This window comes from Uloborus diversus, chromosome 4, assembly GCF_026930045.1.
Source record: "Uloborus diversus isolate 005 chromosome 4, Udiv.v.3.1, whole genome shotgun sequence".
NCBI classification, from domain to species: domain Eukaryota; kingdom Metazoa; phylum Arthropoda; class Arachnida; order Araneae; family Uloboridae; genus Uloborus; species Uloborus diversus.
The window spans coordinates 63,161,543-63,305,721 of NC_072734.1; the positions used below are offsets into that span (position 1 = coordinate 63,161,543).

The 144,179-nt window shown below is 32.4% G+C and overlaps 2 protein-coding genes across 2 annotated transcripts; one reads left to right on the forward strand and one right to left on the reverse strand.

Moving 5' to 3' along the window:
* Nucleotides 1-12,122: 12,122 nt before the first annotated feature.
* LOC129220289 (acylglycerol kinase, mitochondrial-like) lies at nt 12,123-63,156 on the reverse strand. The gene is made up of 15 exons (XM_054854682.1): nt 62,953-63,156; nt 51,180-51,219; nt 50,251-50,330; nt 45,709-45,784; nt 44,319-44,411; nt 42,889-42,924; nt 36,909-37,000; nt 35,513-35,582; nt 33,000-33,082; nt 31,768-31,825; nt 28,995-29,136; nt 22,023-22,144; nt 19,523-19,593; nt 13,715-13,979; nt 12,123-12,270 (listed from the first exon to the last, which is right to left on the reverse strand). The coding sequence occupies exons 1-15, from the start codon at nt 63,060-63,062 to the stop codon at nt 12,184-12,186; spliced, it is 1,425 nt and encodes a 474-aa protein (XP_054710657.1). The 5' UTR covers nt 63,063-63,156; the 3' UTR covers nt 12,123-12,183.
* Nucleotides 63,157-68,710: 5,554 nt separating this feature from the next.
* LOC129221182 (EKC/KEOPS complex subunit TP53RK-like) lies at nt 68,711-69,531 on the forward strand. Its single transcript, XM_054855633.1, has one exon. The coding sequence runs from the start codon at nt 68,737-68,739 to the stop codon at nt 69,472-69,474; it is 738 nt and encodes a 245-aa protein (XP_054711608.1). The 5' UTR covers nt 68,711-68,736; the 3' UTR covers nt 69,475-69,531.
* The last annotated feature ends 74,648 nt before the right edge of the window (nt 69,532-144,179 follow it).

The following is a 144,179-nucleotide window of genomic DNA, read 5'->3' on the forward strand; positions in this document are numbered from 1 at the left end:
CTCAGTGTGCTCCTGGTAATTTGGTGCACTACGCTGTTGAACTCTTTAACAATATGAACTGTTTACAAAAAAAAAAAAAAAAAATTCTACTTGAAATTTTTTACTCATGTTACCCTAATGTGTAACACTTGACGTAGATAGTCAAGATAATGATTCTAATGTTTTTTGTGCATTAATATGTTTCTGTATAATTTAATGCATATCGAGAATGGTCATATTTGAGGGTTATTGCATTTTTTTGTATTCATACCTTCTACATGTGTTGGGTAGTTGTGAACTTTTTTTGAATGTTTATATTTTTAACTCTTGGTATGCTATGTGTTGTTCACGTAATTACAACTGTGTGTATTTTTTTGTCCTTTTGGTTGGTCGTGTGTGGCAAATTGTTTTGTGAGCAGGGTGCAATCATGACATGCAAAAAGAAAATGCAAACAGTTCATTTTCTTTGACTTGCCCATTTTCTACCTTGACGATAGTATAAAACTGTATCCCATGCTTTTTTTTTGGATGTTACAACTCTTTATGCATTTGAATATATATGATGTATGAATTTGTTGTGTAAAGTTTTGGTAAATTGGAGCTGGACTTAAAATTTTCTTTTTTTTTCTCTTTTTTTTTTTCTTTTGCTTTGCCAGTGTATGTGATAATGCATATCACATTTTTCACCCATTTATATTTTCCCCATGTTTTCGGTCATTTTAATCGTTTTCTTCCCCCATTTTGTTGTTTTTTATTTCCTTGTGCATTCCACGTTTTCCCCGCGTTCCCCCGTTAAATTTCGCACACTTTACGATATCAAAATATGACTTATTCACTTTTCCCATCGTTTGGCTTTTTGTCAATTTTTCAAGCGTCGATCCAATTTTTTTCATCTTCTTGTCGGCCATTAAAATGGCGTAGCGTCCCCTTCCCTTCGTTGTTTGGGCGCCAAACGCACTCATTGGTTCCCGCGCATCACCGCGTACCCGGATCTGATCGCTCATTTGCCGATTCATTTTTCCACCCCACTTCACTCTACTTGCTGCTCTCTGTCCGCTCGGTCGCATTTTCTGCGGCTCCGGTTTTTGTTCTACGATGGCGATAATGATGCATCGGTGCACGGCGTCTGGGGACGGCCGTTGCTCGCCGCGAAATTGTTAAGACCTCAACATGAGGTGAACGTTTTATTTTTTCATATATGTTTACAATATAATAATCAAGACCGTTACTTCGTCGCAGCCGATGATGTGAGCGTAGGTGATCCATCACCTGTCTGAATGATGGCGTCCGATGGCGGCACGCAGAGTGCACCTGAATCGTCCCCTTAAGTAACTACTTTTTCGATGATCTACATACCATGAGGTGACGGCATGGATCCGCAATTACCTTGAAAGTATCCTGATTCCTTTTTAAGCGTGTGACGAGCTCAACATTGTCACCATGGAGATTACAGCCAGCGCCATTTTTTTTGTCTCAACGTACATTGGCCTTCAACGGAAATCGTCAACAATAAGTCATCCCTGAATTACACCCCACCATAATGAACTGTCCGTCCTCCGTACATTACAATTAAATACTTCACCACCCTCCGCGTGAACTCTACGTTTTTTTTTTTGATCGTTAACGAACTTTGCAACCCCTCCCAGCTCCCCCTTTTCTTTTTGAACTCTTAAGTCTGGATTCCTCGCATTTGTTTTTTTACTATGTGTGAAATGTTCTGGTGATCACCATGCCTAGTGCCTGTCTTCATGTCTGCTTGGAAGTAACGTAGAATAAAGAATGTGTGGTAATTAATTTTGTGTTTTCTATCGTCAACAAACACCACCCCCGGGTAAGTCTCTTTTAAATTTTTGTTCTTGGGCATTCAAGGCAGTCGTTGGTCTGAGGTTATGCGCGGCAGCGATGCTTCCACTTCCACGGCCTAAAATCGTTATCTTTTTGGTTTTCGTGTAATTTGACAAAATTAATCGCGCGCATCACGACAAAATGGCGCCGTTTTTGACCAGGTCTTGAATGCCTTTTTTTTTTCGGAAGTTGAATGCATATGCACTTTTGTTGTTTTTTTCATATGGCTTTTTGTATTTCTGTGATGTTAATGGGGGGATATATTAATTTTATATTTTTAATTTAGTTCAAAAATTTGATGTCAATTCTTATTTTATTAGTTGCATTTATTCTCATGTGTGCATGTGCTTTCAACAATGTTTGCATTTAAAATTTTTTGTTTCTCATGATTGCACCGTGTGAATTAAGTGAAAATTATATTAGATGCTCATTGATTTTTGTGCTAAAGTAAAAGACGGCACATTTGTTGCCATGTCAACTGGTAGTACTCAAACCGACCCACCCCAAGGTGTGAATATGGCCAATGAGTCACCTCAAGGTGCTATGGCGAGTAGGAATTTTAACTTCCCCATTCCCTCATATTCAGGCGAGCCGGAAACTGTTGAATTTTTTATATCACAAATTAAGGACTTGCAGAATTTAAACGGTTGGGATGATCCCACGACTCTTATGTTTTTGAAGTCAAAACTTTCTGGCTCTGCCTTGTATTTTTTTGCGACCAATCCCAGTTGCTTGGAGTCTATGACTTTTAACCAGGCTTGTGACAAATTGCGTGCATTTTTCAAAATGCATACCCCTTCTTCTGTGTCCCTTTCAGAATTTCAAAATATCAAATTTGAAACTCATGAGAGTATTCAGAGTTTAGCACATCGTGTTGAACGTGCGGCTCACTCAGCATATCCTTTTATTACGGATAGTGCTGCCCTCACCCAAATAAAATCTTACCAATTTTTGGCGGCTTTACCATTGAATATCAAGGACAAACTACTTGATGTCGACACGTCAAAGTTTACCGATTTAGTCGACAAGGCTAATAAGTTACACTGTTTACATGTAACAGGCCAACCAAAATTGACAAATGCTATGACTAGTGCTCAAGTGCAAATAGATGCCTTGGCCGAAAATTTACGATCTTTAACAACATGTGTCACTAAATTAATGTCAAATTGTCGTCTTTGTGGGGAAAGTCCACACCCACTTGTTGAATGTCCTTTGTACATTCGCGTCTCTTCCGTTAATGAGAAAACTGTTTTGCCCAAACCCCAGCAAAAAGTCTCTCAAAATTCTAATAACACTTTTTGTGTATTTTGTGGTAGAACAAACCACTTAATGATTAACTGTCGGATTTACAATGGGGGTCAACCCCTTAACAATTTCTCAAATCAAGGTCAAAATAGGCCTCAAAGTCAAAATTTTTTTGCACCTCGTATTCCATTTAGGCCACGTGGTAACTTTAATTTCCCCAACCATTTTGTTCCACCCCAACAATTTCTGTCGCAAAACAGATTTTCATCGCCGGAAGTAAGACCCAATACTCCAACACAAAACGGAGACAATTTAAACTGGCGAGGGGGTCATCCATGAGGGACGGCTTGGCCTCGGTAACTGATTTCTCATCTCTGGTCCCTCAAAATATTAGTGTACAGGAGACTGAATCTGTTCAATGTAAGAAACATAATACATATCCAGATTTACATACCTTTTTAAATAGCTCCATTGGTAAAGATACTATAGGGGAATTTTTGTCGAAATTTTCAAAGCCTGATGAATCTCAATGCAAACAATCTGAATCCATTTTTAATGTTCATTCTGATAACACGTTTAGCGACTTACCTATACTTAATATTTCAATTGGTCATGAGATATTCCCAATGCTTTTAGATTCAGGATCTTCGGTCAGCTTATTTTCAAAAGCTGTTTTTGAACAGATTAAATCTTTGACAAAATGCAGATTTCTCTCACGCACAGTCACAATCAGGACTGTAAATTCTAATTTATCATTTTCTGCGTGCGCTGAGGTTTCATTTAAAATTGGTAAAAATTTCTTTAAGCACCCATTTTTTGTTGCTGATTTTGCACCTTCCTCTTTTTATGGGATATTAGGTTATGATTTTTTAACCCGTTTCAATGTGTTAATTGACACTAAGACCGGCAGTGCCACTTTTGATAATTTTAAAGCTCCTTTAATGCCTCAAACTGACATCTCACAACATTTAGCCAAAATTAATTCTCTGCATAGTGACAAGGCTTTTTCTGTTGCTCTTAAAAACAAATTAATTATCCAACCGGGGGAAACTGCCATTGCTAATTTTTCGTTATCTGACATACCGGTCAAATCATCTGAAATTTATTTTATTCCTACTATTAATGACATAACTTGTGAAATTCATCCCGCTGTACACTTAGTCGAGAAACATAATTTCTCCTCTATTATCAGAAATATTGGTAATAATCCTCTTCATTTAAATAAAGGTATGGTAATGGGTCATGTCACTGAACAGTTTGAGATTTTAAATGATTCTTTGAATGAAACTACATGCTCAAGCAATCAATCCCAATTTTGTCACCAAATTATTGCATCAGATGAAGTATTAAAAATCAGGAAAGAGGAACTTAGTCCTTCTGATTTTAAATTAGATCACTTAAATACTTCACAACAAGATATTTTATTAAACATTTTGATGAAAAATTTTTCTGTGTTTAGTAAATCTGTCAAAGCTTTAGGATGTTCTGACATTGTCACTCCTTCTGTCATTTTGCGTAACAATAATCCAATTAAGGCCTTACCTTTTGAAATTCCTCAGGCGTTAAAAGGACAGGTTCAGGAAGAATTGGATGAATTAATTGAGGCTGGAATTATTTCTAGAAATGTGAGCCACTATGCGAGTCCGATGATAATGGTACGTAAGAAATCTGGGCCTAATGAACCACCTAAGTACCGTATGGCATTAGATTTAAGATTATTAAATTCCGTCATCGAAAGTTCCACATACCCACTTCCCAAAATTTCTACGTTAATCAATGCCGTCTCATCCTATAAGTACTATACCGTTTTAGATCTGCATTCGGCCTACTGGCAAATTCTCCTTCCCAATCATCTCCAAGATATTGTGACTTTCTCGACCGAATTTGGCTCTTTCGCTCATAACCGTTTGCCCTTTGGCCTTAAGGTAAGTAGCAACATTTTCCAATCTGCCGTGGATCAGTTAATTGATGAGTTAAAATTGCTAGGAATTCACGGAATTCATGCATTTCAAGACGACTTTTTGGTTTGTGCCGAAAACTTTGACCAGATGGTATCTAAGCTCGAGGCTGTCTTTTCTGTTCTTTCCAAACATAATCTAACTTTATCGCCATCTAAATGTGTTTTTTTCCAGACCGAAATTGATTATTTGGGATTTCATATATCACACAACTGTATTCAACCTATTACTTCTAATATTGCCAAAATTACCAAATTTGCCCCACCTCGCACTGTGCGACAGGTCAAGAAATTCTTGGGGTTATGTGGATTTTATAGGCATTTAATTCACAAGTATGCTGAACGCACCCATGTTTTGACACAATTAACCGCAAAAAATAAACCTTTTGAATGGAATGATGTTCACCAAAAAGCTTTTGATGATCTCCAGTCTACTTTTTTTAAGCAGCCTTTTGTGATTCTTCCAAATTGGAATGATGATTTCTATTTAAATACAGATGCTTCACTTCAGGGAATTGCTGCTGTATTGATGCAAAAGAGAGATGGTATTCTAAAACCTGTGTCTTATTTTAGTAAAGCTTTGTCAAAGTCTGAACGTAATTATCCTCCAATTAAACTCGAGTTGTATGCTATATATAAGGGAATGACAGCATTCAAGACGTACCTCTTTAATAGAAGATTTATTCTCATGTCTGACAGTAAGCCCTTAGAGCGTTACAGCAATGTAACCTCGCCAGCCGATGTTGTTACTCGTTGGTTGTTAGAAATTGGTCAATATTCCTATACTTTTTCATATATCCCTGGGCCTCAGAATATTTTAGCAGATTTCTGTTCTCGGAGCCCTGACCCCAATTTACATGAATCAGCTCTTCAACCCAATGCAGATAAGGAGTTGATCCTTCCCTTTACTGATATTTCCACCCCTGACAATATGCTGTGTGATATACCCTCTAATAATCCTTGTGTTGAATCCACTAATGTGGTTAATTATTTAAGACCGCACCCTACTTCCCTATGTGAACCTCAGTCAGATCATAATTTAAGCTCTCATTCATTTGTGTGTGCCCAAACTGATGCACATAATGAAATATCTATTAAAACCTTTTTACGTGAGCAACTTAATGATCCGTACATTAAAGAAGCTGTTTCCTTTTTGCAAAAGCCTAATCTGCATCATGCTCACAAGCTTAAGGATTTTTTCATTTGTCCAACTACAAACCTATTAATGCATGTTCGCAACAAAACTTGTTTACCTACTATTGTTGTTCCCGACACATTGAAAGCTAAAGTTTTGCAGATTTGTCACATTTCTCACACCGGAATAAAGAAAACGTATGAGGTAGTTGTTAGTAAATATTTTTGGTTAGGAATGTATCGGGATGTGTCGAATTTTGTTTTATCATGTGATTTTTGTATTCGACTGAAGCCCTATTCCATTAAACCCGCCCCATTGCAAAATATTTGGATTCCGAGGAGACCTGGCGAGTTCTGTTCAATCGACCTGGTAGGTCCAATTCGCCAATATGGATATATTTTGACGGTTACTGATCATTTTTCTCGTCACGTTGTCCTTTATCCTTGTAAAAATATTACTGCCAACACAATAGTTAAGCACATGTTGAATTACATTTCTCTATATGGTAGAATGTCGTATCTTCTGTCAGATTTAGGCCGTCAGTTTGACAGTGATGTATTTCACTCTCTGAACAAGGCCTTAGGTGTTACAATTCAGCATTCTTCTCGTGCTCATCCCCAGTCCAATTCGATTTCTGAGAGAATTAATAGTCAAATCAAGTCTAGTTTACTGTCTTTACTTGAGCAGAATGTGTCTTTAGAAGTTGCTGTTATGGTTCACATGTCTATATATAATGGGACAACTCATTCATCTACTGGTTTCACTCCTAACATGTTGCACTTGGGAAGGGAACTATCCTTGTTTTTTGACACTTTTGATAATGACGTGCAACCTCGATTTCTTAACACCTCACATTATATACAAAATGTTCTGCAGGATCTTCGCCTAATCTATGAGGAGGCGTACTCTTCTTTACAACTCAAACAGATCAATCAAAACAATAGGCAATTGCCTGCTTCTCACTGTCGAAATTTTAAACAAAATGATATTGTATACATGAAGTCGGCTGACACTTTTAAACCTAGATTTGATGGTCCCTATACTGTAGTAAGCAAAGTAGGGGATGTAAATTGTAAAATTAAACTCTTAGGCGATGACTCAGCGCAACCTTTTGTAATTCATGTCAATCGTTTACGTTTAGCCCCGCCTTGCAAAAGCAATTTAATGTCTGTTAACACAGATAACAATGTGTCCCACCAACCTCAGCATCCCAGTCAACAAACCCGTTACTTTCTCCGTTGTCGTAAGTAATTTAATCATAGGGTGTGCCACTTGCTGTTATGTACGGGCAGTCGTGCTGGTCGTGATTGTAATTCCGGAATCCGTATCATTTTGCTTGTGACTCTCTCTATGTCTTTTATGAATGTAAAATTTTTTTTTCTCCCCTATGTTTGTTTTCATTGAGGGGCACAGTGATGAGAATTTATTGTTAATACAAGGCAAGTCGATCTCATTTTTTCTATTTTTGGAAATGTATTCTTATGTGTTTTTTTTAATTTTTACGTATGACAGGACGCTGTCATATTTTTTGCTGTTGGTACCAACATATGTATGTCAACATGTGCATAACAATTTTTCCTCCACAAGATAATGTCAATCTCTCGATTATGTCCTAATATCTACAACCGGTTTTCCTTATTATGTCTTACTCTTCATGCTTATGAATTTGTCCGTCTCAATCTTAGTGTGTCTTCAACATTCAATTTTTTTTCAAATACAAATTTAGTACTCAGTGTGCTCCTGGTAATTTGGTGCACTACGCTGTTGAACTCTTTAACAATATGAACTGTTTACAAAAAAAAAAAAAAATTCTACTTGAAATTTTTTACTCATGTTACCCTAATGTGTAACACTTGACGTAGATAGTCAAGATAATGATTCTAATGTTTTTTGTGCATTAATATGTTTCTGTATAATTTAATGCATATCGAGAATGGTCATATTTGAGGGTTATTGCATTTTTTTGTATTCATACCTTCTACATGTGTTGGGTAGTTGTGAACTTTTTTTGAATGTTTATATTTTTAACTCTTGGTATGCTATGTGTTGTTCACGTAATTACAACTGTGTGTATTTTTTTGTCCTTTTGGTTGGTCGTGTGTGGCAAATTGTTTTGTGAGCAGGGTGCAATCATGACATGCAAAAAGAAAATGCAAACAGTTCATTTTCTTTGACTTGCCCATTTTCTACCTTGACGATAGTATAAAACTGTATCCCATGTTTTTTTTTTGGATGTTACAACTCTTTATGCATTTGAATATATATGATGTATGAATTTGTTGTGTAAAGTTTTGGTAAATTGGAGCTGGACTTAAAATTTTCTTTTTTTTTCTCTTTTTTTTTTCTTTTGCTTTGCCAGTGTATGTGATAATGCATATCACATTTTTCACCCATTTACATTTTCCCCATGTTTTCGGTCATTTTAATCGTTTTCTTCCCCCATTTTGTTGTTTTTTATTTCCTTGTGCATTCCACGTTTTCCCCGCGTTCCCCCGTTAAATTTCGCACACTTTACGATATCAAAATATGACTTATTCACTTTTCCCATCGTTTGGCTTTTTGTCAATTTTTCAAGCGTCGATCCAATTTTTTTCATCTTCTTGTCGGCCATTAAAATGGCGTAGCGTCCCCTTCCCTTCGTTGTTTGGGCGCCAAACGCACTCATTGGTTCCCGCGCATCACCGCGTACCCGGATCTGATCGCTCATTTGCCGATTCATTTTTCCACCCCACTTCACTCTACTTGCTGCTCTCTGTCCGCTCGGTCGCATTTTCTGCGGCTCCGGTTTTTGTTCTACGATGGCGATAATGATGCATCGGTGCACGGCGTCTGGGGACGGCCGTTGCTCGCCGCGAAATTGTTAAGACCTCAACATGAGGTGAACGTTTTATTTTTTCATATATGTTTACAATATAATAATCAAGACCGTTACTTCGTCGCAGCCGATGATGAGAGCGTAGGTGATCCATCACCTGTCTGAATGATGGCGTCCGATGGCGGCACGCAGAGTGCACCTGAATCGTCCCCTTAAGTAACTACTTTTTCGATGATCTACATACCATGAGGTGACGGCATGGATCCGCAATTACCTTGAAAGTATCCTGATTCCTTTTCAAGCGTGTGACGAGCTCAACATTGTCACCATGGAGATTACAGCCAGCGCCATTTTTTTTGTCTCAACGTACATTGGCCTTCAACGGAAATCGTCAACAATAAGTCATCCCTGAATTACACCCCACCATAATGAACTGTCCGTCCTCCGTACATTACAATTAAATACTTCACCACCCTCCGCGTGAACTCTACGTTTTTTTTTGATCGTTAACGAACTTTGCAACCCCTCCCAGCTCCCCCCCTTTTCTTTTTGAACTCTTAAGTCTGGATTCCTCGCATTTGTTTTTTTACTATGTGTGAAATGTTCTGGTGATCACCATGCCTAGTGCCTGTCTTCATGTCTGCTTGGAAGTAACGTAGAATAAAGAATGTGTGGTAATTAATTTTGTGTTTTCTATCGTCAACAAACACCACCCCCGGGTAAGTCTCTTTTAAATTTTTGTTCTTGGGCATTCAAGGCAGTCGTTGGTCTGAGGTTATGCGCGGCAGCGATGCTTCCACTTCCACGGCCTAAAATCGTTATCTTTTTGGTTTTCGTGTAATTTGACAAAATTAATCGCGCGCATCACGACAAAGATTTCGATTGGAATGAAGATTGGATTTTGCTCTTTAAAAGCGAGTTTTCCTCCCATAGACTAAACATTGTATCAATCGAATATTTCTGATTCCCTTGTTAAAAACAAACGTCTCGTTAAATCAGAGCTCGCTATAAGCGAGTTCGACTGTAAGGCTTATTCGCAACCAAAGAAGTAAGAAAGAATTTCTTCATTAATTAGTTTTGCATTTTGATAGAATACAAGTACATCCAGGGGTGGATACAGGAGGGGGATCATGACATGAGTAATATGTAAAAAATTGCAGTAATATTTTTAAGTTATTAAAAAAATACCAAAGTAAACATTTGAAATAATACTTTGTTTCGTTGCTTTGGAAATTAATTAGAAATGTTTTTCCCTATTACCTGCATTACCATAAAGTGGGGCTACATGAACCCATGAGAAAAGAAGTGTTTAAAATCCATCCTGGTCCTATATAACTCAATGAAAAGTCTTAAAAACTTTCTCCATGACAGGTAGCAGTACTAGGTAGAGGCTGGAACATGAAATAAAGTTTCTGCTACTCCCACCTTTTTCTGATTGAAGTTATGATTGCAAGTTGTCTAAACAGTTGCTTTTTGTGTCTGCAAACTTTCACATGTAAGTTTATGGAAACATCTGATTTCATAAATGTCAAGATAGTTTTTAGTTTGCATTCAATTTCTTAACAAAATAAGAGTGTTTTAAGGTTATAGCTATATAATTAATACAGTAACTAATATAAGTTAGTAAAAGTGCACGGTTTGCCTTAAAATGGGGCTTCTTGAACCCAGCATTCAAACAGTCCCAAACCACATTTCATCACTAAATTATGTTAAGTAAGGTTTGTAATCTTTTAAAATAAAGAGGTTAGTTACTATTCATACCTTTTTTTTTTTTTTTTTTTTCAGATCTGGGGATAAAAAGGGTCTGAAACCCCTTGAAGTAGGAAATAATGTGGATTATTAAGAGAAAAAATTGTGTCCAGATTCAACTAATTCTGGAGAAATGTCTTAGAGAGTGACATCATTCCATTTTGACTTAAGTATATTAACTCTAAAAAGGAAACCAAAAGATCGTTCACAAAACAAGCCTGGGCATCCTGTAGTATTTAGTAGCTAGGAAGAGCAGGTATAAAATAATATTTAAGACAAAAATACACCCAAGCCATTAAATTGAGGGGTTTTCATTCTTTCTAATGTTTAATATCGAGCATTTCAGTTGGTTTTAGCTGTAGTTAGATTATGTTTCTATTTGAGAAATTATGTTTGTGTAAAAATGTTTTTTATGCAAACGTTGATTTTATATTACAATATTACCCAGCATTATCCAGCATGCCGGAAAAAAACGAGGTTGACCAGCATACCGGGAAATTTGAATTTCCCGGCATGCCGGATAATTTGAGGTTTATTTTTCAACAAAACAAAAGTAAATTTTTCCATTCAGTTCCAATCAGAAAGCAAACCACTGTAAGGAAGAAAATAAATCCAGAAAGGAACCATATTTAAAAAAAAACGTGTATTGCATAACTATGTGCTTGTTATTTATGGTAGGTCAGTCTAACGGATTTAATTGTATGCCAATAAAGTAATCAATTCAGAAGCAATTATTGTTACTGCAACTTGTTCCTATTTTTTTTTTTCAATAAATTATTTTAGGTTCCTTTTAGAGAGGTAAGATTAAATTCTATTTTTTGAATAGCTATGGTAAATTCTTTAGCACTGGTTTAGGGGTGTCAACTTAATGCTTAAATGATTGCTTAGTTTTAATTTAATTTTTATAAAATTATTCGTTATTAAACAATATTTTTCTTGTTAAAATAGCAAATGATATTTGCAGTAAATATTTTTACAAAATAAAACTGTTTATTAATTCTAATAAGATATGTATAGAACTTATATTTATTTTTAAGCTGAACATATATTTTTAATAGTATTACTTTTTTTCCTAACCTCTATTTTTCCGGCATGCCGAAAAGGGCCAGGCAAGTGTTATTGAAAATCTGGTGACCCCCCGAATTTTGCAGCATACCGGATAATGCGGGGTAATACGGTAGAAGTTTTTAACTGCAATTTATAAAACTTGATGACATTGAAAAACATAAGTGATTATTATTATTATTATTTTGAAAGCATTGTTTAACACAGAAAAACATTTCAATCCTTTCAGATTTGTAAGTAACTTTTTTAATTGTATACTAAGTTTAAATTATTAACTTCAAAAACAATTTCTGATTTTTGTTACATTGGTAGAAAAATAAAAGGTTAAAATCTTCTTATAAAAAAATTTATTGTAAAAGCTATATACAATTTAATTAAGATAAGTTATAAAATTTATCCATACATCAAAATTTGCTTTGGCATCACAGAAATTGTACAAGAGGCCCTAGGGTACTTTTCATTATCAATGTAAGAAAACATCTGAAAAGATAGTAAATGTTAGTTAGGTTTGGAACATAAAAGTTGTTTTAAAAATTGAAAATTTTGTAAGGAAACATTATCTCATTCTTTTAATGGGGAGTACAAAAAAGTTAGATTTTTTTTAATGCAGTAATCCCTTAATATTTATGACTTAAGCTTATTGATGAACATAAAAGGTAAAACTTCATGTTCCTGAGTGCCTTGATAATTCAAATATCATCATTAAATTTTTGGTCTTGAGCTTGAATGAAAGCATCATTAATTTTTTTGTTTAGCTAATAATTGCAAGGGAAGAAGATTTAAATGACTTAATTAAATTGGTCAAAAATGATTGATTTTGTTTTAATGACAGAAAATTAACATAAAAGTATTGTGTAAGTTATTTTTAGCAATTTCAGCTGGGGGGGGGGATCACTAGGGAATGGGGGTGCAGTAAGAGTCATATTAAAAAAATTATACAAGCAAAGTGTGAATAATTTGATACTTGCTGTTTATTTTTAATTTCAAAAGATTAAAACCAAATGAAATCAAATTGTCATACTCACAAGCATAACACAACAGAATTGGAGATATTACTTTTTTCCTATCAAACAACTGCTTATATAAACAACTGCTATAATAAAGAAATTCCTAACAAACCTATAGATAATCATCAAAATTCACCATGTGGTTTAGACAACAGATGTATACAGGAGTCATAAATTGTAAATAAGTTTTATTATAATTTAGCCTATTTATTTTTACCAGAACGGAACTCAAAGGCGCAATAAAATTAAAATAATGGGCAATACAAGATGCCCATGTGAGACATGAGCAGATGCAAATTTGTCGGCAACTTTCCCCCCATGTCAGACACGAGCAAATGCACTAGGTGGTTACGAAAATTGCATGATATTGAGCGAAAGTAGATTCAACAGAGATCATAGATTGACAAAAAATATGCAGCATCGTGGCTTTACGTGAGTAATGAATGAGTGAATTCATAAATATTACAAACCATCTACATTTCTCCGCACACTTAAAATAAAGGAGAAATGCCCGATATTACAAATAAGCACAGCCAATATTTATATTTAAAAGAGTCATAAGAAGGTCTAAAATTTCAAAAAGGAAGTCACATGATATACTTTGTAAGTGGAGCCAAATCTTACTGCTAAGTAACATGAATTTTGGGAGTTGCATACAAGAATTATTTATGTAGAAATTATTATCCCAATAATGTTTTTAGGAGAAAAAAAATAAAAGGAGAATATGAATTAAACACCTTAAACATATAATTGCTTAAAAAATCAACTTCGATCTCTGAACTAAAAAAAATACACAAAGCTAATGATCCCAACATTTTCAGATTTTTTTCATCCCACTGTATCATCAATACCATTATTTGTTTTAAAAAACAATGAATAAAAATTAGTAGTTTTAACTAGAACTTATTGTTACTTACAGTGTCTTCCTCCTTAACATCACCAACAATTTCATTTCCATCCTTAACATCACCACTAGTTTGAGTTACATTAATATCCTTAATATCACCAACAATTTCATTTCCATCCATAACATCAGCAACAGTTTGATTTCCATCCTTAACATCAACATTTGTTTCATCTTCATCCTTAACATTGCTATTTTTTTCAATGCGTAGTTCTCGTGCTGGTATGATAGTAGAAATACCTGTCGAGTCAATTAATTTCTCCTTTCGATGCTTTAACCTGCATGAATGCAAAACAAAATTCAAAAAAAGGACAAGGGAAGGTTACAATAGGAGTTTATACTGCATATGTGTATTATTGTGTAATAAACTGAAGCTAAACTGTATCATTTATAATATGAAAATTCAGAACAACTGATTGCAAAATATAACTCTTTTTTTTAATCTTTATCACACTAAGCACCACCCTGACCCTAAGCTAGATTTTACATTCAGGGACGCCAGTCCATGCCTTTTTAAGTGTTTAGTAATTATCGAACTGCTTTTGACAGATATTAAAGGATGTGGCTTGATTACTTACTTTCAAGAAGTGTTTATCAAAATTCTACTAAAAACATGATCCAGAGATTTGTAGTGTTACGTCGAAAAAGTTCCCTAATGCTTTGCTAGAGATCAATGACTTAGACTTGTTTCAGTTAGAACTAGTTAGACAAAACTTAAAAACGTAATAAATCAAAGTTTTAGATAAAAATGGAAAAGCAAATTTCTTGCATAAAAGCAGTGAAACTGTATAAATTTCATACGTAACGAGAAAGTTGACTAGAAATTTTGCCTACTCTGTGCATGCAACAAAAAAGAGAAACTGTACAATAAAAATGGTATCTGAAGTTATTTTGGGTAACTTTGAGACACGACGCGTAACTTTGCACCTCTTCAAATTTTGAGCTGATTTGACTTTGAAAAAAAAAAATATATATATATATATATAGATATATATATATAATTAAAACAATATTGTAGTAGAACTCAAACTACAAGAACTCCTATTATCTGAATTGTTTTCAGAATTGAGATTCTCAAAATAATGATTCTGTCTATGATAGGCTGTGGGACGAAGGCATAAAAGATGCTTAAAAACATGGTTTCGTTTGCCAACTTCGGGGACTACGAAAAGTGATATTTTTCTGAATACTTAGTGTCTACAGATGAAAAAAACCTAATGTTCACAAAAAAATAGTGTCTCATAATTTTTTTAGACCATTAAAGATACATGAAAAGGAGTGAAACTGACAAGCAAGAGGCAGACAAATTTTAAATACATAAAAAATATTACACATGTACATTTAAAATATTATGCATGTACGTTAAAAACATTATGTATTTACATCAAAAATAGTTTTTTTCAAGAAGCAAACTCTTCATTCTGAAGTATCATCGTCAGAATCACTGAATTCATTTATCCCGTTTTTGCGTATGGAGTTACTTTCCTCCTGAGAGTTTATACAGCTACAGTCACTAGAGGCAAATTATGTGCATGAACAATTTTACGTCTTGCATGTACTACATCTCTTTGAAGAACACCGAGTTTTCGGACAAGTACAGGAGACTAGTTTTTGAACATTATCTGATGCAATGGAAATAGTGCTAAATTGTATTTCAATACTGCCCGCATTTATAGTCCATCCAATGTTCTGATGAACTGGGAGCATTGATTAAATCAGTGGTGCTCAACCTACAGCCCGCGGATCAAATGATGACCCATGTGCCCCGTCGTTGTATTCACTGTTAAAAAACGAAAAATATATTCTAAAACCTTCCAAAAATACCAGTAATCTTCTTTCGGTGTTATGAATTTTGAAGTAGTCATAAATTGATTTCTGAAACACAGATGCAATAAAATAAGCATGTAGTAATTAAGACAGCAATTTTGGTTTGTAATTGTCTTTTGTTTCCCTTGTTTTCGCATGCTATCTCGAAAACTTAAATCATATAAATAAATTTGATATTTGTTCTGGTCCACGAGATTCCTATTAATATGAGTTGTCGCCCGCAGGTAAAAAAAAAAAAGGTTATTCACCACTGGATTAAATTATTCAAGCATCAGCAATGAATATTTGCTTGATAGTTAGTGCACAAACGAGGGGATAGGGTAAGAGTCGCAGTTCGGAATTGGTTCTTTTTCACTCCAGCTCCGCAGCCCTGGTAAAAACATTTGCGCTTTAAATTCATTTAATTTTGATTAAGTCATATTAATTTCTGACTTTCATCAATGTTAAGTCTATGAGATATGATATTTCTACATTTATTAATAACTTTCATTTTTATTTCTTGTCACCAAAAATTGAGAATGTATTCAGAATAAACTCCATTTTGTCAATTTTTGGTGACATAAAATAATTTTTCGCGTTGTCGTTAATGTAAAAAAAAAAAAAAAATAATTGCCGAAAAATTGCCCTTAAATGGCTAATTAAAAATTTTTTATAAAAATATTCTCATCAAGAGCTTTTTCCAACAAAGTTTTTAATAAACAAATCCGTCATTAAGTTCGCATTTTATATTTGCCTTAAATTTTTCCCGCAAGCGCTAATATAAAGTGCTTTGAACTGTTCAAAATTGAACGAAAAAATATTCAAATCAAAAAATGAAATACCGGAATGAGGTGTCATCGGGAAGATCTTTAAAAAAAAACGACTTTCTTTTACTCCAATTTAATGTAATTTTCCCATTATTGGCAATTTTAATGTGATTCAGTAGTTTACTCTCTGAATATCACCAACAGTGGCGAAAGAAACCAGATTTTAAAAAAAAAAATCGCCAAATTTGTAAACTTGGCGACCAAAAGACTGGCGATATATTGCCAAGTGTCCTCCAAATTATAACACTACTTGAGTTTACATCGAAATTAACAATGATTTCCTCCGAAAAAGTGGCAAAAGACCCCTTTAGAAACACCCGAATGCAACCAAAAGGGAAGGTGCACAACTAGACCCCACTACGAGTCTACGTACCAAAGTTCAACTTTCTAGGACATACCGTTCTTGAGTTATGCGACATACATACGCACATCCGCACATACATACGTACGTACGGACGTCACAAGAAAATTCGCTGTAATTAACTCGGGAATCGTCAAAATGGATATTTCGTGTGTCTAGGCACTTATCCACGTGAGGTCGAGTCGAAAAAAAAAAAAAAAAAAAACTCAACATTTATTCGGGGCTGAGCAAAATGGAAATTGAGGTAATTTTTGAGAGAAATTTTTTTTCGCGAATACAATACTTCCTTTTTTGTAAAAGGAAGTAAAAAAGTTTGTTTGAATCGAACGATTTGTTAATTTTTTTTTTTTTTTTTGGGGGGGGGGAGCACATAGGTCGACCGACAGACACATATTTTCCCCATCTCAAACCCCTACTTTTGAATTTGATATTTATTTAATTATTTTATCTATTTTTTTGACTTATTTTTTGTACTAAGCAATATTTTTACGATACATTAACCTTAGCACAGTAAATCACCTTTTATGTCCTTTTTTTATTTTCTATTACTTTGACGAGAAAGTAGACTAAAAATGAGCTCTAAATATTGTCTGTAATCAAAAAGTAATATTATTAAAAAAGGAAAAGATAAAACATCGTGATATGAAATATACTTTTTAGTTTTTAATTTATCGTCTGCTAATGTTTAATTTTATAATATTTTTTAAACATCGATGGCATCTGTTAGAGTTGTTTATGTTCTTAAGATTTTGTAGGTCAATTATTGCTATTCGGTGATTCATTAATATCTTTTTTGTGAAGTAAAGTGCCTTCTAATTTTTTGTACTTAACAATGTCTATGTGCGCTGGCTCTAGTGTAATAAACGAAATCTTGAGATGAAGATCATTCAGAACTGCGGATTGATACAATTTTTGATTTCCTTTTACTTACAAAATTACTAAGCGAAAGTAAGTAATTTAAAACGTATTAATATATTTTGCAACGAAAAATTGAGCAAAACAGTAAAATTTCGGTTGGAAAACTTTTTTAAATTTTTAGATTATAAATATTGTGTTTAATAGCGCCATCTAGAGACAAATTTTTTTGTGTAAGTGCTAACAGTTCACGGAACATAGTTCCTATTTCAATTACTAATTAAAACTTAATGAGACAATTCCAGCTTGTGAACATTGTATTTTTCTATTGAGTTCATCATTTATAATAGATTTCAAGCAAGTTCACGTAGTCCCTAAGATTGGTAAACGAACTTGAACGATATTTGCACTCGGCCCATAGACTATGAGCCATTCCCTCCACAAAACTAGTCAACAGTTTACTATGACAGAGATATTCAGCGAGCAATGACTTTAATTTAAAGTACATACTATACTAATGCATAGAATTTGTATGTACGCTTAACTATAAAAAATTGTCTTTTCATTTGTTTCATTAAAAGCTCTCTTTCTTTAAAAAAATATTATTTTTTCTCCCATTTTCAGTAAATATTTTTTTTTTCTTTTTTTCAGACAAAATCTAACTATTCGAATGGGGTTTGGTCCCAACTGATTCGGATTATTGGAGTCCTACTGTAATAAAAAATAAATAAAGAAAAAATAATAAAGAAAACAAGAAAGCCCAGTTTGCAACCTTCCTGATAAGGTTTTAAAATAAGTTTTCAATGTCTATTTTACAAAAAAAAAAAAAAAAAAAAAAGGAAAAAGTTAGTAATATTGCACACAGCTAATTGCATCATTCAATAACTGTTTGAAAGCAATTCTTTGAAGTTGTTGTAATTGCTCTTCAAACATCTACATAGTAGTATTGTATGTGATATTATAAATGACAGAGAAATCTTGTGATGTTTTGAAATACAAACTGGAGAGGTCTTTTAATCATTAAAAAATTAATCATTTAGAAATTTATTTACTTTAGTTTTTCACTTTGAACTTTACCAGGGGGGGTTAGCAAAGCGTATGCACTCAAAGCAAATAAAATCGAAAAGCAACAAAAATCACACCCACTTATGAATAAATTTGGTTTTTCAAACCTGGGGGGAGAAAATGCCCCCTGACTCCCCCTCTAAATGAGCCTGGTTTTACACAAACAGTTACAGAAATTAGTATTTTTAACGTTTAAAAAAAATCAACAAATTTCAGATTAGATTTTTTTTTTCAAAAGAAGTAAAAGTTTCATTTTTCTTTTAAGTAATAGTAAATATTCCTCGCTTTAGGTAAAAATTTAGGAGGCTCAGAGAAAAATCTGGAATACTTTACTGCCTTTTCTGTGGAAAAAAAGGGTTTTTAGAAGCAGGAAAACAAAGTAAACAGGTTTCAAAGATAAGCATACAATTTTCACACTTGGTATGCAAAAATTTTGTGTTTATGATTGCGATTGTTTTACCACAGGGAATTTTTCCAAAATTTCAATAACTGAAAATCCCATTTTTTTCGGAGGGGGGGGGAGGGATTTTATTGTTTTGATGAAAATGCAGGAAATATTCACTCTATTAGGGAGTTTGAGAGAAGCTATCGAAATTGTGGAGTCTCCTAAACAAAACCGGAGAGCTGGTCGACACTCATAATACTTAATTCTTCAAGATTAAAAACCTGTTGCAGTAATAAAAGCTATCACAAACTCCAGAAAAAATAATAATTAATTGAAAAAATAAAATTAAAAAAAGGATGAGAGGCTTAATAATGCAATCGTACTAATTACCATTAAAAAATATAACATTTTTTTTTTTAACATCAATTCTAGGCTACTTGATTTTAATCTAAGAAAATGTACTAAATGTCTAAATGCATTAATTTATAGTGTGTAAATTGTTAGTTAAAGCAATTGCATTACCCTGAAATGATGAACTCCTTCATTGATAACGTTTCAGGATACATTTTCAGAAACAAGGGTCCCCCAGTAGCCTGCAATAAAAGAAGTGCAGTCATATAGAATGTCCAAAAAACAGTTAAGAAACAAGTTCAACGTATAAAACAGTTACAAGACTTGGTTTGTTTTTGGAAAGCAGGAACATCCTGATGGGAGGTCACCAGGACCTGATTAAGATATCAGGGAGTGCTAGGCCATATGCTTTTTTGGGCCTCTGTGTAGTCAACCATTACAATTTTAGCCATTTGCAGAGACAGTTTTAGCTATTAGTTTTTAAAAAAATATCAATTTGGGGGCCCTAGGCCACAACCTATTCAGTAATCAGGCCCTGGAGGTCACAGGAGGTCACTGACATTGGACAAAAGCTTTTGTTGGATGTTAGTGACTGAGGTCATCCATATGGATGAAAAGACATGGAAACATATGGGTGAAAAGACATCAGACAAAAGCTTTTGTTGGATGTCTTTTCATCCATAAGCTATGGGTGAAAAGACATCGGACAAAAGCTTTTGTTGGATGTCTTTTCATCCATAAACTATGTCGGATGTCTCTTCATCCATAAGTTAACTTATTTTGCATTGAAAAAGGGGTTCTTTGAAACTCCAAAACATGTGTCTCAGCAGTAATCTACAATATTTTGTGCAGTAGAGTCTTGAAAAGCCGAGCCAAAAAAGTTTGAGGTTTCGCTTAATCCGGGGTGCTTACTTTGCAAATTCAATTACATTTTTTAGTTCCGAAAAAATGTATTCATTAAAATCTGACCAGAAATCTTTCATGATTGTCTAATTCATTTAATTGCATACAGTAAATAATAAAAAATGCATTGAGAGTTTGATTTCAACAACACTCCTTAAGTGACACGAAATATTCATCGACTACTAAACATAGATTGAGAGATGATTTGGAAATAAAAACTTGATACGTAAAATTGCCATTGATTAACCAAATAGAACATGTAAACATGCCTTTTGGAATACACGATTGAACTAAAAAAAGAAGATTCACAACTTGATGCCACACAAGTTGTTTGTGCGAAATTTAAAACCTTTTCCAACTTACGGTTTTTGTGTTATTGGACCTACATAAAAGCACATAGTTACAGACGTAATGATAAAACTCATCAAAATGGACTTAGGCACAGTGAAAATGCATGCCTGTTTGTATACAAATTTACACACATAAATATGTACACGTACATGGTGAAAAGAATTTTTTTAATTTGTTTAAAGGTAATTAAAAGTGAAGTTCATGCTGAAATTTCAGTGATAATATTTTTTGTGAAAACAATACTTCCGCTTATCTTTGTTGTACAAGTAAGTAAAAGGTGCTTCTCCTTACGTCATCGAAAGTGTAAAATTTTAATCTGGAAGAATTTTTCGGTTAATCCAAGTTTTCAGTAATCTAAGGTGGCGTAATCCCAATTACCATGGATTTTGAGACTCTACTGCACAAAGGTATGTCCACTACATAGAATCGTCAGCAAGTATGAATGCAGCTAGGCACAAAATAAAAAATTGAAGAGAAAATTGCAAAAGATCACATCAAATGAATTTTAAACCAAATGAACACAAATTCCTACGTCAAGAAAGTCAGTATCGATTAGGCAAAAATGCTTATATCATTGCTTCAAAGCAACAGTGGGATATCTTACGGTTATTCCTGCAATACAATGTTTTACTGTTGCTCTGATGCAATAATTTGAAAAAAAAAATATCTTTCACATAAATGAGCATTTCATAAAAAAGTTTTCTACATATTTGCCACAATTGTTCTGACGTTTGTCATAGCACAAAACCAATTTTCCTATACCCTTTTTGTAGAAAGATGCCGCCAGTGAAGCAGCCACTATTTGCAGTTTTTTGGGTTGTCATTGCTATCAAAGTAATTTTTCAAAATGAACCAGCAATGATGACTCTAGAGGGTGTGGCTGTGCTCAATCACTTTTTTACTCATTTGGGGCTCTAAAAATTTGGTACCACAGGACTAGTTGGTAATCAGGCCCTGAAATTAAGCGATTCTAAGCAGTTTCAGTTTTTGATTGTAGCACTTGGATGGGCATAGCCAGATGGGGCAGGCTGGGGGGTGGCAACTGCTCTTTCTCCCTAGAAGAGAACCTTTGACTTTGACTTGAACCGCTCTTTCCAAATGGCATCAAAGATAATTTAAAATCGCAACTTTTGGACCTCAACTTCGAAACATTTCCAGGGAGAGCCACATAACCACTTTTTTACCCTTATCTGACCAAAAATAGCATGAAATGATTTTTAGAGAGAGAGGAGGATCATAATTTAAGCAATATTCGACGTCTGTACAAAACATAGTTTACACACAGTTTTGCAGTTTATATTGGCAGAAGAAAGGTTTAACGTGATATTTAGTCAATATTCATTTGAATAGAGATTCCTCAAGCATTTGCATTTGTTTAATGAATCTACCTCAGGGATACAAAATTCACTGTACTTACCTCTCTACCTTGATTTACTGCCAGAGTGAAGACTGACACATTCAGACATGACAGATTCAGGTCGATATATTTTCCACACTCTTCATTAATTACCTTACTTAGATCTGGCGAAGAACTGTTTTCTAAAAAAAATAAAAAATATATTACTTTGCGCAACAAGAGTAGTTTAATTATAATTCTGTTTTGAATGCATGTCATACCTGCCAACCTCCGAGAAAAAAATCCGGAAGATATTTTTTTTTATCCAGACGATTTTAACGTAAAATAAAATCAAACAGGACACCTACCCTCTTTACATTTAACAATATGAAATTATTTATGAATTTCATATCAATTGAACATGCTTTCGTTTGTAAAGATTGCTTGTATTGCTTTCTTTAAAAGTTTGGAAATAGCGTTGACCTTAAAAAAAAGAACGAAGCAAAAACAGCACAAACTGAGTGAACGAGAAAATGATAAACGGCACCAAAATTGTTCCCTTAGTTGCCCACTGCAATGCTCGCTTTGATTGAATGCCAATGAAGTCATGCGCTCTCTGTATCACTGACTGACACCATAATTTTGCCTCACGTCTTCTCGTGTGATTATCCTACAACAACCTCACTTTGGCTACTTTGCCTAAAACGTGGTGCCGCATTACGCAAAAGTATCTTTAGCACCAAAATTGGCAAAACACAATTTTCTTCCTACAAAACATGGAAAATACGGAAGATTTTGCTCATATCCGGAAAAACAGAGAAGGACATGAAAATTTGTAAAACTTCCGGGAAATCCGGAAGAGTTGGCAGGTATGGCATGTCATCTCTACATAGTATAAAATGAAGTCTCCAAAAAGCGTGTGTTTGTGTGAACGCAGAAAACTCGAGAACTACTTTGCCGATTTCCCTGAAATTTTCACAGTATATTTCTTTCAGCCCCGGAAAGGTTACCAGGCCCGGTTTGAAAAAAATTCAATGAGTAGTTTTTTTTTTTTTTTCAATTTTGGTTCAATTTTCACATAAATTCCCAAACATGGGCCTGAAAAATTACTTGCACATATTAATATTACATATCGTTGGGAAAGAATAGAATTTTGTGCCTTCTACGCAATTTGTTCCAATGCTCTAACTTAATTAAGGTGGGAGTTATTTGCGTTTTTAGCTTGAATGTTTTTAGGCTTAGCTGAAATGTAGGCACTACTTTCTTCACTAAAAAAATCAATAAAAAGTGAAGGAACTGTTCCACAGTTTTCTTTTTGAAACTACTGGATAAAGCGACAGTTTTTAATCCAGATCTATCTCGAGCTATGGTCGAAAAACTGAGCTTCTATCTCCAAAGGAAAAAAAGTTACAAGCCGTTTTGAATAAATTCAAAAAAATCTCATCTCCATTTAAGCTGTCAACCATTTTATTTTCACGTTTCCATGGTTACGCTTTTTGAATCCATTGTTTCCGTTCCATCTTCCTCATTTTTCTCACTCTTATTTTATTTTGTGTTTCCATGGTTACACTTTAAAAATCCATCTTTTTCATTTTAATTTCTTAAAAGTATTTTAATATCCGTTGTCACTGCTTGGAAAGGAAATTTTGCATGATGTTTTTTTTCTTCTTTTATTGATTGCCTGATTGTTGAATATAAGTCACTTGACACAATTTTTATTTTCCATGTAGGCCGGGCAAAGTTGGGCAACGCAGCTAGTAAATAAATAAACTGAAAAAGCTTAACATAAATTGATAAAGATTTACAAGATTTATATGGGGGGAGGGGTCATAGTGCATACTGTGCTACTGAAATTTTTTGGGGAGTTGTTGTAAGGGATATATTTGCCTTTTGGGGGGGGGGGGCTATTGCTCTTGGGGGGACTTCATAATATTTGAGGGGGCACACCAATGCTCTTGAGGGGGGCTGGGAACCCCTGTCGTAATTCCGTTATGTATGAATATTTTGAAGAAATTGTTAGCAATAAAATTTTCATTGCAAGAGAAAACACTGAAAAAAAAAAAAAAAAAAACTGAATAATATAATTATCTGAATAGTAGAATCTTACACATAATTATTATGAAAGTATTCCGGGCTGTTGTGCCGTGGTCTGAGTGTATATTCTCCAAACGTTTCGGCTGCATCTGCGGCAGCCATCCTCAGTGGTTCCGAGTTCGTAACTTCCAGGGAAGAGACTTCTTGGCAACTGATGCAAGTGTCGAAGTGCTGTCAACATTTATAGGGCATGGGTCCTCTTGGTTCTGGACTGGGATAGGCTGGTGAACGTCTGTCTTCATCGCTTCCTGATTGGAGCTTAGGCTCTCCTTTTCCTGCTCAGGTTCTGGACTGGGATTGGCTGGTGAACGTCTGTCTTCATCGCTTCCTGATTGGAGCTTAGGCTCTCCTTTTCCTGCTCAGGAACCGGCCGTGAAAGCCTTCACTCTTACATTACACATAATTATTCCATTAAAATGCAAGATTATTGCATTCTTATTTAAACCTCAAATAATCTGAAATAAAGTGCACAAAAAAAAGTGTCATCCAATTCGTAACTCCAATAAACTATAGGGGGCGCTGCAGCCACAGTATAGTGGAGGACGAAAAAGGTAAAACAAACAAATGCCGTAACTTAAAACTTGCTTAGACGCTTTGCGAATGACAGTAATTTTTCATCATGTTTGTATGAAGCTTTCTTTTCTATTCTTCTGAAATTACATTACACCACAAACTGTCAGAAAAACCTGTAATTTACCCCAAAGAAATCATGTGGAACGGAATGTTTTACCATTTTCGGTAGTATTGTTGACCACTGCAAGGTAACCTGTTCCCAAAACTGGTGACCCCAGAATTACTCGTTGGAACTTAAAAAAGGCGAACTGGGAACAATATGCAGAGTTAACAGATTCTCTTTTGGGAAACTGTCCTTTGAATGAAAATATTGATAAGGCCCTCGATCAGATTGTGTTCACAATTTTGGAGTGTGCTAATGTTTGTGTCCCTAGGGGTCATATTAAAAATGCTAAACCTTTTTGGAATGATAAGCTTCAAGACCTCAAAGAAGATAAAGACAGAGCAAGAGCTAAAGCGGAATCTACTGGCCTTATGGAGGATTGTATTGCTTTAAGAAAAAGCCAAGCTATTTTGAAGAAAGAGATTCCAAGAGCAAAATGCTCATCTTTTGGCTAGTTTCTAGAGGGCATGGACTACCGAAAAGACGGACCAAAGGTCTTTAGATTTTTATCTGCGTTAAATGGTAAACGCACACAGCCTTGCAAACAACCTTTTAAGATTGGCACAAGAACTTTGACCACAGAGCAAGATATTGCTAAGGCTCTCTTGAAACTTTACCGCAAGATTAGTAATTTTAACCCACCGACTAGGATTACGAGGCAGGAAATTATCCCCTCTGGTGATGACCAAGCATGGAATAGCCTTTTCTTTTCGCCTTTTACTTTTTTGGAATTTAAAAGAGGATTAAATTGCATGTCAAGAGGAAAAAGTGCTGGTCCTGATGGCATCTTCCCTGAATTTGTCTTGGAGCTTGGCCTTAAAGCTAAACAAACAGTTTTAAATTTTATAATTAAAACATGGGGCGGCATTTTCCCAAGCCTCTGGAGAAAGGCTGATGTTATACCTATCTTAAAACCTAGAAAAGACCCGACTGACATACAGAATTTTAGGCCCATTTCCTTGACCTGCATCCTTAGTAAATTAACCGAAAGAATGATCGTTGATCGACTTCAGTACTTTTTGGACCACAGTGGCCATATCTCTGAGAGACAGGCTGGTTTCAGACGAGGATATAATACGACTGAACAAATTGTTCGACTTACGCAATATATAAAGGATGGTTTTCAGAGGAAACAAAGTACTCTTGCCGTCTTTGTCGATTTTAAATCGGCGTTTGACCGTATTTGGAGGAAAAGGCTACTTAAGAAGCTGCTTCATATGAAAGTGCATGGAAATCTTTTTAAATGGATTAAGGATTGTCTTTTACAAGTTCATCTCTTAAACGTGAAATACGGTAACTCTCATTCAGGTTTTGGTCAAACCAGGCAGGGCCTCCCTCAGGGCTCAGTTTTGAGTCCTGTCCTTTTTAACATCATGGTAAATGACCTTTTGAGTTTTGTTAAAAATAGTGTTCCAGAGACTGAGTCGCTGTTGTATGCTGATAATCTTGTTATCTGGTCCACTGGCTCTGACATCTCTATGTTGGAGAAAACACTAAATTTGGCTTTAGAGGCTCTGACAACCTGGACCCTGGACAATGAGTTCAAAGTAAACCCGGAAAAGACAAATTTCGAACTCTTTACGCTTAGTACCAAAACGTTTACTGTTGACCTAGTGTACAAAAACAGTGCATTAACTCGGACTGATTGTGCTACCTACCTAGGCATAACTCTCGATACCAGACTAACTTGGAATAAGTACATTGAATAAATGACTGGCAGAGTGGTGGACCACCTTTGCCTATTGAAACGTCTTGCTGGAATAAAGTGGGGTTCTTCTCAAAGTGTTCTTACATCCACCTTTACATCTTATATTAAGCCTGTATTGGATTATGGCTCAGAGGTCCTTATTACTGCCTCTGACAGCACACTTTCAAAACTTGACCTCGTTCAAAATAAAGCACTAAGACTCATCACTGGTGCTGCGGTGTCCACCCCTATTCCTGCTATGCAGGTACAGACAAAAAAATTTAATTTGACTGACAGACGAATCATGACTTCCCTTTCTCTTGCTGAAAGATTATTGAGAAAAGAGCATTTCTGGCCTGATTACATTCTTCCACCTACTAGACTAAAATCTCAACATTCTTTTCTTTTTGAGCGCCGAAGACTTGCAGAGGCCTTTGAGGTCTCCAACTAAAGACTTGGCATCTATAGACCATCTTCCTATACTGGCCTTCTGAGATATGCTGCAGCTAGGTTTGATCTGGTACAGCCTGTCAAGAAATCAGATTCTCATCAGACTGAGATGTACTCCATTGCTTTGGCCACAATACACGAGAGGTACCTTGATCAGGATTGGTTTAGGGTTTATACTGACGGATCGGCCACTCCTTCAGCTGGTAGAGCAGGTGCCGGTGCCTACTCCAAACATTTTAGTCTTCAGAAGCCTCTCGACACTTGGGCGGATAACTTCGATGGAGAAATGAATGCAATTCTTATGGCCATCAGATCTATTGGAGAACCAGCTGAACAAAATATTGTTCTCTTTGTTGATTCTTAGGCTGCGATTCAGACCATTACTGATTACAATCTATATCCTTCAGAACTTGAGCTTGAGTCTAAAAAATCCATTGACTCTCTTTTGCGTTCCGGAAGAGAGGTTGTCTTCCAGTGGATCCCAGGCCATTGTGGCATCTATAGAAATGAGCGAGCGGACATCTTGGCTAAAGAGGCTGCGTCCCTGCATCCACCTTCTTGCCCGGTTCCACTTAGAAATGCTAAGCGACTTCTCGCAAGCAAAATCCAACATGCTACAGTCTCTGCCATGAGGAACAAAGCTGACGGAAAGCCCTGGGCTTGCCTTCTGGATGATGAACAGCGTACACACCTTTCTCTCCTTCCCAGAGCCCTGGGAGTTGCCTCTTTCCGAACCATTACTGGACATGACTATCTACAGGCCCATTTACATAAAATCAACCTGGCAGATTCATCTCTCTGTGTGCTTTGTGAGGGGACTTCTCCAATGACAGGGGAGCATCTTTATAGTTGCTCCTCTTTTCGTGATATTCATAATTGTGATGACTTCCAGGCCCTAACACCCTTTGAAGCCACTTCATCGTTATACTGGACAGTAAGACGCCTTATGTTTGAAAGAACAATGGTTGGCATAATTTAGAAAAAAAAAAGGTAACCTATTCGAGCTCTGGAGTTGCGAATTAGAGCTTATACTATAATCATTTTGTTCTAGAACCTCAATGTGTATTTATTATTTCAGTTAAGGTTTAATAAGGTAGTGGGAAATAACTTCTCATTAAATTAACTTCTGTAACAAATCTTTCTAAAGCTTAGAAAAGTATAAATAAGCCAGGATTTCTGACCTAAGTGGTTAGGGCTTTTTGTTAATTTATCTCCTGCTGTGCTTTGAATTTGATTTGCTATTTTATTATCGTCTGCAATTTTAAAAATTCTTCTTAATATCTTTTTTTACTTATCGTCTGCACTTAACAGTATTGTTTTTTGTAATGGCAACAGTATTGGTAATATTAGCAATAACATTATTATTAATTGTGATGTAGTGGTGGATGAGTTTTTTCTCACCCTATGTTGGCAGAGAACATTATTAATACAGTTTGCAATTCAAAGTTTTTTTCTTTTATATTGGATTTTTTTTTTTTTTATTGAAGTAAAGAGCTATATTCATATTGAATTCTCTGAAAAGGATAAGGATGACACCTAACTACTAAGAGAAACAGTTTGAAGAGTTTTTGTGGTTTTTTTGAGCAGTATTTTGAAATTAACTTATTTTTGACCCCCTCTAAATGGCAAGCCTCTAATCATCTCACATTACAGTATAAGAAGTAAAAAATGGCAAGAAAGCACCCTTTAAAAAAATTATAGAAGCTATGGAAAGTAAAAAGTGAAAAAGTAAATAGTGTGAGGAAAAAGTTAAAACACATGGAAACTTTTTAGAATGTTTAGTTATTTTTATTGAGGACCAAAGTAACAGTTTCTTGGTATTTCATGCAGTTTCAATGTATGTGAGTGTGTGTGGTTGGGAGGGGGGGGAGTATACTTGATGGTTGTGAAAAGAGGGGAATCTTCATGCATTTCAGATCCGCCTAATTTAATTTAGCAACTGAAAGCGTTTAAAATAGTAATATTATGAATGTCCTTCACGGATAATTTAGTTTAAAAGTGAATTCTTTTACTTTCATGAACTTTCATTTCTAAGCATTTATATCAACACATAATGGAAATTAAAAGCTTCCAGTAACCATAAGAATTCAAATATCTTTCTTAACAATTCTATTTGGCTTAACCTTTGAAAACTTCAAGCATTTACCTTTAATATCTGATTTTTGAGGGACAAAAACAGACCACCACCTTCCACTTGTTTTGTTTGCTTTAGGAGGCTTGAAACATTTGGAACAACCTGAACATGGAGCAACATACTGCAGATTCAAATTTTGCACAGGCTTATGTTCCTAAGGAAACAAAGAACTGACTAAACACATAGAATAATAAAAGTTAGTTCATTATACACCCAAACCTGCTTTTATGCAGTCTTTTTTCATGCAATTTTTTTTGTGATTTTTTTTTTTTTTTTTTTGTGCGGTGTATTAAAATTTTTAATCAAATTGGGATTTAATTGACGAAATTATTTTTAAAACGAGTGAGAGGTAGTATCTTCAAGTGACAACATAGGCACCCTGATGAGAAGTCACTGTGACCTCCCAAAAATTTCCTTATTCGAAAAATTTTGTAGGAATACTCGACAAAAATTATCATCACTTTTCATTTAAAGGTTACAATTTTGTAAGTTTTTCAGTTATTTTCTATGTGAGACTTCTTTTATGCAGTCCCGATCCACTGCATAAAAAAAATTTTTTTTAACTGTGTTGCAAGAACAACTTTTTAATGCTACGCGTGAAGTTTCGGAAAAAAAATTTTAATGCGATTTTTTTTATGGGATTCCTATCCACCGCATAAAAACGGGTTTGGGTGTATACCACAAAGTAATGTCTGTTCCCGAAAGCAAAGACTCACTCACAACTAGTGATGTGGATCGGGTAAATACCCAGCGGGTAGGTAAATATTTTTTGGGTATTTACCCGGGTATTTACCCAAGGCCTGGGTTAATACCCAAAAACTGGGTATTTTACAAAAAAAAAAAATGCAAAAAGTGAATGGGATTTGTTTTTTTTTTTAATCTAAATATGAAATAATTGGTAAAACTGATACATACATATGTATTACATAGTTTATAATATTTTTTATTAAAAGACTTGATGAAATTATGAAAGAAACACATCGTGAAACGAAGAATCTTTCTTTTCAATGTCATAACTGGAGAAGTATAAGCAATTCAATGATGAACTTCAGAATTTCAAAATCACAATCTAGGTTAGTTATATCCAAAATGAAAAAGAAAAGGAAGCGTGAGGGATGTTTGAAAGAATAAACTGAGAAGTTATCAAGACACTGTGATGTTATTTATTTATTTTTTTGCTGTTTAAGTGATAATGTGGCAAATATAGAAACGGTTTTCACATTAATAAGCAGAAAAAAAAATTGTTTTCTGTTGCCTTGCTCATTTGCATTTGCTCCCCGGTACTTCATGATGAATATTTTTTCAAACCATTTTTAATACACGCATTAGTAATGTAGGGTGGGAAGGTAAATATTTTTTTGGGTATTCATCCGAAGGCAGGGTAATTGCGCATTTTGCAAAAACATTTTGGGTAGTAGGAAAAGGTGATGATTTTATTTTTAAAACATAAACCGAAAAATGAAAGATTAAAAATATAAAAATTTATGTATTATAATTTTTTTAGTTAAAGGCTTAATGAAATATTACCAAAAAAAAAAAACTGTCAGAATTTAGAATGAACTATTCTAAAACTTAAATGGAATGTTTGCTTTTTTTGTAACATGTTAAGCTTTTTATTTTTTGTAGAATGGCTTTTTATATCTGAAATTTGGCTATCAACATTGAGTAAGCATATCCATTTAATGTGAATATCATATTAGATTGCTAAGTTGTTTCACACAATAATTCTTTAAATATGTGATCAAAATACAATTTTTGGGCAAAAATTTATTGTTTTGTATATGGTTGGTTATATATATAGTAGAATACATACAGAAAAGTATTTTAGTTGAATACAAATTTTTGAAATAAATACCCGGGTAAATACCCATTTTGGGTATTTACCCAGGTATATACCCTGGGTATTTACCCCTAAAAATAAATACCCGGGTATTTTACATCACTATTCACAACCAATTGCATTTTTAAATAGGACAATAGGTTAAGGATGGGAACCTTCTGCTCACACTCGATATTTCTTGTCTTTTTTGATGCCACAGTGGAAGAACTGCTGAGCACGTTATTTTGAATTTTCAATTTGCATCATTTTACTTCTGTGTTTCTATCCTTATTTTGACAAATTCAGCGCAGACCTGATGCATGCCCAAATTTGTGGATGGTTTCAGCTAACGAAAACTGACAGTATATGATGCTAAAAGTGTATTTGGCAAAGCAACTATAAAGGAATGGCTAATCTTCGGTAACTTAATTTTCTACTCATATTTTACACTCATTAAGGAAAATGCCAAATTATTAAGAGTTTAATGGCAAAAAATACAAATGCATTAAATAAAGAAATTATAATTGGTCTATTTTGTTTAAAACTTAAAATAATTAAATAATCATCATGTGATGTATTGTAAATACATATACTTTCTGGGAAAATACTTGAAAGTAGTTATTTATTAATGAACGAATGCTGATATAAGACTTGGTAAATTATTTTCCATTTTGCCATCTTAATACTTTTCCAAAAAACAATCATAACATTCAATGCAGTTTATAATATGGAACTTAATTTTTAGTAAAAACTTATCAATATTGAAAATTGGAGAAAAAAAAGGTAACTATTTATAAGTAAAAAAAATTCATATATTTTCCCAAACAATACTAATTGTTCATGCAGTTCATATTCTAACACTTCTGAAAGGGTGTTACGAAAAACATATCAAACCGAGCTAGAGAGATAACAATACAGTTAACTCACTTTTTAAATGAAAACAATGAAATGATAACAGTTACTTACTTTAAATGAATTTTTCAAGTAAACATACTTGTCCTTCAAAACTCCTAAATACCAATACCTGCAAACATAAAATCTTATTTTAGACAGTATGAAAAAGGCATGAATATATTTTTCTAAAAAAATTATTTCTTATGATTTACTATGCTTTAACTACACTGTGGTTCAAGAAAAAATGAAAAAGTTTTTCGAAAGTCTAACTTAATCACAACAGATGAAGCACTAAGGCAGATATTTTCATTTCATTTATTTAAACCTTTAATATACCATAACTTTTTGAACACGCCTAAAAGTTTCTAATGGAAATGAATGCTATTGCAGAGAAGTCGGTACACAATGGCACTTGAAATTGCAGGAGCTCAGTTCCTGCACTTCTTTTCAAATTTAGGCAAACTTTTATACATTTGATGAGGACACAGACTATTTACATATGAAAATGAGATCTGACAACTATAGGAGGGCTCTTGCACTTCTTTTGTCAGAAATTTAACTTGGCTTGAAATAAATGTTTCAAGGTTTTCAAAAATTCTACTCTGGTTCATGAACGTATAACCACTCCCAGATGCTGTTGTACATCCAGCAATTAAAGTTATTGTAAAGTTATGGAAACTGTAAGTGATATTATTAGTTGGTTAAAGGATTAAAAAAACATAACACTAGAAGCTGATTGAAAAACTTCTAGACCAGAAAAAAAAAGTAGCTGAGTGTATGAAATAAATATTTAAATTTTTGTCAGAAAAGATAGAATTAAATTCTGTTCCTCAGAGCCAGACTAGCATAAGTCCAAAATTTGACATTTTCTGTTTATTAGAGGATTGTATATAGAATCCCATTCTGCATCGAGCCATATGAACGTAATCCTAAAAAAATTCTTTGTAACAATTTTCCAGTGTAAAAACAGAGTGAGTCCAATCTTTTGCATGCACCAAGCCACTGTTTTCCCTCTATCCTGTAAAGTAGCGATTATATGACTTAGGTCAGTCTGGCTTCGAGGTACAGAATTAGTCTAAAGAAACCTTTTCAAATGCAAAAATACCAAAGCTATGTAATTATGCAAACAAAACTAAACAATGCTAAAAAATGCTACAGTTTTGCCCTTTTTTCTTTTTTTACATAATTGAATGAATGAAATATCACTACATGTGCATTCAAGTCAACTTTTTATTAATATCTTGATTTATTTCATTATTATCATGAATGATAACACTAAGTATACTTATATATTTAAACCTTACTTTTGAACACTTGGCTCCACATCTGCAAAAACTCCTTCTTCAAAGTTGCACATGGCATACACAGATTTTTTCTCATCCATATACTAGTATTGAGAAACACATTTTGTGGCATTAGAATCAGGAAAATTGAAAAAATTTCAATGTTCATCAAACATTACAACTATTCTGCATCGTTGCATTGAAATGGAAATTAATTGTATTTTATGAATTGGAAAAGAGATACATATTTATATAGTTCCTTTCAACATTATGCTCTGTCAATGTAATTAAAGGGAGAAACCAGTTTAGACAGGTCAAAAAATCCGCTTTTTTTTAATGTCATAAAATGTTAGTAAAACTATTCAAGAATATGTTGCAAAAATTTCAGCAAAAAATTCTGATTAGTTGCAATGCAAATGAGAACTTTTTTTTTAAGTGACTGTGGAGATTCGAAAACGTTCACCATAGCTTTTTTCAAACGTGTTTTTCTCAAAACAACTTTTTTCCACTCATTGGGATTTTAACTCAGAGTTACTGACCAATCATTCAGAAAATTTGTGCATCTATTCTTTGTTCAATTATACTTTATATGAACCTAAGTCTGGGATGATATTATTAATTTAAAAAACTTTTTTAATGCAAGAAATGTGAAAAAAAAATGGTGGAAAAACATGACATCGTAATCAAACGCCTCAAAAAATGCAATTTTCAACTTTTTTTTTAATCACAATTACGTTTATATTCTGAGGAAATATGTTGTTTATGAGAAGGAAAAATAGAAATGTTTACAGTTAGAGATTGTGGCTTCGGTAATGCCCAACAGCAACAAGCTCTGATGGCAACCACCCATGGACAGCAGCTTCTAACTCCACTATTTCTGGTGGAAATGACTTGAAAGAATTACAAAGTGTACTTCAAAAGATGAATAAAATATCCTTCAAGTTTAAAGAAATTCTGTTTAGTTCTTTTCTGTTAAAAAAAATCACAAAAAACACTAAAATTCTGGCCTCCTAAACTGGTTCCCCCCTTAATGAATGTATTATTTTGAAACAAAGAAATTTTCTAATTATGAATAGATCATGGTGGAATGCAACAGTATAGAAAATAACCACACAGTAGACAGCTTATATGTTATGAATTAATACAGGGCACATATTAATAAATTTAATTGTATTAAATAATGTAGTAAAAATATAAAATATTTTATTTATTTATTTATTTATTTATTTATTTTATTTTATTTTTTTTTTTTTGAATACTCGTTGGAAAAGTTTCTTTTAATAAAACAAGTTAAACTTGAAACATTTGTATGTTATGTATTATTTTGTTGAGTATTTTTATCATTCCAAATTTGTGTAATTATTAATACTAGTATGCTTTAATCAAACTTTAATTATTGGTACACTTTTGTTAAGAGTACTCTGTGTTAAGTCACACCACATGACTTTTTAAAAATTGAAAAAAAATCCAATATTCAAATTTTGATATTTTCTGCAATGTTAAATAAGTAATTGTCATGATTTCCAGTGGTGAGAAATAAAGGGATGAAAGTGGACACTTTCAAACTTTGAATAAAACGCGTTTAAGATTGTGGTCCTAGGTAGACTTTCATTGAAATGTTTTTCTAAATCATGCTATACAGCAGAATCTACCAGGGCTGTTAGAACCATCTTTTGCCCCACAACAAAGGAGAGATTTATTTACCATTTGCACCGGTTATCTCCAAAATTTTAGCTAGGCACTTACATCACTTTGCTTCTCACTGCCTTATTTGGTGTAATATCCCGGCTGACAGTGTTGGGGCACAGAATGCCAAGTAGTACCCCTTGAGGAAAAAGTATGAAATGATCTAACATTAAAAGCAAATAAAGATTGGCTCAACTGACATGCACTGCACTGTATTAAGATGATTTGTTGCATTTTTTTTTTTTTTTTTTTGCAAGTAGTTGTAATACTACTCATCTTATTTTAAAGTTTTTATCATCCATGAAGCAGAGATGTAGCCATCTCTTAGTTTCTAAACAACATCAACTGCTTTTTTTGTTCAATTCTGTCCACAGGTTAAACATTTAAAATCTTAGTACACTGGATGATAGAGCAATGTAGCTTAATACATACATTGTTGTTGCTTGAGAAATGTTGAAATCGGAAGCATTTTATAACCAATATCAAATGGAAATCTTGCAGAAAATAAAGTGAATGAAGTGTTATCACATTTCCATTCCCATTAGCTTAATAACAGCTTGTTTTTAAGCTTATATATATATATATATATATATATATATATATATATATATATATATATATATATATATATATATATATATATATATAACAGTCAAATGAATTAATAGAGCATAATTAAAATGTGTCTTCTTATATGGATGAATATACACATTAAAAACATTTAAACTTAAATGGATTTTCCTCACAAAAAAGAGATGTCGATTTCATAAATTAATAAAATATTGTAATACAAAACAAATACAAATATTTGTATTAATATTAGTAGTAAGTTCAAAATTGTATAATACTTGAATTTTCATGACATCCATTCGTGTTGTCATATCCCGAACAACAGCCATAGCCGATTCTGCCATCAATCTAAAAGAAAAAACAAAAGTTCATTTGAATTTTATGTTACCTTCACAGATGCTATAACTGAAATGTAATTTATTCCAGAAATTCTCCCACCTGGAAATGCATGTACACTTTTGTTAATCTCACAAAACTCTGACACATTTTGCACACATTAACTTCGCACTGCTGACACCACTCGATATTGATAAAAACAAATTAAGATAAATAGACTCAATCTTTGAATTTTTACAGAATACAATAATTGTACCATATATTGAGACAAAAACACATTCTAATAAAAAAATAACTATAAAAGAATGTATCAAGCTCTTCAGTATATGATATTGCATACTAAAATGTGTTTAGCTGATAGCCCAAATAACTGTTATTTTCAGTTACACAGTAAATATAAATTGATTGTAAATGTAGTTAGCCAAACCTTCTCATTAAAAAGACTCAAAAAATAAGTTCTTTAAAAAAGCTTGAAAATAAAAGCGAATGCTAAACAAACAATATTGTAGCATACTAAAATGAGAAATATAATAAAGGCATGCGGTTCGAGGTTCAAAGAAACCCCTTTTTCAAAACAAAAGAGTTTTGAGCTTGTGATCACTGTGGAAAGTTTTTTTTTTCTTTTTTTTAACTTAATTTAAATTTTGAAAATGAAGAAAGAAATCAAATAATTTTTCATAGCAATTACTTATAACATTAATTAAAGTATAACATTGCTTACACCATGCTAATGTCCCATTTTAAGCAGCTATCACAAGGGCTTTGGGTAACTACTGCTGTGATCAGCATCACTTAAAAAATGTCATTATGATCAAAAAATTGCTCACAAAAAAAAACTTTAAAAATACAGAATATAATGTCATACTCTGTGTAGAGTTTCTCACTTTTCTACAAGACATTGCAGAGGGAAAATGCAGACTTCCAATAGAAGGAGGCATTTGGCAGGGTAGCAATAAGAATGAGAAAAGACTATAGTGAAGCACAGGGCTTATTAAGACCAGCTCTGGTAAAATCAGGGTTGAGGAGTCAGACTGATTTTGGAGTAAAAGATTTGTAGTCAGGAGTCAAAGATTTCAAGTTCAAAGAGTCAGAGCAGGTCATTTTCCCTCAAAGTCAACTACTCTGCCAGTGCTTGGGAACTCGGACTAATTTTGGGGTAAAGGAGTCTGAGTCAATCATTTTTCCTCCGACTCCGCAGCCCTGGGTAAAACTTAATAACATACTAGCTGTATGTTATACAACTTGGTATATTGGATTTATATACAATAGTACATTTAATGTATAGCAGCGCATTTTACTTATAGTAGTAATACTAATTTTTTCAAGTGCCTTACTTACTGAGCACTGGATGAAGATTTAGATCCAAAAAGATGGTTGGCAAGCGTATTAGTTTTTCCAAGAGGAATGACGCCAATGGGAATGCATTCATTCTAAAGAAAATTTTGAACAAGAAAACATTCAAAATAAAGCATACACTTAAGACAAACGTTCAATGCATCCCATAAAAACAAATGTGTTTAGCAAGGATGCTTGAATAGGTTATTAAAACACAGTGAAAACAAGGAGAAAATCAAAAGTTTCAGCTATTAGTGCATCTCTTTTCATGTTCCTTGTTAACTATCAAGTACTTCCAATTGTGCTACCAATTAAATGAACACAGATTGAAAGTTAAGTACAATTATTAACACGAAATCAAACATGTCAAAAGAAACATCAATAGAACACTACTTCTACTTGCGTATAAATCACCACCATGCAATAGTTGTACACTTGTTTTAAAGTAGAATAGATCATTGAACTATCTTCTTTGTATAAATGTTGTATTTTACTTTTCTTTGTAGAGTTACCGTAATTTTTGTAATAGATGCTGCTCCAAATCCAAACTCCTTAGCTGGTAACTCCATTGTTCACCAGATAGTAACGATTTGTTATGGTTAATTTCATGTGTACTAGGCAATCAGTTATTTTGACAAGTTTTTCAAAGAATAACATAAAATAATGAGCAATAATGTTGCTTTTTCTCCAATGGCAAAACTTGGATGATATGTTACTTCCCTGTTGCTCTGAACTCTTCAGTTATTAACATGCAAATAGTCTAAAATTCTGTATAATCTGTTACAGTTCATAAAAAAAAAAAGAAAAATAGTTTGGAGTCTGCGCTTCTCTGTAACTTAAGCCCTTATCATATATATTATTTTCCAAATGGATTTTTCTGTGACAATGCCGTAATTTTTTCAATAATTCATCAAACTTCAAAAGTAAGGTATAATTTTAAAGATTTTTTCCGACATTTTCCGCACAAAATAAAGTGACTAACAACTTGGATGTCTTGTCCTAAAAAAATGATTTATTCTGTTTTTTATTACATATTGCTTCAATGCATAGTATCTCAAAATGGAGACGCAGCAGCTCATTTGGTTAGAGCATTGTGTTGATAATGCAAATGGTGTGAGTTCAAATCACCAAACCTTTTTTCGACCAAAAAAGAAATATTTTTAATAACTTATTTTCTTCAGAAGAATTCTATCCCAAACTACAATCTAAACTCATTGCAGGATTATGAGCCCCAGCTATGTTGTTGTTAAAATCAGAAAACAAGACTTTAATTTTATTATGGTAAATCAGTCTAGTTTTTAAAAATATTTTAACAAAATTGGCACACCAATTTCAATTTACTTTACTGCTTTATTACATATCACTTTGTGAACCTCTCCTCTGTCTTGGGACAAGAAATTGTACTAGTAGCCCAGGTAGGTTCTGTTATATAGCATGATTTAGAAGAACGTTTCAATGAAAGCCTACCTAGGATCTTATCTTTCAACATATTTTACTAAAAACACGAAAATGTCCACTGACATCCATTTGCTTCTTGCTGCCTCATATAATCTTAACTGATTGGGGATAGGATTCAAAATCACAGCTGTTGTCTTGCTGTACTGAAATCAGAAAAAGTTTAATGTGCTAAATCACATATATATCATTTCTCAAAGGTGTTTGAACCATAACTTCATTAATACTTCATTAAACTTCAAAAGTAGGACATCATTCTAAAAATTTTTTTAACCCATTCCATAATCAGCCCGAAACCCCTTAACGCACATGTCGCAGATAAAGAACGGAGTTGCTTTTTGCTACGTTGTAATAGCGCTTTTCTCCCCATTTTGCTCTCGGGATTTTAATGTTGTTTTTGCTGTTCAGCTTGCATTCGAAAATCGCTTCGTTTTATTAGTTTTTTGGCACTGAATTAAATAGTGCAATAAAATACAAGGTTGCTAATATGTGCTGAAATATTCATTAAGTTTACACAATACATAACGGGAAAATAATAAACAATAGAGGATAGGATGAAAAGCAATTATTTTTTATAACACTAATTATTTTATTGATTTATTTTTCTTTTTGCTTTTATCTCAGTATATCATTCTTTTCTTTTTATACACTTAAGAAATCAAAACTGTTAAATGTAAGATGATCTACCGTTCAAAAGGACTCAACAAAACATTCTTCAAACAATTGACTGATCGATCCAACCTGTGAGAAAGGGATTTGAATGAACAAAAACGCTTTAACTGTGGGAATGATTTTCTAAGCGGATAAAAAGTATTCTTCGGTGCCTTTTGATACATTGTGACCCTTCAAAACGACCAATAAACACAGAGACATCTCTTTGCTTTTCGGTTCTTTTATCGTAATTGCGATGACTTTTAAATCCCTTCTGAGTGTCCAGATATCAGTTGCTCAAGCGTAGGAAGTATTTTAAAGATAAATGATCAAAACTTGTGGCTAATCCCCTATTTCCCTAAAGGATACTTTTGTGCATGCAACTAAAAGTCCCCAGCTGAGAGAGGAATAACAGAGACTGCCTGAGCGGATTCCCTAAGGAGATGTCCCCCTTGGTGTCTTGCGGTCAACCCTTCCACATTATTTTCTTACAACAAAACAGTTTGAATCAGAAAGGAATTTCAAAGCAAGCTTTACTGCTTGTGTTTGAGGACATATCTTCAGAAAAAAAGAAAAGAAAATCTTGCTTGAAATCGAGTCGGATTGTTTTTCTTATTTTAAAACATATTTGGATAAATTGTAGTTAGTTTCATAGGATTATTTACTAATTAAGGCAACTTGATTATTGAAAAGAAACCAAATATTTTATTTCTATTTTTAAAATCTCATAAAAGAAGGTGCAATTAAAACATTGGAGCTATTTTAAAACAATAAACAAAATCTGAAAAAGAAAGGGAGAAAAGGAATGTTTCGTTTCGTATGAGTAAAGCGAAAAGAACTCAAGATATTATAATTTCATTTGTACTGTAGTATATATTTTATGTTTTGCATGGTCAACTATTACGTATAATCAATGCGGTCGTCATAATTTTTGTTTGTGAAATTAAAAATATTCAAAATTGTATCACTAAAAATCCATCAAAGGATGCCGCGAATATAAAAAGTTAAAATTTAAGTTTGAAAATATCACGATTTAAAAATAAATAAATAATAAAAAATAATAATAGCATCAGTGTTTGCGCTCAACTATCCGTAACCTGGGTCCCAGGGACCCATTAATGAAATAGATTTGGGTCCTTTGGTGAAAAAAATGAGTCCCTTAAATTTTAAATAGAAAATCTTAATGTGTAAATGAATAATATAAAAATATTTATACTTGGGGGGGGGGGGAGGCATGAAATAAAATAAATTGGTTAATTTTGCCCTAATTTTTTGTGATTTTATCATTGTAAAATTATTTTCAAATAATACACTTGCAAGACTTAGTTATGTGAGAAACTATTTGGTCAGTTACAATGAGATTAACTCAAAATTTACTTTAAAAATGGGTTTTACCATAAAATATAGAACAAGTGCTTCTGATTGATCAAGCAAAAAGCACTCCCTTAACCTTTGTTTTCCTGGAAATTTTTCTTAGTGAAAAAAGCGAACAGCCCCCCCCCCCCCCCCCCTTCCCAATTATCATTGGGAATTACATAATAATAATAATAAATCGCAAGCGAATGAACCCAACGAAAAAATCGCGATCGCAAAAGCGAAACATTTTCTCATATGAGTGTGAAAGTTGCTCATCTGCAATCTTAAATCAGTATATTTGACTTTATTTTAACTCGTTCAAAATATCTGTTTTGGTTTTTGTTCTATTTTTAAAATCTCACCATTTTGAAAATGGCGCGATCGATTAATACCCGACTTTTGCAAGTCCAAATAAAAATAACCCATCAGAAAGAGATGAATTATTAGAAAAAGAACTAGGTTAAAGTGCTTTTGTATAAAATTCAAGTATTCATAAGCAATTTAACAAGAAAAATGTAGAGTTCAGAACTCTTTGTCTTTAGCGCGATCTGGAAAATGTTCGCCATTTTTTTTCTCCCCTCTTTTTATTGGGGATGCAAAATAATGATTTTCAAAAGTAATTCTGGTTACATGAATGCCAAATTGCAATATTTTTACTGTACAATTGTCTTGTATTAATCCTGAAGATTGCATTGAAAACCTCTCTCATTTTTAGTCTTCATTTCAGTTTTTAGGAATTTCCTCAAGATAAAAGTTGAGGGAGAGCTTATTCTTAGAATACAGTACAATGGGCTATTTATGAACTTGCTCCCTGAGCTCTGCCCAGGAGGTCACTGTAAGCTCAAGTCTTATCACTAAAATTCCATTGACTGGTCCACAATTGGGGTGTGTTTGAATAGCTGATAAACAGATAGGGTCATTTTAGTCCCTTTCTGTTGATTCTCCTGGTCATTTTGAAGCTTAAAAGCATTTACTAAATAGATCTTTAGCATTTTCTCCCATTTTTTCTGGTTCTTATCTTTTGGGTTTTCTGGGTCCCTGGGACCCAATTTTTCGCGGAAGTTGCGTCCCTTTCCCGCGAATTTGCGTAAAAAACCCGCTATAGCGCGTAAACGCGAACCCTGAGCATATAAATAAATAAAAAGCGTAGTAAACACATTATAATTTTTAAAAAACATACTCGTACAAAATTAAGATGTGTAAGATAATTTTAAAGAAATGTTGTGTAAAGTAAATTTTAAAATTTGAGGATTTTGAACAATTTAGTGAAGGTTGCTTGTGCAAAAAGGTGGATTTTGTATAACAAGAATAAAAAATTCTGTTTATTTGCTTTATTCAGGCATAGAAATATTGTTAAATGTGTAAGGAAATATTTTCACACTTGTTCATCAGGAGTTCAAATGCCAGAATGCTAAGAAACAAAGCTTCCATGAAAAGATAAGAATATAATGCCTGATTATTTGAAACATTATACGTGTCCCATCCAGGAGTACTTGAAAGGTTAATATCTTAGTAAAATAAAATAAATTACAACAAGTTTCGTGAAATACTAAAAGTTATATCCCTTTTGACTAAGGAAAAGAGCTTGAGTACGGCTCCCCTAAAAGCACCAGAACCCAACAAAGAAGTGCAATAACAGGGTTCTGCCCCTGGAAGGATCACCGACACATATTCAGCCGAGGCAAAAACTGCTAGAAACGGCGTGACGACACAGGTTCGTTGAAGGCAGTTAGGAACCATTTTCTTGCGACGAGCCTGAATCGGTCGGGGCAGTATTAACACAAACTGTGCGGCCGATCCTGTATCGGCCGGGGCAAAGAATGGGTTAATGCTATCAGCAAAAAGTAAAAAAGTTACATTTTTGCTACTACAGCAAACTCTATATTAGCTGCGGAGCCAATCATCTGAGAGTCAATGGACTATCGGGAACATGTATTTTTGCAGCAAAAAGCAAATACTAATAGCTGTTTTTTGGCCAGAAATTGAAAATTTAAACTCGGTTGTTTTAGTTTTATTTATTTCTTTATTTATCGTGATTTTTTCATTGTGTGTACTTGTTTTTTTACTGATGTTAAGTTTTGTTGAGAAAAAATACAAAGCATTTTGACTATACTGTATATATTTTTACCATTTGTAGCAAGTATTAGGCACTAATGCAGCTAAGTTTTTGAGGAAGAACTATTTTTACCTAATGTGTCCCTCATTTTAGCCTTTTTGGGGTTTATCCATGATTTTTATTAACCACAGCACTTATGTCACCTAATTCCGCAGATAATTGGGAGTTTACTGCATTCAAAATAAAAACTTAAAAAAACAGGTTTTTAAAATTTCTTTCTTTGGTACAGCGCGAAAGCTTTGCACGGGTCATCTAGTATAGACACATAAAGGTCTTTATATCTATCCAAAATATCAAAAAGAAAAGAGATACAGATAACTAAGAATGAAATAAAAGCAATTTTCTACAAAGTTAAAATAAATTAATGTAAGGTCACATATAATAAAAAGGAAAAAAGACACTCACTTCAATATTTGGACGACTCATCAATCCAGTGACAGCCTAAAAATAAAATAATAAAAACCTGATTAATATTAAGACCATGAAAAAAAACCACTTTTTTATGTTTAATAACTGAAATCAACTTAAAGGCAACTAAAATTAGTTGCACTAAGCTATTATTAATTACTAAATATATAGAAGATTACACACAGGGTTGAACTTAGTGTTGCACTCTCCACAGGCAGACCTGAAACCTAATACCTCCATTGCATTTGAACTTCTACTAATTTATGATTATGCTCGGAAAATATTTCATTTTCATTAGGAGTTAAAAAATATTTCTTAATATAGGGAAAAATATATCAACATAAGAAATTAAAGTTTGCTGATATTCTGCATATGCAATTTGTCCCAGAAGACAGTTTGAAGGGCGAATCCATTTTTCACATAAGAAAAAATGAATATTGGATATGGTTCTAGATCACAGATAATTGCTCATTTAAACCAATGAAAAACAATAAACACAAAGTACTGTACATGAAATGTAAATTAAAAATTTCACTACATTTTGCTTGTTCTGAAATGAGCTGATAGCATAAGTAGAATATGAGGGGGGGAGGAAAAGGGATGTTGATGTTACTCTTTGGAAGGGGATTAATTTTCCATGAAAATACCCGGTAACAGCCCTTCAGGCAGTTTTTTCTTTTTTAGGTGCTTACTAATTTACTTATTAATTGAGACTCTTTCCTTGAAAACCTATTCAATGTTGTCTATCTTTTTTGATCATACAGAATTTTTCTAAAATGTCAGTAACATTGTTGTTGAACAAGTTAATGCTACTGTTGACCACAGCAATGTTACAATGCCATTTTTCCACCCCTTTCTATGTTTTCTTCCAGTGGCAACACAGTTCTTTAATTTTTGGACAGGAAATTAATAACTTAAATGCTTCTCTAATTACTTTATTCCTCATCTGAAGAAAGTTCTTCAACCATTTCTTGCTACTTCCTGTGCAATTCTTGGAAATTTCAGACGTCAGCTTGTTTTTATGGTCTTAGACCAATTCCTACCTTAGTTTTGCTGCCCAAATCACGGAGCAATGAATAGATGAAATTTACTTGAACAGGTTGGGACGAATAACATATTAATAACAAATAGAATTCAAATACAAGTAGAGAGGTGTTCAAATGGAGGGGGTTCCACTGTATAGTAAAATCTGAAATTTCTAAATAAGTGCTGCCCTAAATAACTGCCAACTCAGGCTGTTTAGAAACTTGCCCTATTTGAGCACAAACCACTTTCTTCATTTGGATATGTACTTATTATTTTTTAAAACTGGGAAATGTAGTTTTGTCCAACTTGAAACTTCCCATCAAAGTAAAAATACAAAATTTTGATTTTGTACGTAAAATTAAGAACAGAGAGAAATCTGTTTAGTCAAAGAATGTAAAAACCTCTTGAAATGTTCCATCTCCTCCTGCTACTAAGACTGCATCTGTGTTGGACATGATTTCCATCAGATCTCTCGCTTGCTTTTCTTTTTCAGTCTGAAAAAGATGAAAATTTCGGTAGATTAATAGAAATCTTGCAGATATGAAATGAAGAATAATACAACAATTAAAGAAACTGCCATCAAAAGTTGCATAAAAATTAAAAACACCTGTTATGGATACTTGTACAGAGTCTAATAACAGTGAATGAAAAATTAAATCATACATTTGGTATCAGTGATGATAGAATTTGTAGACCTGATAAAGCTATTTTAGAAAGACATTCCTTAAATCTATCTCTTTTTGCAGCAAACCTTTCAATTATCTTTCTCCCTACATATATGTATGACGCAATGCTTCCGATTTGTGTGCTCATGTTTTAGCAATGACCCCATACTAATCCCTAATCCCTTAAGACAAATGGTCTAATTAACCAAAACATGTATATATGTATATATATATATATATATATATATATATAATAATTTTTAGATTTTTTAACTTAAAAACACCATGTTACATGTCGCTGGTTCAAAAAATTATGCACCAGAAGATATGCAAACTGGCATTTTCAAGGTACATAAATTTGATCTCTTTTTTGGAGGGGGGCCGGTATGCTCCAACAGTTATATATTACCTTAGATCCCCCGAAGACGTCCAGACCCCTCTTCCCCCAATAAGGTTTGCAAGTCGACGCCATTGGCCACCAACATTTTTTTTAAACTGCAAGTGAGTTGATTCACAATTAATTTTTAAACTATTTCATAAAAAATTTTCCATGAGAAACAGTATAAGCTGCATACTATATATTTATATATCAATTTCACACATTTTGTCTCATATTTAGATAAAAATTTATCATTCATTCACCTTTTACTTTTTTTTCTCCCAAATACCCATTTTTTGGGTATTTAACCAAGCTTAGGGTAAATACCTCAGAAATATTTACCTACCCACTGAGTATTTATCCGATCCACATCACTGATCACAACAACAACAAATAATTAACCAATTTAATATCTGTATTCATTAATGTGAAATACTACACACACATACACATGTATAAACTAAATAACTTATCATTTAGGATCCACTTTCCCCTCTTCTCAACGACAACTTAGGGTTAGATCCCTGGATGTTTCTATTCACAAAATGGAAGGAAGCTAAGGAGTCGCAATATACGAAGTTTTAAAAATTAAAATTAATTTTACAACTTCTGAAACAAAAGATGTGAGAAGAAATAGAAGTATTTTGTCTAAAGTACTAGGGAGATCACTATGCAATAAAAAGCTTCATAAAAAACTAATTGTTTCGAACCAGAACAAATACTTAAAAACACAATGAAAAGTCATACCTGGATTACACTAACTTTAAAACCTGCTAAATTCAGCAATGGAGAAACAAATTTTTCAAATTGAATCTTTGCTTTTCTAAAAAAAAAAATATGTATGATGCATACTTCAAAGAGGAAGACAGATTCATAAATTTATTATGAAGCTAAAGAATTTAATTTTAACATAAAAGAAATTTTGAGGCAATAATAGTAATTAACAAAAAATAAACTAATAAACTAAAACTCAACAATTCATGATCTTAAATTTTCACAGATAAAAACAACATATTGATGTTACAACTTATTTTTAAAAAGTAAAGTAAGAGCAAATATTTATCATTGAATAAAAAAATATACACAGAAATTTTTAAATACACTAGACCCTCATTTTACAAGGGTTTATTTTACGCGGTTTCAATTGTACTTGGTTTCAGATTTGACACCTTTATTTTATATTACGCGGATGAGTTTCAGTTTTATGCGGATGCAGCAATGAAATAAGATAAAATTTTCCACTCTTTGAAAATCCAAACTCCTAAAGATTGCAGATTACACGTAATCAACTGCATTTTGGCACGCTAATAATCGAGCTTGGGCCACTGGAGACATTTTATGCGATTGGTTCCAGAGCTCTTTCCAGAAGTAAAGTTATTAAACTCACACAGTTCAGAACTCACTGGAAGAAGAGCTTTTAGGAGTACAAAGGAGGGGTTCTAGGCAAAACCAACGAGGATATCGACGTCAGTGACGCACAACCAAAAACGTTCACACTGAAAATTTTGAGCCATTCCTAGACAATAGAAATGATCTTTCTGATTTGCTAGTGAAGGAAGATTTGATAGACATCAGTAAACGATATTCAACTGCGTTCTCATTCCTAATGTAATGCAAAATCGTCTTTATTCAAATCAGATTAATTTCTCAACTCTTTCGGCACATGCAAAGTTTCAGTTTTAGGTTGGCATTCTTTGATGTCTAATCATATGCAAACGAGACATGTGGAAATGTTCGTCTTGGACTTAATTTGCGCCTTAGACTTTTGACACCTGAATGCAAGAAGGACTTATCTTAGTGATGGACTTTTCATAGTGAGTCTTTTCGTGCTCAAAGCTGCAGCTGCTGATGGATGCTGCATAATATTGTTGAATATTAGATCAATATTTGTTTTTTGTTGAATTGTTAATTTTTTTGTGAAAGATTAAGCCTAGCCCTTTGTGGATTTCTTTTGGGGATTATTTTTTGAATATGTTAAAATTGTATAAAATTCAAAGTTTAATATCATTACTGAATGAGAAGGGGGGATTTGATAGCCATCGGTAAACGATATTTGATCGCGTTCTCATTACTAATGCAATGCAATGTAAAATGATCTTTATTCAAATTAGATAAACTTCTCAACTCTTTCGGCATGTGTAAAGTTTCAGTTTTAGGTTGGCATCCTTTGATGTCCAATCATATGCAAACGAAGTATGCTAGTATAAATAGTGAACAATTTCAATCGTTCTCTCTCTTTTGCGTTTGTCAGCCTCTTTTGTGTTAGGTCCGGTAGGTGTTGGGGAGTTCTGAACTCCGCCTCTGCTTCTGGCCAGGGTTTATTTTTATTAATTCATTTATGAGTTTATAAATTTTTGGTAAGCTTTTAAACAAGTTTCCAATGTTTATTTTTTCATATTGACATTAATTCTGCATCTTCCACTATGTGGTATCATCTCTGCATGTATAAGCAAGTAATATTGTTGACTGACTTACGGAGCCTTTTGGCTCTCTGTTTAAACATCGTAAGTTACCAAGATTCTATCATAGAAATGACGCACATGATCATGAAATCATTAATACTCTGCAAAGAATTATAGATAAAAATTCTTAATGACTGCCACAAGACTATCATAGCCAGCTCCTCTTTATAAACAGAACACAAAATTAATTTATGTTTTCTTCAGGCATGTTGTGTATAGAAGTCGATATAAGTACGAATTAAACTTATACAATTAGTCATTACTAGAATGAAGTATTTTGTTATCTACGGAACCAAAACCCTATTTTAACACTAGTAATAGGTCTCAATTTACGCGGTTTTGATTTATGCAGCATTTCCGTGGAACCTAACCTCCGTGCAAAACAAGGGTCGACTGCATAAAGATTTTCAGTAATAAAACTAATTATCAACCAAACATTGGCTAACCAAAAGCGTTCCAAGCAACTAACTAATTTAAATTAAGTACCACAGAACTTCTGCAAATGTTTTCGCCCAATATGAATCTTACATAATACAAACTTTTGAACTTCTAATCACTTACTGTAGAACTCCTTCAACTGCCATTTTAAATATTTAAGTTTGGGTCAGTGAATTATTTGAATTGTTTGTGTATGATAAATTTAAATAAATATAGTATATGTTTTATATAAATATCCTGATAGTTAGAAAAATCATCCAGTCTTAGAGGTATAATGATATTTTCAAAAAAAGAAAGAAAAAAAAATTTTTTTAACGCTTTTTTAAAAATTACAATTAACTATGCAATACAAAACTAAAACAAGATATGAAAAGACTATTGAGAAGTACCAAATAAATGTACTGTAATTTATTTTTCCTATTAGTTTACCCTTTACACCAGTCTTTATTTTAAACAACACATATACAAATATACAAATACAATACAAATACAAATCTGATGACCAGCAACAGGCTCTGGGCCCAGCTAGGCTGGTCCTAGTTAATTAATTAGTCCCCAATGAAGATCAATGGCCTTCTTAAAGCTATCCACCCCCTTGCTCATTACCGCCTCTTCCGGTAAGCTATTCCAAGTGCCCACGACCCTGCTAAAGTAGTAGTTTTTCCTAATTTCCAAGTTAGCCTGAGATTTAAATAACTTAAAACAATGACCCCTTGTCCTGCTTTCCCCGCAAAAAGTTAATCCATTTACATCTTTCATTTTGATAAATTTAAGTAACTGAATCATGTCCTCTCTAACTCTCCTTTGCTCCAGGCTATACATGTTAAGCTTATTAAGTCTGGTATCATAATCTAAATCTGAGAGCACCCTTACTAATTTAGTTACCCTTCTTTGAACCCTTTCCAATACAAAAATCTCTCTCTTCAGATAAGGCGAACCAAAACTGAACAACGTACTCCAAATGAGGTCTTACTAAACTCCTATATAAAGGCAGAAGAACCTTCTTAGATTTGTTTGAAATAGATCTATTGATAAACCCAAGCATTTTGTTGGCTTTGTTACTAGCAATACTGCACTGTTGACTAAACTTGAAGTCCTGATTTATTAAGATATCCAGATCCATAACATTTTCTGCCTGATTTATGACTGAACCCTGTAAACGATATCTCATACGCTTATCTCCATGACCTAAGTGTAGCACTTGACATTTCCCTACATTAACTGCCATACCCCATTTATCTGTCCATTTAGTAATATGATCTAAATCCTCTTGAAGCTGTTTTACTTGTTCATCATTTTCGACAAACCCCATAACTTTTACATCATCAGCAAAACAATTCATGCTTCCAGAAATATTTTCATTGATGTCATTCATGAATATAATAAACAAAAGAGGCGCTAAAACTGATCCGTGAGGAACCCCACTTAAAACATCACTCCAATTAGAATGATTGCCTCTCGCAACTACTCTTTGCTTCCTACCAGTGAGCCAATTTCTAACCTAAAGTAAAGTCTTTCCTCCTATTCCTATGTAAATGCTATACATATGCTGAAAGCAGGGGCATATTCAAGGTAGTAGGGGAATTGCAGGGCTCCCAACAGATTTTGTTTGCCCCTAGGCAAAAGGGACCTGAATTTTTAAAAAGGGGGACCAAAAAGTGACAATCAACAATTAAAGATTTAAATTGGGGATGCACTGATCAATTGGTAGAAGATTGTCTATAATCGACTAATCTATCGGCTGATTTTTCTCTTCTCCTTTTTTTTTTTTTTTTTTTTTAACTTCTGCTCAGAACAATTATACTGTATGAATTTAAGTTTATTTATTGGTTGAAACATTATTGTTTTTATTCAAAAATTACTTTTGCTTTGAATTAGAAACTATGCTGAATGAATTTATTATACTTGACCAATAGTTTTGAATTCTAACTGTCATGCCCCATTTGATTTAAAATTTACAAATTATCCTTTTCAAATACATGATCGACATATTAATTCTTTCTTTTTTTACAGAAAAAATATACAAAAAGATAAAAAAGATTTCAGGAAAAATCCAAAATGAAACTGCAATTTTAAGAGGAAAAGGGACGAGATTTTGATAAAACAGACTTTTAGGGACTTAAACCACAAACAAAAAAGTGATTTTTATGGGGAAAAAGGAGACCAGCTAGAAATCCTGGATTTGGGGATAAATCTCCTCCCCTCCTGCCCCCACCTCAAAAAAAAAAAAAAATCTTGGATGTAGCAGGTAACCGAGCTGTTCTGTATTGCTTTCAGTTTTACCTTAGCTTCAGTTATGGGGCAGTACTTAGTAACTTTAAACACATATGTATTTATAAAGTAAATAAAATAGTTTCAAAAGCAAATAAGTAACATTACTATAACTTACTTGTTGTTTGCTTCTGGATTAAGAATGACAGTCACATGTTTTGGTTTTGAATACTGAGGTAGGGTTTTCTCACCAAAAATCTGCATTATTGAAAAAAATGTGCATGTAATTCATACCTATAAACAGTAGGGTAATGTGGGGCAAAGTGAAATAATTCAGATAATTCACCTTTTTTAAAAGGAATAAATTGCAAACTTTTTTTGAAAATTGCAGAAAGAACAACATATTTTAAAATAAAGCTTGCATTGAAACATTAATCTTTATTTTTGGCAGTAAAATCACATTTTCAAAAAAAAAGGAAAATTTATTTATTTATTTCTGTTATTTTTATAATTTATGGGGCAAAGTGCAAAACTAAATAATTTTCTAATGAAATATTTTCTGTTTGATTATGAAAAATATTGAAGAAATGAGTTAGTAAATAAAAGAAAGAATGAATAAATGAATAGATAATGAAGCAATAAAAAATTAATCAATGAGTAAATTAATATGTGAGAAAAATAAATGAGTGAATCAACTAGTGGATAAATAGGAAAATAATTGAATGAATGAACAAATAAGGGAAAAATTGAATGAAGGAATGCAAATGAATTAATTATTAAATGAATATATAAGTGATTTAATAAATGATTGCATACAAAAATCAAATGAACTATTTCATTTTACCCCATATGCATTTGACTTAATGCACAAAAAATTTAAAACAAAATTAAACTTAAGATTAAACAAAAAAATGCTGTACCCAAACTTAGCGGGTTTCTATTAATATTTAAAAGGTAATAAAACAAAAATTCCACTAAAACATCAATACCATACTAATGAATCAGCACTAACATTCATAAAATTTTCACAAAGTAAACATAGATAGCATAAAATAAAGCTATGATATAGAATTAATCAAAGATTTATACGTAAGCAAAATAACATACCCTTGCTTCTTCACAGTAAGCACGCATCAGTTGGAAAGTTCTAAAATAAGATTAAAATTTAATTAAATGATAGATATTTTAGCACTAAAGTACAGTGAAACCTCCCTTAACGGACGCGTCTAATTAACGGACATTTTTGCAAGTCCCAGTCCCTCAATATAGGCCATTCCATGTAATTCACTCTGAACAACAGACAGTTATTTCACAAAAAATTTCCCTTGCGATCCTTGCACTTCCATTTTTTCTTTTCTTTTCACAGAATATCTTAGTATCTGCTTGCCTTACTTACAAAGCTTTTCATCCTCCACAAATGATATTCCACTCCCCCCCCTCCCCCACCTGTCATTTCCTTATCGCTGTTTCTTGTGGAATTAAAAGGGTGGTAATGGGCAGAGGCAGCGATTGGGGCTTAAAAGTTGGGCCAGAAAAAAAAAGAACTAAAAGGCATGGTACTTTTTGCGGGCAGCAAAAAATGAAAAAGGAAAAAAAAGTCATAATTTTGTAACGGCTAGTTTTGAGAATATTGAAGCAGAGTGAAAACTGATGTCAGTCTAACAATTAACGTACGTTTTTCTTAAGATTTTAATGCATTTTGTACACAATAACTATTCAAAAGTTAAGATAAAAAAGAGGAAACTGGACGCTTTTTCTAACTGGGGCTCTCGGGAGATGCAATTGAGCTGACCGGCGCTGATAGTAGTCGGCTTTATGGCGCCGTGGTTTAGTTGGGTTGTTTAATTTTTAGATATGAAAAGGATTTGCCCATATTCAAGGTCATATTGAAAACTGCCAATTATGCAATAGTGATACTCGAGATAAAATAAATAAACCATAAAAAGTTTTTTTTTTTGGGGGGGGGGGGTTGCTCCGCTGAATCGCCGCCGTTGGTAATGCAAAAAAGAGATGTCAAACTGTTTTAACCGATTACTTTAATTGATTAAATGCTTTTTAAGACAAGTGTGTGCTGTCAGTATACCTTTATTAAAAAAAAAAAACAGATTAATTACACTTGATGTAAAATGTAGTAAACCATTCACAATTGTTTCGATTGTGTTCTACAAAGGGAACAACAGCCCCCTTGACTGTCCGCTATTCGGAGGTTTCACTGTATTAAGAATAAAAAAGAAAAAAATAGAACAATTCTTAAAAAAAAAAAAGAGGAATTGTAGTTAATGTTTGCACTGTAAGCATAAATTAATCATCAAATTCAAGAGCTTGTGAACATTTCAAACTAATTCCCTAAATTACCAACTCATTGGCAACAGCAAATCCTTCTTTGTTAAATCATTGACTTTTTTTCTCTCTTCCAGAACATTAAATAACTCATCTTCTTTCAAATTAAACATTAGGTTAAAAATCGAACTATTGAAATACAACTGTGAGTAAGTAACTATTTACTGTAACTATTTTAAGGAAATTTCTTTCTCAACATGAAATTGGAAAGTAAATCATTTAAATATTTCGAACTGAACTTCTAGGCATGATTTTTTAGCATGCTATGCAAATTTATATGCTTATGCTTTTTAAAAGCATAAAGTAATACTCAAATTACACAAAATTATATTTTGAGAAAACAAGAGTGACTACTAAGAATGAATACAACAAAATAGACATCGTAAAAAATGCATGCTTTAAATTTTTTTAGAAAATTAGGGGGTTTTGTCCTCTGTTTGCTGTTGCTCACCAATACCCTGGAAGATGGCATCGCAATCTTATTTGATTTGCAAAGACATAAAGTGCCTGTTAAGAAGAATCAGACACAATATGCGTTACGATTAGAACAAAATAAAAATCACACTCCCCTTCCCATAGAAAATAGTTTTAGTAAAATACTCATTAAACATAGAAAAATATTAAAAACCCACTCCAACCAAGAGACAAAAAAAATTTAATAAATTTAAAATATTGTGCAATAAAATTATTTTAAAAGAAACTATTCAAAGAGCACTAAAGGGTCCTAATTAACTACCGAATTTCACAGCTTAAGGGCAGTGACGAAGCCAGGGTTTCATTTGGGGGGGGGGGGTCCAATCAGTGGCGTAGCCAAGCAGTTATTTCTGGGGGGGGGGCTGTGGAAATTCGACAAATTGATGTGGTGGAGGTCTTCTTAAAAATAAGCAAAATAGATTTTAGGGATGCAAATTTTATTTAACTGTTATTAATGACCAATAATAATTTTGAATGCATTTGAATTTAAAATAAGCATAAACCCCAGTTTCCCAGAAAGCCCACGCAGGGAAAAAATACCAAGAAATTTGAGGGAACTAGACAAAGGGGAAGTGTCTTTTGTTTGATTCTAAACAGGTATATTCTCAGAATTTGCATCTACTTCAATGATACAAGGGAAAGCAATGTTTTGGAAACTGCAGAGAGGAATATTTTCACACAATAGGGAAAAACTGAAAATCATTGCAATAAAGCTCTATGCCTTACAGCACCCCTTCATTTTGTCCCCCCCCCCCTTCCCCCGCCATTTTACTTTATCAATTTTCCTTTCTTTTTTTGTATGTTATGTATTGTACAAGCGCAATATATAGGGGAAAAGGGGGCACACACACACATGTGAACAATTTTTTTCTTTTCTTAATTTTTCAAAAAATATTATCAATTTTGGGGAGAAAATGTGCCTCCATGATTGAATAGTATTTTCTTTGTGCCCTGGATTTTTTTCAGAATTTTTGAAAAATTATTTCTTAACTTTATGGAATTTTTAAAAAAATGTCTTCAACTGTTCACATATGCCCCTATAGGAGGGCATATGTGAACAAGCCTGGAGCACATATGAATACGATTGAAAAATGCAGGACAAGCATCATATTTCAATGAAAAACTCTTTAATATAAACATATACGTAAATACCAAATACATTGAAGGGTTTGGAACTCATACTAGGTCAGTTTAAACTGTATAGTAACTAGTGATGTGCCGGATCGTTAAAAAAGTAGATCCGCAGATACGGATCATTAGTGGCAAGATCCGTGGATACGGATACGGATCTCAAAAGGTTTTTACCCAAGTCAACTAGACAAGTGTAGAATTTGCTGCGGAAGGTATTCCCGTTAGGGTAATGTCACTGTTTCTTCAAAAATGTCATCTACGGTGAAAATATAATCAAGACTATGATTAACTCTTTAAAGAAATATCCATTACGATTGAGGGGGAGTAAGCTCATTTGTGGATGGTTTGGTAGATGTAGAATACAGGAGCAAGGATGTAAAGCTGCTTCTGGACAGGCAAGAAATATTTTTTCGCATTTTATTTCAGCATAAATGCAGCGCTGACCGATTCCACTTGATTTACCCTGACCCACAAAAAAGCAGAGCCGGGAACACCTTTACAAACAGTGAATACAGAATTTAGTCTCACTTTTTTGAAGGATGCCGAGAAAAACTAAAAGGAAGAATAACATAACAACAACACAAACCAATATTAAGTTAAAAAATAAAAAAAAGAAGAAAAAAACATATCCCAGAGGGCTGACCTCATATTGAGATAATTTCGCGGGTCAGAACACGCATTGCTGACAAATATGAACTGACAGCAGATAGGAATTTTAAATCATTGAGCTTTTTCTCCTCATCTTCAAACTATGAAATCGCTACCAATCACGCGTATAAAGGCTTAGAATAGCATTTAAAATTTACTTAACAAGATTATAGCTCCTACTGTATATAACTGGAAAGTTCCAAATAAACATGAAACGCAGAAAACTTCGTTCTTTCAATTAGGGTCAATATTTTTATGTACGGGTTGCTTTTACTACCATAATTGTGAAAAATGTGAAGTCGGTCTTTAATTAATATCTCCGGTAATTAAAGTTCTACAAAAACAAGACCAAGCTAAGAACACTTTCGATCAAGTCACCTTTTGAACGAAAAATGAACTATCAAACTTGATTCATCTGTTTAGGAGCTACAATGCCACAAAAAGACACACTGGACTTCGGAAATGATCCGTTATAATTTAAATGGGGAATAAAACCTAATTTAAACGAAATTAGAGCCCTTTATTCAAATATTTAAGAATTTTTAGATTAGAAAAGAGATTCGTTTAAGACCTGCCAAAAAAGTAACGGATACAGATCTTCATTTTCCCTCCGATATTCGCGGATACAGATACGGATATCCGGAACAACACTAATAGTAACTGTCAATTAGTAAATATTTTTTCCGAACTGTATAATCCTGCTCACTGTCAAATTTTAAAGTTACGTGGCATAATCTAACTACTGGATTGACAAGAAGAAAACTTATAAGACTAAACAATACAAAGAATATTTTATTACGTAAAGTTCATTCTTGTTGTACAGTGCGTTTAAGCTTCATACAGAATATGATGATGAATTTTAAATTATTTTAAACTTAAGTTTTTAGTTGAAGGAAAATATTTTTTTTTTCATTGTAAATATTATGTAACACTAAGTTGCTAGCCAACTATTAAGTAACAAAAGAATTAAAAAATAATAATTAAGTAATTAATAAAAATGTATGACAATAATTATGAGTTTGCCAAATGATTGTAGCAAAATAAAAATTATTATGATTTTCACGCTTTTTAACACTTATAATAACCTTATGCTAATATTGATATTACAGAGAGGATATGGGTACTGTTCACATGTGCCCCAACATGTTGCGTTCACAAGTACAACATCATCTGCCTTAGAACTAATTTTCATAAATAAAGAATTTTTTTATTTAGTTATGAAAGTTAAACATTGTCATAAATTTACTTGAATGTAGGTATAATGGTTTATAATAATTAAGGTTAGCTTATTAATTAGATTAAAATATGTTTTCACGTGAAGAAGAGTAATAAAATTACATCAGCATCTAAAACAAAGAAGTTATCACCACAGGAACATAAACTGGCTCCTTGCTCTAAAAGTTTACTTAAGGAGAATGACTGGTACTGCCATTACTTGAGAATTTTTTCAAGATTTTTTGCTTGTCGTTATTCTAGTAAAACATACCATGTACACATGTGCCCCCTTTTCCCCTATGCATATTTTTTCTTGTTCCATTTTTTCTACTTGAGTAAAATGCTTATTTTCAACAATATGCATTTTTTTCTTCAATCATATATTCACACTTAGTCATTTCGGAAGGGGTCCAACCCCCCCCCCCTCCCCACCCTTGGCTACGCCACTGATTAAGGGTTTCAACATAGCAAAATAGCCATTTTATATGCGTGAGAAATCGTTTTCAAATTCATGGTATCTAGTAATATATTTTGCTCTTTATCTCCCTGCTTGAGTTGAGTTCAGCCTAGGACTTTTCGCTAAAATAGAAACCTTTTATCTGCTGTTCAGATTAATTTAGAAAATTGGAACAAGGGAGGTTTTAAAAAAATTGCCCACTAGTAACTCTCACAATTACACACACGTATGCTATATGCATTTATATATGTGCTATGGGAACACTTCGAATTACGACCAATAAAGTAGTCTTCAATATTTTACTAGATTTGAAATTTTATAATTGTTGAAAGAGCACAGGATGAGATTTTGAAATGAACAACAATTTCAATTTGGTTTTTTCACCTAAAAATTTAAAAATTGTAATTTTATCTTCAATCAGTAACCCAACATTCAAAATGTTCTCAACAGCCATTTTATAGCAGTTAAAAAAGCAGAATGATGAAAATGAGGAACGTATTTTCTGTTTTCGCTTGAAAACTGACCCCGGACAAAAAATCGACCCCCTTTCCTCAAAGTGAACAGCATGTTCGAGAGAAATGCACAAAGATATTAAACTCTGGGGAAAACACAGCACACCCGCCTCATACCAACGCTCTCCTATTATCTTGCCCAAATCCCTTATTCACAAAATCTCCAAGAAAAGAGATGAAAAATCTTAAGCAATTGTCCCCGGAACTAGTTTTACTACAAAAATTGCCAACAAAAAATGATAATTGAAACTCGCATCTGTGCAAAAATTTTGACATATCAAGGGTTTCGAAAAATAAATTGTGAGATAAATATGGAAAATACACAGGGGTTTTTATAGAAAATGCTGGGGAATTTTATTTTTTTCTTTTTTTTTGAGACATCAACGGTTTTGAGATAAGGAGGTTTGAGATATCAAGGTTTGACTGTACATGTATCCATGCATTTGTGACCCCCTCCCTCCATTTCTCCCAGTTAGATGAATTCAAGCAGCCCTAGTGGCTATAATGTTGTTTCAGAATTTCTTTGAAATCAAACCCTTTTATATGTTCACTATACGTCACAAATTGCAAAAAGTATTAAAAATTGTGCATAATTTATTTGACATGTTTTATGTTACGAAAATTACTTAGTTAACAATACAGGGAAGAGATATTGTTGACGAAAATTATAGTACCAAGCACCAAAGTATATGCATCTTTTTAGCGGCCAGATTCATCATAACCTCCTTATACAAAGCAGTATATCCATAACAGATGTTCTGTATTGTCAGGCTATTCACTGGTTCTTTTGCTACTAGTTTCAAAACATAATTTTAGTGCTTAGTGGAGACTCATAAATTGCAGAAAAAAATCAATGAAAATGATCGAAAGAAGAGCACTTTAAACAACATTCAAGTTAATTGTCTTTTTCTTCTTATTGCTTTTTATTATTTTCCCCCAATGAGAGAGGTTTAACCCTAAAACCCTCCCCTTGGACACAGCCCTGCTTCAAATGTTTCAAAGCTTGTTGCTTGCTGAAAAATGTATTGCTATGAAAAAAAAGTTTCATTTTATTGTATTTTGTCTGCTTTTTTTAAACATGTTCTTTTTCTGTGTGCAGAATTCCCAGGAATTTCATTCATAATTTGGTCTTAATCTCAGAAATGTGTTGTTTGGCTCATTTGTCTTTTTCCTTCCATAACTGTTACGGTTACGAATTGGACACAATAATGGTGGTTCTATGCTCCACTTGAGCTCTTCTAACACCCCCTTTGGTTTAGCAAATTAAGGTCAAATTCACCCTGTATATATTTACACATATATATAAATGATTGTAACTCTAAAATTAAAAAGAATAACTTTCTGCTTAAAATCTCACATTTTGTAAGAAAACAGCCAATTTCCGTCAAAAAATTTATTGAACTATTAACAAAAACTACATCTTAAACAAAATTAATGGTTAAATGATGATTAGAATAATTTGAATATTATTTGATGTTTTGAGCAAAGAAAGCAACAGGTTAACTTTTTAAACAGGTTCAAAAGTTTGAAGTATTATGTTAAAAAGGAAAAATAATATGGATTGCCATTAAAAAAAAAAATTATATATGACTAGAAAATTACACATTAATTAGTAAAAAATTATTCTTTCCAGGGAAAAAAAAAAACTTTTTTTTCCTCCACTGCTTCAAAATTTCCTGAAATTTTGCATGTTTAATTAATAGGGCATTTTTTTTTTTTTTCAAAGCTTAGAGTACAGGTACATCTAATATTATAAACTGACATTTAAAAAAATGGCTCTCCTCTGATATGCCCCCCTCTTGGCGAGATTTTAATTTTTCGCTCGATACGAAAATCGCCAATAAGGCGATAACTTGGCAACCCTGGTTTTGCAACTTGAACGCTGGAAAGTAGTTTCTCGGAGTCTGTCTTTTTGCACGTGTCTCTGTGGTAGGAGGTAGGTGCTCATATGTTCCGCTCTTAGGGAGATTTTAAGTTGAATACTCTAAAATAAAGTTTCAATTCAAACTTTATTTTAGAGTATTCTTTTTCTTGTTGTTTTTTAATGTTAATTTAGGGGTCATTCCATGTCAAATCAACAAGCCTCACAACTTGACCATCACGGATTCCAACAAATTTCAGGGGATTGATTATATATAAAAAATGATACAGAAAAATATTTTTTTCATATTTTTAAGTTGCCCGGTTTTTTGTGTAGGGCTATGTAAAAAAGGGGGGAAAATGCAAAAAACGAGGTTTTGGTTATTACAAAAAGTTGATTTTCTCAGCTGGTATTGGAGCTAAAGAGTTCATTTTGGTTTTATTTTAAAGCTTTTGAAATGGGCTTTTATAGGATATGTCATATTATAAGGTTTGGGGTCATTAATATTTCAAGGTCACGAAAAATATAATTTGACCTTGAATATTTCAAAAAGTGTATCTTTTAAAAATCTGAAAAAAAGTTATTTATTACCCACTAATGCACTGTATATGTGGAAAAAATTTCATAATGGGATTGCAATGGGATCATGGTAAAACACAATTTTGAACACATATCTACTTACTACTTAAATGCAATTTGTAGCGTTTCCGAAAATATTTACAGAGGGACACAAGTTATTTTTACAACTTTTGGTTAGCATTGTCCATTTCTTCCTTCGACAAGTTATAAACTCTTCCTGTGAGATTTATCCTGGGATCTATTTTTGATATTACATCATCTACAGGTACATTCAGAATATCCTCTACGTCTGGATAGTAAAAAGAATATGAAGGTGCATGTGGATTCAAGAATTTTATCTTAAGTGTTTGATTTTCTTCATCAGTATAAAACACAACCCAACCTCCATCATACCTGCAGATTAAAAACCCGACCATTTCTGCGAATTCAATACAATCCCGAGCAGCTCTTACATATTCTATTCTTGAATTTTTTGAAAATGAAAATATTTTGACTTCCATGTGATTCATGTTCAGTGGAATAAAAGAATGGAGTTTCTGAGTACCTGGTATTCTTCTTGCGGTCTCCTCTTCTTGTTTATGTTCTTCAGTTGTACTATATTGAAAATGTATTGTCTTAATGTGACCTTTTGCCCATTCATACAGCTGTCGAGGAGTCATAATTTGGTCATTATGTGTCATTTGAAGACTAGTTCTCGCTGCTAGTCTTTTCACAATGCCTCCTACACCATCGCATGCACTTTTGCCGTGTGATGTTGCAAAAAAGTGCCATTGTGCTTTGATACCAAAGTCTAACTCATGGTAGCAGAGATTCAGAAAATTGAATCGATTTTTGTACTGAGAAGCAGCACCACATCACTATAGTAATAAATTAAGTTTGGTTTTGTGTTATAATGAGATTGCATGAAAGAAATTAGATGTTTTTTGAAAAAGATCGACTGCTGTTGTGTCATGTACAAGGCAATCAGAAATTATTACTAGAGATGTATTCATTACTGCTTTTGTGGAAGCGTCCTGAAAATAAATGGTGAAGGGGTGAATTGTAGCTTGAGCATTGTTCCAATGGAAACCTTGGGCAGCATCCTGGAGGATAAAAGAATAATTCTCTGCAAAGTCGCAGATTACAAGGTATTCACCTTCTTTTAACGATTGAGATAACTCGATTGTTGACTTGCAAGAAATGAGTGAAGAAGTTTTGGGAGATTTTCAAAAAATATATTGATGAATTCTTCAGTAGTTTTCACTAATGTCTCGAGAGATGTTCTTTTTTCAACTTGTATCCACTGTTTATATGTGATGTTTTCAACGCAGTTGAATTCAAAAGCTTCTTCGATTCTTTCTTTGACTCTTTCAAACCCAGGACAATTTATAAAATTTCCAAAGTAACAAGCTTCAGTAGGATTTTCGCAAATTGCATATTTCATAACATCTTCATACATGGCCCTGTAGGGCCATGTGGTTGACTGGGAAACTCTAATTATACTTCAAAAACCGACAACATATTTATTTGATCACAGTGTTGTTCTTATTTAGTGCATGATTTTAAAAAAGGCAAAGGAATATTTAAAATGAAAAGGAACTGGAGGTGAAAAATTTAGAATGAAAAAGTCATGTAATTTATTTTATTTTTAGTAGATACACATATTATGATAGTAAAAAATATTTTTCATTTAAAAAAAATATAATGCCATTTCAAAAATAAATATGCCAGCAAATTTTTTTTTCTTTAGAATTCATATAATAAAACTATTTTTTTTAATATCGATATTAATTTTAATTTATGTTCAGTACATATGTATAGTATATAATACCCCTTAATAATGTGTTAATTTTAATATATTATTAAATAAATATTTGCTGCAGTATGGTTGATTTTTTTAAAAATATGTATATAAAATAAAACTTAAATGCCGATTTTGTACTGAAATAAGTTACATTTTATTTTATAACTTAGCATCCCATGGCAATCCCATGTTTATATGCTCGTATATTGTAAAAAATAGATGTAGGAATAACATTTTTTTTTAAAAGAAAAATGAAAATACACTTTCTGAAATATCGAAGGTCAAAGGTCAAAGTGTTTGACCTTGAAATTAAAAAATCAAGAAATATAAGCATGTTACATATCAAATAAAAGGTCCATTCAAGCACTTTCTAAAAACACCAAAAGTAATGTTCTGCGACAATACGGGAACAAATAATGACTCATTATATGATTAGCAAAATGCAAAATTTTACATTTTTTGCTTATCTTTGGATCGAATTATCTCAGAAACTAAAATAGATAGAGACTTATTATTGTATATTTATTCCTTTTTATGTAAACCTAACAATTGAGCCAAATATCAAAAATATTTGAGAAGGTCAGGTTGAAAATGCCATTTTTTTCGTTGATTTGACATGGAACGACCCTTAGTTGAATTTTCTATTTTAATTATGAGTTCGGTTTGTGATGTTGTCCAAATGTATCAATTGAAATTTTTGAATGAAAAATTGTGAATACAAAAATGAGGATATGTTTGTAAAGTTTTTGGAAATAATTCGCGAAATTAATTGGGTGGAGTACAAAATACAAGTAAAATAAGGTTGTTTTTTTTGGAATTTTTTTTGTCAAAACAAACATAATTTAAATATTTTTGTAAAGTAATGATAATAAAAAATGGGATAATTTCCCTAAGAGCGGAACATATGTGCACTGCCTCACGTGAGGAAGTAAAAGAAAAGTAAAAAAGGTAAGTGAACATATTTTGAATTATTGTGTTTTTAGTGTGTTTTTGGTAGTTTGTATTTTGGTCTGGTTTGCATTTTTGTAGCACAAAAATGGTGTTAATTTCACATAAAATCTGTGACTTTATTGTATACTGAACGGAGGAGATCTGTGACTTATATCCGACTGTGATGTATATTAAAAGTCGGAGGGATAACGGACCGAGCGGCAGCGAGGTCCTGGCGAGCCCGAGGTCTCATAGTACTTTCGTAATGAGACCGAGGCAGGGCCGGCAAGCCGAGGTCTCATTACGAAAGTACTATGAGACCGAGGGCTCGTATCCCGGAGAAACAACGGAAAAAAATTAATGCATTAATTTCATTAAATAATTAATGACATAATTTGAATTTTTCCTGTTGGCGCTAAAAAAGCATCCCTAAGAACGATGTATGACATATGACGTCATACATAGTTTTCTTGGCGACGCTTTTTTGGCGCCAACAGGAAAAAGTCGCCAAGAGGGGGGTATATCAGATTTGTTCCAAAAAAATTACTGGCAGTGAAACACAGAGTTTTTTCTCCTCTGAGCTTCCGAACGCAAATAGCAGTGTCCTGAAACTCGATTTTTTTTCCAAAAAGAAAAGGGGAACCCTGAAAAAGGTTCACAAAATTTATTTTGTAAGTGAAAACTTTGTCATCCCCAACCCCCACCCATTTAGAATCAGTATATGTTTGTTACTATCTAAGACGTCTACTAAGAAGTGGGGTGATGCGGAGAAAATTATATGTTTGTTACCGCTGATGAAGTTTTCATAAAGAAAATGTAAAGTTCGCACTCTAAAAGGAGATGTTTAAAAAAAAAATGCAACTAAATGTGCCGGACTTCCGGGAAAACCTTGAAAGCTTTCATAAAAGCACAACAATACAACAAAATATTAGAAAAGTTATTATGCATACTGATATCTCTCATTGGCATAAGATCCCCCGTAAGCGCACAGACCAAACAAAAAAGCTGATTTTTTCCAATTACGCCGCACTAACTTCGCAAAATTCACTAACTTATTCATATTTTGAAATTACAAAAATAAGCTAATAATAATTAGCTGCTATTTTACATAGAACACGCGGAAAGTGACGTTTTGCTTCTTCAGAATTCTTTTGTTTACACGTTCGGTTAGGGACCGAAAGATTCTGAAAGCGTCAGGGTGAAATAGTGCAATATCTTCGCTTTTCTACTTGATTTTCTTATCGTTCATGCTGCCATCTAGCGAACACATGTATGAGTATCAATCAATATTAATTATAAAATAAGGTTGAAAGCCCTTAATGTTGTCTTCTTTTTTGTTCCGTATTCATTTATTCTTTATAATTAGCCAAAATATAAATATTTGAAGAATTAAAAAGGTTACATTTTGCGTTTATGATGAAAAAAAAATGAAAAATAGACTTTTTCATTTACATACATAATTATTTACTTTAGTGCAATCTTATGAAGAAAAGAGAAGAAGAATGTATTATTTTTGGTTACACTTGGTGTAAATGGATGAATAAATAAATTTTCAAATTTAGTAACATATAAAAATGATAAAATTCAAATTGCCTATGATTGTTAGTAATAATAAAATTATTCAAAGAGACAGGAATAAAGTAGCATTATTAAACGTTTTTTTTCATTTGGGTTTTTCTGAATAAATACATTGTGCATTTGCATGAAATAGACTTAGGATATGTAATAGCTACGATTCATAAAAAGAGTAATTTAAAATTGGACGACAAACATTGGACGTTCTTGGGAATTGGTATTTGTTACATTTGGAGGATATAAAATTAATCCTCTGAACAAAAAAATTAATGTAACCTCAACTAATGAAAGTACTCAATAAACTTCGGTAAAAAATATTTTAGAAATGAATAAAAAAAGTATTAATGGAATTATTTTCTTCCTATTCATTTACTTTTTACACTTAGTATTCATTATTAATTAATGCCAGGTGAAAAATAACTATGTACAATAGAATAAAAGTTATTAAACTAGTTTGTTGATAATCATGTCTTTAAAAAGTGAAAAAGGTGAAAAATGTCAGTTAATTAAAAGTGAGCAACAAAAATTTTTAATTGGAAAAAAAATCAAATTCGTTTACAACAAATTTAATGATGAACATATCAGTTTAAAATATGAGTTTCAGTTTTACATCAAATACAAAAAAAAAAAAAAAAAAGCCCTCAAACATTTTACTCTGCAAGATGCTCATATGTAAAACATTTTCTATGTTAAAATTCTACATGAAAATATTTTTATTGTAATAATGATAAAGGTTATTAGAAATGACTACTTAACATCAGAGTTTGTGATTTTTTAATTTTCTATTTGAATCAAAAAACTCTGATTTTTTTTATTCAGTTTTTTTTTTTTTTTTTTTTTAAATCTTGAAACATTTGTAGATTAGGGTTGGTTGGGGTACTGGGTCACTGCGGTAAGTGAGTCACCCCTCTAAAACTGAAATATGGATAAACAACTCTTCAAACTCTCTTCAACTCTTTCAAACTCTTTTGCACAGATCATGTTAAATTCCATCACAGTAATTGGTTTAGCACATATTTGGGATTCGTGAAACTTTTCTAAGTCATAGCACTTACTCAAAAAAAAAATTCTGATTTTTTTTTTTTTTTTTTTTTTTTTTTTTGCGAGTTCAAGCAACATTTTTCAAAGAAGTGTTTCAAGGTTAGTTTTTATTATTTTTATGATAGTTAATTTTTCACTTATAGTATAACTTAAAGTTCATACAGCAACAAGAATTTTTGAACAAAATATTATTAATAAGTGTTTAAGAGGAGGGGTCCCACTTACCCCGTACATTTTTGCTATGCGTGGTAAGTGGTATTATACCCATCTACTAAGTAAGTGGGTATTATATCTACCCCCTCACTATCGGGTAATTGGGTCCCCTATATAATAATGGGGTTCTCAAAATAAAGAGCAACTCTGATTAAGTATTTGACAAAGTAAGTTAAGTATTTGAAATAAAAGACAACTATGACGACTTAGTATAGGAATTGATAGTTGAGCTAAAAATTGTTAAAGCTAATGATTATGTATTTGTGAAACGTTCGATTTAAGTAGGTCTAATGCTGGAAGTTGATGATACAAATTAAAAATAGTGTTGAATTTTCAAGAACGAATAGAAATAGTGACACTTTTTATTGGCATTGTGCAGATGATGTTGGGATAATTACTGAGGATGAAACGATAATGGTTCTTTTTTACAAAGACGCAGTCATTTAGTGTTTCCAATTATTTTTTTCATTTTATAATTTTGGCAAATTTACTCAAATTGATCTTAATCAACTGTATAACGTCCATTAAACACACCTTTATATGTAAAAGAAAGTAAAATATATGTCCCTATAGACTTTCAATAAATTTCACAAATAAACTTGCTTTGTTTTTTCGTTTTAAAATTTTCCGTGATACAGATTTAAAAGACAGTAAATATCTTATAAGTGGATGATGCATTTACAAAAATATAATCCTTCAGAACAAATTTTGACTATCAACCGCTAGGTTTCAAATCTAGCTGCTCTGCCCCCCCCCCCTTCCCCCAGGTACTACCACCAATCCTTCAACTATATACTTCTAGGAAACAGTGGTACCCCTATTTCCTATTATTATATGTTTCATATTTTTTAGAAGAAAAAATCTTAAAATTTGGCAGTTTTCTATGTTTATCAGCTTTTAGAGTCTACAAAAGTTCTGAAATAGATTTAATTGGGGTGAATAAGGCAATTGTTAAAACTTGATCATAAACCAGCCTGAACTGATGAACCTTTTAGCTTACTCTTAAAATTAGCATTAGTTCTCTAAATATTCAATAAATTCATAAGATTCATAAATAGGTTATAACGTTTAGATAAGATGCGATTTTGTTTGACGCTTTGCTTAATCTAGGGGGTGCCCCTCCTTCTAAAGGAAAAGAGCACCCCCCTAAATGTCACGTAGTGTCCCCCTCCCCTTATCAAGAGCTCCACAAAATTGAGAAAAATACTCCTAAAAACAACCCCCATGCAAATTTCAATGGATCAGTCTGCGGTATAACCCTCCCCCCCCCCCCTTTGGTGGGCACCCCTGGCTTAATAATAAGGTTTCCATCATCATGTACATTTTTAGTGTAAAATAATGTGTTAAACAATTACTTTACTTAATAAGTTTACCTAATTACTTTACTTAAAGTAATGGTGTATAAGAAAAAATGCAATTTTTTATATATACTTTTTACCGAACTGTAATTTTGGAATAAAAGCAATATTGCAAGAATAATCTATGTAGTTTAGCCAGTTGAAGTTAAGATTGTATAATGCAGTGCAGTTAAATTTAGAGCAATATATTCTAAAAATTCAAATTTAATTAATAAAAATAAAATCAACTGATTTTAATCAATGATTTTTGTTAAAACAATTTCTTGATTTAAATCAACAGGTTTTTTTTTCTAAATTACTTAATTTAAATCATGATTTTAATCATAACTTAAATCAAGCTGATTAAAATCAACGAACACTGCTTAACATTAAGTAAGATTGTCAAGCAGTTAACAATAAGTATTAACAAAATCGAAAGCGTTGTACGGTTCCAAATTATGAACACATTGAGAATTAAAAAATGATAACAATTAGAATTATAAAAAATGTTGCTCATATTTTAATATTTTGTTGTCAGTCAAGAACTTTTTTCTTTTTAACGTTTTCTTAAATTAGTCAAGTGCATGCTGGGTAAAGTGACATAGTTCAATTCGTTTACTTATTCAATCATTTTAAGTATTAATTCATTAAATAACTAACAATTGCCTTATTCACCCCAATTGGATTTATTTCAGAACTTTAGTCGACTCTGAGCTGATAAGAAAATTGTCAAATTTTAAGAATTTATCTTGAAAAAAGTATAAAAATTATGATTCTAGGAAATATAGTAGCACCAATGTTTCCTAGAAGTATAAATGAATGATTGGTGGTAGTAGCTGGGGAAGGGGGGGGGGGCAGACCAGCTAGAGTTGAAACCTAGTAGTAACGAAATTTGTACGAAAGGATTTCTGATTGTCATTGTAAAACTTCTATTATCATGTGTGACAGTTTTCTTTTTATAAAAAGAGAAAATTCTGTTTGAAAACTGCGTGAAAAAGGGGAGAGAAGGGACTTAGAAAACATTCTAGATTGCTATGCACAATGTACAAACATTTTATGATAAAAATTTACTATGAACTATGCGTCTGGACTTGCACTAAAAGATCAATAATGATAATTGATGTCTACAAATGTTTCAAGACTGAAAAAAAATCTAAATAAAAAAATCCGAATTTTTGATTTAAAAAAAGTTAAAAAATCACAATCCCTAATGTTAAGTAGTCATTTCTAACCTTTATCATTATCACAAACTATTTGCATATAGAACTTCAACATAGAAAATGGGTTTCACATATGAGAGTCTTGCACAGTAAAATATTTGAGTGCTTTTGTCTGTAGTTGATGTAAAACTTAAACTCATATTTTTAACTGATATGTTCATCACTAAATTTGCTGTAAACGAATTTGAATTGTATATATATATATTTTTTCATTCAAAAATTTTCGTTGTTCACTTTTAATTAACAGACATTTTTCAGCACCATTTTCATTTTTAAAAAATATGATTATCAACAAATTAATTTAATAACTTTTTTTTCTATTGTAAGAAGTTATTTTTCACCTGTCATTAATTCATATGAATGCTAATTGTAAAAAGTAAATGAATAGAAAAAAAAATAATTCTATTAATGCTTTTTTCTTTTTTTTTTTCATTTATAAAATACTTTTTAGTGAAGTTGACTGAATACTTTCATCAGTTGAGGTTACATGAACTTTTTTGTTCAGAAGATTAATTTTACATCCTCCAAATATATCAAATACCAATTCCCAAGAACGTTCAATGTTTGCAATTTTTTCGTCCAATTTTAAATTACTGTTTTCATGAATCGTAGCTATTACATTAAGTCTATTTCATGTGAATGCGCAATTTACTTACTTATTCAGAATAACGCAAATGAAAAAAAAAAAATCTTTAATAATGCTCTACCTTATTCTTGTCTATTTGAATAATTTTACTATTACTAACCATTGCAGACGATTTGAATTTGTTAAAATATTACTGAATTTGAAAATTTATTTATTCACCCATTTATACCAAGAGTAGCCAAAAATAATGCATTCTTCTTCTCTTTCCTTTATAAGATTGCACCATCTAATGTAAATAATCATGCATGTAAATGAAAAAGTATTTTTTCATTTTTTTCCACCGTAAACAAAATTATTAGCCTTTTTAATTATTCGAATATTTATATTTTTGCTAATTATAAAGAATAAATGAATACTAAAAAAAAAGAAAGAAGGAGGACCTCCATTAATAGGGCTTTGCAACCTTATTTTTATAATAATTATTGATCGATATTCATACATTTATCCACTAGATGGCGGTTTCACAAGTAGAAGAAGATTAACTGTGAGTAAGTTGCTTCTATATTAGTTTTCAAATATATAAAAAAAAGCTTAAAAATGCAATTAATCGGAAAAAAATCATGACAGTTCTAGTGAAGTATTACTTTACTTTTAGGAAAAGTTTTACTTTTCGTTCAAAAAATTGTTTTACATATTTGGTTAACGTAGAGTGGCATCATTACTTCTCTCAGCCGAATGTAAACAAAAAAGTGAGCAACAAACATGTGTGAATTCATAGATGATCTTTCTAATTGTTTAGACATCGGAAAAGATTTTAAATTAGTTGTCCAAGGCTCAGAAGCAAAAGTTTATGAAGGTGAGTTTTTAGGAAAATCATCTATTTTGAAAGAAAGATTCGTTAAACGATATCGCCATCCAGATTTGGACAAAACTTTGACAGCAGAACGTATGCGAGCAGAGGTTCGAGCTTTGAATCGCTGTCGAGAAATCGGAATTAAATGTCCTGCTGTTTATTTTGCTGACCTCCACTCCCGCTGCATCATCTTCGAAAAGATTTCGAATGCTGTTACAGTGAAACAATTCTTGAAATCTAGGCTCTTAGAGTTAGGACCTGATGTAATCACCACTATGACGCCACTTGCTCACAAAATCGGAACTGGTATTGCAAAAATGCATAAAAGTGATATCGTTCACGGTGATTTGACAACATCTAATCTGCTAGTTAAGGAAGGTCATCTAAAAGAAACAGCTATGAAAGACGATTTTGATGTTTATTTTATTGATTTTGGTCTATCCAAAAGAGATGTCCTGGTTGAAGACAAAGCCGTTGACCTCTATGTCTTGGAGCGTGCTGTGTCCAGTCTGCATCCTAACTCGCAATTATTTTTTGACGCTATTATTGATTCGTATCTCAAGACACTTGGACGTGAGTCAGCTGCTGTAGCTGAAAAATTAGAAGAAGTTCGACAACGTGGAAGAAAGAGGTCAATGATTGGTTAATATTTAAAACTTTCTTTGTCTGTAATATTTGACTGCCATAAAATGTTTTTATTTATGATTTTAAAAAATTTGTTTCTTGTCTAATTTCAGTCGATAAGTTCTAGTAAATAACACACACAGGTAAAATGTAAAAATAGTCAACATTGTCGTTGACATGAATGTACAGCTATGAAGCAACATAATTGAGAATGAAATAAGAATAACGAAAAACTGAGAAAATGCTCTTATTTCCTTTCACTCACTGTTACAAATTTATATATTAAAAGCAAGGTTGGCAAGATTTTGGACACTACAGTAAAATACCCTTATTTTTAAACCGTCCTGTCCAAACTCCTTGTGTCAAAAACTGTCCGAAAGTGTCCAAAACTATATTTTTAGAGAAATTGTATTTTGTGAGAAAACATCAAAAAACAGAATAAAATGTATCAAATTAATATTTTAACTGAACATTTATTCAATGTGAACATTCAAATTATTTATGCAGCTGAATTTAATCTAGTTACATACAAGTTAAATAATCTAGTGACTTAGAAATAAAATTCTTCTTTAAAAGTTTTAATCTGTATCCATGAGGGTTTTTTTTCTCCATAAACAAAAGTTCTTGTCTTTTATGCATCTGTGCAAAAGAAAGCGTTCAAAATATAGTGCAATGATTGACTCAAATACAATAAATTATAATTTTTTCTAATTACAGAATGTATTATGTTAAAAATATGAACTAAAACAAGAATAGCAAAAGTTTTAAAATATAAATGTCTTATCATCAATTTCTTGTTCTTTAATACATGATTTAAAAATTAATTTTTGTTAAAACATCATGTAAAACTCATTTGCACAAACCATTAAAAAAATCGAGTTTTTTTTTTTTTTTTTTTTTTTTTTTTTTTTTTTTTTTTTTTTTTTTTTTTTGCACCTAAATATTGTACATTTAGTAGCATTCCTTTGAGTTATAAATAGAGCTGAACTTAGTTGTCTTGGTAGTGTCGTGAATTTTCTTTCATAACTCTATCAACTGTTACATAAGAAAGTTTTTATGCAATAGAGGTATTGGCAATATTTTTAAAGATATTTTTTAAATGAACATTTTGGAGCAAAATATATCAAATGCCAATTAATTAAACCTCATTAATATCTATACTTATAGAGTATGAATATTGTAGTAAAGAATTGATTAGATTATACCCCTTTAGTTTTAGCATACTTTTGGACAGTTTCGGACCAGAGCCGGCCTAAAGCCGATTAAAGCAGAAGAACCCAATAGGTCCCCGCGCCAGCAGGGGCCTATTTTTTCCTCACAAAAATAAATAAGAAAATAAAGTGAGTTCAAATAAACTTAACTGATATTAATCATAATATGATTAAAGATATTTAATCTGGGGATATATATGGAGCTACTTTCAGTGTGATTAAAAGAGTAGGGGGAGTTTCCTTAGGCTTTTAGCACCCCTATTAAAGTTAGCAAATACATGTCCAAAACTACTAGTCTTAAATAAATATCCAGAAGAAAAAAATAAAACGTATATAGCCAATTAAACATTTTTAAATCCATACCTAAGGCGGCACCCGCTGTACCCTGTAACTTCCATTCAAAACAAAAGAACTAGGCAGTGAGGGACCAAAGTATAAATTTTTAATAAATATCAGCAATTAATACGGTCTGCAATAACGTAAGGGTCAAATGCCCCTATCCCAGACTCTTACTATCACATCGGCAATGTCCACGAGATACTCCAAGACTCCGAAGTTTCAGGTAAAGACGTACCGAGTAGCACTTTGGCCGAGTACCGAGTACTCGGCCTTTCACTACTCGGCCGAGTTACCAAGCACCAATTTTGTTTTGAGAAGAACCACCGACACACATGTGATGAATTTTGAACTTATTGGAATAGTAGTATAGACCTCCTTGTCCATATGATAGTTTTTAAAACTAAATTCCTGCTGAAATTTAATTACGCATTATATAAACAATTTAGTTTGTGTCAAAAATTTTACAAAAAATAATTATTTTTAAAATTAAAAATAAATAAAAGGTATGATTAATCAAGTTGGAATTAAAACAAATTACAGTGAAATCCCTCTAATGCAGACACTAACAGGACATTTTTTTTTTTTTTTGTCTGTAATAGAGAGGTGTCCGCAGGACAGGGGTTTAACAATGTTATTTGCATTGGAACTAGGGAATTAAAAATTGTCTGCATAAGAGGAGTGTCCATTAGGAGGGGTTTCACTGTATACCAATCAATTATAGTTCTAGTCCGCCAAACATAAATAATTTTTAAAAGCAGAAAAAACAAATGTGCAGGAACACTGCAGACACGTGTTCCTGACTCCCCATTACAAGGAACGTCTTTTTCAGTGCATAACATGTGAGCTAAAGAATGTTAAGACATACGACAAAAAAAATCCGACTTTTGTCGGATGCTTTTAAATCCACGAGCTCCCATTTTGTGCATTGAAAAAGAAATTCCTTGTAACGCCAAAACACGTGTCTGCAGTGTTCCTGCACTGTGCTTTTACTGTTGTTTTATTTCCTTTTATTTTTTAAGCAAAAGTATTTTTATATTTTTTATAACTAATTTTTGTTTGTAGCAAAAATCCATTCTTAATATAAAAATTCCATATTTTCTATACTTACCTTTTTTGCATAATTTTTAATAAATAAGTTTTATTAACTTTGGGGACATTAAAATAAGGATTTATTCCATTGAAGCATTACAAACTTCATTTTTCTCAAAATTTAAATTCGACTTATAAATTTTAATTGTAAATGATTGCAGAATGTAATGCTTGCTCTTTTTTAATAAATTTTAGTATCTGTCTTGGACATTATTCAATTTTTTGCAACTACTCGGTATTGGCCGAGTATCTGATCAGAATTTGGCTGAGTACCGAGTAGTTACCGAGTACTCGGTACGTTTCTAGTTTCAGGAATTTCCAAAGCTAACTTTTTAATTTATTTCATTTAATTTACTTTTATTATTTTTTTCTTTCTTTATTTGTGTTAGTAAAAAATTTTAAAACTCAGTAGCAATGACAATTTTTTTTTCACAATTAACACTAATGTATGTGCATTCTGAAAAAAAAAAAATAAATAAATGATAAGCTTTTAATACTGCGTGCTTTTTCATGAATAGAAATACGGTTTTTTAATTAGAAAAAAAACTTTTTGTTTTATAACTGAGAGCTTTCTTGGTCAAACACCAGAAATAAGTCAAGTCGTCGTTCAACCTTTAATATTTGGAAAGGTGTATCTAATCATAACAATTACATTTTCTATTTTAGATTGCCTTTGAAACTTGAAATAATTGTTGTAATTTTTGACTCTCAAACATGATTGATATTTTCAGTAAATTACCGCCCTATAGCCAGGGGTAAGGCTCGGCTGGAATGACTGAGCTGGCAGTGTATTTCCTGTGTGATTGATATTGTTTGAAAGAAAAATAAGTATGATTTCCATTCCTTACAATGTAACTTTGCTGTCTGAAAATGATAGCTAGTGAATTTTGATTTTTTTCCAGTCCAGTCTAAGTCTAAATCAAAACTAAATTTGTTTTTCTTTTTCTTTCCAACAGAAACACCTAGCCAAAACTGTATGATGGTTTCTAAAGCTGAACCATAACTTAAACAAGAGATTCATTTTATTCCTATGGCCGTGCTAAGCACAGTAGTAAAAGTAGTCACACCTGCAATTTTTTTCTGTTTCGTATTTTATTTAATAAATAAAATGTTTTAGGGTCATTTAATCAGGAACTTTTTTTTTTTTTTTAAATTCTGGAAAAAAAAAACATCTGAATCAAATATGTGGAAGAGCCAAACTTTAAAACACAATATCTCATCTTGAGCTCAACTGGAGATTCTACTTTTGTGCTTAGCACGGCAGTATACAGTGTGTGGCCAAAAAAAAAAAGAAATCGGACAAAGATTACATCCTTGGATGGAAGTAAAGTAATTTCATTTTAATGAGCGTCTTACTTATTTTAGTCTCCCATTTTATTCAAAAATAATTGCAATATATCTCCTTTTTTATCTATTGTTTTTCAGTTTTCATACAATTTTAAGCAAAAGACCTGCCATTTTAAAGTTGTTTAACCAAGTAGAATGACAGTTCGTTTGCTTGTTATACCTCGGCAAACAGTATTTGATGCAACATCGCTTCAAAAGGCTTAGAAATGATAGTCGATGTCCGGAAAGTATTACAAAAACGAACAGTGAACATTTCAGTTAATCGTCAGGTCATCCAAAAGTGCAATCAATGAAATCCTTTGGTTTTCACGAGAGAAGTAATTTGTAAGATGGAGGGAATTTGTGACCGATTAGTGCGAGCAGGAGCAAAAACAGCTCAAACAGAAGTTTTAGGAGTTCCAAAAAGTTCAGGCATTTGTATGACTCCAAAGATGCCAGAACCGTTTGAGACGGCCATAAGTCCACGCTGAAAGAGATACTTTTTACTTATTTACCGTTCAACCAGCTGATAACCCCCAGAACAATAGGATTTGGTCTATAGACACTCCAAGGTCCAACCTTTAACTACACATAAGTTTGGGCTCTCTAAACCAGTTGCTTTATAGGGAAGAGGATTGATTAAAGGACTTGCGGCCCATGAATGAAAATTTCAATATGCAGTTGCACCTCTGTATTACTTCAAAAGGCGGCCAGTTTGAAACCAATTAATTTATTGATTGCTAATGGTATTCTCATATTTTTGTTTTGTTAATTTATTTATTTTTGATAAAATTGCTTGCCCGGGTTTTTTGTTGCTGCACCCTGTACATTTGGTTTGCAGTAGGCAGGAACATAGTTCTGTGTTTAAATTTATGCTTGTCTGTTTTTTAAAGAAGGAAAATAAATTCTTCACCAAAGATATTGGTATTTTCTAAAAAATATCAAATGTTTTTTGATCAATATGCAAATTATATTATCTTACAAAAACTTGTATTATCAAAGTTACACAGTATTTTGACATACAAGGAGGAGCTCGGGGAGGATATTGCATCAGAATTTAAGTATGAGAAATTACTAATCATTTTTTGATTAAACGTTCAGTTAAAACTTCCTGAAAAGTTGAAAAAATTCATTTTTAAATTTTTCCGTAGTGGAAATTAACCCTTTTGGAAAACAAAGGTTTTTTTTCGAAATTTTCCGTTTTTTTTTTTTTCCGACTGTTTTCATCTCGAATAAAATTACATCATTCAGTTTTCAATTTTAAAAGATTTCCAAGAAGATTCATAAATTTGACAACCCTCCTCTCCTTCTCCTCTAACGTCTCCAAAGGTAGCCTAAAATAATGTTTTTAAGATTTAAATTTCGAAATATTTCATGGGGAAGGACTCTTAAATCTTTTCTACCCCTTTCTTTAGCATAAGCACCTCCCATGGATAGCATGAAATTAATTTCAGTTTGGAAAAATATTCCGGGAGGAATCTCTCCCCCCCCCCCCCCCTTTTTTTCTGAATCGTTACTAAACAGGACCTACCTAAAATAAAGTTTTTAACACTTCAATATCGAAAAATTTTCGAAATGTCACTGAATCTCCTAATGTCACCACTGATAGTCTAAAATTGCGCCTTAAAGCCATCGATTTTGCAAGTTTCTATCAGGATATCACCAAATTCCTTTCTTCTCAATTTTGATCAAACATCACCTAATTGAGACTAAAATTTCTGAGAGGAGCCCCCAATTCCCTATCGTTACCAAAATTAATTAAAAATTAAGTTTTAAAAATAATTCGGTAGGCAGGGAACCTCCGCCTCTCCCCCTTTCCCTTCAGTTTACACAAAATTGTCCAAATTTGGGATTTTAGAAATCAGCTTTGAAGACTCTTCCGGGAACCGTGAGTGGTTTATCTGACCTCTAACGTCCCTCTCCTCTTCCCTCACCCCTAACGTCATCTCCGTACCAAAACTGCTTTTTTAAACTTCAATTTCGAAAAATTTGCAAGAACAGCTCCCCCGCTCCCTGCAACTCCGTTCCACTTCTGACATCCCAAAGACGTCTGGTTTTTTGCATGCAGTCTAAAATTGCTTTTTTAGAACTGATAAATTATGGTGCATTTTCCTTTTCCGTCTATGCTATAAATTGCGCACATAGGCTGCTCGTACGGGGGAGGGGAGGGGCCAACCACCCGCTCACTTCCAACGGTGAAGGGACTTGCCCCCTCACTTCTCAAAGTTGCACAATAATGATCTATATAAAAAAAAAAATGTTTTTTGATGGGTGGGTTGAGTTATTCCACGAAAATAAAAACTAAAAATTGCAACAATAGACTTTTCTAAAATTATTTCATGATAATCGAACTTTGAATTGGAAGAGGAAAGTCTGAGATGGTCATCCGTTCCTGTGTTAGCGGCCCTATTCCACATTTTTTATGAGTCATTTAATCAGTCATGTTAAAATCCCATAATATTGTCCAATTTTACAATAAAAAAAGGGGGGAAGAAAAAAACTAGCATCAGTTTCGCCGTTCCCTAACCCCCACACTTCTTTTGACCCCCGCCCCCCATTTTCTCGTGCGCCAACCTCATGCGATTGGGTATAAAAAGATTCCCAGAGCTACTTTTTTTGCGTTCAGGCACGTAGCTAGAACTTTGTTAAGGGGGGGGGGGTCCAAGGTTGAGCGAGCTTCAAAAGAGGAAGCATGTTAAAGCAAAATTAGTAGCTCATATTCACGTTAAAAAAATAAATCCAATTAAAACTAATTATTAAAATATGATAATTAACTAAAATTAATTAAATAATTGAAATTGATGGAGCAATTGTTAAAATTAGTAAACAAAAATTTTACATTAAGTGGCAAAGAAATTATTGTCAGTTTATAAAATTAACGTTAAACTAAAAGTTATCCCATACTAAGTTTCCAAACATGGATAGAAAAATTTCATCACATAAGTTTCCTCCGTTCTGAAGCTTTGAAAATGAGGGATGTAATAATTCCTATTAATAAAAAGTTCACAATAAAAGAAAATCGGAAAACGAAAACTGTTCTAGAGATTACTTGGAAAATGCAGGTGATAAAATATTAAAGCTTTGTAATATATTTCAACAAAACACGTACAAGTCATTTTATTTGAAAAAATAAAGAAATCTATATCTATCGCGTAGAATGTATAACTGTGTGAATGCTAAATAACGTAATTCCGCCACCCTGCCCGATTTGATCAAGATTTCTGGCAAAATTCAACCACCCTCTCGACGAAAATATTAGCAAGGTTTCATTTAAAAAGCTTGAACTAGTTCTTTGTTTATCTACGTTTATAACATATTCTTTTGATAATACGAAATTGAATGAAATTTCTAATTTTATCCGTTTTCTAATTATCATTTCTAACCATCATTTAAAATCTTGAACAAACAATTGTATCTCTTTGATGGACGGAGACTTCCTTTGCTGCAATCATTTTTTTAAAAAAAGACGTATTGCCGTTTCTTTTTTCTTTTTTTAATCGTTATTATTATTATTATTTTTTTTTTTTTTTTTTTTTTGCAACGAATTGGTAAAATAAGCTATCTTAGGATCCGCTATGGTTTTTTTTTTTTTTCTAATCGGGCTTCGTTATCGTTAGAGGCTTTAGCCTTTTCGGACCTAGTGCGAACCACCGATATGGCATCTAGTCTTTCAAATGCCATTAATGTCCATTAAGGCGCAGATGTGAGTGGCACAAGAAATTTTGATGCCGAGTTTCCACCAGATGGAGACACTTGAACTCTCTTCGATGCGAAACTGCATTAGGGGTTCAATTTTGTCAAGCCAAACGAATACCTGAGAGATCTTTTACCTCTCGAGTAATGGAATGTATAATGAATGAAACTAAGCATCTGCGTATTTTTATTTCAACAACATTTTGGAAAAAATGCAAATGATTGCTTTTTATAAATGTTTTTTATAAGGTCATGAATGATTTGAACATTATTGGCGATTTTCCTCTGATGTTTTCAATTTGATGCTTCATTTAAAAGATCAAGAGGAGGCATCGCACCCACCTATCTCACCACCAAACACGAGTTCTGTTTATTCTGCTGATACAAAACAACTTCTGTACAAATCAGTCTTTTTCAAATTAAAAATATAATTGTAAACAACTACAGGGAAAATGTCAATATGCTCTATTACGAATTATCGTGACAATATTTGATTATAACCTGGTTACTTTACTGTCTTTATTAGCAGAAAGCAAGTGTCAGACTCAAAATTTCATAATTTGGAGTCAAACGTCAAATTTTGATCATTAAGGTAATCTTCGACCCGTTTGAGATTGCGATAATACCGTAGCATCAAATTAGATACATTTTCAACTATATGCAATATGAATAAAGCTAGCCAATTTTTGGAATCAAAACTTATAGGTTTCTTATAGCCTCTGTTTGTAAATTTTTTGCTCCTCAGTCATCTGATGTTCCAAAGTCTAAAGACAATCTTTTGTAAAAAAAATTCTTAGAATGATTGTGGTTAAAAATCCAGTAATGATTTAAATCTACCTTCCAAAATTCATATAACAATAATAACACTTCTGATTCTTTCATTTTCAAATTGGTATAACTTCCATTTTAGAAGCAATTTTGTAATCATCCTGTATTCTCGAAAGCATATCATATTTTATAACGTAGGTATTGACTTTTTTTTCTTTCTTTTATGTGATGTTAGTAAAACATATTCTACTGCAAGAAATAGCAAAAAATTTTAACTTGAAGAAATTAAGAGTTGAAATATTTAATTATTTGCTTGTAACGCAGTAAATAGCAGAAATTTTCACCTAGTAATTTATAGTTAAATGCACATGTCCGTTTTTTGTTACATTTAATGCTACCATCGCAGTTTACTAATGATGGATGCATAGATGCTTACTAAATAAATCCTCAGTACAATGGCGGTAAATAACGATCAGAAAATTTATTCCAATGAAGCAACTACAAATATGCTTCTCTTGAAAAACGGAACAACATCGAAGAAAGATTTTTTTCTTCAGTTAAAAATGACTAACGGCTCTTCTCTTGGGACCATAAAATTTTGATACAGCAAGTAATTCCGTTGCATCAACTTCAAATTTTATTTATTCACTTATTTTACCTTCAAACACAAATACATTTTGGACATTTAATATGTTTAACGGTCATTTTAAATATTGAGTGGAAAAACATCCGTAAAAAGTCTAGTTTGTGCTAAAAAATAAGACACAAATGTTCAAAAAAAAAAAAAAAAAAAAAACTTTTCAGGATTACAGTTTAAAAGTTGTAAGCTTCCGGGGAGATAAGTAATCTATTATTGTAAAAAAAAAAAACTAAAAGTTTAAATAAGATTATTAATCAAAATATAAAATAAATCTTAAATGAATCGTACCAAAAATATAAAGAACAAAAATTAATTAATTAATAATTAAAGTTTATTTTTTTCTCATCCTCAAACACGCGAAATGTGTAGAATTTCTTCTTCGTTGCTGTCTGAACTTAGTTTTTAAATGGGAAAACAAATTAACACATAAAATTACTCGTATTGTTAAAAAAACTTTAAAAGGGACAACTTACCTAGTTTGTGTAAACTTAATTTTCTTCTTATTACAATTTCGTTCAAGATATGTTTCCTATAAGTGTGTGGTAGAAAGATACTGTGTGTTAAAACAGAAAATAATAGGATTTTCAATTTCTGATTCACCAGGGATGCACCTCACTCTGGCTGTCCTTCGTGCAGCATGTCTAGGAAATCAGTTCCAAACGGGAAAAGAGTCGAAGCAAAAAGAAAGAAAGAAAACCACCCCAATGAGACTGGGGAATGTTTGTTGACAATTACTTTGCCGATGGCAATCTGGCGGACTGAGGGAAAGGGGCCGAATTTCAAGGTCACAACCCAGCTGGGTTGAAAGAATACGGAAATTCTTCGTTTTCGGACGCAGTACGCAACACAGTAAAAGACAGGCGGCAACTGGGAACCTGTAGTTATTGCACGAGGTTCTCGTGTTCTGAGTTGACTCGGATGCGGGAAAACTGCTGATTAATGGGAATATTTAAGGAGAAAATACCGGGTTTCATAAAATTTCTCTCTTTGGAAATTTTTTGTTGACGTGAGGTGCAACAACTGAGAAAAAGCAGACAATGTTCTTTCGGGAAGGAGGGGGGGGGGGGGGGGTCCGGGCCCCATGGCCTCCCCTCCTTGGCTACGTCCTTGTTACGTTCTTAAAATTTATACTCATTTTTGTGGCCATTCATTCATTTCTTAAGAAAAAAAGAAGTAAAAATCAAACGTGATGTAGAAATTTGAAGGAAGACGGATAATTGTGGCAGTTTTGAATCCTTGCCCAAATCAGAAAAATAGGTTGGCACTTCTCGAATTTGTACAACCATTCTGTAAAGGACCCCATCAGATTTCTCCAATGGGGCCCCGCAAGTGCTAAGGCCGGCTCTGTTTCGGACGCTTTTGGATGGTAAAAACCACCTGTCCTGTCCTAAACCAGTTTCGGACAGTCCAAAACCAATCCTGATTAAAAGCGATTTAGTTTAGTGGATTTAATGGAACATTAACTAATTGGTTTAAACAAAAACTTTTTATAGAATATCTTAAGATTACTTAGTTTTATTGAATATCTAAGTATTCATCAGCTACTGAATACAAATTACTTATCCTCTTACTTGCTTTCTAGGTACGCATTATGTCAAATATGTAATCTAGCTAAATTTTTAGGTACCAAAAAAAAAAAAAAAAATCTACTAACGGCAAAGTGTTTGAATATCTGAGATATGAAACCTGTCATTTTACATAGATTTTTATTAATTAATTAAAATTATTTTAATCTCTGCTAAATAACCATATTAAAATTGAAACTTCAGCATTATTTGTGACTACTGTTGCTCGTTTTCGTTTATATGTTTCTTCATGACATGACACCCCGAAGTCCCCCGCACCTACCATTTTTATTTTTCATCTGTTTTATCGATGTCGGGGAGTTCCCCCGACAAATTGGACTTCAGGGACAATATGTTTCTTCAGTAATCAAGATAAGATTTTGACACTTCGGCCTTTTGAGTTTAAACCAAGAGTATAATACCCTTGTCACATCAAAAACCCAACTCTAACTCTACGAGTATAGGGCCGCGCAGCAAGAAATAAAAAATATTTTTTTTTTTTAGTTTTCGTGACTAATATGATACAAGCTTGAAAAGTGCTAGCCAAGGTTACATTGATCAAATTTAAAGCAACTCATTTGTTTAAATTTACAAGTGAAATGTCTCACATTTATTAACTATTCTGAAGGCTTATAAAATGGATTATTTTTACATTATACTTATGCTGCTTAAACATTTTCATATGAATTTAATTTAAAAGCATCGCCGTATGATATGATATTTAATTTTCTTATGGTCACGTTCTTAATCAGATCAAGGACAGAGGATCTAAAAGAGTTTTCAAAGGCTTTTAAGGAAAAAATTACTATAAGGGAATAAATTATAACGATGACGAAGAAACTCACTAAAGTGTTCTTAGAGAAAATTGAAAAAAAAAGAGAAAAAAGCGTTTTTTTTTTTTGGGGGGGGGGGATGCTGACACATCACTCCACCTTTTTTAAGAAAAGAAAATGATGGTGCCAGATCTTTTGTTGAAAAATGCAAGCTACAAGGATGAGATAAGTTTTAGCCTGGATGATCTTGCTGGGTCTGTCAAAGGTTACATATATTAAGCATAAATCTAGCAGTCCACTGTTGCTCCAAATGCAGCTGTCTTCAAAACGTTACCTCTTATTCATTGGGTAACAAAGCAACTGTATCACATTAATCGGAAGGGTAATCCGCTACAGAACAGCAATTCTTTTCTTTTTCATCTTGTTGTTCAAACATCTCGTTGCTCGAAATGTGAGAAAAGGAAAAAAAAAAGAAACTCAAAGGAATCCCTCTAATACTTTAAAATAGTTGCACCAAAGCTATGCAATTTATTCAGCTTTAGCTGAGGCAATTAAGATTGGCTCGACCTTTCCAGCAGCAACAACCATCATCAAACGTTCCTTTAAGTTCATTATGATGTGTTTCATATAGAGATATTTCCATAGGAACCCCTACATGTACGCGTATACTCTCAAACATTTTTTAGACATATAGCGTAAAAGCTCAAGCTTCAAAAATTTTCATACTATGATATATTATGTACAAAGGTGCCCCCCCCCCCCTAAGGACAATGGCGCACCTCCCCACCCTTTTAATGAGAAAAATACCCCTTAAAACACCCCCCTAAAAATTTTAATGGCGGAGTCTGCGCCGCAATTCCTCCCCCCCCCCCTAGGTGGGCACCCATGTTATGTATATCATCGCATACAAATATTGTGCACAATGAATTACTGGGAGTATACCCTCAGAAAAATTGATGGGAACACCACTGGTTTCATACTTGGAATGGATCAATAGATCCGAGAGTTAATGCATAACTTAAGTGCATGCTTTTCTGTCCCCGTGGCAGAAACTGACTGTCAAAATGAGGGAAAAGTATAGAGATCAAACAAGAAAGGGGGGGGGGTTCTATGTTGGCATTTTTCTCGTCACATTATGTTGAGGTTAAGCAAGGGTATACCCTCTCAAATGCGACGGAGTGCTCTTTCAAGAACAAAACCCACACAAGGAAGTCAAAACCCTCTAAAATGAACCCCTCTAAAAATTTTCAATGGTGCAGTCTGCGCCATGAATTCTCTCCCCCCCCCCCCCAACTGTTTAAACTTACGTTTAAACAGTTAGGGGGGTTAGGTTCTTTAACTAGTTTTTGTACTTTTTAATTTGTTGCCCTCGCAAAGGAGCCGTAGGCTAAACTGCTTTCATTTGCACAGCAAAAATATTACCCTAGCGCTCTCTCTACTTAAACGCTAGAAAAACTCTGCAAGCAATCCACAGGGAAGGTATACGTGTTAATTTATTTAATTGTGGTAAATCTCAGTTTTTAACCAATTACACATCGCCATGAACGTAGGCAGGATTCCATAGGGAGGGGCAAGTACAAGACAGTGATTTTTAATCCCCCCTTCATCTCCAGTGCTGAACGACGGAAATATCTTGAAATAATAGTCCCTCACCCCCATACTATATAAAAAACATTTTATGTTATTAATGGTCAGGTGAAAGGAAAAACACAGCTCCAACAGAAATGTGTTTTGAAATTTAATTCCTGAAACTAATTTCAAATTATCTTTTGAGACATTAGGAAGGAGCATGAGGAAATGAGTCTCTCTTCTAGGGAGGGGCAGATGTCCCCCTCTGGCTACGCCCATGCACATCGCGTTTTGTCATTCAATCAGGGGTTCTCACCCGACCCTAAGTTCAAGGGAAACAAACCTAAATATCGCGAAAAACCCCTCCCCCAAAAAAGAGAAATACCCTTACAAGCACCCCTCCCCCACCTCTAAAAATTTCAATGCTGCAGTTTGAACCCCCCCCCCTTTTAAATTAATTTGGTTTTGTTTTTAAAAGCAATAAGTGGGGTGGAAATGCACCCTTTTGTCATGGATATAAACTTCCTCCTCTTCCTTGGCACTCAGAAGCATGCGTGACTGCAGGATAGTTTCCAATGTTTGACTCAGTGTTAATTATTCATCTAACATAAAAAGGTCAGTTACAGACCATTCCTAGTCGGAGTTTGGCAACACTTTAAACAAACAGCAAACGTAATGGCGGCTTCCGTTCTTTTTCGTGTTATATAGTCATGGTGTGTGTGATTCTAATGTAATGTCAATAATTAGCTGCTTATTGCTACTAGAAACAACATTTGGATCAGCTACGTTATTTTTAAAATCACTTGCTGCTTCAGCCTTTTGATGAGTGTTTATAATGTGTGATGAAAATTAACTATTCTAGCATCAGTTTGTTTATTTTTGTATTGAACTATGAATTACAATTCGGTATCTTGCTTGATGGTTGTGAAGTATCTGGGTTGTTTTTCCATTTTAGATTGTTTATTGCTAATGCATTTTTCACCTTAAAAAAATATTTGATAATGAAAAAAAGAAATATGAAAAGATTACTCAGTTATTGGCATTCCCTCATTTCTTTTAATATTGAAATTCAGATCTAATTAAAAAAAAAAAAAAAAAAAAAAAAACCTTTGCATAACTTGATTTTTTTTTGGTGCGTGTGTGTGATCTTGGAAGTGTTGATTTAAGTAGGATTAAAGAAATGAACTCTCTTTATTATAGTGTTTACAAACCTTTTTTTGATCATGCCCCACATCTAATCTGCCCATGCCCCCTCCCCCCAGTTAAAATGAATTAATGTTACTAAAAACTTTTAATTCTTTTTCACTTGCTAATCCCTTAATGCAGGGTTTGTTGATTTAAATGAAGTGATTAAAAAGAAAAAAATCATTGATTTAAATCAATTGATTTGAATTAAGTGATTTTTTAACAAAATCATTAATTAAAATTAGTTGATTTTACTTTTATAAATTAATTTTGCATTTTTAGAATGTATTAACTACAGTCAAACCTTGATATATCTAACCTCCTTATCTCGAAACCCTTGATGTCTCGAAAAAAAAATTTTCCCCAGCATTTTCTATAAAAACCCGTATGTATTTTCCATAGTTATCTCGAAATTTATTTTTCGAAACCCTTGATATGTCGAAATTTTTGCACAGAAGCAATTGTCGTTTTGCTTTGGCAATTTTTGTAGTAAAACCAGTTCCAGGGACAATTGCTTAACGATTTTCATTCCTTTTCTTGAAAATTTTGTGAATAGGGGATTGGGGCAAGATAATAGGGGAGTGTTGGTATGAAGGAGGTGCTGTGTTTTCCCCAGAGTTTAGAATCTTTGTGCATTTCTCTCGAACATGTTGTCCATTTTGAGGAAAGGGGTTCGATTTTTCGTCCGTCACTTTTCAAGCGAAACGGAAAATGCGTTCCTCATTTACATCATTCAGCTTTTTTAACTCCTACAAAATGGCTGCTGAGAACTTTTGGAATGTGAGGTTCCTGGTTACAGATAAAATTAGAATTTTTAAATTTTTAAGTGAAAAAAATCAAGTTGAAATTGTTGTTCATTTCAAAATCTCATCCTGTGCACTTCTGACACTTAGAAAATTTCAAATCTAGTGAAATATTGAAGACTACTTTATTGATCGTAATTCAAAGTGGTCCCATAGTACATATATAAATGCATATAGCGTACGCCTGTGTAAATGTGAGAGTTACTAGTGTAATTTTTTAAAAACCTTGATAACTCGAAAACACAATGTCTCGAAAAATTTTCCCATTCCGAAAGATTTGAGATATCAAAGTTGTACTGTACTTCCATATCAAATCAACCAATAAAAAATAAATTTTGAAGGTCAATGTTTTGGATTGTTATGATTTTTTGTCTGTTTATTATGCTTACCTCCAGGATGAAAAAACTGAAGTTTCAAATTTTTTCAACAATTCTTTGCAAAGTTATTTATTTTTTAAATTTTGGAGGAATCCGAAATTTTGCATTGATTAAAATCGTAAGAGGGCTATTATTAGAGCACTATTTGACTTAGAAGTCTACAATTGGTGCTGTTTTGTTCAGTCTTTTACGAGGTTTTCAAAAATATATAATAAAACCCAGTTGCTAAAAAAAAATAATTTTTTTAATAAAAAAAGTTTTTTTAATTTGTAAAAATTCAAAATCGAAATTTTTAATTTTCTTGAAAAAAATATATGTTACTTAGCCTTTTGTTAGCAACATTTATTCAAAATTTCAAGATGGCATTCTTTTGGTATCATGCAGAAAAAAAAAATTTTCCTCGTTCAACAGTGTTTTAATGGGTCATTCCATGTCAAATCAACCAATAAAAAATAAATTTTTAAGGTCAATGTTTTAGAATGTAATGATTTTTTTATCTGTCTACGATACATGCCTCCATGATGACAAATCTGAAGTTTCAAATTTTTTCAACAATTCTTTCCAAAGTTATATAAATTTTTTTAACTCTGGAAGCATCATAAATTTTACATTGTTTAGTAATCTTTAAAAGGCTTTTGTTCAGTATTTTAGGAGGTTTTAAAACATATATAACAAAACCTAGCTACAAAAAAAAAAAAAAAATCATTTATTTGAAAAAAAAAGTATTTCGTAAAAATTAAAAATCATAAATTTTAATTTTCTTGGAAAAAAAAAAAAAACAGGGTACTTAGTTTTTTTTAAGCAACATGAATTCAAAATTTCATGATGGCATTTTTGTGGTATAATGGAGAAAAAAAAAATTTCTCTTTCAAACAGTTGCTTTAATTTTATTTTGTAAAAAACATTTGTTCTAATGAAATTTAATATTTTTTTAAGTCCATTAAGAAGCAGTTTGAAATGTGTGTAACTCACTTTGCTACTGTAGAACTCAATTTGTAAGTGCTAGTATAGATATACTTTCTTCTTATGTAAGATTTCAGTTGCATTTGCCATTTCCTCTTTCGAGACTTGGTATGTTCTGCTTGGTAGCTGTGACAGGATGTAATTTGCACAGAACAAAATTTTAAGGAATGGTCAAAATGTCTGCTTTTCTTGGATAAATGAGTGATGATGATGGTTCGCTAGGATGAAGGAAAGAAACCTGGATTTCTTCTTCTACCTAATCTTTTAAAATTACATATCCTATCCACCATTTGCTGTCATAGGCACAAGCAATATAGCCCACAATTTCTTCAAACTGTACATCCCCATTATGAGGGCTCATGAACTCGGGATCCTCTGTACTAGAGCCTGGTTTTGAAACTTTGCTGAACTCACTCATAACATCATCAGTTTCAGGAACTGAAGAATGTTTTTGCTTACTTAATTGTATGCGACAAGCAGTACAAATTTTCATTCCTTCTTCAATGCTATATGTTAGTGTTGTCATCCACAAGCTTGCAGTTCTTAGATCTTTTTTCTCCCAATGTCCTTCCTTTTAAAATGGATTGCAGCAAAATATGCTCCATTATTTATCCATTTTCAACTGAAAGTTGGCTCTTAACAAAAATATGCATATAAATTTAACATTAAAATAACAATAAAACTTGGAAAAAAATTTCTCAAAGAAAGCAAGCAGTAAAATTTAGAATGTGCACTGTCCAAGAATATACAAAGTACTGAAGATTTCAATGCCTCTGTAGTGGGAGGAAGCAGACGAGATTCATATTACACCAGGAGAAAGCCTAAGGGTTCGTTACAGCAGGAAGCTGATGAGTGGGAGTGACTACTTAGGGGATGGGTAGCAAGGATGTAGGTGCCGAAGCATGACTCATGATAGTCAAGCCCTTCTACTGTATCAACTCATGAACATAGGATTGAAAAAATGTTTATTGGAGACCTTTGCTTTACTGAATTATTTCAACACTTTCGATTACGGACCATTTGCCATCGATAAGTAGTCTAATATATTTTCAGTTAATAAATTTTAATTCTTGGCTATTTAAAAAAACCTGCATTTTTATATATATAAAGGAATCAAGCAAAGGGTGCCAATAACACCTCCTCAAATACTGTACAGCCCCCCCCTCACAGGGATGAAACCTCTTTACAGAGAAAAATGCCCCTTAAACATCCCCTTAAAAATCTTAATGGCAGTCTTTGCCATCCCTCCACCCCTTTTTGATGATCCAGCTGATCAAGCAGTATGAATTGTTACATGAATAAAGATGTTAAAAGAGGAAATATTTTTTTTTCTTATGATACCACAATAATGCCATCATGAAATTTTGCTTAAATGTTACTAAAGTAAGTCTTAATAACATAAATTTTTTTCAAAAAAATTTAAAATTTCAATTTTGAGTTTTTTTTAATTAAAATTTTTTTTTTCAAAAAAATGTTAAAAAAAAGAAGGTAGAACTAGGTCATGTCATATATTTTATAAAACCTTATTAAATACAGAACAAAACACTACCAGTTTTAACTCTTTGAGTCAAATAGTTTTTTAATTACGGCTGTTTAAAGAAAACATGTCGGGAAAAATTTTCAACTTCGTCAAAACTTTAAAATATAACTCGAAAACAAATGAGTGAAAAAATCCAAAACTTTGTATATTTTCTCTGTTGTGGTAATGCTCCATTGGAACAAAAAATGAGCAAAATCTAAAGACATGACGTTTTGACCATTGGTTGATTTGATATGGAATTACCCTCAAGGCAAAATTACATAGATCCCTCTTTATGTGTGTGTAACATATTTTCACTCTATTGCTTTACTCCAAAATTACAGTTTAGAACAAAATAAAAATTTGGAGTTTTTCTTATACACCATAACTAATATAGTTCAGAAAAGTAATTGTTCAACATATTATTTTACACTAAAAACGTACATCATAATGGAAATCATATCTTTAAGCAAAAGCATAAAACAAAATCACATCTTATCTAAGCATTTTAATATATTTATAAATCTTAAAATATTATTGAATAGTTAGAGAACTTGTTTTAATTTTAAAAGTAAGTTGAATGAATTCGGCTATTGTATGAAATATATTATGTTTATAAATGGTAAAGTGTAATTAATATCTGCAAATTTTTGAACATTTAAAAAAAAAAAAAATCAAGAAAATCTGATTTAAATAGAAAAAATCCAACTTTTTTGATTTTTTTTTTTTAAATAAAAAATCACGAAGCCTGCTTTAATGACAACTAACTTGGTTTAAACAATATTTCAAACAACATGTGAGAGTTGAAAAACAATGTAGGGCTGGTTATTCGAAAAAGAAAAACACTAAGTCAAAGCAATTGCTAATTTGCACTAGAATTGCTTTAAGAAAAAAACAAAATGTTGGAGAGTTTTTGGGAGGCATGAGCCTCATTAGAAAAAACTGGTATAACTCATTTTGCCATCAATTAAAACAATGCTGGTCATACTAAACCATTGAAGACAGTTTTCGAAAGCCTTCTTAATAATCAAGCACAGTATTAGTAGAATTTTTTAATTACAAAATTAAAAAAAGTCAGATATTAGTTTATACCAACAACATTGGTTATTATTTTTTCATAATGTGATGTTGCGTAATAGTAAATCAATTACTAATAGACGACTGCAATTTCTAGATATACAGTATAGCAAAATCTGTACTAAGGCAACTCACTCTAAACATGGAATTTCTGTTTAAACTCATTGCAAAAAATGCCACCATTCTGCTCTCAATATTGTCTGTAGGCAAGTCAGTTAGGGATGTGTTCTACTGATCCCTTTTTTCGATTGAAGATATTTATTGTTCAGTTCTCTCTTTCTTTCATTTTAGTTTGTATTTATTCATTTTATTTTATTTTTGATATTACTTACTTTTTTTGCACATTCAAAATCATTTTTTGTTTTATTTTTACCTATGACCATATTATAGGGTTCAGACTTCCTTAAAAAACCCCAAGTTCATATTTTGTTCTTTATTCTTATCACTATTTTTTTAGCATTGAAAATGTTTTAGATTACTGTATTTGGTAATTTCTTTTAAAGATCACTTTTGCTAATTTTTTAAAAATGCGTCAATTTTGTTTTATTTTTTCATAATATAAAATTTATTTTTTCAAATCTGTACCAAGCTATAACTTTTGAAATGGAGAACAGATATCTTGTCAATCGGTCACCAAGAAATATTTTTCAAAATGGACTAAAACCTTTTTTTTTTTGTATAAACCGTAATATATTTGAACTAAATTTTTTTCGTCTCATTTTCTTGCTGTTAGCTAATTTTAATTGTTTTTGCTCAAAAGAATATAAATTATTAGATTGTAACATTTTCAATGTTTGTGAGCAGGGATCTGGCCAGAGGATATTTGGGTCCGTTAACGGACCGTTCACAAAAATCCGATCAACCAAAACGGACCTTTCACAAAATCCCGATCAAACAAAACGGACCCTTCACAAAATTCTGATAAACAAGATCGGATCTTTCACAAATTGTTAATTGAAAGAGCAAATCTGAAAGCAAAATAATGCATATTTCTGTGTATAAACGGATAATTTTTGGAACCTTTTTCGAAGTCAAATTAGAGGGATCAGCTTATACAAAATCGGCTAATTTTGAAAGAAAAAAAATCGGCACTCTTGCGATGCTCCTGCAAGCGATGCTCCTGCAAGGGATAAATAATTGCTACTGCCAAATAAATATAATGGTTGTTTGTTTGTTTTATCACAGCTAATTAGCAGCGGTGTTGTTGTAAACTTTTCTGAAAAGGCATTGGTAAGCACTTTTCTCCCGCTCATGATTTAATAAACAATAATAATATATATCTGCGAAATGAACTTAGAACTGCAAAAGGATAGTAAGGGTGGGGAAAAAATATGATCGCTTCAGATAGGGTTACCAACTTCAAAATCATCACCACTTAGCATCTGGCATTGAACCTTTATAATGACTTGATTAGAAAATATTCTCATTTTACTAGCTTGTCAATATTTGCGTTTTTACAGTGCGGTGCGATGTTTAATTGTTATTTTGGGAGAAAATTATATGGGTTTTGGTGCGATGTTTAATTGTTATTTTGGGAGAAAATTATATGGGTTTTGATTTTTCGATGCTAACAAGGATGATTAACTTTAAATAAACTCTTTTAATTACCGTTTTTTTTCTTTAGATGTCTACATTTTGAAAAATGCAATCCTTTAAATCTGATATGAGATATGAGAGTCATATTTTGTTCTTTTTTCGAGCTAACTTCGCTTTATTAGGATGCAAATAAATGAAAAGTCTCTTTTTTTCTGTTAGAACTCTCATTTCAAGTTTTTAAAGCAAAATTCCATTTTCTGTTATGAGTCAAAAATTAAAGTGCTGAATAGATGGTTTATTTTATTTCATTTTTTTTTGCTTCAACTGTGTCCACAGATGTTAATGAAATGTTTATCATAGGACTCTAAAATGCAATTTTAAAATAATTTTATCAAAAATATTTCTTTTACAAGTCGTTTTTATACTTTTGATGCCTTCACTTTGAGAATTGCGATCTCTTTGCATCCGCTATCGGAATCCGATTTTTCGAATTTTTGATGTTTATTACGCTTTGTTAAGAGGTAAACAATTAAAATAACTCTATATTTTTGTTAAAATCACGGAATTTATACGTTTTAAACGAAATTCTGTGCTTTTTAAGTGTCTTGGGTCACAAAGTTAAATGCTAAACCCTATTCTGAATTTTATTTATTTATTTTTTTTTGTTACAATTATTTTAAATACTGGACAGAAATATTTGTAGTATAATTTAACAAAATGTAGAATGGTAGATAAATATTGATACTTGAGAGAGCGATGCCCCCCCCCCCCCCCCCCCGCCAAATATCAGAAAAACACTCCAGAATGATATTCTCGATATAGAAGAGGAAAACACTCAACTTTAATTGATGCAGTTTGTGCCATCTCTAAATTATAAAATTTTGTTTTAACATTTTTTTTTTTCCAAATAAATTATTTTTCACAAAATTATTTAATTTTTCACAAAAAACGGACCCTGTGAAAAATCCTGGACAGACCCCTGGTGAGTTACTTTCACATAGATCATTCACAACTTTTTTGACTGAACAATGTTGAAGAAAGAGTCCAATGAACGGGTTAAAAAAAATGAATGATCCTCTAATGAACAGATCATTAAAAAGAAGGACATTGCCTTTCACCAAAGTCAGTACTATTAATTACATTTAGTGATGATTAACCTTATTTTCGTATTTGGTTAGTCTTTATACTAGATGTCTATTTTTGTCACCCAGTATTTCTTTTAGGTTTGCTTTCCTTTGTCCAAATAAAGGCTTCTATCAGGATAAACAGCATGCCTTTTTTTCAAGCACTTCTGAAAATATTTTCAACTCCATAAAAAATAAGGTGCAAAATTGTGCAAACTTATCAAATTAAGTAAAACTCTGAAGTTTTCAGTGGCAGTTCATGCACATTTAACTATCACCTTTCGATGATAACTAATAAGCTCGAATACTGTGCTACATATGTTAGCAAAAATATTAGAGGCTAAAAAAATTATTTTTTAGAGATTAAAGGAAAATTTCTTGCATAAAAAAAAATTATACAAATTAATACAAACTTATTGCATAAAATAAAAAACTTTCAATGCGAGTGTTATTGTAAAATATATTGTTCTTCCTTTATGTACCATCATTTTCAGAACAAATTTGCAATTTGTTAATTTTGAAGAAAGTAAGTAATCTCAACTATTTCACTTTGTCTCACAATTCCCTACTTTGTTTTTTAATCAACAGCCTTTTTAGCAATCCAGGAAACTGGACAGTTTAGATGTCTGGGAAATCAATGGTCCCGAACATCCTTGCTGTTTGGTTCTCGATAGTACTGCTTGCTTTAAATGGGGTTTGCTCGTTAAAAGCCATTTATGTTCCCATAGACCTAACATTAACAATTTGATTTCCTCTTTAATCAGGGCTCATTATAAACAAGTCTAACTGCATCTGTTTACAAAATCTTGATGCTTATTTTATAATTTTAAAAGAGGACTTTAATTTCATAAAATATTTTTTTTCTTTTCAGCTTTTTGCAGTAAGTTTTAAAAATATTCATTCACTCATTATATACATAGTAAAAGAAATGAACTAGAGTTTTTTTAATTATCAAATATTCTGTTTCACTTAGGGATTTCTCCTTGTAAAGTGTTAAGCTAACTTTACAGTATATAAAATAAAATAATTACAAAGCTTCTCTTTCAATAGCAACCACTTTCAATCATAATTATTCCATCATTGAATTGTCAATGCAACAATTATCAAGTTGTTTTTAATCTCCTTGTTTCTCTCTCTCTCTCTCTCTTACATATTCAGTATCTTTTTCTGCTTTATAATGTTATTTTCATATAATTTTCAGAAATGTGTGACTATCAGAGAGGTGAGAAAGTGGAGCTGCAGTGTCACATTTGTGGGAAAGTGCTGTCCAGTCGCCAGCGTATTCAAATGCACATGCTGACTCATTCAGATATACGTTACATGCATAAATGTGAAATCTGTGAAAAAGGCTTTGCATGGAAAGCTAACTTACTGCGTCATATGAGGTTAAAGCATTGACCAGCTATTATATATTTTTTTTACAGTTTTCTTGTGTGATATGTGTCTTCATTCGTGAGTATTCTAAGTTTGTTACACTTTCTTCAGCATCTTACTAATTTGAGTTAAAAAATGAAGCTGGTTAAATAAAATTATGCATAACAGTGATAAAATATGAATTAAAAACTTTGCAAACGGCCTTTTTTTAGTCTCACGGAGTGAGCTTTGTCATTAGGGATTGCAATTCCAGTATACCGAATACCGGTATTTCAAGCAATTTTGCAATTTCGTGATACTGGTATTTGCCTGAGGTAAAATACCGGTATTTTTGGTATTCGCTGCAAATAATAAATAGTTTCAATTTAAAAAATGTTTTTCATTTATAAAATATCTACTTATATTTTAAATGTGCACTTCTGTTTCTATGATACAGAACCAAAATCTATCTACTGATGTAAAAATTTGGCTTCAAAGCACAAACTAATAGAATCTCACGAAATAAATTAGCAGGAAGATTTCAAAATGGATTTGTCACTACCAAATGGTGAGATTAATTGCATTTTCATGTGCTTTTGTGCACCATATCTTTATTTTTTCCATTTCCCCGATCACTCACTTTCCATTTTGTAAAAGTGAATTTCGAGTTTTAAATGCATTTGTCCTGTATGAACAGTTTATTCCAACCATCATTTGCAGCAACACTTTATGATTTCTTTTTTTAATTACTTGTCTTAAGTGTACTAAATGTTGACAAAACTTTTTCTTGTTAGCATTACAAATGGTATAATTTGTAAAAGATGCAGTCGAAAACTTTGTACAATGAAATGAGTAAAAATATGACAACATGTATACATGTACAAATAAAAACATTTAAAAAGAGTTGAAAAACTCTGCAAACATCTGCTTCATTGTTATAAAATCAAACCCCTCATCAGCACAAATGTTAATTTGTTGTCACCAGTATTGGTTTGTTGTCTAGACTGGCTATTTGTATTTTTACTTGGCAAGATAACATTTAGAAATTATAAAGTGCCTTAAAAATGTGCATAGAGGTTAAGTATAATCAATTGAAACATATTTTCAGATATTTACATAATAATAATTGTAAAGAATTTTAAAAAGAAAGCGAAAACAAATAAGAGAAATTAACGGGATCAAATTTAGTCAAGTTTATCATAAATTTCAAACCAAAGGGTTAATAAAAAGCAGACATAAACCTCTCCTGCTTAAGAGGAAATTATGTTAATATTGGAAAAGTATCGTTTCTTGTAAAGAAATTACAGCTAGCCAGGGGTGCCCACCTAGGGGGAATCATGGCGCAGATTGCGCCATTGAAATTTATAGGGGAGGGGGGTTTTGAGGAGTATTTTTCTCTTTTTAAAGGGGGCTCTTTCTTCTGGAGGCATTGCAATTTTTTAGGGGGTACACCCTTGTTTTAAGGGGGGGGGCACCCCTGCAACTCACTATAAATTAAAATACTAATAACAATTCTGTACACAATACCAAAGAAACACATGCCACCGACCTGTGTGAATTCAGAAAGATAATTTTCAAATTTAGGAAAGTTGATCACTAAAATGAGTTCCAGGCTTCGAGACAATTCAATAGCTGCCATGTTTTCTTACTATTATTTATATTTTATTATAACATTTGTTCCTTCATTTTATGTTTGTTCACAATACCTTTTCACAAATAATACAATTGTTGCACAAAATTATGAAAGGTTGAAAGCAAAACAATATGTTTTCAAGCATTTTTTAACAAATTTCAAATACTGGTATTAATACTGGCATTCCGGTACCACGTTTAAAAAAATACCAAATACCGGTTTTGAATTTTTGGTTTGGTATTGCAATCCCTACTTGTCATTGAGCAAAAGGAAAGGTTTTGGTAGCTCCTGCAATAATGGTTTCCAGATGCCAATGATCTTATATTCTCTTTTGTACTTTTATATCTATTCACTTGTCCATTTTTGGATTACCTTGAACCTTTTCTTTTAAATGCTGTCTAATAGAGAAAAAATTTTTTTAGCTGACTACAGTGCAACTTCCTTATCTTGAACAGGGCCGTGCTTAGGGGGTGACAAATTGTGCGGCCACACTGGGCCACTAAAATATTTTGAAGTTAAGGGGCTGCTAAAATATTGTGAAAAAAATATCTGCTTTCTAATGGTACCAACAAAAAGAAGATGCAATGGGACAAACTTGAGCTACAGTGCATTAAAAATAGGTTATTTTTCATGTGAACGATTTTGACAGCCACTTTGGATGCCAGTATCTTTTAGAAAATCTATATTTACGCTCTGCAACTATAGCCCATTAAAAGCATGGTAAATAGGATTACAAAGTAAGAGTTTTGAATCATTATTGTTCAGAATTTATGACATTCTAAAATCCAGGAAAAAGTTTCTCCACTGCGTTTTTCTTGCAACTTTGCATGCGTGCTACACAAAAGTTAATGAACCCAAATTCATAAAAATACTAAAAGGTATTGACAACCAAAAGTACTTTGAGTTCCTAAAATTTCAGGCTTCCAGTGTAATAAAATTGCTTGTAATGTGAGCTTAAACATAGCAATTTGTTAGAACAGACAGAATTTCAAGCTCCTTTTTTTTATCCTTATTCAAAAGAACACCTCGAAGAAAAACTTGTTTCGAAAGAAAAAAATCTCCAAGGCAAATAGCATTATTCAAACCCTGTCCTGCGGACACCTCTCTATTGCGGACAAAAAAATTTGTCCTGTTAGTGTCCGCATTAGAAGGATTTTACTGTGTTATTAAAGAAAAGAAGATGCAAGGTGACAGACATCAGCTACTGCGCTTTGAAAATAAGCTATTTTTTACTTGAACGGTTTTACTAGCCACTTTGGATGACAATATCTTTTAGAAAACAGATGTTTTAGCTCCAAAACTTTAACCAATTAAAAACAAGTATTTTTACATTATAATCACAAAGTACAAGCCTTTGAATTATTTTTATTCAGATTTTATGATAACCTAAAATCCAGGAAAAATTTCCCCGCTGCGCTTTTTCACGAGTTGATACATGTGTTCTATAAAAGAAATCTAAAGAGCTTCAATTTCCAAAAATACTTGAATGTATTAACAGCTAATTGTACTTAAGCACAAAAAATTTCAGGCTTCCTGTGTGATAACATTTTCTGTAAACTTAGTCTAAGCATGAGTTTGACACAAAAAGCTAATCTGCCATTTTGGATCATATTTATTGGAGATCCTCAGGATTTGGATCTAGGAAGCTAAAAATTTGCGTAGGTTAGTTTCAAAGGCATCTCTACACCTCTATAAAATCTCATAAAATTTTTCATTCTTTTTCCGAACGTTGTTCTAATGTTAGATTTTAATTTCGTATTTCATCCCCCCCCCCCCCGGCTGAAAACAACGCAATTCGGATACCAGTCTTTATTTCATCAATTACATCTCTTTCAGATTCCAAAAATTTTCTTTACGACCATATTTTGTATCATATTTTTTCACATTAATTTTGTAATTACTTATTAAAAGCTCGAACTAACTTATACAGCTGGGTGACACACTACAGCAGGTTATGTTTTGGGAGAGAAAAAATAAATAACAAAACTGATTCTTATCGACTATTAAAACAAATTTCACACAGGGTCGCTAAAACTCTGAGCACGCCCCTGATCCTGAAAGTCTAAAATAGTTTTTATCCATTTTCTGATTATAATAAATGTTGATTTTTTTGCTACTAAAAAATATAACTTAAAATATAAATAAAGCACCTCAGATTAAGTGGAACCCTGAACTTTCGAGCCTCTACTGTAGTACTATGAACTGTAAAAAAGATTAAAAAGTGAAAGCATTTTTTCTTTTTTTTGGAAAAACAGTGCTAAACTATAAGTACTGAAAAATAAACACGAGTAAATATTTTTAAAAAACAACTAAATTAACAAAATTCTTTTGAGTTTAACCAGAAAATCTCTTTATTTGTGCTAAAACAAACACTTAATAAAAAGAAACTTAAGGTTAAAAGTGGGAAAGTGACAGAAGTAGATTAAATGATTGAAAATATTATCAATTGAGAGCAAATAGATCATCGGAAACTGAAAAATGTGGGCAGCTGCAGTGGGTTGGGATGTCAGAGGAAGATTTCTAGCTTTAATTAATTTTTTTTTAAAACTTTTATTTGTGCTCTTTTCATGTTGATTTCTTATTGATAATACTTTTTATTTGTTTGTATTCATAATCACTTTTTCTGTGCTTGGAAATTTATGTGTATGTCATAGTAAAAATCAAAAATTTACATTATTGAATTTTAGCTATATTTCCTTTTAAATTTTAGTTTGCATTTCACCTTTAGTAACTAAATATACCCAAGACTAAAGATATGCATATATTACTCATTTCATCAGTCTACATTTTAGAGAATGTAGTTACTTCAAAAAATGTTGTTTTACATGTTGTCCCTGCATGTATTTGATATGCTCATTATAGTAAGGATAGCTCAAGTGTTTTTTCTAATAATAAAAAATCTTTTATGTTGACTAGACAGATTTTTTTGTCTAATAGTTTTCTATTTCATTTGTTATTTAAATTATTGGATTATAAACTGCATTTTTTGCACGAGAGGAATTGTTTAATTTACTGTCACATTTTAGTCATGATGATCATGAGTTTTTTTTTTTTTTACATTGTTATTTTTTTTCCCTTAAAGATTATTATTTATGTTTCATCTTGTCCTATTTATTGTGCTTTGTTTTCTTATTTTCCATGTGTATGTTTTTAACTTATTTGTGTGCATAGATAATTAGAGCTTATAAAAAATTAAAAAGTGGGAAAGATGTGTAAAAAGACAAACTGGAATTGTATGTCAATGTATGCTCCGCAGCTAAGATCTCGAATATTTACATGTGTATTTCACTCTTCTCCAATGTCAATTAAGTCAAACAAATTAAAGGAACAAGTGTTTTCAAATAATGATTTTGCTTTTTTTTATTTTCTGTATAATTCTGGAGTCAGGCTAGTTTTGTTCATTGTTTTCCCTTAATTGCCTAGAATTGCAGTTAATGTTTGGTAGAAAAGCCATCCCAGTATGTACACCGCTGTTAAATATAGCCCATAATATTTATTCATTCTGTAATTTCTTTCTATATCTGTGTATGAGAATTTATATTGTAATTTAATGCTAATTCTTTTTTTGACAAATTACTCCTTTATGGAAAAAAAAAAAAAAAACTCTGGCAAAGAAATGAGGGGGTTTATTTTTACTCTCTTGCAAAATCCTGAGTTTGATCAGAAGCTATCTTCATCAGCATGCTAACAAGGTATGAAATGAAGAAATAGTATCTAAAGAACAAACATTTTTTGAGATACTAACTCTATGTTTCAGAACATAATATTCCATGTATTTCGAAACATCCTGATTTTTTATCTTAGTTTTCTATCTTCTGGGAATTTATTGTAAGGTATTGACAGTGTTTAATGTAATTTTTTTTTTACTGCTAGGAGGTTGTGTAAAAAATTAGTCCATGTAGAATGAATCTTGGCATTTCAAGATAATTTTCAGTGTGTCACACTTTAGCCACTTCTATTCAGAAGTTATGCTTAAGCAATGATGTGTCATTGTTGTAATCAGTACATTGTTCTGTACGAAACTATATTGCGAGATAGAGTGGCTGCAGGGTATGTTTCAAATGAAAAAAAAAAAAAAAAACAGGTAAAATGTCCTGAAAGCGTTTTGAAAACAATACCTTTTTCATGATAGCTGCATTTTTACTCTGCATTGTTATATAATCCCATTTTGTCTTTAAAAAGCAATGTCTAATTTGTAACTCAAAATTTTGTACACATTTAAGTGATCAAATGAGGCAGTAAGAAGAAAAGACATGTGAGTGACAAAATTCAAAATTTGGAAATAAGCGGTATAAATGGCATGTAAACCTCTCCTCTGTCTTAGATAGTACTTGTAGCTCTGGTCTTTTCACTCCAAGGTCTCCCATACCTACCACTATTTGTGATTTAAACAGTTGGATGGGACCCTGAAGACGGCTCTGATTTTTTGATCTACACCAGAAACTGAGCAATCCCTGATCCAGCACCCCCAGAGGTATTGTTTTACTTGGAGGACTTTGTACTTATTAACATATTTAACGTCCCCCAGTCACCATTAATGAAGATGGCGGATCTTCGACCGGCCAGGATCAAACCCTGGACCCCCTGGTCATAAGTCCAATGTCTTACCAATCAAAACACCATGCCTTCTGGTAGGTGCTGCTATTCAGCATGATTTCGAAAAACTTTCAATGAAAGCCTACCTAGGACCTTATCTTTAAACATGTTTAATTCAAAACTTGAAAATGTCCACTTACATCCCTTTTCTTCTCACTGCTTCAAATGTGTTGTCATACCCCAATAGCTAATTTCTCTACCGTTAGAAAGTGATATATTGTTTCAATTTAAAAAAAAAATCTTTAAATCATGTAAATATATGTACAGTGAAATCCCGTTACAACGAACTTAAAGGGATTGCAAATTTTGTTTGTTGTAACGGGAATTTCGTTGTAATGGAATTCAAATAATGTAATGGCAGTTATATAGGAACTGAAAATGTAATTCGTTAAAACGGAAATTTTGTTGTATTGGTATTCGTTGTAACGGAATTTCACTGTATTATCTCTTTGAGTCAGTAATTATATTTCTATAAAAGCTATGAAATTTAAATTATTATTCTCTGAGTTAAAAATATTTATTCTCTAGTACTTTTATAATAATTTATGTGCTGTCGATTTTTTTTTTTTTTTTTTTGACATCTTTTATGATCTGTGCAGCTAACATCTAACATGAATTACATGATATATCATGTTAGGAAATTCACTAGCTTGAAAGAAAAAATGTTTTATATCATGTTTTCTTTTAATAATCAGCAAAATAGTTGTATCCTGTGTTGATTTTATGAGACTGTATATGGATGATTCTTGGCACAATATTTTCAATAAAATCTTTATATTTGAACTCTAGTGTAGATGATTTAAGGATTATTTTCCTAAAACTAACCAATTCTAGTGTGCTTAGTGCTGATGCTACTTTTTATTAATGCCTTCGTTAAATTTTGTTTTGATTTGTTATTACAAGATCTTCTATTAGATTTTTTTTGTTATTGTAGCTCAGCCCCAAGATTAAACTTTAAGTTTTGCTTCTTTCATCTGAAGATTAAACTTTATTTGCACCAAGTTGTTGTTTTAATTTTAGTGCAATTTCAATGACGAGCAACATAAAAATAAATAAGCTTTCGTCTCTGCAGTTTTCATTTATCTTCATTTTCATTCAAATTCAACAGCTCTAATGTCTTACTTTTAGTAGAATCATTGACTTGTTGAATAATGGAATATACAGTAAACTGCCAATTATTCGTGAGTTAATCAGGAACATGTATTTTCGTAGCAAAAAGCAAATACCAATTCGCAACTCCAGAGCTCGAATATGCTACCTTGCCGTGATTAATGATACTAAAGAAAATGTAAAACATTCCATTCCACATGCTTTCTTTGGAGTAAATTACAGGCTTCAGACAGTTTGTGGTGTGATGTAATTTCCGAATAGTAAAGAAAGCTTCCCACAAACACTATGAAAATTTACTGTCATTCACGAAGCGTCAAAGCAAGTTATAAGTTACGGCATGCATTTGTTTTACCCTTTTCATCCGCCATTAGACAGTGGCTGCAGTGCCCTCCTATAGTTTACTGGAGTTGTGAATGGCTTTTTTTTTTTTTTTGTTGTCGAAAATTGTAAATTTAAACTTGTATTTTTTTATTTATTTGCTTATTCATTTATTCCATTTTCTTCATCGTACATACTCTTTTACCTTATTAATGTAAGTTCTGTTGTGCGAAAATACAAAACATTTTTGCTGTTCTGTGTATATTTTCACTGGTTGCAGAAAAAAAGATGCATCAATACAACCAAGTTTTTGAGGAAGAACAATTTTTACCTTATTTATTCCTCATTTTGGCATTATTGTGGTTTATCCGCGATTTTTTTTTATCCATTGCACTTCTGCCATCCCATTCCGCAGATAATCTTGAGATTACTGTGCATTTAAAATAGTGCATACGTTCAAACACTCAGTAAGTTACTTAATTAAATGAGTTCGTCAAATCTCTTAATATGAAAAGATGTACCATGAATGTATTGTAATTGATTGTTAGTAATGCATTTGAATTTAACAGACTGTTGTAGGTTGAAAAATCATTTGCTGTGAAAATCTATTTGAAACCAAATAAATTGATTCATTCCTCTCCCCTCAAAACATTGCAAATAGTAAACATAAAAAAATGTTTCTGTAAGACTTAGTAGAAGTAGTTGTGGCTCATAATATTTGAAATATGGATGATATAAACCTTAACATAAAAATATTAATTGTTCTATAATTTATTATTTTTTTTCTATATATTATTAAGTATTATTTAGCTTCAGGACTATGTAGTTGCTTATGTAAACAACTTGCTTTCATCATTTACTAAAGTACTGATTGTTTTGAACTGTTTGTTGGGAAAGATTATTTCCTTTTTTTCTTTTTCGTAGTTTATTTTGCAGTTGTTAGTTCATAACTTGCTTGTGAAATGTGTTTTAATGTGTTTATAATTCTTAAAGCAGTTATTTAAAAAAGAAAAATCATGGTTAAAGGTTTCCCGTTCAATATTTTATTTTCCTCTGAATTTTGTAGAGCAATTTTCATTTGTTATTTTTAGAAAAACTTTTCCTATTCACTCTAATAGTAGATTTTCCTGAAGTCAAATTGCCTCACTGAGAAAATAAAAGCTAGTTTTCATTATAAAGTTTCATCTCTTTCTGCTTTGTTCATGAAAATTGCAAAATTCTCAATTGAGTTCATTTTTAAGTATACTTTTAATGAGATCTGTGTGTTATTTGGCCATGAGTTTTTGGATAATTTTTATGCCAATAATTTTTCAGAACTTTCTTTTCAGTTTCAAACATTACATTACAAATAATGTTGTTCTAAAAGTTTGGCATATTTCAAAAGAGCTTGAATCCTTTTTTCTTTTCATTTTATTTTGACTGGTCAGTTTTAGGGAGATATGATTAAGGGTCAGTTTTCTTTTGAATTTCTCCCCATTTTCATTATTTTTCAGTGCTTTGTGCACATAGTGTTTCTCACAAAATATTATTTTGTTTTATAGAATAGATTTGAGGTTACCATACGTTTTGAATCACGACACAATTTGAAGATTTAGAATTTTCTCAAGGCACCACCCTAGCCTATCTGTTATATTGTATCTATTGATACCATGGGCATTTCGTGGCACACCTCCCTTCTCTCTGTGACACCCAATTCAAAAACCCTGGGATGAACAATAGAGAAGAGGTGAACATGTTTTGTAAAACACACTGAATTGTTTTGTTTTTCATCTTCAAGTTAGAAGGTTTCACTATGTAGAGCAGTTACAAAGCATTTATTTATCTATTTGCGTTCAAAAATTATTCTTACAGAAATGTGATTTTTAGTTCATCCAGTTGATCACTTTATCTTGAAAAAGTTATTACATTATTGCAACTATTGTGTATATATGTACCAATAGGGATATTAGCAAGGTTAACTGAAGGAGCTGTGTAGTATTTTTTTTTTTTTAATTTTCCCCAATGGGACTGCGGTCGAGGCAAATGCCTTTTGCAGCCCTAGTGCGATTCCCCGTCATAGCAACCACTCTTTCACTTGACACCACTATCGGTGGGATGCCATTGCCACGAGAATTTCAACACCCAGTTTCCCCATTAGATGGAGGCACCTGGGCTCTATTTGATGCAAACCAGCACTAGGAATTTAATTTTGTCAAACGAGTACTCGACGGATCTTTTATATGCCGCATAATCATACGACATAGACACTGGCGATTTTCTGCATCTTGAAAATCCACTGACGAGAGCCAGGACTGAACCCGCACCTTTGGGCGTAGCTGTATAGTATTTGGGACTAGTTTTGATACGTAAATGGTCTGAATCCCTTCTAATGTGTGAACATTCATGTAAAATTTGAAAGAAGTACTAGAACTGGAAGAGTTTACTCAATAAGGTAGCTATTTGTAATAGGTAAACAACCTAATAGAGGCATTGATTTTTATTGAGGGCTAATAGGCAAGCAAAACAGCCCAGTTAGAGCCTGGGCCCATTGTCACCCCATGCTCTTTGTATTTATATTTTGTTGAGCCTAATGGTCAAGTTTTATTGTAATAGCTTTCTTCTTGTTCTTCAACAGCATTTTTGAAGTTCAAAATTCAAGTGTGGATTTTGCATTAGAAAAAACCTTCCTGTCTTTTCTTTTTTGAATAAATGCTTTAAAAGTATTGGAGAAATAATTACAGTAGAATACCTTTAAACAACATAAAATCTATATAACATAATTCTCTATAAATCTCATTTTGTATCAGATTGAATTATGAATATTCTTTCGTCTTTCCATCTTAATTCAAAACCATTAAATGGAACAAAGTACTCACAGTTAAAAAAAAAAAGTACCAAGTTGTCTTTGAAAATTTAGCTGCTAAGCAAACCATGAAACTAGCAAATGTGCAATATAATTACTTTCAGTTTCACATGTACTTTTAATTACAATGCAGCATAATCCTGATTTAGTGATTGTCAAGGGACTGGAAAAAGTTATCATTAAATCAAGCAACATAGCATTCAATGCAACCGAATCTGGACCAGTGAAATGTACCATTAAATTGAGGAACTCGTTAAATCAAAGTTATTGCGTGCATAGTTATTTGTAAATGATTATCAACTGCATAATTTGACTTTAATACTCATTGTATTTAAATCTTATTCTGTGGTAATAAACACATTGATATATTTTGAATATTGTTTTACAAATTTGTAAATTTTAATGCAAATTTATGCTAGTTATAGAGGAGTATCAAAAGTTATGAAACAAAAAATGTCTGTCATAATGGTCTTCTACTGTATCTTTATATTTATGTTAAGAGTTGTAATTCATGAATATTAAGACTAAAATGCATTTTCAGTAACGTAATTTCTTTTTAGGCATAAAATTTAAATGCAAGGTTTGTGGTAAAACATTTACGTCCAAGCAAAGGCAACAGACTCATATGGACATCCACTCAGAAGTAAGAACTCTCTATCCTTGTGCTGTGTGTGGGAAATCTTTCACTCGGAAAGATACGCTGCGTTATCACATCAGGCTTCATCAAGTAGGATGAAATTTTTTCTGAACTTTAGTTGTAGAGGAACTTTAAAAAGAAAAATTATGTATATTTTTATCATAGATTTTTATTGTACATAAATTTGACTGTTTTTATCGCAAAACCATCGGTTTGTATTAGGTTATTTATTTAATCTTTTTCAAAAAGCAAATGATTTTAATGCATGAAAACTTGACCATTTAAAAAATACTGTTTGTGCATTTAATGCTTGCTAAATTTAAACCTAACAGAGAGAGCTGAAATGTTACTGATCAGGTCATAATAAGATTATTTAAGTCCCATATCCAAATAATAGACCCCTTACCTTTTCTTGGGGAGTCAAGATATTACTACTGAATTTTGTGTGGTTCATTGACAATTGTTACACAAATTTTGCAAATTAATTGTTTTAATTTGGTGCTGACATTTGAAAATTGTATCAAAATTTTACCACCTTGTTTATGAGCAGTCACTAAGTTATGCTTGTTCATAATGAAGAGCATCAGAATTTTAAATTTAGATGTTATCTTGTTAAAGTTTCAATTCCTTTAAAAATTATTATATTGGTATTTTTAACACTAAAAAAAAAAAAAAAAAGCCTGAACAAAGTAAACAAATGCAGTGAAGATGTGGTTAGGCTAACATAGGGGGAGATGGGGTACATTGGTCCACTTTTTATTTTTTCTCTCATCAAAAAACTAACTGAGCAATTTGATTTTCTGCCATGAGTTTCATTGAATATTTCTCATCATCCAAGATTTTTTTCAAAATGATCAATTCATTAACTTTTCTTTATATTAATTTTGTAACGTAACTCAGAACTGTCTCTGTGAAATGTCCCAAGCATAGGGTACTTTGGTTGCATTACAAAAACATTTTCTATAACAATTTTAATGATAAATATTATAAAATATACTATCTAACTTAGGTTTTTATGTGTTTAGCATGAAAAAAGAAAATAAGTTTAAAGATCAATATAACCTATTACAATATTAAATACCAACTTCTTGTACCAACTTCAGGGTGGCGACAGATCAGGGAAATCAGGGAGATCAGGGAAAAGTCAGGGAACTTTTTTAATCAGGGAAAAGTCAGGGAAATATCAGGGAATTTTGAAAAAATAACAAAAAATCAGGGAAAATTGATTTTATGAAGAAATTTTTTTTTTTTTTGCTTTACAAAATTAAGTATTAATTCCCCACACATTTTCTACCAATTATCTGTTCAAAAAAAAAGTAAAATTAATGAGGTGCGATTATACACTGCCGCAAATTTGTGCATCTGTTTTCCTCAACCTCAAAGTATTGAATCTTACTTATTAACCACAGGATGAACTTCTTAAGATTGCTTCTGTGTCTGTTAGGTTGTTTATTTTACCTAGCTTGAAATTTCTTTTTATGCTTTCAATGCTGCGTAAAATAAACAACCATACAGGCAAAGAAGAAGCCTTCATTAATGCCTTAGTTCCTTTGCCTTTATTCCATTGTCTTGAAGTAATTAGCGTACTGTAATCACGATTTCAAGAAGAAATCTTTGGTTTTTGAATTAATACTATAAAAGCTTTAAAATTATTACTTCTTCGCGTTTTTAATTTAATTGCTAAAATTGAACTTACAGTAAAAAAAAAACTTTTGTTTTTTTTTTGCCGTTATACTATTTGTTGTAACCGCATATTATAAAGGTTTTCTTTTCTTCAGACTAAAGTGATTCTTTTATTTTATAACCAGGTTGTATTCTTCTTTAATATATTTTGAAATTAACTAATTGCTTTTTTTTTCTTTTTTTTTTCTTGCATTTCAAAGTTTGTTACAAAAGCAATCTAAGATTTTTTTGTTACATACTGAAATCATTTGAAATAGAGTTAACTTGTGTACTTAAATATCTTAATTTTTTTATTGTTAAAATGCTGTATTCATTCATTAAAACCTATGTTATTGATTAGAGAAAAGCTCCCTATGAATGGATGTCAAATGGTTTCATTTGTTTTGCATAAATATGTCAATTGGTTATCTAAGAATAAGGACATTACTTCTATTCTTTCACTATTGCTTGTTATTCTTGCAACAATTATTATACAGTTTGAAAATTTAGTTCAAAATAATTTCAATTACTTTTTAGTTCTATCATAAATACACATATGTTTTTAAGAGTGTTATGGTTCCTTTTTAGGGAACCTATGCTCGCTGGAACATGTAATGGATTATTAATCATTCAGGAATTATAATACTAGACTTTACTATTCTAATTGCTACATTTACTATATACATAATACTATATACAAGACAGAGTGTGTCGCCAATGCGCACATCTCCGGAGTTCGTTCCGATCTCCCCTGTTCCTGAGATGATGTTTTTCCTCAGTGACGTCAGTGGCTTCTGACGTCACTGCGATTACGATAGCGGAGTTCAATTAGTTCGATACACCACAAAGAGTGATTTTAATAGTTTCTTAAAATTCTTATGCTAAGTTGTTTCTGGAAGTAAAGTTTTTTAAAAATTTTCTATAATCTTTCCAGGTAAAAAAAATTAATATACTGTTTTGTACAGGGTTCCCCCCCCCCAAAAAAAAATTGACGATACGTTTCTTTTTTAACCATTTTATTAAAAAAGCAGCATTTTTTAAAAATACATCTTTAGTTCAACAACTTTACACAACTTAAAACGTTTGAAATACTGCATTTTATACAAACATACAATGGATTTCACTTAGAGCAAAGAAAGAAAACCATTATCATTGGTAACGTAAATCAGGGAAATTTGGTGAATTTAATCAGGGAAATCAGGGAAAAGTCAGGGAACTTTTTTTCACAGTTTCTGTTGCCACCCTGAACTTCTATGTTTGCTCTTTTTTTTTTTTTTTTTTTTTTGCCGGAGCCATCTACATTTTCTCTAGTATGAGCACAATTTTTGTCTTCATCAACTTCACTATTTCTTACAATAAAATTTTGCTTTTCTTATTCTTCTAAAAATTTTCAATTTTTGTGTGTTTTCTAATAGTGAACCAACGTACTACAAGTTCTTAGTCTGAAAAAATGCTGTCAGAATCTTTTCTCAATAACAAAAAATTAAGTAACTTTCAATTTAAGGGAGTTCAGTTTATTGCTCCATTCTTCATTAAAACCATTTAAAAAAACAAAGTTGGAGACTTATGAAAATTACTCAGCACTGAAAAAAAAAAAAAAAAAAAAACCATTAAAATTTGTTTCTAAAATAAAATTTGTTCAATAAAACTGTATCATGTGAATTTGTTGTAGGATTTGTAGAACTATAGGTGCTATTTGTTGGTCATAAATTTAGTATTACAATTATTGAAAAATAATTGAGATCAATTCAACGTACCTGTCCACTTTTACTCGTTAGGCTTAAAATTTATACACTTTAATTGTGTATTCTACACTCCAGCCCCAATTTTTCACACATTTCAAAACCCATCTGCATTTGTAACACGTGCTCATTTTTGTCTTCTACGTTATTCTGCTAATTAAACATTGACAACTTTGTGTTGAGCATTATTTACAACTCTCCTACAGTCAAGCCTTGATATCTCGAACCTCCTTATCTCGAAACCCTTGATGTCTTGAAAAAAAAATCCCCCCCCCCCCCTGCATTTTCTATAAAAACCCATATTTTCCATAGTTTTCTCGAAATTTATTTTTCGAAATCCTTGATATGATGAAATTTTTGAACAGAAGCAAGTTTCAATTGTTGTTTTTCTCTGGCAATTTTTGCAGTAAAACTATTTCCAAGTACAATTGCTTGACATTTTGCATCCCTTTTCTTGGAAATTTTGTGAATAGAGGATTGGAGCAAGATTATAAGGGAGTGTTGGTATGAGGGGGTGCTGTGTTTTCCCCAGAGTTTAGAATCTTAGTGCTTTTCTCTCGGTCGAACATGTTGTCCACTTTGAGGAAAGGGAGTCAATTTTTCGTCCGTCAATTTTCAAACAAAAACGGAAAATGCATTCCTCATTTTCATCATTCTGCTTTTTCTTAACTCCTATAAAATGGCTGCTAAGAACATTTTGAATGTGGGCAGCTACTGGTTGAAGATAAAATTAGAATTTTTAAATTTTTCGGTGAAAAAAAAACAAGTTGAAATTATTGTTCATTTTAAAATTTCATCCTGTGCACTTTTGACAATTATAAAATTTCAAATCTAGTAAAATATTGAAGGCTACTTTATTGATCGTAAATCAAAGTGGTCCCATAGTACATACATAAATGCATATAGCGTACATGTGTGTAATTGTGAGAATTACTTGTGTAATTTTTTTTAAACCTTGATAACTCAATATCTCGAATTTTTCGCCCCTCCCTAGAGATTTGAAGTATCGAGGTTGTACTCTGTAAAATGGTTTTACAGAGTACAACTATTATGAAAGCAAGTTTCTATTATGAAAGCAAGTTTTGCTTTCATAATAATTTATTATGAAAGCAAAATTTTTCCAAACAGTATGACAACATAGTAAATATGTTTTTGACTATGTGGTCCTAATATTGCCACAAGATCTGCCATCAAGTACCCATGCTCCTTTAAAAATCATCTAAATTATAAAAAAAAGAAGCTATATTTACTTTGGGAAAGTTAAGGGTTCATAAATACCCCCTAATTTTTACTTAAAAGTTGAAAACTAGTTAAAAGTCATAATATTTACTCATGCTTTGTGCTGCTACCTGAATTTCTTTTAACCATTTCATTTTAAATTGCAGGAAACCTGTCAATCTATGTAAGTTGCCAATTAATATTGCTCTATTGTATAAAAGTATAATAGGGTTAGAAATCTACCTTTCTCTTATAATAGACAATCAATTCATGTTAATTATCAGTGTTTCGCATTTCTTCACCTCCTTTTCATTTTTCTTTAGGAATTCATTTTTCTTCCCTTCATTGTAGCTTCTTATTTTGTTATTTTTTATTTTCCAGTGTTTGATGTAACACTTTTGGATCATAGATATGCGTGAAGTTAACCAAATCACATTTAAGTGTTTTCTTAACACTTTCTGTATTAACAATGATGGGGGGCCACAGAAGGTTATGTGACCTCCCAAAAAATTTACTAACTTTGCAAATTTTGTTTGACAATTCGAAAAACTTGGAGACTATTGCAATATTGAAACTATTTTTATTATTTTTTAATGATGTCCAATGTCTCTTCTCATTAAATGTAGGCCTGTATGCATGAATATATTTGGAAAAAAAAAAAAGCTTTTTAATCATTCAGCAAAATTCAGAGCTTCACTCAATAAATTGAGAATCCCCCCCCCCCTCAAAAAAAGTTAATTTGGGGTATGGGCACCTCTAACTAGTGATAGAGAATGCCTTCTTGTTTAACATTATCTTTTGATATTAAAAAAAAAAAAACTGGCGTCATAAGATCAAAACTTCAAATATTTATGTGACTCATTAATAACTGAAATTATGATGATGATAAAGTTGTTGAAAATGTTTGTTACATCAATGAAAGTTTCTGTAATTTTGTCATACAGAAGAAATATTTAATTGCATACCTGCCAACTCTACTGGTTTTTCTGGGAGATTCCTGGATTTTTATCATTTCTCTGGATTGTGTATATGGTGTAGGGAACATTTGGTTGCACAAGAAGAATAATAAGAAATCCCTGTTCTTCCCCAAATGAGAATTGAAAATCTGTCGTAATCATCCTCTGGATCTTTTAAAACATCTACTGGATTTTTTGCCAGTAGATGTTGGCATGTATGCCATTGCTGTTTTAATATTTTCGTTTTATAAGGTGCCGAAGCTGTGAAGTATTTGTTGGGCACAATGTAATTTGTTTTTACTTTATTTGTAATTTACTTCTTGTGAATATGAAGTGTCTAGTCATTTTTAACTTGAATGAAGTTACTTAGAAATATATATATATATATATATATATATATATATAATATATAAACACCTTGAAGCATTTATTTATGTATGCATAATTTAAATAAACTTTCAGATCATTTAATATTTTATTTAGTCTTGTTCTGAATGCTTTTTTTTGTGCTACTAATCCAAATTGACCTGCATTTCCAAGATTTGAGTGGTTTAAAAATTGTTGATTCTGAAGCGGTAAAACAGTACTTGTTGCAAAAGTCAAAAGAGCTTTTTTTTTTTAAATGTGCAATATTAATACAGCATTTTAAAACATTAAATCCAGATAAAGCATTTAAATATTTTTTTTACCTTATGGTGCTGTCATAAGTTTATATGCATATAGGTCAGCAAAATATACATTATAATATAAACAGGGAAGGCTTGTATGTGTATATAATGCTTCTGTACTAGTGGAAAAAATATTTAGTGAAAAAATATAAAATCTAGCTTTTATATGGCAACCAGATCCTAAAAGGGTGTCATTTAGGAACATCATGAGCATAAAACTCAATAACAAAAAATAAATAAATAAATAAATTACAAATTCAAGTAGATATAGAAGTTCAAAATTCTATGCGACTGGGCAGCAAATGAGATGGAAACATACCGTCCTATTAGATGAACATGGATTATGGTAATTATTGAAGCAAAAAAACAAAACAAAAAAGAACAGTATATCCCTTTCATTGCAATTTTAAATTTAGAGAAGTGTTGCCCTTTAATGCATAAAAACAATCTACCAGGGTTGTCACAGGGAGAGAGAAGGGACCCCTGTTGGCCCGGACCCAAGTGTGAGGGGGGGCCCAATATTTTTGAAACTAGGGATAAAATATATGGTTAAACAATATGAAGGGGGCCCAGAAAAGGGCACGTGTGACGGGCCCCAAAAATTTCTGTGAACACCCCTGCACTCTACAAAAGCATCTGCAATCTCAGGGGATAGGTTGGAAACAAGTGTATTAAGCCTTTGTATGGCCCCTGAATACCATGAGTGTAAAGTGGTATAAGCTGTCACAAAACGCAGCATTCAGTCTTGGTAAATATTGGTCATACTGATGTCCTTCCCCCCCCCCTTTTTTTTTTAATGCTAGTGATTATGCTAAATGTCTTTAGAGATTCAGGGGCGATATGAAAAGTTAGATTTCGTATTTTTTCATCTAAATTTAATTGCTTTAAACTTTAAATATTTGTACTCTGCGTCTCATTTTGACCGTTTTTGCAATTTTAAGTTTATATCTAAGGCTAATTTGATGGTTAAACAGGGACACTCTGTATATATATATATATATTTATATATGGGATCGATTCTGGAGCAAATTTGGTGCGCTTTGCGGCCCTTTCAAGAAATTATGTTTCGTAAAAGTGACCACTTCACAAAATTTCATTTGTAAAAAGTTTTTTTTTATAACTTTTAATCTCAATCAATTCTTCTGAAAGCAAAACATCTGTAATAAAACCCCTACAGCTTTCAAGTCATTCTAAGTTACATCCTTTAGGCCAAAGGGATTTCAGATTAGATTTGTGATAGCTAAACATGCTGTATACAATATGACAGGATTTTTTTTACAAAAAATTATTTGAAAGAAAAATGTCTAAATGTTTTCCACAAAAAGAAAAAACATTCACAATTTTTTTTTCATGAAATGCAGACCTGGGGAAAAAATCTGGATCGACCCTTGTATATTTGTATATAAAAAAATATATATATTTGTGTGTGTATGTATATGTGTGTGTGTGTGTACAACCTTCGGTTGTGTTCTAATATTTTTTAAATTACTAGTGTCATGATGAAAACAAAAGTGATCAATACCAGGGGTCTGGCCAGAGGATATTTGGGTCTGTTAACAGACCCTTCACAAAAATCCGATCAACCAAAACGGACTTTTCACAAAATCCCTATCAAACAAAACGGACCTTTCACAAAATCCCGATCAACCAAAACGGACCCTTCACAAAATTCTGATAAACAAGATCAGATCTTTCACAAATTGTTTTTTGAAAGAGCAAATCTGAAAGCAAAGTAACGCATATTAAACCGATAATTTTTTGGAACCTTTCTTAAAGTCAAATTAGAGGGATCAGCTTATACAAAATCTGCTAATTTTACAAAGAAAAAAAATCGGCACTCTTGTGATGCTCCTGCAAGCGATAAATTGCTAGTGCCAAATAAATATAATGCTTGTTGTTTGCTTCTTGGAAAGAAATTAACAGCTGGAAATAAGTTTGGTTTCAAATAATTTTGTTTGTTTTATCACAGCTAATTAGCAGCGGTGTTGTTGTAAACTTTTCTGAAAAGGCGTTTGGTAAGCACTTTTCTCCCCCCCCCCCTTGCTGATGAGTTAATAAACAATAATAATATATATCAGGGAAATGAACTTAGAACAGCAAAGGGATAGTAAGGGTGGGGAAAAAAATGTGATCGCTTCAGATAGGGTTACCAACTTTAAAATTATCGCCGCCATTTAGCGTCTGGCGTTTAAACCTTTATAATGACTTGATTAGAAAATATTCTCATCATTTTACCAGCTTGTCAATATTTGCGTTTCTATGGTGCGGTGCGATGTTCAACTGTTATTTTGGGAGAAAATTATATGGGTTTGATTTTTCGATGCTAACAAGGATGATTAACTTTAAATAAACTTTTACTTGCCTTTTTTTTCGTTAGATGTCTACATTTTTAAAAATACAATCTTTTAACATCCGATATAAGAATCATATTTTGTTCATTTTTCAAGCTAAATTCGTTTTATTAGGATGCAAATAAATGAAAAGTCTATTTTTGTTAGAACACGCACTTCAAGTTTTTAAAGCAAAATTCCATTTTCTTTTATGAGTCAAAAATTAAAATGCTGAATCAATGGTTTAATTTTATTTTTGCTTTAGCTGTGTCCACAGATATTAATGATATGTTTATCATAGGACTCTAAAATGCAATTTAAAAATAATTTTATCAAAAATATTTCTTTTACAAGCCGTTTTTATACCTTTGATGCCTTCACTTTGAGAATTGCGATCTCTTTGCATCCGCTATGGGATTCCGCTTTTTTGAATTTTTGATGTTTAGTACGCTTTGTTAAGAAGTAAATAAATAAAATCTATTTTTATTTTTGTTAAAATCACGTAATTTATAAGTTTTAAACGAAATTCTGTGCAATTTTAAGAGTGTCTTGGGTCAAAAGGTTAAATGCTGAACCCCCTCGTCTGAATTTTATTTATTTATTTTTTTTTTGTTACAATTATTTTAAATGCTGTACAGAAATATTTTTAGTATAATTTAACATAATGTAGAATGGTAGATAACTATTTCTACTTGAGTTAGTGATGCCGCCCCCCCCCCCCCCCGCTAAATACTAGAAAAACACCCCAGAATGATATTCTCAACATAGAAGAGGAAAACACTCTACTTTAAGTTTAAATGATGTAGTTTGTGCCTGCTCTAAATTCTAAAATTTCGATTTAACAAAAAAAAAATTGCGAATTTATTTTATTTTTCACAAAAATAATTCACTTTTCACAAAATTATTTTATTTTTCACAAAAAACGGACCCTGTGAAAAATCCTGGACAGACCCCTGAATACCACTCCTTAAACAGTTGATTTTAATTAATGATTGAGTAGCTAAAGAAGTTTAAATTTTTGTTCTAATTTGACCTAATTATATATTTATGTGCTTGAAAAATAACCTGAAACTCGGTTATTATTTACCAAGAAAATATGTATCATAGTGGAAATGCTTTTGAAAAATAAATTTTCTTCCCTCTCTTTTTTTTTTTTTTTGTATTAGCATATATATTTACATTTTCATGTCTGTTTTTAATGATTATAATGGAAAATGAATTATCAAAATATTGTACATCAATGTGCTTCATAATAAGATCAAGTACTAATAAAAGCTATATTTTTGTTTTAACCTTTTCTTATTTTTTTCGTTGTTATTATCATTAAAAAACTAGGAACACACTTTTATAAGTAGCCAGTTTATTGAAATTTAAGTTTTCAACAGCATATTTCTATGCCGAAGGTGTTTTTAACTGTGTTCATAGGTTCACTTAATTATGTTTCATAGCTGAAATAGTTATTAATCTTTGCATTTAAATATTAAAGTAAGTAAACATTTTAAAAATGAGCTTGTCAAGCAGTTCTTTAATACTTTAATTTTTTTAAAGTAAAATGTCAAAAAGAGGTTGAACATTATTCCCTCCACTACTACTTACCAGGAAATCATACAATAGTGTAATAATGAAAAAATAATAAATTAGTAGCAATTACAAGCATAATAATACATGTTTTTTGACTCATAGTTTATTTGCCCTCATGTCTCCATTCTCGAAATATGAAGTCTTAAAGTCTGCCAAAATTTTAAGAAAAGTCACCAAATTTAACAAGTTTTGGTGAATAATGAAAAACATCTTTCACACATTTTGAAGATGGCTGTTTTTCCACCTGCAGGCAGTGCAATCTCGTGGTGCCACTTAGACCTCATATCTTGATAACGGAGGTACAAGAGCAAATAATTTTGTGCCGAAAAAATGTCTCAATATGCTCATTTGATTAGTACCTATTTAAATTTTTTCATTATTACACTCGAGTAGTTCCCTTGTTAGAGTCATATAACATCATTGATGAAATGAAAACATCACATCTGTAAGATTTATTGCTAGTTAACCCTTCAAGCGGCCGTGACGTAAAATTCCTTCACCCAGCGATGTATTGAAGAGCGGCCGGTGTCGAAAAATTTGGCCTTGAATATCCCGAAAAATTTGCCCTTCGAGAACGACTGCGGCGTAAAATTCTATGGAAGAATATTCATGGCGAAATTTTTCGACACGGCCGCTCTTCGATACATCGCTGGGTGAAGGAATTTTACGTCACGGCCGCTTAAAGGGTTAAAAAAATTGATCAGTTGGAATTTTCTGAAAAAGTTCTAGCATTTCTATGCTTGAAGAATTAAAGAAATATAAAAATGCTAGTTTCTGTATAAAATATTGCATTTGAATTTTATAAGCATAAAATAATTGCTAATTACCTATAATATACAATAATTGCTATTGACTAGAGATTATTGATCCAATCCGACATAATTTCAACTATTAACACAGAGTAATTGAATTCATCGCACATGAATTAAGTTCAAAATGAAATTTTATTGTTTTCTAACTATCAACTCTAAACATATCTTTTCACTTGTCATAACCAACACAATAATTGAATATTGAATGAAATAAATTAGTTGTAAATTAATCTATTTTTAGGAATAAAATATAGTTGTGAAGTTTGTGGAAAGACTTTTACTTCAAAGCGAAGGCAAAAAACGCACATGGACATACATTCGGAAGTGAGACCTCTTTATCCATGCACAATATGCAGAAAGTCCTTTACTCGAAAAGATTCATTAAGTTTTCATGCTCGACTTCATCACGCAGGATAAAGGACTCTACACAAGAAGTAAATTTTTATCTTTGTACAGAAAATAATTGAGAGACTAAGCTTTAATTGCAAAGTTTATTGTGCACACACATATTTCAGTTGCAAGGAATCTATTTTTTAATATGAAGAAGTTTTGAACTTCAGAACCATTAGATGCAGTTACAGTGAAGCATTCATCATGACTACTGCTTAGTCTGCCAAAGTTCAGAATTTTTTCGCTTTCGAAATGAGTACCTTGTAACCTCAAAAAATGTCAGATTATCTTTCTTGTAAAATTTTAAATCCCCAATTATTTTATTTATATTTTTTGTAACTACAGTTATTCTGTGTAACTTTGAACTAGTGAAATCCTGTTATAACAAATTCCAAGCATACGCAAATTTTTGTACACTGTAAGGAGAATTTCGTTGTAATGGAATTCAAACAATATGATGCAATTAAAGCGGGTTCAAATGTGTATTTCAGTGAAATGTATATTTCCTTGTCTTTTTATTTATTGTAACGGGAATTCACTGTATATGAATTTATATTGCGCCACCTCTTTTTTTGTGTGTGTATTTCACCTCAAAAGAAACTGTTTGAGCAAGGGTGCCCATATAGGGGGGCAAGTGGGGACTCAAGCCCCCCCCCCCCTTAGAAATAAGAACTTCCTTGCTTTTAGTACTTTTCTCTTTGCAAAAATGTATTAAAATTTCTTTTCCAGCCATTAATGAATAAGTTATTAAAAATATCAAATTTAATATCTATAATATGTACTGAAATTGGTTTCCATGGGGAAAATTTTTGACCCCCCCCCCCCCTTAAAATGTTGCATATGGCTTTGCATAATGCTTGTGTTTGAGGCCTTTTTGCAGCACTTTGATGACAAGGTTATAATATCAGTTTTCTACTTTTTGTTTTTCTGATCAGTTGGCAAAACTGCAAAATCAGTTGCATCCAAAAGTTTTGAAGTACTATTCGGATGTTACCCTTGATAGCCATTTAAGGTGGTCAAAATCTTTTAACCTACGTAATAATATTGTATGGTGAGGTTACCAGAGGCAGGGTGCTCATGGCACAACTTGTGATATTGAAATTTTTATGGGGGTGTTCAGGGGTTGCACAAAAATTTTGGATTCTGTCACAGAATATTTTATGGGTCCCCTCCATATTGCATTCCCCTTCGTCCCTACATAATTTCACCCCGCATTTTAAAAATCTCATTCCCCCTCATGGTCCGGCCCGGGCAAACAGGTCTCCCTTTTCCCTCCTTGTGCATGCCCCTGGGGGTGTTCAAAGACATTTTTCTCTTTTCTAAGGGGTCTCGATCTTCTCCTTATGGGAGGTGCCATTGCTATAACAAGGAGATGAGCACCCCATTCTGTGCTACATAATAAATGATAGAAACCTTGTTATGCTTTAGAATAACAAAAGGGAACTTTTAAAAATGATTTATTTATTTATTTATTTTTAGGCTCTAAGTTGCGCTACTTTAACTAAAATAACTAATTTTACATCCCATTTCTCGCATGATTCAAAGTGACCCTGAGTAACAGGCTTTTTTTTAACCAGTCTAATAATTCACTTTGAACAGATTTCATTATTTTAGTTACTTAATTTTCAGTAAACTCTACAATACTTTGGGAGTTTTTTTTTATTTTTTTTTTAAGTTTCATGCCAATAAATGTTTAGCACTTATGAATGAAGCATTTAAAAATCAGGAAATTATAGATTAAAGTTACTCTGAATGACCATACATTTGCTCTGTTGAGGAAAGAAAGTCAAGCACTTAGTTTTTGTCTAGTAGTAGCTATTTGACTTGTTTGATAATCTCTCCTGTTTCTAGTTACATAAAGAAAATTTCAAACTGTCAAACAGGCTGTCAAAAACCAGTATCATTTTTCTTCAAAGGTGGGTTTCCCCTAAAGTTCACAGAGCCAAACATAATCGTTTCTGTTATTCATTTTTAAAAATAAAAATGTTTGTATTTTAACCAAAATACATCTGCGTATATGGTGCAATAACTCAACACGCGGTTTCTCAACCTTTCGGGTTGTGCATCTTCTTTGAACAGGGATGCAAGGAAATAAGAACTAAAGCTGGTTGGGATAAGTGAAACTGGTTATTTATAGATAATTTACCAAAATTCAATATCACAACTCTTACCTTTATTTTGAATATTTTATTAGAACACATGTTTTGCTACAAAATTGTTTTTCTTTTGATATAGTGTTATACTCTTTCAGATTCAATTGGCAGCACAATTACTTCGCAAAAATATTGTTGCACAATTTGCAGAAAGCAATTCACTACCAGTTACCGGATGCGAACACACATGGAAACTCATATGGATGTTAGAAGACTTCACATTTGCCCTTATTGCTCTCGCACCTTTACCTGGCCAGAAAATATGCAGAGGCACATAAAAATTACTCACAGGAGCCTAGTTTGAGCACTAGGGCCTTTATTTCAGCATTTTGAAATGGAAATTTAAGTTTTATTCTCAAGAACAAAGGAAATTTTGTAACATAGATTTCTATGACTCAAGTTAGAATTTTTAAAAACCTATTTTGTATAATTTTCTTGATAATGACTAAAAAATCCAAGCAACACATAAAATTTTGGGAAAAGTCCCAAACTCTCACAAGACATTAAAATTCCTCAAACCTAAAATGAAAACATATAATTTATATCAAATTATTCACTTCTTAGCATCTGCTTTTACCATATTGATTATTATATTCTTCTATAGTAGAAATCAAATAGTATACTGAGAAAATTACGTTACTTTTTCCCTAAGCACCATCAAAAATCATGTTGGAAGGGAAGCATTACATGCTCTAAATAAAATTCACTGGTGATGTTCAACCAGAGTATCATCTAAACAGGATTTGCTTTATGTAATATGTTTTTGTTTTAAAAAAATATTAAACTATTTGCAAGGTAAAGGAGAAATTTTATTGTTGCTTTGGTCATGATGCTGTATACTATTCTGTATTTAGAGTCGTGAACATATTATTCATTAATTGAACACATTGTTTCAATTCAGATGTTGAAATGTGCAGATGTTTATTTAGTAATAATAATTTTCACTTCAGTCCATAGTAGGGCTGGGCGATATACCGTAATGTATCGATATATATTTATTACCGCAGTAACGATATTCAGATTTAAATCTGTCCACTATATCGTCTGACCGGTCTTAACTAAGAACTAATTGAAATAATGACTTTAAAATGCATATTTGTTCCTAATTCTTTGTGCTTAATAAGTGGATCATACATGCCAACTCTTCCAGATTTCCCAGAAGTTTTACGGATTTTCATGTCTTTTTCCCTTGTTATGATTACAAGCAAAATTTTCCGTATTTTCGTGCTTTGCAAAACAAAATTGTATCTCGCTAGTTTTCGCTCTAAGAACGCGCCATTGTAGCACTGCACCAAGTCTAAAGCCAGGGTTGCCGTAAGAGAAGTTGCTTGCTTCATTCAGATAGAATCACTTGTTCCATTGGATGAATATCATTTCGGAAAAGCTTAAACAGTTTTTACTAGAGTACACACTTCGAAAATGTACGTAATAATGAGGTCTGTTTCACAAAGACTTGGAAAATTTTCAAGTACCCTTTGTAAAATTTCAACAATTTGGTCTTTGCTTGCCCCCCTCACCACAAAAGTGGGGTGAGGGTCGTTGTAGCGAATGTTATTGAAAAAATTACTTACCGAGGGCTTTTATCAATTGCATATCTTGTTATGCATAGATATATGTCAAGTGTCCCCTCCCCAAAGATGACCTCCTCAATTTAACGCCCCCCCCCCCTCTTGAAAATAACTAAGACTAAAAAGAGGCTAAAATCTGTTTAAAAAACCTTCATTAATTACTTCAGTGGTAAAGTCTGTCTCATGCCCCCCCCCCAAGGAAGGGCACTTCTACTTCAGCTATTATTATTGGAGTAAATTACTGAAATATTTACGGATCACACAAGATTTATGATAACTTTTCTCTACTGCAGATCATGTAGCTAGGAGTGCCAATTCTCCCCAAGTGTGTTGCCCCCCTCAATTTTACCAAGCCCTCCCTCCCCGTAAAAAAAACAGGATCCTCAAAAAAAAAAAAAAGACTAAATCCTTTTGAAATAACTCATTCTTTCAGTTATATAGTCTGCCTCATGCCCCCCCCCCCATGGTCATATTCCTGCTTTTGCAATTATTATTGGGATAAACTGCTTAAATATTAAGCTTTCAAAATGTCTGATGGCTTCCCTCTATTGCAGATCTCAATATACAAATAATATAATTAGGGAAGCACATCCCCCCAACTGTGACGACACCCCTCAATTGTACTGAGCGTCATACCCCCTTCCCCGAAAAAACGGGCTCCCCTAGTGGAGAGTCTAAAATCCTTTAAAAATAATTCCTTTGGTAGTTTCAGTGGTATTTTCAGCGTCATGCCCCCCCCCCTTCCTTTAAATGGGCACCCCAGCTTTATTATAAGAATAAATTGCTTTAATATTTGCATTTCAAGATTTTCATTGGTTTTTCTCTATTGCAGATCTTAATATATAGATCATAATGATAGGGCTGCCAATACCCAATAAGTGCGATGGCCTCCCTCATTTTTTATTTTACCGAGCTACCCCCCCCCCCCAAAAAAAAAGCAAGAATCCCTACTTAAGAGACTAAAACACTTTTAAAATAAGCTCCCTGTTAATTTCAATGGCATAGTCAACTTCAAGACCCCCCCCCCACACACACACCGAATGGGTACCCTACTCTAGGCATTATCATTCGTCTTAATTGCTGGAACATTTGCTTATTAAGATGTTCAATGACTTTTCTGTATTGCAGATCTTATAATGTATGGGTCATTCAGAGATGCCACTCTCTTATTCAAGCTTTCAGTAGAAGTTCAAAAAATTTTCAGTAGTTTTCAGTGCTTATCAGTAGTTTACAATGCCCGACAAACGCTAACACAAAAGTCGAAAGTCAAATATATAGCGACGTCGAAAATTAAAAGGTTATATGTATTACACCAAGTAAATTTGTTCATCAAGATTATAAGAGGAAATTATGGAATTAAATATACACTGGATAATAATTTGAATTTCTTCACTGCTTAATGCAAGTATGATTTCCTTTTTGTATCAAGAGCATTCATGAATCTAATATTAAATACTATGAATCCACTTAAATAATTTTGTGTGCTATGGCAGAAAACCTTAAAGCAATTTTCAAAATATTTATTCATATGTACAGAACTAATAACAAAAGTTAATATAAATTTTTTAAATGACATACCGTTTTCACATGAGGATGACTGTTCTTAATGCAGCTTATTTTTTCAAGATATTTAAAAACACATTTAAAGCAAAGTCTTTAAAGGAAAAAAAATGAAACAGTTGAACTTTTTAGTCTGAGTCCATGAATTCTAGAAATCTGTTGCAAGCCAAACAGAAGATAGTTAAACCATGCCGTGCTGACTAATTCCTCCTTCGATTGTTTTTCTTCCAACAAAAATCATTCTTAAAAATTTAAACAACTTGAAGAAAAAGTCTGGGAACATTTCCTTAAACAGCTGTTTAGAATGGTCTGCAGTAGCAATGGGAAAATTATACTCAATCAAAAAACGAGTGAAAAGACACTCTGCTTTGATAACTTCCAAGTTTTCATCTTTTTTTCTGAAGAAAGTGGAGACTTCTTTGGTGTTTTGCACCGCCTTGGAGTTTTCAGTATGCGACTTCGCTGAAACGTGCCGCCGACAATGTCGCGGCCGCTGTGCGCCAAACTGAAGTTTTTTATACAAATTGTACAAAACGCCATAGTTTCCGATATTTTAGATTTTTCCAAGCAAGGAAACTCATTAGTGTAAACGTCTCTGAATTTCTGACATCTTTTTTCTCTGACATCGTTTGTTTCCATCCATTAAAGAAAATAAACAAATGAGAAAAAAGAAACACCAGACTAAAGACACAACAAACACAAGAAAAATGCAATGCCTGCAGAAATTCTTATCTCTCCTTCTCTCATAAAGCAGGCTTGCTACAAATATCACCCAACTTGGTGGGGAGAATTTCCGGTTAGAACCGGATTCTTTTGCTTTCTACCGTCGCCATTTCTCCATCTCCCATTGTCTGCGGCTGCAGACTTCCATAATCGTCAGTACTCGCTCGCTTTGGCAATCACCAAAAAATTTTTTTCATCGCATTTAGCGTTTGTTGATGTCCCAAAAATTTTCCGTAGAAAAAAGGGCCTTTTCCGTAATTCGTAGTTAACTTACTTTTTAAAATTTGTTCCGTAATAAGTACGGATAATCCGTAGCGTTCGGCATGTCTGGTCATTCCATACAGATTCAATGGATGAGTGCACTCGACCATTTTCTTTTTTGAAACTCATATCCCAAATAGATGCACATAAATGATGTTTAAAACCACTTTTATTTTTTCTCTAACCTTAACCCTTGATTTTTTAGAATTCATCAAAAGTCATTTTCGCAGTCAAAAATGGGACTTTTAGACCTTTGCATTTTGGCCAAAATCTATTTGAATTACATTTATGGCAGCTACTTTTACGCTTTGATGTTAAAGTGCATAAGATGATAGCCTAACATGCTGAGTTACGTGACTGTAACTTAATAATTAAAATAATGGCAACAGGTTAAAGTTCAAGGTTAAATGTAAAATTTTTACTCATTTCAAAGGGTAATAACTCATTTAGGGGATAAAAACACAAAGTGAAATATGGCAAAAACTAGTCACTGGCGTCACACTAATGAGAAAATATAGCTGTAATTGTGTGTTGGTTTACCCTTTATAAATTACAGCCGGTCAAATATCAGAAAATTGAGAAAAATGACATTTTTAGACCCCTGTAAACCAAAAGGGGATGAAATTAAAATTGGAACTTCTTGGCCAATTGAATATTCCATTCAAATACTATACATGTTATATATATTGTTTTGTGTATTTGGTTTTTAAAAAAGATACAGGTCTTTGAAATTGAGCAATTTTGCTAGTTAATTCACACACTAAAACAGAAATAAAAAGTGTGAAAACTTCATTGCACTTTCTTAAATTATGTATAGTGTGCTCTATGTAATATATTGTACTGGAAAAAGATATTTTAAGTATAAAAATAATTATTTTAATTTGATAACTTAGAAATATTTGGACATAAATGAGTAGTTCATACATGATTGACAGCTTAAATAGTTCATTTATGGACTATCTACCAGGGTTGCTAGAATTAAGAACAGTAAATACGGGACTGGCCTCTAGAAGTGAAAAAGGGGGGGGGGGGTATTTTTAACATGCTTATTCATGATAAATCTGAAAATTTCATTTGCAACAAAGCATTAAACTTCACAAAATGTCGCCCATCAAATTATAAAAATCGTTTTCATTGCGATTGACGACGCAGGCGCAGAGATATATTTCAAACATTAGTCAATGAGCCAATAAGAAGTAACCATTCGATTCCTCATGGACAAAATCAAAAAAAAAAAAAAATTTTGCGTTTGTTGCCACATGATTTTCTTATTGCCCATTATTTTTTCCTTTAAAATAATGCCTCATTCTCTAAAATATTGTTATCAGCAAGAATACGGGACATTAGCCGTCCCGTATGGAAGTTCCCCGGGACGCGGGACAATTTTTCAAAATACGGGACTGTCTCTTGAAATCCGGGACGTCTGGCAACCCTGCTATCTACACAAATTTTCAATACATACAAACATACGATCTGTACATTAACTTATGTAACTTGCCTAAACACGTGCAAAAGCATTATCTACATAGTTGAAAGGGGAAAAAAGGCGCGTTTTTCATTTCTTGCTTCAGTGTAGTTTAAAGAAAATGAACTCACACAATAGTACTATAGTTCTGGTGGTAACACAGCATGTGGCGTACTGAAATACTTTACTCAAATACGCAACAAAAATAGAAAGCACTTTCTTTATTTCTGTAATCAAGAAATGGATGTCAACTTGAGAGCTGAATGGCATTTCTATGCAATATCACACAGGAATGGACGTTGTAACAGAATCAGAAGAACAGTAAAAAGAATTGATACTACTAAGACTAGCTTGCAAAGAACTACTAGAAGTCACATTTTAATTCCTACAGAAATGTATACCTTCTGCATTTTTGCTACTAAACATTGCATGTATCCTTTTGAGCATTCAGTATATTAAACTAGCTGAAAAAATGCTGCACAAAAGGTTTGACTCTGCAAATAAAATTCCTAATACAACATTTAATCACTGCTTTATGCCACCTTATTTAAATATTATCACTGTAAAATTATTATCCCCTAGCAATAAGTATGAAGAATAGTGTGTTACTAAAAAGACTATCAAAAGAAAATGCTCTTTATTGTCAAAAAAGTTATTACATAGCTTGTGTTGATCACTAAATTTAGAACCCGTCATTGTCTTGCTCCTAGTACATTTTCAAAGTATCAAATTATGAATGTGCCTTGGTAAAGCATTCCAAAACGCCATATACTTGAGTCACCTTTACAACTATAGAACTACTTGGTGAGTTCATTTTTTCAAAACTACACTCAAACAAGAAATAAAAAATGCACTTTTTAAAATTTAAATTTTGTATATGCAATATTTTTGCATATGTCTAAGGCAATTTAGATATGTTAATGTACAGAGCATATGTTTGTGTGTTTTGAAAATTTGTGTGTGTAGATAGTCTATAAATTTACTACTTAAGCTGTCAATTAAGAATGAACTACTCATTCATCTCCAAATATTTCTAAGTCATCAAATTAAAATAGTTTTTTTTTTATACTTAAAATATGTTTTTTCAGAAAAATATATTATATAGGCCATTTAAGAAAGTGCAATGAAGTTTTCACACTTTTTATTTCTGTTTTAGTGCGTAAATTAACTAGCAAAATTGCTCAAATTCAAAGACCTGTATCTTTTTTACAAACCAAATACACAAAACAATATATATAACAAGTATAGTACTTGAATAGAATATTCAATTGGCCAAGAAATTTCATTTTTAATTCCATCCCCTTTTGGTTTACAGGGGTCTAAAAATGTCATTTTTTCTCATTTTTCTGATCTTTGAGGAGCTGTAACCAATAAAGGGTAAGCAAACACACAGCAACAGTTACATATTCTTTTTAGCGTGGTTCCAGTGATTAGTTTTTGCTGTATTTCATTTTGTGTTTCTGTCCCCTACGCGAGTTATCCCGCTTTGAAATGAGTAAAAATTTTACATTTGACCTTGAACTTTAACCTGTTGCCATTATTTTAATTATTAAGTTACAACCACGTAACTCAGCATGTAAGACTATGATCTTATGCACTTTAGCATCCAAGCGTAAAATTAACTGCCATAAATGTAATTCAAATAGATTTTGGCCAAAATGCAAAGGTCTAAAAGTCCCATTTTTGACTGTGAAAATGACTTTTGATGACCTCTAAAAAATCAAGGGTTAAGGTTAGAGAAAAAATAAAAGTGGTTTTAAACATTATTCATATGCATCTTTTTGGGATATGAGTTTCAAAAAAATTAAAAATGGTCAAGCACACTCATCCGTTGAATCTGTATGGAATGACCTGTATGTGACGTAGCTGGGGTGCCAATTTCCCTCCCCGAGTGGTGGCTCCCCTCAATTTTATCAGCTCCCCCCCCCCCAAACAAAAGTATAACGCCACCATCTTTTTAATGGATTAAAATCCTTCTGTAAAAAATTTAATGGCATTGTCTACGTCATGACCTTCCTCCCCCTGCAAAGGCTGTTATCAATCTAATATATTGCTATGGCTATTATTATTCGCATAAATCCCTCTCCCCTCTCAAATTTATATCCCTCTCCCCTCTCCTCTTATTTAAGAGACTAAACTCCTTTTAAAATAACTTCTCTGATAATTTCAATTGTATACTCAGCATCAAGACTCCCCCCCCCCCCAATGGGCTTTAGCTATTATTATTCGACTAAACCGATGGAATATTTTCAAATACAAATACAAATACAAAAGTGACGACCAGCAACAGGCTCTGGGCCCAGCTAGACTGGTCCTAGTCAATTTACAATCCCCAGTGAAGATCAATGGCCCTCTTAAAACTGTCTACTCCTTTGCTCATTACCACCTCTTCCGGTAAGCTGTTCCAAGGTTCCACTACCCTGCTAAAATAATAATTTTTCCTAATATCCATGTTAGCCTGAGATTTAAATAGCTTAAAACAATGACCCCTTGTCCTGTTTTCAGTGCTAAACTTTAGCCCCGTAACATCTTTCGTTTTAATAAATTTAAACAGCTGAATCATGTCCCCTCGGTCTCTTCTTTGCTCAAGACTGTACATTTTTAGCCTTCTAAGCCTGGAATCATAATCTAAGTGGGAAAGTCCACTTATTAGCCTTGTAGCCCGCCTTTGAACCCTTTCCAATACATTAATGTCTTTCTTAAGATAAGGAGACCAAAACTGAACAGCATACTCCAAATGGGGTCTTACCAAACTTCTATATAAGGGCAGAAGAACTTCTTTAGATTTATTTGAAATAGATCTATTGATAAACCCAAGCATCTTATTGGCTTTGTTGCTAGCAATGCTGCACTGTTGGCTAAACTTTAAATCCTGACTTATTAGGATCCCCAGATCAGTAACTTTGTCTGCCTGACTAATGACTGAACCTTGCAAATAATAACTTGTACACTTATTTCCATGCCCTAAATGTAGCACTTGACATTTCCCAACATTAACAGCCATACCCCATTTATCAGCCCACTCCGTAATATGATCTAGATCCTCTTGCAGCTGATTTGCTTGTTCTTCATTTTCTACAGTCCCCATAACTTTGACATCATCAGCAAAACAATTCATGTTCCCAGAAATATTTTTGTGAATATCGTTCATAAAGACAATGAACAAAACAGGCCCTAACACTGATCCTTGAGGAACCCCGCTTAAGACCTCACTCCAATTAGAATAATTTCCCCTTACAACTACTCTTTGTTTCCTTCCGGTCAGCCAATTTTTTACCCAAATGAAAGTTTTCCCTCCTATTCCTATATCAGCTAATTTGCTAAGTAGAGCAACATGCGGTACCTTATCGAAAGCTTTTTGAAAATCAATGTAAACAACATCTACAGGCTTCTTATTGTCCAAAGCCATGGTAACTTTGTCATAGAAATGTAATAAATTAGTTGCACAAGATTTACCTTTCCTAAAACCGTACTGAAAACTAGTCAATAGATTATTAGTCTCTAGAAAATTTACTATCTTAATTTTCATCAATGTTTCAAAAATTTTGCAAACCACCGAAGTTAGACTCACAGGTCTATAATTTCCCGCACTCCCTTTAGACCCTTTCTTGAAGAGCGGTGTAATGTTAGCCAGCTTCCAGTCCTCTGGCACTGTCCCCGAATTATAAGAAGCATTGAAAATGTTTGCGATTACATCTGCTAATTCCTCTGCACATTCAACTAAAATTTTCGGATAAATATTATCTGGCCCCGGAGCCTTAGTCTCTTTAATTTTTTTCAAATGAAGTAAAACGTCATCCCTAGAAAATACAAAGTCCTCAAGCTGTACTATAGCTTGTGTCTTGTTGGTGTCAACTGTTGAGATACAGTTATCGTTAAAAACACTCGAAAAAAAGTTATTAAGAACATTAGCAATATCACTATCATCCTGAATTAAAATTCCGTGCTCATCAACCAGTGGCCCAATATGACTATTTCGAACTTTCCCCGAATTAGCGTATGCAAAAAACCTCTTGGGATTCCTGTTTATGTTATCTGCCAGTCTTTGCTCCAACTCTCTTTTCTGAATCCGTACCAAATACTTAAATTTACGCCTTGCCTTACAATATTGGAGCCTATCTGCACTGTGACCTGTTTCTCTAAACCTATGAAAAGCAGCTTGCTTGTAATTTAGAGCGTCTTTAGTTTCCCTGGAGAACCACATTGGCCAAATTTTAGTGTTGACACCCTTTCTCCTAAAAGGAACATGATCCCTAACCGTATTCGCTAGATTTTCCTTAAACTCTGCCCACTGAAGATTCACATCGCTATTGTCCAATCCAGAAGAAAAACTGCTTTCAAACTCTGCCGAAGTGCCACAAAGTCAGTATTTCTGAAATTGGGCACAAACCTAAAATTCTCTACTTTGTGCATATCAAATTTAATCCCAAACCTAATACTGTTGTGGTCACTATCTCCAATGTGTTCCCCTACACATAACCCCTGAACAGAGCCTTCCATGTCGCAGAAAACTAGATCTAAAATCGCGTCCTGTCGAGTACCCTGAGTTACAATTTGATCTAAGAAACAGTCACCAATTACTTTCAAAAAATCCTCTTCTCTGCTATTACTATGGTAAAAATTATTCCAATCAATTCCTGGAAAATTAAAATCTCCCATTATGATGACTGACCCCTTGCTAGAAATGTCACTAATAATACTAAACATCTGTTCGTCTTGACCCTGGCTTAAGTTGGGTGGCCTATAAATATTCCCCAAACGTAGTTTTTTGCCCTTATTACTAATCAACTCCATCCAAATCATATCAATCTCATTAGGTTTATCATTAATTACCAATTCATTGCAAATTAAAGTGTCTCTGACATAAAATAAAACCCCACCACCTCTTTTACCTACTCTATCTTGTCTAAACAAATTATACCCAGCAATAGATAATAAATCATCATCACTTTCGGTAGCCCATGTCTCGGTAACTCCAATAATATCCAACCTCTCATCTATAATTATGCTTTTCAATTCTTCCATCTTGTTCCTAATACTACGAGCATTTGTATAAAAAACCTTAAGTAAGCCCATCTTACTTTTATTTAATGCTGCACGATTGTTTGAATCCCAAGTGTTAAAATCTTTTCTCTTATTAGCCACCCTATTTCCGTTTCTACTAAAATCCCGATAGTTAGTACCCTTTCGAATTCTGCTCCTTAAACCATGCCCCCCATTCCAACTTAGTTTTTTGATTCTGAAGCCTCTAAAACCAAACCACTAACCATTTTGACCCCTGTAGAGCTCAGATGTAGGCCATCCCTAGCAATCCAATCTCGTTTACATCTACTCCACACATCAATAAACCTGATACTACGCTTAACGCAAATTTCCTTGAGTACCAGGTTCATACACCTAGCCCGTTGGTTTAACCAACTCCTATGCACTCCATACCTGGGAAGCAAACCAACCACTTGGACATTTGCCGAACAGTTGGTTGCTTTGTCCAACAGGGAATCCCATTCCTTTGTAAACTCATCATTGTTACTATGGCCTACATCGTTAGTTCCCACCCACAAAGTAACTACATCCTCTTTATTAAATACCCCCTTCTTTTCAGCAACCCTATTTACATCTCTCACCCGAGCCCCTGGCAAACAACATCTAGCCACCTTACGTCTAACTCTGCCTATTGAGTTTCCCACCTCACGCACCATTGAATCTCCCAAAATTATACCCTTTGTTTCCCAGTCAGTCGCCTCAGCAATAACTTTTCCCTTTACCTCTGGAATTTTCCCACTATCTAACACACAGCTAATTCCCACATCCTTTTTACTAACTTCCTCCTTTAATTCTGGAATATTCCCACTATCTAACACACAGCTAATGCCAACCTCCTTTTTGCTAACTTCCCCCTTTCCCTCTGGAGTGTTTACCCCATCTACACGCCTACAGCCTAATGCTAACTCACCCTCCAAAGTAAGCATCCTAACTCTGATTTCTGAGAGTTCAACACAATTTGTGCAAATGAAATCCTTCTCAGACTCAAAAGTAAGTTGCAGATTTTCTCCGACTGGGACCAACCTAGGGCCACTCGCTCGAAGCCCACCACTCTAACCATCGGCTATCGGAGCTTTTCAAGATGTCCAATGGCGTTTTCTCTGTAGCATATCTTAATATGCAGATGATGTAACTAGGGGTGCCCATTCCCCCGACTGCGATGACACCCCTCAATTTTACCAAGTCCTCTTTTCCCTCAAGAATTGCGACCCACTAATAAAAAACTTAAATTCTTCTAAAGTAATTTCTCCAAACGTTTCTATGGTATAATCTGCCTCATGATTCCCCCTCCCCCCCTGACACAAACACATGAGAATCCTTGCTGTAGTTAAATTATTAGAATAAATTGCTAAAATATTTATTCACCAAGATGGCCTATGGCTTTTCTCTGTTGCAGATACTTATGTAATAGTTTTTGCAGTCCCCCCCCCCTCATGAAATGTTAAATTTAACAAACTAAATATATCAAAAATATTGAAATTTTAAGAGTGATATATCGCTGTAGTAAAATTCTGACATCGCCCAGCCCTAGTCCATAGTCTATATGAACTTAAATTGAAATGTAAATAATTCTGTAAAAGAATTTTTTTTTTCTTGTAGGGAAATTGTGAACTTATTGCTTTTAGTATTGCAACCATTTTTCATTTCGATATATAGTAGTACAACATAGTGAACCATCTTAATTAGATTCTAGTTATGTAATAATGTAATACCACAGTCGATTCCGGTTAGTAGGACCACATGGGGATGGGACCTTTTTGGTCCAAATAACCGGCTGGTTCCAAAAACAAACAGGACCTATGTAACTTGACCAAACATGCTTTACATAAAACATACAAATGCCTTTATGATTGTTGTGAGCCCCATATGTATGGTAAGCATACAAAGAAGAAGAATGGCTGTTTATGAAATTTTTCCATTAAAAAATAAATTAAAGCGAATAATCTTTTTACACTCATCCCAGATCGATACCGTTTTAGATTTTCCTTTCAGCCAATATCGATTCAAGTGAAGAAATAAGTACTAAAAAGTACTAACCAGTCATTAAAAATTTCCAATGAAATGTAAATTTTGTATTTTACAACTAAATTGAAGAAATTTGAAATTTCATGAAATTTTGATTTCTGCTGGAACAGTGCCACCATGAAATATAAGTTTCGTTAACCATTTTTCCCCTGTAAATATTGATGGGTTTAATTGAAAATTACAAGGAACCATTATTAATTTGTATTTCGTTAATTATTAAGTTCGTTGACACACTTGAAACTCGCAGTGTGTCAACGAAAGTGTCCCTTTTTTTTTTCCAATTTGTTCTCATGTTCCTTCTCCGATTAAACAGATTTTCGGTCTCAGTAAGCGAATAATATTAGGCTTGTGTAATGGGATTGGTTTTGGTTTTTTAAGATTTGATCCGAATAATTGGCTGATCCGATTAACTGGTGGTTCCATTAATCGGATTCCACTGTATTATAAAGCATTTTTCTTTTGGTCCAAAATATACAATTACCAAATGAAAGTTGTTTTGCTGCTAAAACTCATGTGTTCTAACAGAGCTTTAAACTGCCCTAGGAATGTGAGGTGCAGTCTCTGCAAATTTATTTATTTATTATAATTTTTTTTTTTTGTATTTTTGTCGTCATATATTGTATTGTAGTTTTATTGTACTAGTTCGCTTATTTGGTTTTTACTAAAAAGAAAGCAGGAAAAAAAAACCATCAAATTACATTTCCCTATTGTTAGTATGAACTTCGAAACACGTTTCTTCAAATGTTTCAAAACCTCATTCCTGCAGATACTGCACTTTACCTTCCAGTATATATGTTGAAGGTTTTCATGCTGAAATATTTAATGTACTGTTGTGCAGTTTTCTTTGACATGTTTTTTTTTTTTTTTTTAATGTTGATGTCCTTTGTAAATTTATAAATGTGAATTGTTTAATGTTTGTTGCTGAATACCTTTGATGTGGTAAAATCACATTTCTTCATTTTTTGAATTAATTAATAAAGATCATAAAAACATGATTATGGCATTTATCATTTTTTGCAAATCATTATGTTATTATTTTTTTAATTATTTCTTAGTGAATTAAAAGCCAATCAAAAAGTTTTAACGTTTTAAAACTTTTTGATTGGCTTTTGACAAATAATTCAGAGGATCCTCTCTAAAACATTGAAAAATATTGATGTCAATAATGATTTTCTGATATTTATCACTCACACACATGCATATACTTATCATTAAAAGTAAATGACATTTTTAAAATTAAAATTCAGACAAAACATTTGTTTAAAATTATGATGACGTTTAATTCATCCAAGTTTCAATACCACAGCAAAATGTCAAGACGTTTCAAGTGTATAAAAATAGAAACTTTTTAAGGTTTTATTGAAAAATTGAAAAGAATATTTAAGTTTTGTAAAAAAGAAATTTTAAAGGAAATATTATTGTCTAACCATGGATTGCATGGAATTTTCAAACGTCCAGATGAGATGAATCTATGTCAATAAGGGAGAAAAGTAAAAATTTGATGCGCGTATTCCGCTCATTTGAATGAGACTCTGCTTCTGCAAAAGCTGACATCAGTAAAAGGTAATAGATTCGTCCATTTACGGCTATAAAATGGACGTTTGTCTTTCCAGACAATCAGTGATCAGACAGTAGCTGGAAAATGAAATAAGGAGTCAATATTGAAATGGAATGAATTTTTTACTATTAAGCCCAACTTGTATCTTAGATATTGTTAAAAGTTACAAATTATTTAAAGTAGATCATTAAAAATTGTTGTAAATTATGAATCTTTTTTGTGTAGTTTTTTCGAAGAGCATTTGTTGAATCATTTTGTGTTGACAATGCAATGCCTTCCCCTATTTTAGGCACGTCACTTCAGTCCATTATTTGCTAAACTATTGATAAAGTAAGAAAGTTTCACTGTTTTTCATTGACGTTGACAGCAATTTAAAAACAGTAAGAAAGTTACATCAAATGATGTTTGATGTTTTGGGAAAAAGCATTAAGTAATATGATAATGGTGATGAAAATTCAACTGTAACAATTCGGTCAAATGCTACTAAAGTTGTAGCAATAGCAATGCTGGAGAAGTTTTAGGCAGTTTCAATGTGATTTTAAGAGATACAGACTGAAAATGACAACAACAAGTACTAATGCACAAAGAACTTTATATTAAAATATGTGAATAACAAAACTTAATAGGCCTGAAAAACAACTATATACAACTACATAAGATATTTTGCAAAATGTTAAATTGCAAGTAGTAAGTTAAATTTCTCTTGGCTTACTAGTGATCAGATTGCAATTTGCGTAAGTAATATAAAAATATATAAATCCTTTCCCCATAGAGATACATTGGTTTCTTCTGCAATTTTCCTTATTCATGGTTGTTAATGGCTAATACAGACAGGTTTCTAAATTTTTGACATTTTATATTAACTGCATGGGCAAACGCATAGGAGTATGAATTGTTTTAAGGAATTACCTGTCATTTAATTGTCACAGCTAAAAGAGCTATTATTAATTAAATTTTGTCTAAGTTTTTATATAAAAAGGAAATGGCATAAATGCAGATGTCTCTGCACTGCTTTTTAGTACTTTTTTTTATTTTTCTTTTTTTAAATAATGTTGTTAATGCTTTAAACTTTGTCTTTCTTATTCAAGAATTGGTCTTTCTTCCCCATTAAAAGTTTCTGATCTCTGATTGTACCATTTTCCCCAAGGAAAATTAAACTGTTGAAATTTTTTAAAAACACTAAATTTTCCCCCTTTTACAATTTGCTAATGATAAAAAAATGTATATTTAGTAAAAATAAATGGGAAAAAAATAGTGAAAGATAAAGTAGCTTTTTCTCTCCATTTATATATTTTTTAAACAGAAATATGAACTGCCGTTACATTTCTGATAAGGAGGGAGACCAATTTAATAAAATTAATAAGTAACTGATTTCCTTAAAATAATTGTGTGCATTATTATATTTATAAAAAGGTTTGTTCAATTCAATCCAAAAAAAGACCCATTTAATTACAGTATGCTGAGTAATTTTTATTTCTTACTTTTAAATTCCTAATAATAAGCCATTTCAAAATTTAAATAGATCAGTGTCTTGGTCAAAGACATTGCTTTCTATATTTCATATGTTGCAATCAATATTCAAATTTTAGTTCTATTATATCCAAAATTATATATGTTTTATTTACGGTACCTGAATGTATGTAAAGGATTCTGATCTTGTCAACTTTCAGGGAAAATTTCCAGGCGTCCTTTCATCGGCGAGCCTTTCTCTTGTTATATATGTGCTAAGACCTTCACGACCCGACATCGCATGAAAACCCATGTAGAAACCCATTCAGAAGTGAGGAGGCTACATCGATGCAAATTGTGCGCTCGTACTTTTGCATGGTCCGGAAACCTCATGAGACATATGAGATCGGCACATAACTTTACTGACTCTTCTCAGGAAGGATAATGTAATTCAAGCAGAAATTGATCTGAACATTAAGTGGAAAATGAAAATGTCCCTTGGAGAAATTGACTTTTTATAATGTTGTTGCATAAGTGTTTTAGTTTTGTTGTAAATTATTCTAATGAAGTAAGTTTTATCCTCTCCTCCTCCACTTCTATCCAACCGGAAAAGCCGTAAAAATCAGATTCCACTTCAAACATTAGTCTCTGCACCAAATGCAATAAAGCAAACACTGATTTGGGAAAAAGGAAATTCTACAAAAATTCCACAGAAACAAATACTATCTTTAAATTTACATTATAAAATTGTTAAAAATTCTGTTACAGAAAATAAACCCCAGAAAACAAGTGTTTGAGTGTATCAGTGTATGCTGCATCTTTAAAATATAACTGCAGGAGTTTGCATTTTATAGTTTTTAAAATTATACTTTTTTCTCTGATTTTTGTTAAAATTGGTCTTTGGCAAAGACTTTGAAATCTGGCTAATTTACTGGCTAACAATTTAAAATCTCTTGGCACCTTTAAAATGTAGTCATCACAACTCATTACCATAATATCTTAAAATCCAATTTCTTAAACAAATTAAGAAAATATTTTCAAAAAATTAACTTATCTTTCCTTTAGGATTGAAGTAGTGACATGCAAAATTTTTAAATTATTCTTTTCTTCTCTGACAATTTTTACTGAAGAAGAATTTGCCAAACTTGTAATGAAAAGTTAAACAGATATGATTAATATTGACATTTCTTTCTTGGGGTGTATTCTTTATTAATTTCAGCATTAAGAGGAACAAACATTCATTTTGAAAATTTTATAATGTGATTTTATGTATGCAATATTCTTTCTAAATTTCTGTTTTATTTGAATTTTAATTTGTAAAGCTATCTAGATGCTTTTTTGAAAATTTAATTCTGATCTTGTTTATGAGCCGTAATAAAAACCAGGAAAGAGAAATCATGCGAGTAAATAAGTAATTTCTTGTATATATCTTTTGTTGCAGTTATGAATTACTGCCATCTTGTCTCTTTTGTTGCATTTTTTTTATCATTTTGTTATGTGTTTGATGCAGTTTTTAACTAAAGTAAAGTTCGAAAATATATTGATGTTTGATTGAAATAACATCACATATCAATGGGAAATGTGTGGTGTTGATCTAGGTAAGAATGTTTAATAAAATGTGTCATGATGTACTTTAGCATTAATGCTCTAATAACATCCTTTTTTAATACATGTCTCATGTTTGTGTTTGTTTGTTTGCTTTTTACCTGTTAAATATTCTTTCACAATAATATGCTTACATCCAGATTCTTTATCTAGCAAACATGCAGTATTAACAAGTTCAATTACTCTCATTTTAGCCTATTTCCTTATCACTATGCTTAAACGTTTGTCACTTTTATAAATGCATCAGTATAATTTATGCACTTTTTCAAAGTTAACCTCACCCTTACAGTTTTTTACATAACACTTGGAGTACTAAGTACGGAATCAGAGGGGAAGGGGTCATGACCCCCGGTTAAGCTATCAAATATAGTCTAAAGATGCATTTTGGGGGCTTTCAATTCAAAAATTTTGCTCCAGATAACATAATGGCACGAAAATTGCACTCTTCAGATAATGACTCCTCCCCAAAACAAGAAGCATGATCCTATCTCGAGCGGTGCGCATGCCACAGGTTGAGAACCATTGTCTTAGATTACTTTTGTATGTTATGCATGTAGCACTTTTCAAGGTTTTTCGGAAATAGGCATAGGCAGCTGGTGCACCAAAAAATTGGGGGTTCAAAGATGCTGCGGGGTAAGGAGCTGGTTAGTTGGGCGGTGCCCCTGAAGCTTTTTCTTTTTTAAAAAAAACTGGTCATTTGGATTTTTAAGTTAATGTTAATTAAAGGAATTTCTCTACAAAATTCAGGACACAACCTGAAAAATTGAGACAAATAGCCGCAGTAGACTCCCTCATTCCAATGCAAAGCTCAAAGTATAACATGAGAAAAGTATGAAACACACACTTAGTAAGTCTATTCTTTTTTCTTTAAACACGTAACATGCGAGTCGATCAAGACCATCATTTTTCAATCAACTGTTAATATCGTGGGCCTCTAATAAAGAGAAGGGAAGAGTCCCTTGATTTAAGGGGGCGGCTATGGACATATGTCAGTTTTGCCCCCTCATGTGTGTGAATTTTCTAGTAATTTATGCATCATTCTCAGGCCCGAATACCAAACAACATCACTTGAAACTGTGTTCGAAAATCACCGAAATTTGTGTCTCTAGAGCCTCAATTTCAAAAGATTGCCGACCCTAATGTTACCAAATATGGTTTAGCATCTCGCTTTTAAGATTTCAAGTAAAAAAAATATTTGGGCATGGGCCCCCGAACCGCTTTCCTTTAATATTATCAAAGGTTTTTAAAAATGACTTATGAAAAATCTAAGTGGAATAGCCTCTGAACCTAATAACCTTCCCCTAATATCATAGAATATTGGTTAAGTTCTTAGGATTTGAATTTTGAAAAAATTTCCAGGGGGGAGCTCCAGAATTCCCTTCCTGTAAAATTCTTCAAAGTAGTCTACAATTGTTCAAATTTTGGAAGTTCAATTTCGAAAAATTAGAGAGGAGAGCAGGAACGGATTTCCATCTATTTTTCTTCTTTTCAAAAAAAAAAAGGGAGGGGGGGTGGAATGACAGAGTTCTCCATGCCTTGTTCTAACATCAATAAAAATTGCCTATAATCATGTTTGAAGGCTTTAACTTTTACAAATTTCCGCAGAGCCCCTTGTACCTTTTTTCCCAATAACACCATCAAAGACCATTTAAAATTGCGTTTAATAAACTACAAGTTTCAAAATTTTTCTGGGGAGAACCCGTGTACTTTTCTTTTTAAAAGAGAATTTTCTTCTAATGTGCCCCTCTAAAACTATTTTCTAGTTGCGCCATTGCTCATTTTGTTTTGTTTTGACAGGCATAAAAGTTTATTAATTATGCATCATTTACGGATTAGATAGATATTTAAATTGACGTTAACTTTGACATTTAAAATATTTTCCTTTTCCAAATGTATTATTAGCATATTAGAGGAGCTGCTGAACTTGAAATGATTTCGAGACATGAAGTAAAAAGGTACACCATATTCCAAAATTAATATTCACTCATGATTTTTTGTATAAATTAAATGTCAAACGTATTTTTTTCCTTTTTATATTTGTATACAAAACCTCTCTCAAGGTGTTAACTATATGTTCCCTGAACACCAGAGCATAGAAGCTCTCACAAGATATTTATACTATGGCGCCGATCATGCTTGGCGCAGCCCTGATCATTCTATTTTATGCTTTTGTTTTATTTAGTATCTGCATAAAAATAAACATAAACTACTTAATTCTATTAATTCTTATTTTACGCATCTACTAACCTTGTTCAAATGTACTTATTTGGGGCATTTATTTATTCTGCAATGCTCTTTTTTAGGCTTAGATCTATCAAGTCCATATGCTTGTCAAATATGTCTTAAAACATTTACCAGAAAGTGGAGGATGAAAATGCATATGGAAACTCATTCGGAAGTGAGAACTCTTTTCAACTGTCATATTTGTGGAAAATCATTTACTAGGACTGATAATCTGAACATCCATATCAGACTTCATGCAATAAGAAACGTGAAACCATGACAGAAGTTTTGGAATCCTCCTGCCCATTGTTGCCATTGTCATTTTTCTGCTATGAATGATGTTCTTGAAATCATATTCAAGAAAACTGATGAAAAAACTAAAAACCTGTAGATGTCCATTTATATAATTTATCTATATTTTAAAATATTGGAGAATTTTATACTTAAATAAGTATAAATATTTAGTTTTAAAGGTTTTTTTTTTTTAAATTCATTTCATTTGTTTTGGTAAAACTTTCAAACTTCATATTTTTTCTTAAATTTGGAGGCACTTGCCCTTGTCAACGCCATATAAGTAATAACTGATTGTTAAGGGGCACTTAAAAGATGACCAACATTACCCCTAACAGAATGATTATGATTGGTTTAACTATTAAGAGATGGCACCACCACACTCCACAATTTAGACACAAGGCTGAAGGGGAGAGTAACTTTTTCCCGTCTTTATATCTGTGGTAAATTGCTTAGCAGTCGACCTCAGAGCTCTTTAATCTGCTAACGAGCCCGTACCTTGCATGTGGATAAAAATTTGTTAACTACACAAAATCTACAACTTAATTTATTCATACAAAAATTAACAAAACTTTTCAAGAGTGCAAGTATGGTAATTTTCCACATTTTCAAAGATTTCTAATTCTTAGTGCATGATTTGTATATTTTTAATAAGCTGATAATTCCTTGATAGGAAATAGTTCAATTTTTGGAAATTGAACGCCCATAACATTTAAATACAGTAATAAATTTATTTTTAAAAATTTCCCTCAGAAAAAAGTCTTGACTATGCTACTGTTTCTTGCATTTTATTTGATCAAAAGTATGGCTTTTTTAATGCTTGTTTTTCTGTTACATCTAAAACATATGCTATTAGTATATTTTGCGTAAAGGAAAAAAACTTTCAAAAGCATAATTATATTGATTTTATTCTTTTTTCATCCTTGCAGTTGTAAGTATTATAACTGTAGCTTATTTTAAAATTAAAAATAATATAGATATTCCTTATCGAGTTGAAATACTTTATTTTTTAAATTCATACTATCTTACATTAAAAGCTTACTGATTCATAAATGTTTGTCAGTGCTAAATTAAATTTTAATCTGAAGTCCTTAAAAAAATAACGAATCCTTCAAAAAGTCTTGAAAAGTATTTGAATTTTTAGTTTATATCAAGTGTATGAACCATTCTTTTTATTGTGTATGAACCATGTTGTTTACTTTCACTAGTTTTTCTTTTCTGTATGACAGTTGCTGAAGAAAAAAAAAAGATTTCAAAGTTTTTGTCTTCTGGAAATTTGAGAAATATTTATGGACACAAACTGATTTTAGTCCTGTAAAAATGCTAATTTTGTTATGTTGTGATAACTAAAGTAATAACTAGTTCTACAATAAAAACTGTTGTAGCTGAATTTATCCCCAGTAGCATATAATTCGAAAAACCTAAAATTGGCGTGAAGAAAAAAAATCTTTGTTTAATCTGAGGCAAAAAACAAAGTTGATTTTGATTTAACACACAGTTTTAGCACCATCTAAATTAACAATGCAAAAAATAATAATTTTTAATTTTTTTTCAAAATTAACTTAAAAAATAAAGATCTCCTCTAGAAATCATGATTATAGTCCCCAAATTATTTTTAACTGCGTCGAAAGTAATTTGGGGACTGCGCTAAAATAATAATCAGTACAAACAGTCAAATGCAAATAGAGACTGCTTCTTCTTTACCTGTAGGGTTGTTTATTTTATATAACCTGAATCATATAAAGGGCTCACATTCAGGCTATGTGAAAAAAACAACCCTGCAGACTATGAAGCAGCCTCTATTGGGGAATCCTGCTGTAATAAAAGTGGCACAGATAATCCACAGTAACATGTAATCCACTCCTCATTCATTATATGCTTTCTTAACAGATAATACGTAGATAATTATGGTATGTATTCTCTTGCAAAATTTGCATTTTCATCAGCAGCTAAACAATGCAGGTTTCTCAAAATACTATTTGAATGTTTATATAAAATTAATGCCATTTGTGAATTCCTTACTGTGTGTATTATTTTTCAGCTTCATGTGATCAAGTTTTTAATTCTCTTTCTTTGTGCCTTTTTAGTGCCTTTGTATAGCAAACATTTTTGTGTACTATTAAGTTTGTAGTATGGCAATTGCAAAAATCAGTGTTTTATTTAAGCACAAATTACAAAAATATTACATAACTTTGTTTCAAATCTAAAATTAGCTTCTTTCTGAGCATTGCTACAGAAAAATTTTGAACTTCCAGAAAATTAGCAGCAAACATAGTGAAATTTAACCTTGACTTCATGGTGACTACATTGTATTCTTGAAACAATTTTTTTCAATGTTTTTGCATAAACCAACACACAAATATGAAGCATGATAAGTGAGGCAATCCATGTTATTAAGCACAAATTAAAAGAAAAAAGTATAAGTTTAGTTTACAAGGAACTCTTATTTCAGTATAAAAAATTTTAAACTTCGAGACATTAAGCATTGATCACTATGAAACAGAGGGAAAGTGAAATTTCACTGTTTTTTGCTTGTCATGTGGAAGCCCAAAATTGTTTGGAGTAAAAAAAGGAGCTCCTTTTAACATTGAAACAAATTTATGCCATATTTTTTGCAATTTGTTGTTTAAATAATATGGATTTTCTCAATTACTTTTTCCACGTTAAGATACTTTTTATTTCTTGAAATTTGTATTGTCATTTTTTAGGAGAAGTTAAGATAATATCGTTTTACTCTAATATTATATTTAGCTTCTAATTTTGCAACCCAACCAAGTATGTATGACTTCATAAAAAATCTTTATGTGAAGCACAACTTGCAGCCAGGCTTCCTATTTTAAGAAAGAGAAATGAAACATAATTTAAGTATGAAAATACATACATTTGTAATATTTAGATAATATATTTGTATGAAACATAATTTTATTTCTGTACATTGCATAGAGAGAGAGAATTTCAAGATTAAAGTAGAATTTTGCACAGCTGTACTTGTACTTGATTTTTGCTAAGTCGAAAGAGACAACAAGCAATAGACTTTGATGATAACTAGCCTGGTGGTTATGTATCAAGTGTATAGTCCTATCAACTATTTTTACCAACCCAGGAAACTTTTACCGATTCATGCAATATTTTTGTCTGTTGCTCTAAAGAGGTGATGTATTGACATAAATTTAACCTAAATTGAAAGAACATTTATGAATGATGAGATTTTGCACATGAACCACAGTTAATTTCAAGTGCCTTCTTAAAAAGATATAACTCTTTGGAAACAAATACAGCTTCTGATGAATTATTCTAAAGATTTAAAGCACTGTGTAACTTGTATTTTTCTTAATTTAAAGATTAACTTGGGGATTAAACCATTGTCAACAATGGTGTCTGTTTCTGTCCCCACTACAAATAATTGTCACAGATAACACAATGCTGGCAAATTTTGAGTTTTTTTCATATGCTTTAATGTTAGTTGATGCATATGTATTTTTTAGCACTTACTCTAAATATATATATATATATATATATATATATATATATATATATATATATATATATATATATACACACACATTAAAACCCCTCCTAATGGGCACCCCTCTTATGTGGAAAATTTTTAATTCCCCGGTTCCAAGGCATATAACATTATTGAATCCCTGTCCAGCGGACACTCCTCTATTCTGGGCAAAAAAAATCTGTCCCGTTAGTGTCCGCATTAGAAGGGTTACTGTATGTATAGTTTTTTTTCTCTGTCTAGTCAAGATTTTTAAAAATATTTTAGGTTTGCAATAGATTGAAAAACAAGGTCTTCAAATTAGACTTTGAATTTATGTTCATGTAATTAATTCATTTATCTAATTTTGGTATGTATTAGTTTATATCGATCGGTGTAGGTTCTGAAGAAGAGGGTAGAAGCCTCTAGGACCCCTTAAATTCTAAGTTCCACCAAACAAGCCTAATTTCACTTTTCTTTCTTCTTTCTTTCTTTCGACGCCTAGGCGCAATACTTAGATGAGAGCCTGGATGCCAGAGTCCCTACTCTCCAATACGCATATTTGGTCCAGATATTGTGAGACGTATGTCATACTTTACATATTAAAAAGGTTATCATGTTGGATGGACAAATTCAATGGAAACACATATAACATAAGAAAATAAAAAGGAAAGAAAAGACATCACACGAAGAAGAACGAAACTCAGGCAGAAAACAAGTGAAACAAAAAGAAATCAAAACGAAACAAGAGTGGCAAACGCCACGAGCCGCCGCCCATAATGAGGGTTTTGAAGTAAAACATTGTTGCAATACTCGTGTATTGGATTTGCACAGATATTTAGGAAAGGGGTAATGGAATCTCGCTGAAATTTGCGCATTGTTGTTTCGGAATGTCTATTAGGCAGCCAAGGTATTTGTTTATCAATGGGAAGAATTCTGAATTTAAATTTGTTGTGGTATTTGGAGTTCTGCCATATTATATTTTGTTCCTTTTCAATTTCCGATTTTAAATAATTCCTTATGTCTTTATAAGAACATATAGGAATAATGGGAGTTGACGTGCTATTCTCAGCACTTTTAGCTAGTGCGTCTGCCATCTCATTGTCGTGTATTCCAGCAGGAACCCAGTATAACTCAATGCTGTTGATCTTTCCGAAATGTTGTAAATGGACACGAGTTGAGGTAATTAAGGGATCTTCTTTGTGTTTAGGATTGTTCAATGCCTTGAGTGCGCTAAGACTATCTGATAAAATTATTGCTGGTTGACTTTTGTTTAGTAAAAATTTTGCTGTATACCAAATTGCCGTCATTTCAGCGGTGAACACAGAGCTAATTGGGAGAACTTTGAGTTTTCTTTCCGCTTTAGCGGAACTATTGTATAGTCCAATTGCAACGTTTTTTCTCTTCGACCCATCCGTTGCCCAGATTTGGAAATTTTTCTTGCTGTCTTTAAAAATTTGAAAATATGATATAATGGCAGTATTTACTTTGGAAACTTGGAACCCTTCTTTTTCAGTTATAATTTTAAACTTTTTGCTGTTGAAACTCACAGATAGATTTTCTTTCAGAATTGGATTGTCTTTTAGTCGGCTCATTCCTACTATTTGCTCATAACGGGTTCGGATAGATTTTTCGATTTCATTTTCTTTATCCTGTTTCCAGTTTCTGATGGTACATCTGTAGTTCTTATTTTTCTTGAAGAGTTGTTTGCATAGAAATTGAATTGATTTCCAATGAATTCTGCGTTGAGTCGTATCTATTTTTGTTTGGAATCTGATGAAATCATTAGGAGTGAAGCTATTGATGCCTAATGCTGTTCGGATTGCCATGTTTAAAATCGTATCTGCTTTTGTGAAATTCTGTTTAGTGTCTCTCGTCCGGATAATATTCCCATAATCAAGTTGGGGGACCAAGACTTGTTTGATTATATTGATTAAGCATTTATTATTTAATCCCGTTTTCCGATTACTAAGCCACTTCAAAGCGTTTAATGTTTTTCCTGTTTTATATTCTAGATATTCACTATGTTTTTTCCACTTTAAGTTGTTTTGCCATATAATTCCCAGTATTTTGTGATTTGCACTCCAAGAAATTATTTCATTGTTGATGAAGAAATGTTTACTATTTTTCTCTTTTTTTGGTGAGAAATCTATTAGACATGATTTTTGATTAGATATTGTCATATCATTGTCTTCAGTCCATGCTTGTAGCTGTCCTAGGCACTTGTTCAACGAGTTTTCCGCTGCTTCCATGTCGTCGTTACAGATAAAAAAGATGACGTCATCCGCATAAGTGAAGATTTTAGCATTTGTGACACATTTCCCTAAGTCAGAAAGATATAGGTTAAACAATAAAGGTGACAATATGGAGCCTTGTGGTAGTCCACTGTTAACCTTCATAGCTTTTGAAATCACACCTCTCCACTGAACTTTGATTTCTCTCCGAGTTAAAAACTCCTTGATCCAACTCGCTAGTTTTCTGTCAAATTTTAGGTTTATTAATTTATTTATTAGTGTTGTAATATTAACATGGTCATAAGCACCTTTTAAATCAATACTAACTGCATAGATAAAGTTCTTTTTCCTTCTACATATTTCAATATATTTAATTAAGTCATATAAATAATCATTGGTTCCTCTTTCCGGGGTGAAACCGTAGATGTACTGAGGTAAAATATTATATTTTAGAAGCCATGGGTTAATTCGATTAAGAATAATTTTTTCCATAACCTTAGCTATGGCTTGGGTAAGAGCTGTGGGCCTATAATTCTCTACTAGTTTTGCGTTTTTGGAGCCTTTTTTTATTGGGATAAGCTTGGCTGATTTCCACGTGTCAGGGATATCTCCAGATTCTAAACTTCTGTTAAAAATTCCTCTTAAAAGTTGTATGCCATTGTCTGGTAGAAATTTTATTGCTTTAACTGTAATCCCGTCCGAACCAGGGCTTTTGTTTTTCATGCAATTTATTGCTTTATTGAGTTCATCTAGGGAGATTTCAGATGATAAATTGTCTCCAGTATCTATAACTTGAAAAGTGGGGGGAGGGTTGTCCTTGCTTTTATCGGCAAAGTATTCAACAAAGAGGTTTGCTTGTTTCTCCTTCTCAGTTACGTAACTCCCATTTTTTTCTAAAACTAGATTGCAATCTTCCTCCTCATTTAACAGTACTTGCTTTATTTTTTTGAGTGAGCTAAAGACTTCTTTTGAATTTTTAATATTAAAATTCTGTTTCTCCCAAAAGGATTTTTTTGCCCTTTTAACAGCCAGTTTGAAAATCGCTGTTGCTTTTTTTAGTTTAATCCACTCTTCTGTATTAGGATGTTTTTTTTAATTTTTCAACGATTCATTCCTTATTGCTTTCTTTTCGGCACATTCTCTATTGAACCACCTTAAGGCTGGGTTTTTGTCGCGGTATTTGATTGTTGTTGATTCAGCTAGTTCGGCTGCTTTCATTGTATCGATTAATTCATTCGTTTGTTGATTAATATCTGTATAGTTAGGTACTTCTTTGAATTTTTGTTGTAGTGTTTTAGAGGTTTTTTCCCAATCGGTGTAAGTTTTAGATATTATTTTTGTTCTAACTGGGGAGTTCTTTCTGATAATACTTGGGAAATGGTCACTCTGTCCTCTTTCATCAAGTCTTACCCAATTGAATCCCATTACCAAATCCTTACTCACTGTGGTTAGATCTAAAATACCATCTTCCTTCCCTCTGTTCATTCTGGTTGGTGTCTTATCATTTATAACTATCAGGTTCGATTCTTTTATCCAATTTGCGACTTTAGTTCCGCAAGGTGTGGTGGTTCTGTCCCCAAATACTTTACAACGAGCATTAAAATCACCAGTAAAGATAACCTTATTTGCTTCAAGGTTTTTAAGAGCATTAATAATAGTGTCGTTAATGGGTCCTGGTGCT

Coding starts and splice junctions, on each gene's coding strand:
- LOC129221182 (XM_054855633.1), top strand. CDS start 68,737: ATGTGTGAATTCATAGATGATCTTTCTAATTGTTTAGACATCGGAAAA.
- LOC129220289 (XM_054854682.1), bottom strand. CDS start 63,062: ATGAATAAGTTAGTGAATTTTGCGAAGTTAGTGCGGCGTAATTGGAAA. Junction 19,594..22,022: donor CAGTAAATCAAGGTAGAGAG/GTAAGTACAGTG, acceptor CTTTTATTGCAG/GCTACTGGGGGACCCTTGTT. Junction 12,271..13,714: donor ATGTTAAGGAGGAAGACACT/GTAAGTAACAAT, acceptor CTATCTTTTCAG/ATGTTTTCTTACATTGATAA.